General features: G+C 31.6%; 10 protein-coding genes and 2 long non-coding RNA genes across 13 annotated transcripts; 7 read left to right on the top strand and 5 right to left on the bottom strand.

Moving 5' to 3' along the window:
• The first annotated feature begins 31,473 nt into the window (after positions 1–31,473).
• LOC115712513 (VQ motif-containing protein 20) lies at positions 31,474–32,310 on the top strand. The gene has a single exon (XM_030640800.2). It carries the CDS (start codon positions 31,570–31,572, stop codon positions 32,182–32,184), a length of 615 nt encoding a protein of 204 aa, XP_030496660.2. The 5' UTR covers positions 31,474–31,569; the 3' UTR covers positions 32,185–32,310.
• Positions 32,311–56,524: 24,214 nt separating this feature from the next.
• Positions 56,525–58,096, bottom strand: LOC115714229 (uncharacterized). Its single transcript, XM_030642839.2, has one exon. It carries the CDS (start codon positions 57,723–57,725, stop codon positions 56,808–56,810), a length of 918 nt encoding a protein of 305 aa, XP_030498699.2. The 5' UTR covers positions 57,726–58,096; the 3' UTR covers positions 56,525–56,807.
• A 4,155-nt stretch (positions 58,097–62,251) lies between these two features.
• On the top strand, positions 62,252–67,539 carry LOC133036615 (uncharacterized). The gene is made up of 5 exons (XM_061113156.1): positions 62,252–65,489; positions 65,612–65,674; positions 65,845–66,069; positions 66,175–66,306; positions 66,538–67,539. The coding sequence occupies exons 1-5, from the start codon at positions 65,304–65,306 to the stop codon at positions 67,537–67,539; spliced, it is 1,608 nt and encodes a 535-aa protein (XP_060969139.1). The 5' UTR covers positions 62,252–65,303.
• Positions 67,540–67,544: 5 nt separating this feature from the next.
• LOC115716065 (uncharacterized) lies at positions 67,545–72,245 on the top strand. The gene is made up of 6 exons (XM_061113155.1): positions 67,545–67,935; positions 69,199–69,267; positions 69,347–69,744; positions 69,856–69,979; positions 70,085–70,602; positions 70,746–72,245. Exons 1-6 carry the CDS (start codon positions 67,681–67,683, stop codon positions 70,999–71,001), a joined length of 1,620 nt encoding a protein of 539 aa, XP_060969138.1. The 5' UTR covers positions 67,545–67,680; the 3' UTR covers positions 71,002–72,245.
• On the bottom strand, positions 71,740–74,356 carry LOC133036521 (uncharacterized). Its single transcript, XM_061113058.1, has 3 exons — positions 73,018–74,356; positions 72,328–72,836; positions 71,740–72,216 (listed from the first exon to the last, which is right to left on the bottom strand). The coding sequence occupies exons 1-3, from the start codon at positions 74,354–74,356 to the stop codon at positions 71,740–71,742; spliced, it is 2,325 nt and encodes a 774-aa protein (XP_060969041.1).
• A 20,295-nt stretch (positions 74,357–94,651) lies between these two features.
• LOC115714722 (endonuclease 2) lies at positions 94,652–99,321 on the top strand. Its single transcript, XM_030643480.2, has 9 exons — positions 94,652–94,854; positions 94,948–95,122; positions 96,401–96,508; positions 96,600–96,655; positions 97,801–97,884; positions 97,992–98,084; positions 98,193–98,260; positions 98,929–99,002; positions 99,117–99,321. Exons 1-9 carry the CDS (start codon positions 94,744–94,746, stop codon positions 99,209–99,211), a joined length of 864 nt encoding a protein of 287 aa, XP_030499340.2. The 5' UTR covers positions 94,652–94,743; the 3' UTR covers positions 99,212–99,321.
• Positions 99,322–99,818: 497 nt separating this feature from the next.
• On the bottom strand, positions 99,819–101,156 carry LOC115714307 (universal stress protein A-like protein). Of its 2 annotated transcripts, none has more exons than XM_030642957.2 (4): positions 100,927–101,156; positions 100,739–100,830; positions 100,522–100,640; positions 99,819–100,429 (listed from the first exon to the last, which is right to left on the bottom strand). In XM_030642957.2, exons 1-4 carry the CDS (start codon positions 101,135–101,137, stop codon positions 100,351–100,353), a joined length of 501 nt encoding a protein of 166 aa, XP_030498817.2. In that variant the 5' UTR covers positions 101,138–101,156; the 3' UTR covers positions 99,819–100,350. The 2 variants fall into 2 exon arrangements, with proteins under 2 accessions (XP_030498817.2, XP_030498818.2); XM_030642958.2 differs by having other exon boundaries at positions 100,522–100,618.
• A 1,788-nt stretch (positions 101,157–102,944) lies between these two features.
• On the top strand, positions 102,945–104,908 carry LOC133036616 (uncharacterized). Its single transcript, XR_009687188.1, has 3 exons — positions 102,945–103,298; positions 104,138–104,179; positions 104,661–104,908. It is a non-coding gene; the product is annotated as an uncharacterized LOC133036616 (long non-coding RNA).
• A 5,599-nt stretch (positions 104,909–110,507) lies between these two features.
• Positions 110,508–113,605, bottom strand: LOC115714970 (universal stress protein A-like protein). Its single transcript, XM_030643737.2, has 4 exons — positions 113,252–113,605; positions 113,057–113,148; positions 111,489–111,607; positions 110,508–110,817 (listed from the first exon to the last, which is right to left on the bottom strand). Exons 1-4 carry the CDS (start codon positions 113,424–113,426, stop codon positions 110,739–110,741), a joined length of 465 nt encoding a protein of 154 aa, XP_030499597.2. The 5' UTR covers positions 113,427–113,605; the 3' UTR covers positions 110,508–110,738.
• Positions 113,606–115,959: 2,354 nt separating this feature from the next.
• On the bottom strand, positions 115,960–118,289 carry LOC115714862 (acyl-acyl carrier protein thioesterase TE3, chloroplastic). The gene is made up of 5 exons (XM_030643626.2): positions 117,825–118,289; positions 117,632–117,732; positions 116,824–116,933; positions 116,538–116,633; positions 115,960–116,428 (listed from the first exon to the last, which is right to left on the bottom strand). Exons 1-5 carry the CDS (start codon positions 118,031–118,033, stop codon positions 116,312–116,314), a joined length of 633 nt encoding a protein of 210 aa, XP_030499486.2. The 5' UTR covers positions 118,034–118,289; the 3' UTR covers positions 115,960–116,311.
• A 1,436-nt stretch (positions 118,290–119,725) lies between these two features.
• On the top strand, positions 119,726–122,236 carry LOC133036614 (uncharacterized). The gene is made up of 2 exons (XR_009687187.1): positions 119,726–120,591; positions 121,705–122,236. It is a non-coding gene; the product is annotated as an uncharacterized LOC133036614 (long non-coding RNA).
• Positions 122,237–134,305: 12,069 nt separating this feature from the next.
• On the top strand, positions 134,306–135,912 carry LOC115712385 (transcription factor MYB62). The gene is made up of 3 exons (XM_030640656.2): positions 134,306–134,572; positions 134,648–134,777; positions 134,871–135,912. The coding sequence occupies exons 1-3, from the start codon at positions 134,428–134,430 to the stop codon at positions 135,559–135,561; spliced, it is 966 nt and encodes a 321-aa protein (XP_030496516.2). The 5' UTR covers positions 134,306–134,427; the 3' UTR covers positions 135,562–135,912.
• The last annotated feature ends 8,267 nt before the right edge of the window (positions 135,913–144,179 follow it).

Below are 144,179 nucleotides of genomic sequence, written 5' to 3'. Positions count from 1 at the left end.
AATATATTTATTTACATCTCAAAATTTTGAACACATTTAATACCTATAAAGTCATAAAAGTTATAGCTAAGAAGTTTGAAAAAAAAAAACACTACACACATCCAAATTACAATGCACTTTTTATACTTAGTGTTGTAAATATAGGTTGAGTTTTTTTAAGGTGGAATGAAAATGATATGAGTCTGAGAGGTATGAGTACGATCTGATACAAAAAAAATATGTGTTTAGGCACGATACGACACGATATAAAAAAACATAAGCATATGCACCATACAACATGAAAAATATAGGCTTTGACACGATGGGACATGACAAGATAAGTCTAAAAGCATAATACATAAGCACGAATAGAGTAGCTCAAAAACATGACACACATTAAAAACTCAACAATTTTATAATAATAATAATAGTGATAAACAATTATTTATTAATTAAAATAATAGTAATATTCAAATTATAATAATTATAATTATTTTTGTATGATTATGTATAACTATTATTAAAAAAAAATATAAAAGTAATTAAAACTATAAAATATACATATATTATAGTATTTAGCTTATCAATTATAATAAAAATACAAAAATATGAAGCAAAAATTTAAGTCCATGTATGAAGAATAGGTTAGTCGATCTATTTAAGAAAAATAAAATTTGAGCACGACACAAAAGTATTGGGCTTGTGGGTCGTACCAGGTCTACCTTATAAAATTGTTACATGGCACAACACGACTTATATTTTTTATGACATGACACATATTTTTTTATGGCACGACACAATATAACTTGTATTTTAAAAAACCCAAAAAATGTTAGTCAAACTAGCACAAGAGGCACATATTTATAGTTAGCTATATATTATATTATTAAAAGTTATGTAATTAATCTTTACTTAAAAATATAATACAGTTTATTATGTGTAATGTGTACAATTTTGTGTTAAATTAATCTACATTCATGATAGTTGAGAGTGAGATAATGGTTTTGAGATAATTTGATGAAAAATGAAATTCAAGACTGCTGCTAAATATTATAATTTATTATTTTTATACGTGGGGATCAGACCAATACCTAATTAAATTATGTCTTTTTCTTATTTTCTTAGAAAAAAAGTTTTTTCTTTTTTTTTTTTTGTTACTGTCATAAAGTGAACGTACGACATGGAAATAGTTTTCTCAATCTATTTTCGGATTATGAATTTCAAAATCTCTTTTGACTAAGCTTTGGAACATGGAGCCTTTAATTTAGGGTTTTCGTAGAAACCTATCCTACATGCACAGAAAAATCATAAATATATATATTTATTGGAAATTTCTATATATTAGTTCCCTTTAAAGAATGATTTTGGTAAATTTTTTAGTGTTTTGATATATATTTAAAAAGAAAAAGTTAATTTTTTTTTTATGACCGAACACCCAATGTAGTTATGTAAGACTATTTGTAAATTTTAGAAATATTTACCGTGCTAAAAATAAAATTTAAATAGTTACTCATCATCATACATATATAAAAAAAAAAAATTGTCGTGCGTACAATAAAATATATAAATCTTATTTTTGCTATTGTAAGTTAATTGGAATTTTTTGAAAATTTAAAAGTAATCCTAAATAATTATAACAGACCCAATTTTAAAAAATTAGACTAAAAAACTCTTACCGATATCGAAATAAATAGGAGTGTACCAAAACACTCTTTGAGGGTGTACTATAAACTTAAATTAAGTCTTTTAAAATTTTACAAATAATTCTAAATAACTATATGTCATAAAAAGAAAATTAAATTAAAAAATTCTCACGAATATGAAAAAAGATTAAAGATCTATCAAAATACTCATTTGAGATGTGCTATATAGGCTTAATCAAATTTGCATTTTGTATTTGAGAAGCAGTGTACGTCTACTCAAAGATGTAGGCAACATAGTAACAAGGCTACACATGCATGAAAGATATTTATGTAAATTAATTTATAAATAAATAGGAAAACACTCAAACAATATACACATCATTTTGCCTTATAATTTGAAGAATCAAATTAATTAAAAACACTAAAACTTTTTAATATATTAAAAGCTTTATAAGTAATAAGCTAAGCAAATGAAAAATATATATATAGTTTAATATGTAATTAAGGAATGATAAGACAATGGTTCCTTAACTCCACGCATCTCTCACCATGTTCCATTCAAACTTCTATATGTAGTTATTCATTTATATATATATGTTGAGAATTATGATCAAATTTATTGACTTTGATAATTATTTTTTATGATCATTACGTAACTATAAGATATTTATAATAAATTAATAATCAAAACCGTTTAATTAATTTACTTAATATATAACATTGTCTAGTTAATATAGCTTTATCTTACTCAATCAATATCTTCATTTTTCAATTAATTATTAATTATATAAAACTTAATAATTTCATATATAATGTCAATTTTTTTTTTCTAATCACTAAAATATAAATTTAATATCATGTATATTTCAAAATCGTACATATTTATTTCACTTGTGATTTTTATTTTTAAAAAGTCACTTGTGAATTTTTATTTTGTTAATACAATATATACATATTATCATGTGACATAAATATTGAAAATAAATATATATATATATATATATATAGAAATGTTGAAAATTTTGTAATATGAATTGATAGTGTAAATTAAGTATAGAGAACACAAAATATGCTAAACATAGATTTAAAATGTTAGAAATTCCACTAAAAATATTAAATGATTTTTGTGATGACATGTATAGCCTCAACTCTAAGTCTCACATACATATATGATATACATATATTTATATATAAATATATCATTTTATGTGTGTGGTCATATTCAAGGAACCTATATATGCTCAACCATAGGAAGCTTCTATTTGAGTAGTAATTAAATACAAAACACATGGAGAGATTAGGTTAATTGTAATTACAATATAGGACAATAGAAAGCTAAAATTTATTTTTAAGCTTAATATTATAATTAAATAACATGCTATTATTATAATTTTGTGTCTTAAGACCAGAAGGCATGGTCTTTTTTCTCCCGACAAATAATAAATTATTTATTTGATGAGTTCCTATATATATATATATACAATATACATAATCTATCTTATATATTAAATATTGGTATCTAATTAATACTATCACAAACTTTGTTATAAAAATGTGGTTGAGAAAGTAGGATCGATTACGAGCTACCTAGTCTGATCTTATGTATAGACGAGTTAGGCTCCTATTTAAGGCCGACTTAATTTAGAAGTTTAATTTTATTTTATTTTTTACAAAAAATACATAATTTTTTTATTAATTTTAAAAAATATTATACATATATATTAATCACGTCGGTGAATCTCAGTTTTTGAATATGAAGTAAAATAAGAAAATAATATATAAAAGGTGTCAAAATCAATTACAATTAAGTATAGCTCATACATTTTATAAATAATAATATTATTTAAATTTTCTCACATTATCAATATTAAAACTCGACAATACTAAATACTAATACTAATAATAATAATAATATGACATACTTGGTGATGCCTTTCTCCTATATATTAGGCTATATATAATATTTATATATAAATATATGAGAAAACTATATAGGTAGCTTAATTAATGAGTAATGTTGTTTATAATTAATTTGCAAATTGGCTGACAATGGCATGGGAACATCTGCCAGCAATAGGTGCAATGTTATTGGGAGACATTTTCTCATGGTCAAAACATTTTAATTAATTATATATATATTTATATAAATTATTAACAACTAAGAGTAAGACTAGGATGAATGAACTAACGAACCCAAAAACTTTGTATAATAATATTAATGGTCTCACAACAACATTAATTCTTTAAATTTCCTTAGCACAACAAGTGATTCAATTATTATTATTATTAGCTTGTTGACAGGGCCGGCCCTGAAAATTTATGGGCCCAAGACGAATTAAATTTTGGAGCCCTCAAAAATATATCAAAAAAAGAGTGTCATGGGATTTGAACCCATGACCTTGGACATTATTTCCTCCACCTCAACCAACTAAGCTATAAATATTTGTTGTTTATATTACACTTAAATTTTATTTAAATAAAAGCCTAATAATTTTTTTTTATTTTTTTATTTTGGGCCCCCGGAAAGTGTGGGCCCTAGGCACGGGCCTAGCCCGTCTATGCCTAGGGCCGGCCCTGCTTGTTGAACAATCAAATAATAAAGTTTAATTACACCACTTGCACTAAACACAAAAATTTATATATATATAATCGTGTGCATGTGCATCCATATGAAGAAGAAGAAATTAAGCACAATTAAGTATTAATTGGCCATTTGGGAACATTGAATAATTATATAATATATTGTACTTCAAAATGGTACTTTGGGACTCACAAAAAACAATAAATGGATTAATTAATTGGCCCCCGTGAGTGAACAAAAAAGAAAAAATTTAATTGAGAAGCAAAATGAAGTATTGCAGCTTTGCTTGGTCAACAAAGAATTTAATGTAAGTTATATATATATTTATAGGTATGGAATGTAATGATTTGCTAAAAAGGTCACATCCTTTGACGCCGTTTTTGTGTTTGAGAAAATTAAATTGTATTAATAATAATAATAATTATACTATATATGTTCTTGATGGGTGACAAGATGAGCATTGGGATGAGTTTATATAGTTTTGATGGTTTGGGATTTTCAACTAGGCATGCGGGTTTAAACAATTAATGTTAATGTTATGGGTTTAATTTAAACAATAATATATTTATTTGAGAAATGCTTAGTAGTATTAAGTACTCTTGTTGTGTCATATACCATGCATTATTACTTGATATTAGGTGTCCAACAGTTTCTAGAGATGATATTAGGGCCGGTCTTGAGATTTAATAAGTGATATAGTAAAAAATTATTTTTGGGCCCTTAATTAAAAATTAAATTAGTATTTTTTAAAATTAGTAAAAAAAAAATATGTATTTTAAAAGGAGATAATTTTCTTAGGCCCCTCAGCTAGGTAAGCCCTAGGTATATAGGCCTAGCCCGCCTATGTTCAAATTCGGGCCTAGATGGTGCTCTATAATTGGTTAGCGATATTCTTTAAAAGCTATTTTCTTAAGTGATATAAAACTCGAAACTTATTTACACTAATAATAGTATGACACTGAGAAGGGTACTAGGTACTAATTGTGACAGTCAGTAGTCCCGTGATCCGTAAGGGGAAACACCGGGTAAGCTGTGCAATCCCACATCGCTTGGGGAAGCTCAAGTGGGATGATTCTGAGACTGTGTAGGTATGGGACTACACAGTTGAAGAATGCTTAAATAGATTGATTGGTACTACCTATATCAACAAGGTGCATCTTGTTTTTCGGTAGCCCATCTCGAAAGAACTCCACAGTTAAGCGTGCTTGGCCTGGAGCAATTTCAAGGATGGGTGACCTCCTGGGAAGTTTTCCCAGGATGCGTGTGAGTGAGGAAAAAGCACGCTGAAAACACTCGTGTTGGTTTGTAGGGTCAGTCATCAGTCCATGAAGCAGCCAGAGTGGCGTACTCGTGTATAAGAGCCATTCCTTCCGTGGGTGTAAGGGCCCAATGGAGGCTTGAAGCGGGGACATTACAAAATGGTATCAGAGCCTTGACCCAGCCGGAAGTGTGGTCGACGAGGACGTCGGACCCCGTAAGGGGGGTGATTGTGACAGTCAGTAGTCCCGTGATCCGTAAGGGGAAATACCGGGTAAGCTGTGCAATGCCACACCGTTTGGGGAAGGTCAAATGGGATAATTCTGAGACTGTGTAGGTATGGGACTACATAGTTGAAAAGAGCTTAAATGGATTGATTGGTACTACCTATATCGACAAGGTGCATCTTGTTTTTCGGTAGCCCATCACGAAAGAACTCCACAGTTAAGCGTGCTTGGTCTGGAGCAATTTCAGGATGGGTGACCTCCTGGAAAGTTTTCCCAGGAAGCGTGCGAGTGAGGACAAAGCACGCTGGAAACACTCGTGTTGGTCTGTAGGGCCAGTCATCAATCCAGGAAGCAGCCAGAGTGGCGTACTCGTATATAAGAGCCATTAGTCCGTGGGTGTAAGGACCCAATGGAGGCTTCAAGCGGGGACGTTACACTAATAGTATTTTTTAACAATTCTTTATAATTAAGTATCAAGTCTTATACATTTTAAAATAATATCTTTAAAAAAATATTACTAACCAATTGTAAAGTAATAGTACTAGACACTTTGCCAAGCACACATATTTGAGTATTAATATTATTTATAATACAAGTACTATCTTAATTATACCCAAAAAAAAATTGTGGAATTTCTTTCAACAAAGAAAGATTATGTTTGTAATTGGGCAGGTTTCTGTTTTTTTTTTTTTTGGTTGAGAAAACTATTAAAATTACCTTATGTTAAAATAATTTTTTTTGAGTTAAAAATTGAAATTTACAAGTTATCCCATTATCTATTTGACCGATCATTTAAAAGTTTAGAAACAGTTTATACAAGCTTAACAAACCAATACCTATAAATATATATATATATATATATATATATATACTAGGTGATTGTTACGTGCCAAGCCACGTAGTGTTAGTTTTATTTAATAATTTAGTTTTTTATTTTAATTAATAATTAAAATAGTATAATTATTTGAACGATTTGTTTTATAAAAATAAAATTTGTGTCAGTATATTTAGTAAGTAAAACATAGTTGTGTTATAATAATGTATGTTATTAATAGTAAAATGTACATTAATCTTCTAATTGAAAAAAGTTCTATTATCTCATTTCATATCTAATAATAGCTACACAACTATATATTTATAGACTTTCACATTCTTTGCAAATTACTAATAAGCACCAATAATATTTTCATATTCTAATATTTTTCAACCTTCTCCTCTTGGTGGTAAAATTAAAAATAAAACTAAAAATAAGCACAAACATATAAGGTAAATACTAATTACAGCCCATTTTATCTTTTTTTTTTTAATTATTTTTTTAAGCCCAAGCCCAAAAATCTCTAAGCCAATATTCTCCCAAGATAGGTTTATTAGAGAGATATGTGGCTAAGATGATTTTTTTAATTTAAAAAGAGATTATTAATATTTAAAAGATTGTTTATTTAAAAGATTGTTTAATTTTTTGGGTTTAATTATTGGGTTTATTTTTTAACGGGAGATCAAACCTAATCGTTAAATTTAACAGAATATTCTTTTATTTTTAAGTATATTCTGTTAAACCAAGAATGTTAAACCAAGAAATTCCGTTAGATAGGCACTTTTAATATATAAAGATATATATATATATATATATATATATATATATATAGGGAGTGAGATAGTGAATGACTACAACTATGTTTATTCTTCTTATGAAAAAAGTGATGGCAAATTATTGGTACAAATTGGTTTTTATGTAAGGTCAAATTGTTTAACTAAATTCACTTTGAAATTGAATGCGAAAGCTTCAGAAAAAATATTTATGTCTGTAATAAAATATTTGTATTTTATTTTTTTTATTATAAATTATTGGTTAAATATTATTTTAAACCTTGTGTTTTGTAAAAGTTATCAATTAGACTCTCTGTTTTATTAAATGACAAAATAGACTATGTATTTTTCAAAATAGTACAAAATAGGACTATGAACTAATTTTTTGTCAAAATAAAATTTAATAAAAATTCGATCTAAATGTGTCATGACAAAATTATTTGCATTTTTTGTATCTTTTTCGTATTAGGAATTGTCTTCAAGTTAGTTATATTAAAAAAAAATTGTCGAAATTTAAGTTCAGGATTCTATTTTTACCATTTTAAAAAATATAGGGTCTATTTTATCATTTAACAAAATAGAGAGTCCAATCTGTAACTTTTATAAAATACAGAGTCCAAAATAATATTCATCCTAAATTATTTAGAATTTTTTAAAAATTTATAAATAATTTTATATAATTATTATATAAAAAAACAATTAAAAAACTGCCAAAACAAATAAAAAATTTACCCAAATAACCTTATAATACTTGTATCTTTTATATTTTATGTGAAAACTTTTTATTTATTTATTTATTTTTTTTTGAAAACATGAAAACTTTTTATTTGTTTTATAGAAAATTCTAAATTATAGCAAAAATGATACTAGTAGAGGGGTAGATGGTTTGTAGTGTGGGTCCCATTTGGGGCACGTGGCATTGTGGCAAACTCATCTTGAAAACATAATAGTGAGAAGAGAATAGGGCTTTGAATTGTAAAGATATATATGATGGTTTTAAGTGAAATGCTAAAGAGCACCATTGGTGCCTAGCACCTTCTTACGTGTCAATATTGCTATTGGTGTAATTAAGTATCGGGTCCTATATAGTTTAATATAATAATTTTTATAGAATATCGCTAGCCAATTGCAAGTCGACACATTTAGAAGGTGTTAGGCACTACTGGTGCCCAATAGCAATGCTCATGGTTTTAATGAAGCTGTCCCAAGCAAGAATGTATTCATTAATAATTAATAATTAATTAAAGAAGAATAAGAAAGAAGTAGTAGTAATAGTTATATAATATAATATATTGATAATAATTAATGAGTACCCAGAAAGGGAATTAGAAAAAGGGAGTAATGGGAGATCCAAGGAAGACTGAACAAGTGAGAAAGACAAAAACATTGAGAAGTGAGTAAAACTCAGTCTTCTGTTCTCATCAAACCAAATAATGGCTTTATTAAATGATCATCAATACTATATTACTAAATGCCTTCAATGTTCCCAACAAAAATTGTCTTATATTATTATTGGGAGTAATTTACAGGAATTTTTTTTATATTTTAATTTTTATACACTTAATTTTTTATTTATTTTGGTAACAAAATTTTCGTTTATATTTTAATTTTTTATCTTTTATTTTGTGGCAAATTATCCTTAAATTTACTTTTTTTTTTTTTTTTTTGTAAATTTAAAGTTTTAGTTAGATATTATCATTAAATACTAACTGGATTACTACTGTATTGACTTCGATGTTTTATTGTTAAATATACACAGGTATATACAGTAGTCATCCAGTTAATATTTAATGACAATATTTAATAAGTGGAATGTACACACTTGAAATATAAGCCCTAATAAATTTTAAGACCTTAATGACTGATATCTAATAACAATGTTTGTGGCATAATATAAGTAGCTCTTGTAATGCATCGACATCTACAAAGTAATGTATAGTTTATGTATTTTTTGAAAAGAAAATTGCTGAAAGGTACTATTAATGTTAAATACTTTTTTTGGTGTCATACCGTTATTAATGTAATTAAGTATCAGACCTTATAGTTTAAATTAAAGAATAATTTTGTGACAGTCAGTAGTCCCGTGATCCGTAAGGGGAAATACCGGGTAAGCTGTGCAATCCCACATCGCCTAGGGAAGGTCAAGTGGGATGATTCTGAGACTGTGTAGGTATGGGACTACACAGTTAAAGAGAGCTTAAATGGATTGATTGGTACTACCTATATCAACAAGGTGCATCTTGTTTTTCGGTAGCCCATCTTGAAAGAACTCCACAGTTAAGCGTGCTTGACTTGGGGTAATTTAAGGATGGGTGACCTCCTGGGAAGTTTTCCCAGGAAGCGTGCGAGTAAGGACAAAGCACGCTGGAAACACTCGTGTTGATCTGTAGGGTCAGTCATTAATCCATGAAGCAGCCAGAGTGGTGTACTCGTGTATAAGAGTCATTATTCCGTGGGTGTAAGAACCCAATGAAGACTTGAAGCGGGTACGTTACAAATTTTTACTAATCAATTTAGTTTTCTCTTGAAAAATACACAAAATAATAATATATAATTGATGTATATATATAAATAAATAATGGAAGACATGATGGGTTATTGAGAAGAAGAGAAGAGAATGAAGATGAGTCAGTAGGCGTGCGGTTATGCGCGTGATCCTATAACTCAACCCCTAACCTCTTTGTTTTTTTATAATGTAAATTAACAACAAAGATTCAATGATGATGAGTAGTGTTTTTCTATATTATATATTTTTTGTTTTACTCATTGGATTAATTGATTATTATTATAAGTAGTGCTTGAGTTGAGAAGTCCAATAATGTTTTTAAAATTTCAAGTAAGGTGGGTATAAATACAAATTAGAATAGAACAAGTGTGTTTTCATGGCTCAAGTTTCATCAACTAGCTACTATACTACTACTGCATGCTCTCATTTTGTTCTGACCAATTTCTAACCACAATGACACCATGTGGCTCTTTCCCATGCCATTTTTAATATTCAACAAAATTATTTATTATTATTATTATTGTTATTTAAAAAAATTGTTAAAGAAAATTTTAAAGGTACAACACTAACATTTCCCAAAGGTTACCTGTCCTTGTGTTACTCTCGCCCAAATGTGTTTAACTAATGGAAGCCGGTACATTAGTATTGATATTATTACACTCAAAATGTATTGTGCGATATAATCATTTACATCGAACCTCTCTTTTCACTCAAGTTAAATAAAAAAATTATCAATTACAAAAATAATCACCCAATAATGAATCAGAATAAATATCAATCCAATATATCATTAAACACCTACAACATTTAATTATAATTTGTACATTATGGTGCTGTCCCATAATTATTATTATGTATTAAAATGTACATTTTAATTTATTTGATATATATATAATTTACATGGATAAGTCTAATCAATGAACCTCTTAAAAGAGTGTTTTGATAAATTAGTTATCTGTTTCAGTATTTATGAAAAAAATTTAATTTAATTTTTTCATGATCACATAAGTTGTATCTATTTAGGACCATATGTAAATTTTTCAAAAAAAATCTAAATAATTAACAATGTCAAAAATAAAATTTATATATTTTGTTGCACACACAATTATATTTCTTATACGCGTGGTAAGTAACTATTCAAATATTTTTTTCGTAACTGTAAACTATTCAGAATTTTCTAAAAATTCACAAGTAGTCTTAAATAACTAGAACGTATGCAATCATGCAAAAAAAACTGAAAAGTTCTCCTCAGTGTCAAAACAGATAAGAAGTCTACCAGAATAACCCTTTAAAGGGATCTACTACAAAAATTTCCTACAATTTATGTGCCTGGTTTTGTATTCTTTCTTAATAAAATATTCCTCCTTTTAAAAAAATCAATAGAAAGAGAAAATGAGAAAAGTAGCTCAAGCCTCAAGTATGGGGGCCAATACATATTTTTATTTTTAATTATTTTGTACATGTAATTTAAAAATATTTAAAGAAAATAGGGGGTCGGTACATCATTCTTCAATTCCTCTTAGCTCCGTCATTAAAAGAGAAGGTCGATGTTCAAATTTTATTTAGAAAATTTTTCAATATTTGTTTTGTTAGGCTAAATTTAAGTTGTTCTAAATAATTATTTAGTAGTAATTTGTATGTTATGTGAACTTAACAAAAAAAAAATGTTAAATGTAATTTAATTCTTATTTAGTTATGTTTTAAAAGTCTCACATTAGTAAACATTGTGTTTAGGTATTATTATAGTACTTAGTACCACCATAAGTTGATGATATCCTATAAATAATTAGCGAATTATTTTGTAAATATTATTAAAATAAAATAAGTAAAAATCTGATCTTAAATTATACTAACATTTCAAACTTTGACATCTCTCTAATTAGTTATTAATTAGTATCAATTTTGAACAAAATACTTGTGTTTGCAAAAAAAAAAAGGGAAATTTACATGGTATACTAATTTTTGCTATTTTTTTACAAAAATACTGTCAAGTGGTATTTTTTACTTTTTTACTGTGTTTTTTTTTATAAGTTCATATTACAGTATACTATGTTAAATTTCCACTAGTGTTTTATAGTTATTCTACTGTTATTTTGAGTTGTTCTGTTCTGTGTTCTACTGGTGTTTTACAAAAACACAGTATTTTTAAAAACATTTCTGTGTAACAGTATTTTTGTAAAAGTTAATTTAAATTCCAGTATTTTTGTAAGTTCCAAAAAAAAAGGGACAAAATACTTGCAAATCATCAAACAATCAACCATATATCAATCTGTTTACAAATAATTCTTAAGGTTCTAACAAGCCTCGGAAATAATCAGTCAATTACCAATTTGATAATTTAATTAGCCATTGAAAAATTCCAACTTATTATTATGAATTGAAATAGTGTAAATTGATAAATAAATAAATAATTAACAAAAAATCATTGCCACCTGCCCCTTCATTGTTTTAAGGGATAATTTCAAAAAAAAAATATATATATATATATAAAACAATAAAAAAAATTACAAAAAAATAGTCTATATGAAATTTTTAATATTTTACAGTTTATTAGATTTTATTTATATAAAACACAATCTTTTTATATATTTTAATGTTGTACTCTTGTTATTTTGTTGTTAATTATTTATTATTTGTTTAATATTTTTTGATGTTGTTTCTTGTTAATTTTATGTGATTTTTTATGTTTTTTATAAAATACCGTAAATATATATATATATATAAAATAACTTTGAAGGTAAAAATATAAAAATTATACAAAAATTGATATTTTATGTAATTAACCCTTGTTTTAATTTTATAATTTTTAAGAGTTACTAAAATTATTACATAATACATATGGTTACCATTTTATTTGAAATGTTTTCTTTAATCCCATAAATATTTGACAAATCTTGTAAAATACCATTTATTTTCTTTTTAAAATTTCGTGAACATTTTAAACTTAGAGCATCTTCAATGGTAAAATTTTAAAGAATGCTTGGTGAGGTGGACATATTATCTGACAAAATATTAAGATAACATACCATTAGAGAGAAAATGATGTTATTCTAAAAATTGAAGCTAAAAAGTTATTGTACGTAGTTAAAAATTAGAATATATATTAAATAATAATGTGTGAGATCATTATATGAATGGTGTGCCTAAAAAGAACTTCCTATACTAGATTCACAAACTAGATAATGGTGTGCCTAAAAAGAACTTCCTATACTAGATTCATAAACTGGATAATGGTGTGCCTAAAAAGAACTTCGTATACTAGATTCACAAACTGGATAATGGTGTGCCTAAAAAGAACTTCCTATACTCTGATGATGAATGGGAGGCTTCAAGGGAACTTTAAAGGGAAGAAGGGCCTAAGGCAATGGGACCCAATGTCTCCTTTGCTCTTTGTTCTAATAATGGAGTATTTAACTAGAAGGCTTAATTTGGAGGCAAAGAAGAAAACCTTTAGGCACCACCCTATGCGCAAAAGTCTAAACCTAATAAGTTTATGTTTTGCTGATGACTTGATTCTTTTTCGCAAGGGATCTAAACAGGTTGCTCATCACATTAAAGTGGCTCTTGATGATTTTAGCAAAAGAATAGGGCTGGTTGCTAATCTAGTTAAATCCCAAGTGTTCTTTGGGGGAGGGTACCTTCCCCCTTAAGTACTTGGGGGTCCCTATGAGACCAACCAAGTGGAAAAAAGAAGACTGTGAGATAATCAGTCAGAAGATAAAGCAAAGAATGATGACTTGGGCAACCCAGCACCTTTTGTTTGCAGGATGAATTCAACTTATTCATTCAGTTTTGTTAGGCCTTCGTAACTACTGGATGAATATCTTCATTCTTCCTCAAATCATTGTTAAAGAAGTGGAGAAGCTTTGTAGGGGATTTCTATGGGGAGTTAAGGGTAATAGGAGCAAATTACACATTGCTTCTTGGGAAAAAAGTTGCTATCCTAAATCTCATGGAGCGCTTGGATTTAGGGATAGTGCAAATTGGAATAGAGCTATTCTAACAAAGTATCTTTGGGCTGGGATGAACAAGCATGATTTGCTTTGGGATAAGTGGGTCAATGTCATGTATTTGAAGAACAAGAATATATGGGACTACACCCTTATAATGGATGTAAGCTAGTACTGGAGGAAGTTGTGCCATTTAAGGGCAAGGTTTTCTGCTGCTACTCTTATGGCTGCGGGTAAAAATGGGAAATTCAGTGTTGCTGTAGTGTACAAAAGCACTCTGCAGGTTGGGAAAGTGTGCTATACTGAAGCTGTATGGTGTAGAAGTAGCCTCCCAAAGCATAGGTTTGTATTATGGCAGGTGGTTAATAGTCAATTGCTAATTAGAGACAAGTTTTTCAGGTTTCAAATCACTCTAGAAAATGTCAATTGTCCTATTTGCAATGCTGAGATTGAGAGCCATAAACACCTATACTTTGACTATATTTTCTCTAAGCAGGTGGTTACTGCTATCTTTGATTGGATTGGTGTCAAGGCTTGGCCTTTGTTGTATGATGGACGGCTTAGTTGGTGTTCGAACAGGAGCAAAGGGCAGAGCATGAGCATCTACTGTGCCTGTCTTGTAGTGTGTGTTTACAGCATTTGGAGGAACCGAAACAACTGTATTCATGAAAATTTTTCTTTTACAGTTTTGTATATAGTCAATGAGATTAAAGTTGTTATAAGGAATAGGTTGTATAGTTTACAAAGGAAGAAATTAAGTAGGGATGTTAGGAAGATGACAAGCTTTTTATTACAATGATTGTTTGTAGGCTGGTGTGAGGGGGCTGATTGTTGTGGCTACTGGTTTTTGTATTTGCTGGTTGATTAATGAACATTTTTCTTTGATAAAAAAAATGTGTGAGATCATAATTTTACCATTTTTAAAGAGTAATATACATTGGAGTATTTTTAGAAGTAAGAGTGTTAAAAATAATGTAGAAAAAAGATAAAATAAAATATTATATTTTTAGATGATGTGTAAATTATTAACATTCTTAAAAGATGCTACCATTGGAGATGCTCTTAGTCATTGTTGTCCTAATTTTTGTCAAATAAGGACAAATAATAGTCCACCCACTAGTTGACACAACTTTCAATAAAGCTAATGTAATATGTCAGGAAGGTTTTCCAATAAAATTGAAGAGACAAGACGACGAGACAATCTCACGTGCCTACAATTAATGTTTTATTTATATCTATTAATGTATTTCCTTCAATCAAGTTAAGCATTTTAAACGAATAAAAGAATAATTCCCATGACTGCCTATAAATAGAACCATGGGATCACATGCAAAAGGGGGTCGACTATTTCTTTTTAATTGGTATTAAGCGAAAATGTTATCAAATTCTAGAAAGAGAACTTCATTTTCCTCATCCCAATACAAGTGACTCATGAACTAAGGTTCATTAACGTCCCAACAACGTAAAAATCATAGTCTCCATATTCTTTTTTCTTATCATGCTCTAAATCTTTATTTATTTAAGGCTAATTATGATTTTTGCCCCTGAACTTTAACATGTACTAAATCATGCCCCCTGAACTTTTAAGGTCGTTAAAAATGCTTCCTGAACTATTGAGATTGTTGGATTTAAGGACTTTTGTCTAATTTCCTTCAATTTTACTATTTCAGTGATTGTTTATGTACTAAACCATGCTCCCCAAAACTTTGATATCTACCAAATCATGCCCCTAGAATTTTGACATATACTAAATTATGTCCCCTGAACTTTCATCCATGTTAGACTTTTTTACTAAAATTGAAAAAAAGTCCTTAAATCCAACAATCTCAATAGTTCAGGGAGTATTTTTAACGACCTTAAAAATTCAAGGGGCATGATTTGGTACATGTCAAAGTTCAGGGGGCAAAAATCATAATTAGCCTTTATTTAATTAGTTGCTAAAATTCTCGATAACAGACATGTTTTCATATTTTTCATTTTGGTTTTGAATGAACTTTTATGCCTTTGGACCTACTCTTCTTTCTTAAAAAGTTTCTCTTTAAGTGCAACATGTTAAAAACGTTAATCATGATAAATAAGTTTCACCGAAATTGTTTAAATATGATAATTGAGAAAAGTAAGAGTTGTTTAGACAAAGTGCTTAAGGTTTTATAAGTCATTAGTGAGCTGATTTGTAGTTTGTAATCAATGTGAGATGTAGTGTAGTCTTGCTAGTATAAAATAAAGTACCATGACTCAACAACATAACATCAAGATAGATTTGCTCCTCTCTCAAAGAGCCTTTACTTCCACATCAAGGTGGTTTTGCTCCTCGCTCAAGGAGGCCTTGCTCCTCCTTCAAGGAGCCTTTACTCCCATATCAATGTGGCTTTGCTTCTCGCTCAAGGAGACCTTGCTCTTCTCTCAAGGAGTCTTTACTCCCACATCAAGGTAGCTTTGCTCCTCACTCAAGGAGGCCTTGCTCCTCCCTCAAAGAGCATTTACTCCCACAATCAATGTGGCTTTGCTCCTCGCTCAAGGAGGTCTTGCTCCTTCCTCAAGGAGCCTTTACTCCCACATCAATGTAACTTTGCTTCTCGCTCAAGGAGGTCTTGCTCCTCCCTCAAGGAGCCTTTAATGCCACCAATGGCTTAGGCACCGCGCTTTGCGAATAGCCAACACTTTTGGGCTTGGCGCAATTTTCTCCAAGTCCTAATGCCAATAGCTTAGGCACTTTGAGAATAGTCAACGCCTCCCGACTTGGCGCAATTCTCTCAATGTCCTGATGCTACTGACTTAGGCACAAAATCCTAATGCTAATGAATTAGGCACATTGAGAATAGCCAACGCCTATGGGCTTGGCGTAATTCTTTTCAAGTCCTAATGCTAATAGCTTAGGCACCTTGAGAATAGTCAACGCCTCTAGGCTTGGAGCAATTCTCACAAAGTCCTAATGCCAATGGCTTAGACACAAAGTTCTAATGTCAATAGCTTAGGCACAAAGTTTTAATGCCAATGGCTTAGGCATCTTGAGAATAATCAGTGCCTTCGGGCTTCTCGCAATTCTCTCCAAGTCCTAATGCCAATGGCTTAGACACCTTGAGAATAGCCAACGCCTCCGGGCTTGGCAGAATTATCTCAAAGTCCTAATGCAAATGGCTTAGGCACCATAAGAATAGCCAATTTTTTTGGGCTTGGCGCAATACTCTCCAAGTCCTAATGCCAATGGCTTTGACACCTTGAGAATAGCCAATGCCTCTGGGCTTGGCGCAATTCTCTCTAAGTCCTAATGCTAATGACTTAGGCACCTTGAGAATAGCCAACGCCTTTGGGCTTGGCGCAATTCTCTCAAAGTCGTAATGCTAATGGCTTAGGCACAAAGTCCTAATGCCAATGGTTTAGGCACCTTAAGAATAGTCAACGCCTTTGAACTCGGCACAATTCTCTTAAAGTCCTAATGCTAGTGGCTTAGGACAAATTCCTAATACCAATGGCTTAGGCACCTTAAAAATAGTCAATACCTCCGGACTTGCATAATTATCTCAAAGTCCTAATGCAAATGGATTAGACGCAAATTCTTAATACCAATAGCTTAGGCATAATGTCCTAATGCCAATAACTTAGGCGCGAAGTCCTAATGCCAAAGGCTTAGGCGCAAAGTCCTAATGCCAATGGCTTAGGCGCAAAGTCCTAATACGAATGGTTTAGGCACAAAGTCATAATGCCAACGGCTTAGGCATAAAGTCCTAATGCCAATAGCTTAGGGACAAAGTCCTAATGCCAATAGGTTAGGCATAAAATCTTAACGCCAATAGCTTAGGCACCTTGAGAATAGCTAACACCTCCGAACTTGGCGCAAATTCTCTCTATGTCCTAATGTCAATGGCTTAGACACCTTTAGAATAGTCAATGCCTCCGGGGTTAGTGCAATTCTCTCCAAGTCCTAATCCTGTCATGGCTTAGGCACCTAGAGAATAAGTCCAAGACCTACAGGCTTGGTTTAATTCTCCCCATGTCCTAACGCCACCAAGGCTTGGGAACTTTTTAGAGTAAAACCAACGCCTCTGGGCTTGGTCTGATTCATTTCAAGTGCCAACGCGGCTAGCACACTTAATTAAGGAAGTCGTTCCATTCAAGACTTTGTTTTCTGATTGAGATTCTTCCACCTCAGGAATAAGAGCAATGTCTTCAGGCTTTGTACAAATATCTCTCATACCCTAACGCTCGATGGACTTGAACACTAGTGAATGAGACCAATGTCCTCTAGGTTCTATCCAACTGCTTTTTTCGAGAGTCACCACAATAATCACACATCCTCAAAGCAAAGAAGATAAGTCGTAAATCTTCATTGACCAAAGGCCGAATAAAGACTTTTAGGCTAAATGTTGTCCAAATTTTTGTCAAACAAGGACAAATGATAGTCCACTCACTAACTGACACAATTGCCAATAAAGTTAATGTGATATGTTAGGAAGCTTTCCCAAAAAAGTTGAAGAGGCAAGACAAAACAAGCTCATATGCCTACAATTATTGCTTTATTTATGTCTCAATGTATTTTCTTCCATCAAGTGAAGCATTTTAGATGAATAAAAGAAATAATTCTCATGATTGCCTATAAATAGGACCATGAGATCCTGTCAAATTCTAGAGAGAGAATTTCATCTTTTCTATCTCAATACAAATGATTTATGGATTAAGATTTATTAATACCCAACCACGTAAAATATATTGTCTTCTACTCTTTTTTCTTAATTTAATTTCTCTTCAAGTACAAGAAAACTTTAACTATGATGAATAAATTACATCAAAATTGTTTAAATATGATTATTGAAAAAAGTATGTGTTGTTTAGACAAAGGACTTAAGGTTTTATAAGTCATTAGTGAGCTGATTTTGTAGTTTGTAATCAATGTGGGATGTAGTGAGACACCTATTATCAATTTATATTATTAGTGATAAACTTGCTATTATAAAATAAAGTATGATGATTCAGCAATATTGTAGTCTTTTAAAAGAAATCTTAATCCTTCTTAGTTAAATTTAAGTGAAAAAAAAAGTGGCAATGTGAACCAATTTCTATTGGAGTTGTTACACCACATACTGAAATTTTCAACTTTTTTATTTTTTTACTGTGGGGCACAATATTTTTCAAAAAAACTGTGTACTTTATTAAGCTTTCACTATTGTTCCATAGTTGTTTTTTAGTTGTTCCACTGTTGTTTTAATTGTTCTATTTTATTTTTTTACAATTATTTTATAAAAAGACAATATTTTTGTAAGAAATTCCGTATGACGGTGAAATTGTAAACTTTTGCTTAAAATCCAGTATTTTTTATAAAAACCTCATTTCTTTCTTATAGCCAATCTATTTAGATAAGCCAAGCCGAAAACCCCATACGTATTTTTTGAAATATAAAAAGCCCAATGAAAATCGTACGTGCTTTCTATCATATATATAACAAGCCCAATAAAACTATACGTGTTTTTTGAAATGTATATAAAAAAAGCCCAATGAAAACCATGCTTATCAAACATCCGATAAATTGAAAAAGATATGGTAAATTTAAAATTAATTTTTATAAAAAAAATGAGAAAAATCATGCCACTAATACATATTTTTTCTTAATAATATTAAAATTTCTGCCTTTTTACATTACCAGTATCAAATTTAAATTCATGATAAAAATTTTGGTAATTAAATGAAATTTATGTTCTGTGTAATTGGTATACTTTAGGATGTTGAAAATACATGCTTTGGGGCTTGATGCTAGCCTAATGCAGGTTTTTTTTTTTTTTTTTAATAGCATGGCCCACGTTAATTATAGTTTGGGCAAAAATTATGATTTTTTTTTTTTAAAAAAATAAACATTTTATATATTTATTCGGTCCATACTGTGATGAATTAACATTCAAAATAAAATAAGAATTGAAGAATTAGAACAGCTGAATCAAATATTGAAATAAAGACAAGATATAAGGAGATTTATTATCCTTTTTATGGTAACTAATCCTCAGAAGAAATTGACTTTTGGCCAAGCTTTATTCAATCTTCAATAATAGATGAATAAAGAGAAGAATACAAAGTTAATCTCGTCATAAAGGTATCTTGCACCTTACAAATCAACTCACTTGAGAGAAATATGATATGCCAACTCTCCTCACTCATTACAAACATAATTATCAAATCGTCACATAAAGAAGTAGTCCACAAAACCTTATATAGAAAACTCGATAAGAGGGGTACTTGGGTTAGTTAACTGAAAAAACTAACTCAGGAGCTGACTAGACAAACTTGCTCCATCTAATAGGTCCCTAGATGAGACTAGCATAGCAGTACACCAAGTTACTAAAATCACCCACAAATCCACCTACTTTAGTCACTTGGTAAAACATATCCTTGTATTCCTTTAAAGCTTTTACCGTTCCATTTGTTGTGCCTCTGAAAAATAAAGGCCTTTTAGTGTTCTTCAATGTTCAGCAAGTTTAGGCAATGCCTAATGAACGTCCTGACCTACAGGGACGCCACATGTGTGCTTTTGCAAATTAATTTATAATTAAACTATCAATTTAAGAAAAGTGTGGCTTAATTAAAAACTTTTAAATTAAGCTATAACATAACTTTTATACAAAATAGTACTGAATATGGGAATCCCCTCTTTATAAACTTTTACAATTGGTTTCAAAATCAATATTTCAAAATAGGGTTACATTTCCAAACATAATCAAAAGGATAGATTCTGTTCACTAGAAGCTGAGACACCGCGGTTGATATGTACATCGTTGGGAGAGCTCTGACTCATGGTTGATCCACTTTTTTTTTCCCTTTATCTGCACCGCGAAGCACCCTTGAGTCACAAAGACTCAGCAAGAAAGCAAATAATCACAAACATTGTATAACACAAAATATCATAAGAATGCATAACATACAATTTCATCATTCACAACAAACATTTATATAGTATATAATCAAACATTGCGTGACAACTATTTGTATAATAAGACAAGCTGTTCTTCATGCCTCATAAAGCATCCTTACCACTCGTTGCCAGTAAAGCAAACGATAAGTAAGAAAACCTATTTACAGTTTTAAATGAGTAATTACTCATTCACAATAGATGGTAATGACCATATATTTACCTCGATCATAATCGAGTCACAAACGATAATAATTGTTTCTCAATTAACATGCTTAGCAATGCAATTGGCTTTCTTACCTCAATCCAATATCAGGTGTGCGGGCCGACCTGAGTAAAACTAAGCTCAACGATCCCAGGTCTTATGTCACAACAACGAAACTTGATCAACTACTTAATTTAACTTTGAATTAAACCCTAATTCCATAACCGAACAACCTTAATCCCCTACTGGATCAAAAATAGCTTAGACATCTCTAAAATACCCTAAACAAGGACCTGGAAAACACACCAAGCCAAAAACCAGACTCGAAGAAAATCAAGATTTTCCCCTGTTGGCCAACCGGTCGACTGGTTCTGGCAAGTTGGGAAAAATCTAGTTTTTTTCACCAAAATTCCATCAAACATGTCCAAACTTCTCAGAACAATTCAACAGGATAAAAACAATGTCTATAATCCATCAACACTCAACAATTCATCAAAATAGTCAAAATACCATAATTGAGTGAAATTTTAAGTTTTCAAACTCATTTCCCCCAATTCAAATCCTAGCAGCTAAGGAGATAATCAAACACACACAAACAAACGTTAAATAAAACTTAAAAACATATTCTAAACTCAGTTTCATACCAGAGCCCCGAAATCCCAAAAACTCAACCTAAACCTTGAAAATTCAAAGAGAAGGGATGTAAGTCTTACTTCCAAGCTTGAACAAATTTTAGACGTCACTACATCAATTAAATTCTGCTTGAAATATAGCTAAAATCCTTGGTTTATGCTGAGTTTTTAGGGTTGTCGAGTGAAGGGAAAGAGAGAGGATTTTTGACGTGATTTCCATAGTTTAGGTTTTATTTTTTTTAGCTTAATTAAATAAATAAACATTAAATTAATATTATAACCCAAAATAAAAATCCTAACTTAAGCCTAGAAAATTCATGCAAGACAAATTTTAAACCCCACCAAAAAGACTATTTTACCCCTCTTTAAAACACTAAGGCCTAAAATTAAACCTAGGGTATTTTGATCATTTCTAATTTTCTCCAAATGAACTAACAACTCAATTTTCTAAACTAGTTCGGTATAATTCCAAGATATCTCAACTTTTATTGCCGTGACATTTCTGACCACTCCGTCGAGTTTCCACTCCCATTGAACCCAAAATTATTTTATTTTGAAAATGGTATTTATAATATCCCTATAATCTGATAAGATCTCTGTTATTAATAAATTACGATTAATTATTCATTTAATCATATATTTAATAAAAAATACCTAAATTAACATAATCATAATTTTTCGGATATTACAACTATCCCCTCCGTATAGAAATTTCATCCTCAAAATTTAACTGAATATCTCGGGATACTACTCCCGCATCTGCGACTCTAACTCTTCAATCTTGCTGTTCCTCCGCATCACTTTGACTAGCGGAACAATTTTGTTAGCTTTTTCCTTTCTATCAAGGATCTAAATTGGTTTTTAGTCACAATAAAAATTAATTTAAATACAAATTTTTATTAATTTAGTTCTAGTTATAACAACTATTTTGACAAAAAAAAAAAATACATTTACTGATAATAAATTATGATTTTTATGACTATTAATATTTTTGGCTAGGTAGAGACTTTTTAGTAATAACTAATTAATAACATAAGAATGATAATTTATATTTATTCACAATTTTTTTTTTTTAGTAATAACTAATTAATAATATATGAATAATGATTTAGGTTTATTCACTATTTTTTCACTATTAAAAGTAAAAAAATTTGTAGTGTTAAACAAAGTCGTGTTTTTATTTGTTAATGACTTAATTATTTCTCAACTTGACTGAAAAACTGAGTTTTTGCACATGTCAATAATATATATATGACAATATAAAACTGTATACGCTTGCAAAAGCAGAATGTAATTCTATTACTGCAGAAACCAGTTTTGCAACGACAAAACAGAACTGGCAGAATATATAAAAATATTTGTAGAAATTTAAATAACTTGACACAAGAGATTTGTACGTGGTATCAGTGTTCTCCCGAACACTCCTAGTCCACGGGGCCACGCCCAGAGAATGAAATCAATTAATAAAGTATCAAAATTACAAAGACAATTGACTTAAACAAGTTTAGACTCTCTCTAAAGTATTGTCGCAATCCTTTGTAATCCACTTTATGAATCTGACTTTTGAAATACCTTCAAGCCCGAACTCCCTTCGTCTTTGAAGTGTGAGTGCTTACTTCCTCCCGAAGTAAGGCTTCAACAAGTCTTTTCCCGAAGACCAAAGTGCTTACTTCCTCCCGAAATAAGGCTTTATCAAGTCTTCTCCCGAAGACCAATCTCTTGTTCAATCAAGTCGTTGTTTACAAACTCTAGGACAGAGTAAGAACAGAAATAAACTACTAGAACCTAAATGAACAACTAGGCTCTCACAAAACAAAGAATACTCTCTTCTCTCATGTGACAGTCAGTAGTCCCGTGATCCGTAAGGGGAAACACCGGGTAAGCTGTGGAATCTCACACCGCCTGGGGAAGGTCAAGTGGGATGATTCTGAGACTGTGTAGGTATGGGACTACACAGTTGAAGAGGGCTTAAATGGATTGATTGGTACTACCTATATCAACAAGGTGCATCTTGTTTTTCGGTAGCCCATCACGAAAGAACTCCACAGTTAAGCGTGCTTGGCTTGGGAGCAATTTCAATGATGGGTGACCTCCTGGGAAGTTTTCCCAGGATGCGTGCGAGTGAGGACAAAGCACGCTGAAAACACTCGTGTTGGTCTGTAGGGTCAGTCATCAATCTGGGAAGCAGCCAGAGTGACGTACTCGTGTATAAGAGCCATTTATTCCGTGGGTGTAAGGACCCAATGGAGGCTTGAAGCGGGGACGTTACATCTCAAATAAGATAAGTGCAAAAAATGAATTATGGAAGAGCTAATTCGAATGGCTGCTCTCTAGGCTCTATTTATAGAACATAGAAACCTTAGAGACAGTCACAAGATTGAATCTACAGCTGTACAAAAACTTTCCTAAGTGAACACGATCTGCAGCATCAAATTCGGATGCTGACGCAGCAAATCAGACCAGAAACGGAAAACTTGCTATAATCAGGTCCGATCCTCTATTAATTCTTGATTCCTGCCAAAAACAGATTAGATATTCTGATTGTACAATCGAAATCAATAAGGAAAAGACAATAATCAAAGTTCCCTTAAAAAACAAACTTTCCATAAGAGAATTGCTTCTCTTACAAGAAGTTTTCAAACAAAAGAAAGTCCAGCTGAAAAGTGCATATTTACTAACATAGAAAAGAGCAACTAAAAACCGAATATATAAAGTAAGAAATCGGGTATGAATGCAAAACAATCTTACCATAAAGGAAAAAATATTTTGTCAACTAACTTGACGAAAAAAGACTTTACATTAACATTAGACAAATTAATTAGTATATAGTCATCAGAAGATATATAATGGACTTTGTGTAATATAAGGTATAAAACTACTCTAATTCTATAATAATATTATTAAAAAAACAATTAGGTAATATTTAAATGAGAAGTCTAAATATATATATAAATTAATGAGTCAATTTCTTAAAGCTGCATGCCAACTATAGAGGCTAGTATATGTTAGTCTTTCTTCTTCTTCTTTATTATTTTAATTTATTTTAACACATTAATTAATAATTTAGACAATTAGGCCGAGTAGGTGATGACAAAAAAAAGTGAATAATTCTTAATTAAGTTATTTAGGTTTTCCAATAATTGATCAATTCTGATTTTGTCATTATTAATGGTCCTAGTAAATGGTTTTGAAGAGATTATTAATTTCATTGAAATATTGTAATTAACGTGCTTAAACCAGATCGATTAAATTAATTATATTTTAATGAAAACAAAGACAATAAGCATTTGTAGACTGTTTAATTAATTAACGTGTGTAATGATATTATTATTAATTAATTAATTAAAAACTGTAATTTAGCTTTTGTCTTAGCCTTTTTCGTGGATTAATTATGATTATTTTATCTGATGAGAAGAAGAAGCTAAGAAGTCCAGAAATTACAAATTTTTGAGTAGGAACAGCTTGACCTTTGACCATAGCAAAGAATTAATTATATATATGTTTAATATTAATAATATTATCAATAAAATATATAAAGTCAAATAACAAGATTCAAGGCCAGAACATATATATTCTGATAAAATATATTAAAGCAATTTTTTACAGCATAAATTTTGGTCAAATTAATAGTCTCTCTATATATATATATGTTGATAATAATATGTGGTGTGTGATATTGAAATTTGAATTAATCCATAGGAATATACTGATTCTTACATTTTATTATGTTAATGATACAAATGAAGTAGAGCTCTCTCATACCAAACAAATAACCCAATTGAAACGGGTCAAATGCCTAGCAAAATTACACTCTATACCCTTTATATATTGTTCTCATTTATTTTTACGTTCTTTTTTAAAGTCTATTATTTTTAACTCTTTTTTTAAACATTGTACCAATTTTGCCCCTGTCACTTCAAGATACTCTCCATGTGACTCTCTTATGTTAGGGTATTTTGGGTACAATACATATAAAAAGAGGTATGTTTCAAATAAATATAAAATTAGAGGTAAATTTGATTAATTGATTAATAAAAAGGGTATTTTTCAACTTACCCCAAATAATAATAAGATCATGGGATACTAATCTTACATATACAATTAGTGTTGTTATTGTAAATAACTCCTTTAGGTTTTTTGACACTTCACGAAACTGATCTAAGTGGTACGAATACGATTAGGCACGGAAAAATATAAATTTAAGCATGATTGATATGATAAAAAAATATATATACGATATTATAACAAGATTAAAAGACACAACACGGATTCTACAACGCAATAAAAAGAATATAATAATTTGATAATAATAATAATTTTAAATATGCATTGAATAATTATAAATAAATTAAAATAACAATAAAACTCAAAGAATTACATATTAATTTTGTAGAGTGTAACTTAAGTTTTAGTGATTTTTCTATTGTTGCATAATATTGTTGAAAATTATACCAAACTAATTGAAATTATAAAAAAATACATATAGTTTAGTAATTATATAGCTCATTAATAGTGATATTTTCTAAATAGATCTTAATATAAATTCGAGTCCACGTAAGAAAATAAGTTGACCTGTTTTAGAAAAATGGACCAAGCCCTAATAAAGTACGCCACAAAAAATACCAGGCCTATGAGCTATTGGCACGACACAATCTCGATAATATTACGATGGGATCACTGGATGTGCTCAGTTAAAGAGATAGTGTGTTCTAAAAGAGGAATTGGCCTCAAAGAATACCAATGCATTGGAGGGAAATACGTGAATAGTAAACAAATGAAAGCATTTGAAAAAGAAATAAACAACATAAATTAATATTTTTTTTATTATAGGACATATTATTAATATCAAATTTTATAAATTTTAATTTAATAAATAATATAACTATAAAGAATCGTTAATCAAATTATGTTGGTCAATACAAAATATCAATTCTCATATAACAATTAATCTATTGAAGTTTAATCTTTGTTTCTTTCCTTTAAGTATACATAAGAACAAACAATCGTTGAGGATATGAAGTTTAATTAAACCACGTGCTAATTAAATAGTAAAGGCTATAGCTTTATATTGCTTTATTGCACGTGACTTGACTTAATCATTGCAAAAGAGATTATAATTTATAGCTTTAATCTGGTCCACCACACGTGTGGGTGAATGGTTCTAAAAATTGTTTTACTTAAACTTAATTTTGTTTCTTAATTTTTCTATAAAAGAATGTTCATGGATCATTTACTAGCTATTTCGATATTTAAGAATATTTTGTAGTTCATTATTTTTTTTTTTTATAATTGTTTATGTCATAGCTGTTTAGAATCATCTATAATTTTTTTTTAAAAAAAAATCAAATAGTTTACCGTGTAAAAAATAAGATTCAAATAATTACTTACTAAGTATATATATATATATAAAATAATAATCATGCGTGGCACAAAATATTTAGACTTTATTTTCGTCACTGTAAATTATTTGAATTTTTTTTTTAAATCTATAAGTTGTCTTTACTAAGTATAACACGCCACGATCATAAAAAAAAAAAAATAAGAATGCCGAATATAAAAATAAATAGAACATCTATCAAAACATAATTTTAAAGGGTGTACTGTAAACTTAATTACTTACCCTTAATAGTACTAGTAAATTAATTATGTCTCTATAGCAGCCACTTATATAGACACAATATAGCAATTATTAATTAAACTCATGTGATATTTTCACTAATAATAATTTTGAATTTTAATTCATCCATTATTTTCTAATAGCTATATTTGCTTGTTAATTTATAACATGTCTAGTCTACTAACTCTAATGCTTGTTATTTCTAATTCCCAATAACTTATTCAAATACTTAATTTTTATTTATTTATTACTTTATTATTTGTGATAATCTATAACAATACATCAATATTTATCTACCAATATATAACTACCTTTAGGTGTAAAATTTAATCTAATTAATGATTAAATTAGTTTAGTATTGTATACAAGAATATATGTTTAAAATTTAAAATTACTAGCTAGGAGCACAATTCTTTTTAAAATATCATAAAATTAACTTAATTACCCAAAAAAAATATCATGAATACATTATATAACGTATACGGTAATTACCTTTTTTGTTTCAGCATAATAAAGTTTTCTTTAGTTAATTTTTTTTTTTTCATAATTGTGTACGCTATAATTATTTAGAATTGCTTTTAAATTGTTTAAGTTGTACACGCAACGATTTTTTCTTATACTCGTGGTAAGTAAATGTTTAAACTTAATTTTCAACAGTAAATTATTCATAATTTTCTAAAAATTTACAAATTATCCTAAATAAATATAATATACATAATTATAAAATATATTTGGCTAAAAAGTTTTTTTAAATACCAAAACAGACTCTTAAGAATGTATTGAAATAAATTTTTTAATTATATATTTAATTACAAATAATACACATATATACCCATGAATGGATGGGTAAAATTAAAAAAAAATTGAGTTTTTATGCTTAATTTTTCTATTTAATTTGAAAAATCTCTCACTTTTATATCATATGGGCTGAGATTGTATCATTGATTGAAAAAAAAAAATTAAAAAGAAATTTTTAGCCAAAAAATAAAAAATAAAAATTGAGTTTGATGACTTTAATATTTTATTAGGAAAGAGATTATTTTTATTATACCCGTTGTAAGTAAATGTTTAAAACCTAATTTCAGCAATGCAATTTATATAGAATTTTTTAAAAATTTACATGTAATCTTATATAAATATAATTATATGAAAAAAAAAAATAGATTAAAAATTTTTATGGATACCAAAATAAATAAGAGGTATATCAAAACTTCTCTTTTTAGGATGTACTACTCTAAATTTCCTTTAAGTATTAATATTTAAAATAATTTGTTTAGTAATTACGTACACTAATTAAGATACCCCATTCTCATTTGAGGCTATATTAAACGTTTTTTTTACGTTAAGTATAATTGGAACATTTTAATTACCCCCAATAACATAAATCACAGAGGTGATTTATGTGGTGATCCTTCAGTCTATTGTGAAGATATTTTCTTGAATTTACATATTCATAGATGTGTTGACCTTTTACCAAAAGAAAAAATTGAGTTAATGATGTATAGTACGTGATCATTTATGATGAATATGTAAGTGCAACAAAAAGTTTCATAATAAAATGGAGATGGTTGCTTGAGTTGGTTGTGAATTGGGCTCGAGACTACCTTGGCAACTTTCAAAGAAAGAAAAGGTCGTCGACATTTCTTTCTTCTTCAAATCCTTCGTTGAGTCAACTCCATGGAGAGTTGACTATTAATAAGTAGTTGGATTCCTCCCTTAGAGGGCTGCCTCAAAGTTAATACTATTGATTCGGTGAGCATTTGCAGCGGTCTTGGCATGGTATTTCGAGACACATTGGGGATTGTCAAGGCGCGCATCTGCAAGTTGGCGGATGGAGGGTTGTTTGGATCCTGAGATGGTGGAGGTTTAGCTCTTCGCAATGCCTTGATTCAGTGTATTTCTTTCGATTATGATGTATTGTTGTCAAAATTAAGAGCGAAGTGTCTTTCATTTCATCTTTAGGATATTGTTTCAAATGATATTTTTAATCTTTGTAATAGGTTCGAAGATGTTAATTAGTTTTATCCATTCTTTTAGCTAGATCTTGGTTGTTCATCATGTCTCAATTAAATTTGCTCTATGAGCTATTTTAGTAGTCTGGTAATCTAAATTGTATTTAAATTTTTTTGATAAAAGATGTTATTCTCTAATGAATTCTCACCTTTATTTTTTTAAAAAAATATATGTTGCTCTTAGTGTTAATGATTGAGAGACATTTCCTCTAGAAAAACATAACATAAATACTATATACTTACCAAATTAACTTAATTATAATTACGTACACTCAAATTCTACGAATTACAGTATAACTTCCTAGCTAATATCATTAGAAAAAACAAAATAATACTAATCTCATTAATCACTCAGATGAATAATATAAAAATTAGTCATTTATTTATAGTTTATAATACAAGATCCACAATAATATCTAAATAATATGAAATTTTCTTTATTGAGAAATAAGAAAACAGATAATATTGAATGGAGTTAAAATTGGTGTCTAGTACATTTCTTAATGTGATATTTATTGGTTTGATTAAATACCTGTTTATATATAGCTTAAAAAAAATAACTTCTAAGTAATAATTAACTAATCGTGAGTGTTTTATTTGTCCTAACATTGCGAGTATTTATATATTGTTGTGTTATTTTGTACGGTGATATTATTATGTTATGTTAATGTAACATCCTCGCTTCAAGTCTCCATTGGGCCCTTACACCCATGGACTAATGGCTCTTATACACGAGTACGCCACTCTGGCTGCTTCCTGGATTGATGGCTGACCCTACAGACCAACACAAGTGTTTCCAGCATGCTTTGTCCTCACTCACACGCATCCTGGGAAAACTTCCCAGGAGGTCACCCATCCTTGAAATTGCTCCAGACCAACCACGCTTAACTGTGGAGTTCTTTCGAGATGGGCTACCGAAAAACAAGATGCACCTCGTTGATATAGGTAGTACCAATCAATCCATTTAAGCTCTCTTTAACTGTGTAGTCCCATACCTACACAGTCTCAGAATCATCCCACTTGACCTTCCCCAGGCGGTGTGGGATTGCACAGCTTACCCGGTGTTTCCCCTTACGGATCACGGGACTACTGACTGTCACAGTTAATGTTCATTAGTTTATTATGTAAAATTTTATTATTTGGAGTTGACAAAAATTTAACGAGTTTGAATAAGATCTCTCTTCAAGTATTCGAGTTGGAGATAAGTTTCTATCTTTTTCTTATTTTATCTTTTACATTATTATTATTATTATTATTATTATTATTATTATTATTATTATTATTATTATTATTATTATTATTTTTATTGGTATAATATGTTCTAATTATTCTTATTTTTTCTTTGGTTTTGTAGGGAGGTTCACAGATTAGCAGAAGCTAAACTTTTGTAGCTTTAGTGGTTGCACTGGATTGGTCTCTTGCATTGGGCTACCTAATAAATCTTTTGAGTAGTTGATTATTTTCAATTACTGTATTTTCGAGGAAATCCTTCTTCTTTGTTTTAAAGTAGGATCTTTCTTAGATTTTTTTGTTAGTTTGCTATTCAGTTTTCCTGAGGCATCTCTGATTCATGTTTATTGTACACATGAATTAGCAGTTCGTGCACTCATGGTGGATGATAAACTAGTTTGGATAGATAATTTTTTATCTTTTCTCTATGTATAAACTTTTGAATATTTTCAATGAAAGTTCATTCACTTAAAAAAAAAATACTGGACACTATTAATATCTAATAAATCTATAAAATAATACATTCTTAAGATATAATATAGATTATGTAAAAAAAAATGTTTTGACTTTTGCATAACATTAGAACCGACTTTATTACCTTATAAATATCAACATTAATATTATAGTATAGTCTTTATCATTTTTGTCAAGCCTACGTGACTTTGCTCTCCTTAGTTAATTCACAAGTGGTTCTGTTCACCACGTAAAAAAATAAAAAATAAAGAAGCTGAAAAATAGCATCACATTTTTCTTACAATTTAAATAATTACTAATTAATAACAATACATGTAGAGATTAACGAAGGATATATATCATATATCCCTTGAGAGCAGCGAAAGAATAACAATGTTATTAATTAAGGATATTATATTAATTAATAAATAATTAATTAACAAATAATGGCAATTACCTCTAACTAACCCATCTTTATTAAAGCCGACAAAAGAGCCAAACAAGACAACTATTCTCCTAAACGAAACTCTCTCTAACAAATTATTAAACCTCTATTTTTATTATTTATAATTTCATCCCCAAATCTTTTTCTAATTTACCATTTCCCCCCTAAAATTTTATTATTATTATTACACGTCAATGGTCAGAATTGTTGGCTCTAAACTCATATATACCTCTTCTCTTTATATATATATATAAACACATATATCAAACCCTCTTCTCTTATTATTAACAAACTATCTCATTAATGAAATTTAAGTTTGATTTGAAGTCCGTAAAAGAATTTTAGATAAAATCATGAGCCCAGCAAATTCAATCAACGGTCAAGATCGAGATCATATAATCAACGGTCCACGTCCATCGCCATTGAAGATCAACAGAGAATCTCATTCGATTCAGAAACGTCAACCTGTGATAATCTACACTCATTCTCCAAAGATTATCCATACTCAACCTTGCGATTTCATGGCTCTTGTTCAGAAACTCACCGGAAAATCCAGATCCGATGACGACGACAATGACGACCAAAATGACGACGATGACGATGATCAATCTTTTGGATCTAAACGACATTATGATTCTGCTAATTCTTCTTCTTCAAACGACGTTAAATTAGAGGATTCTTCTTCTACTTCGGTTATTACGACGGAGGAGAATTATATTGGAAAATCAGTAGGCGAAGCTTCGGTGGCGGCGATTTCGAGTAGTGGTAATATTAATTCTGGTCCTTATTTTGGTGATGTTCCTTTGTTTACTCCGACCGGCGGCGGCGATTTCTTCTGCTCACCTCGGCAGCCTGGTTATCGATTTTCCGATACGACGTCGTCTTTGTCGTTTCCGTCTCCGAATTTGGGAGCTTCGCTTAATTCGCCGTCGTTTCTTGAGTTCATAAAAGGATTACCTGAATATTAATGATTATGATTATTATTATTATTATTATTATTATTATCGGTAATTAAGCTTAATATAATTTTATAATTAATGTTTGGTTAATTGTAATTTTAGGTTCTCTTAATTCATTAATTTTATTTTTTATTTTATCAATTACTATTATTATTATTTTCTCATTTACTGAACGTGTGAAAATTTGAAATATTTGTGTTTTAAGTTTTATTTCTTTTGTTTTGACTTTCTTGTCGTTTTTTTAAAATTGGAGTCAAATTCAATGATATGAAAATTTCTATAAAAGAAGATAAGAACACACATTGGTCTCGTATAATACCGTGGACTTTTTTGTTCTTTTTTTAGAAAAATATATGAACATGAAAATTCAAGCAACATTAATTGTCTAAGCTAAAAAATTATATATTTTGAAATTCTCTTACCCAAAAAACACGCAGTTTTAATGCGTGGTTTGAAGATAAAATTTTATTGGTAAAATATACTTTGCCGTTAGACGATGAACTATTTTTTTTTTGACAAAGTGATTAAAATCACTCATGAATTTACGACGCCCACGTCCGCCACCGGCGCCGCTGGAACCTCCTCGAACCAGGATAGCTCATCGTCTAACCGCAGAGCATGCTTTGCCAACCATAGGCCGCTAAAATCTAAGAGCGAGCCCCATGGGACAAAACTGCCCCCGGAAATTTAGACAATAAAGCTATAACATCTTCTAACAACGCTCCCAACTCAATATAATACTGAAGTTCCACCTGAAAAAAATCAAAAAACAGAATAAAGCTTTAATTAGAAAACTACTTAAACTGAATAGATTCAACCAACCACCAATACTAAGCAACTAGATCTCCCTATAAAATACTAGAACTAGCCAAAGGGAGTACCCTTTGGCTAGTAACAACTAAATTATAGCAATATACTTCATGACCTTCATAGGATCCATATTCCTTACCTTTACCCTTTTAAAAACAAACATAAATAAAATTTTCCTTTTAATACCCATTATTCCTTAAATATTCAAAATATTATATACTAATTATTTCATTTTGTCTCTTAAAAGTATTACTTATTTTTAGACTAAAACATGTCAAAATTCTTAATAAATCAAATTGTTTATTATTTTATTTATAGCGTAAAACATGGTATCTATAATCTTTATTCAGCCTAAATTAAATCAAAATTGTATTAATATCCTTAAAATTTAAGATTGCACTCTTCACCTTCAAAATACATTTTTTCTAATACCACTTAATCATACATTTAATTAATAAAATTAAATTAATATTAATTAATCCAATTCGTTATTATGACATAATGCTTCCTTATTTATTATTTAAAAAGATTACCTTCTAATTATTATACCATTCAAATTATTATAAAAACCATTCATATTAGTATCTTCCTATACACCTAATAAGGCAATAATCTCAATACTTCATTAGCATTTACTTCTAATTTATTTCAATATCTTTCCAAAAATAAAATAAAATAAAACAAAAAATTCTCAATTCACAATAAATGTTCCTACCTCCAATTAATTACAAAATCTCACATTTATAATTTATATACAAAAATTAATATTATGTTATCCATAATAAACTAATGAGGCAATAATCTCATAATTACATATCATAATTGTTAGTTATTAAATTTTATAATATTTTTTATAATTAATGATATCTTGTAATTTTAACCAAATTATCTTAAATAATTAGGGGCCAGCCATAAATCAGGCGCGAAAACCTTGAAAGGCACCAAAGCCATAAAGAATGGCGCAGCTCATCCATCAAATTTGTACTTCCATTTCTTCCATAAAAAACCTAATACCACTCATCCCTAAATTATTTAAAAATACAAATAATGTAATAATTTTGTTACATTCCCATAATATTGATAACAAACAAAATTCCTTTATTAGTGTTCTCACCTCCCTTTATTACAAATATATCTGAAGCAATATATTCTCATTGACCATTAGTGTTCCCACCTCCCTTTATTACAAGATCCTCAAGATTCTAATTCTTCAATTTATTTAATTAATTATAATATTAGAATCTGAATATTAAAATTCCAAAAACGAAAATTCCTTAAAAAAATAAACCAAAATATAGCTAATAGGAATTAGCATTTAAAATAAACCCTCTTAAACTTTATTTCAGTTTAAAATATTCTTTAAATCATACCTTAACTAAAATAATCTTTTTATTCCGACTAATAAATCTGTATAGTGCATAACTTTAACTTTAAAATATTCTTCTGTCAAAATTTTCTTATACATTCAATACCAAATAACATGAAAATTTAAACAAATTACCCTAAATAATTAGGGACCCAACCATATAATAGGTGCTAAAGCCTTGTAAGGCGCCAAAGCCATAAATAATGGCGCAAAATAGAACAAAATCAATATAAAACAAATCTATAACAAAATACAGTGTATCACATTATATCAGTTCACCCAAAAAAGAACAAAATCAATAACAAACAACAAGATGAAATCAACTATCGACCATTTCAGCCTTCAACCCAACACGACACTGACCGAGATCTCCCAAGCTCAAAACTAAATTTAAAAATTTAACTCAAAAACTTCATCCCAAAACTATACTTTAAGAGCCTTCAAATGAATAACGTTAATTGGTTCCAAAAGCTCCCAATGAGAATTCAGTAAAAACTTTAAAACACCAAAATACAAATAAATCTGAGACTACAGCTGATTAATTTGGACTAAAAAGAGAACAAACATAGTATTAGGGTATAGCTATGCTATCTAGCTCACCGAACACCCAACTTCACAATAAAAGACAATATCAGAACTAAACTCTAGTGACCCATTACCATCACATTTGGGTGACATTAACAATTTACTCCTAACATCTAAATCTATGGTCTCCCCAAATTACAATTTACAACTCTCTTAACACAGCATACTCACATAAGTACTCTGAAGAAATAATTTTATGGAAAATACCCAAGAAAAATAAAAAAGAACGTCCAAATTGAAAGCCCAAAAGAACTAAAAAAGACAGCATAAAGGGAAAGTTATTTACCTGATTAATATCCCCTTTACGCGCCCCAACATGAAGCAAAGTCCAACCTCTATCATCCCTGTCGACCTCAGATCGAAACGAGCGCCAGTCCTAGACAAACTTCGTCGCAAAGCACTAATCTGATCCTGATCTTCAACCATACTGTTAATTTTCGTCTAAATACCAAGCTGCACCGAAAAAGAAGTTCAAGATTCTATCTTGAATCTTGAATAGGAGGACAATGAAATCCCAAAAGGGTTGATCAAATCTTCACAGAAAAGAAGAAGAAAGTAAAAAAGTGTAAATAGAAAAGATCAATATCTGGGAAAGCACAACCTTGCACAAGATTCTAAAAATAATATTTAATAATATAACACAATTAAAAAATTTATTTCAAAATATCTAAATAAATTAAATATTAGATTTTAATATAATAATAATATTTGGTTTTAATTTGAACAGGTTGAGAACATTCTTGCTTGAAGGGTTTTTTTGCCACACACACAATGCTGCATGGCATACACTTCACAATATAATTTGCGGGACCGCGGCCAAATTGGACGCTTATCTGACCATCGTTCGTGACCGGTTAAGCTGCGATGTCCACGTGTTTCATGGCGAGGACGACGAGCTCATACCGGTCGAGTGTAGTCACAATGTAAAGGCGAAAATTCCAAGAGCTCATATCAAAGTAATCAACAAAAAAGATCACATTACTATTGTTGTTGGTCGCCAGAAAGCTTTTGCTTCTGAATTAGACGATGAACTATTTTAATTATGGTTAAAGACTAATTTAGTGTAGACGGTAACATTTTGTACCGAAATATAAGACTATTATAACTAATCACCGAGAGACTATTAAAACAATTAAAAGAAATGGAAAGAGATCTACATCAAACTATTCAATAAGCATTATTGAACGATGAAATTGAGATATTATTAGACACGGAAGATAACAATAATTTTATAAAATATATTTAGGAGGATTCCATTTAGTATCTTAAAGTGTTCAACAAAAATATCAATATAATAATTGGTTATTAGCAAAGAAAAATACATATGTATATGATGTATATATTTTTAATTATGGTTGGGCGACGTACCACTACTATACATGCACGTACTTTTTTTATTATGGTGGAGCTGATTTGTTCATTATTAATTAAGGTGCCGTTTGGTAACACTTTTGTTTTTAAAATTTTTAATCACAAAATGAAAGTAAAATTTTTGTTTTTAAAAAATTTATTTTTAAAAAACAAAAACGCGTTCTTAACTTCTTTTGTTTTTCAATTTTAAAAACAGAAAACAAAAGTGTGTTCTGTAAAGTTCACTTTTATTTTTATTTTTTAATTTTATTTAAGTCGGATCTAGGTTCGGGGTCGGATTCGGATTCAAGTCAAAAGTCGGGTTCAGCGCCAGGGCCGTGGGGAGGGGATTTGGGTACGGGTCTGGTCGTAATCCAAAAGATTGATTAAGAAAAAAAAAACTGTTTAAAAAAAATATTGAAAGTAATTTTTTTTTTGTTTTTAAAATTTTGATTTCTAATTATAAAATTGAAAAGTAAAAACAGTTGTATAGAACATGTTTTTGAAAAATATTTTCACTTTACTATTTTTAAAAACAGAAAATTGAAAAAAGTGTTACTAAACGCCACCTAAGTTAATTAGCAGTTGTTGACTGAAGACCTCTAGTGGTGATCATATATATAAAGGTACACTTAAATATTAGTGATTATTAAGTTGATTTGGGCATGTGATTTGACCAAGAAGATCAAGGTCATCCAATCCAACGTTAGTCAACTTTTAATTAGGAAAAGGAAAGAGGAGAGAAATGAGATCTATATTAGGGTGAAGTAGTAGTACTACTGGATTTATAGCTGTAATGGTTGAATTCTATTTTTTTATTATAATTATATTTGCGTGGACATTTATTTAAAATTTATTACATTAATTTATTTATTTATGCCAAATAATAAAAGTCAATTAATTAAGGTTCTATTTGGTACAACTTTTAAAAAATTAAAAGCTAGCTACTCTTTAAAAAAATTGTGATAAAAATATATTTGATAATCAATTGAAAAAACAACTTAACTATTAAAGAACTAGTAAACATCTCGCTTTTCGTGACAAATGTATAAAATATTTTAGTTAATAATAATTACTTAGTAAAATTATATTAAAATTTTAACTTTACTATTAAAAAATTTGTAACATAAATACTTAAAATATTAAATTTGTTGCTAATAAATATCGAAATTCGAAAATTGTAGTAGCATAAATCCTCAAATTTGTAAACTTAACAGTTTTATAATTTTATTGGTACATAATTTAATGGTCTTGAACAAAGACCAAGCCAAAAAGTAAGAAGAAGAAGACAAATTTGAGTTTGGGTTTGATTCATTTATGGTTTAATTTTTATTCTGCTGTGTGTGTTAAGTTTCAGGTTCAATTTTATTATGTGTTTTTAATGTTTAAATTTTAGTATTTTACTGAGGTTCTACTATTTAAGTTTGTGTTTATAAGATCTGATTTTTAATTTATTTATTTTTATAGATTTTGAGAACTTGAAATTTGATGTTGTTTCTATATTGATTATTGAGATTGAGAGTTTGATTTTTAATACAAATTAAAGTTTACCAATTTTTACAATATGATTTTTATTCTTCTTTTCATATACAAATGTATGTAATATATTTGTATATCACTTTATTTCTTAGAGACAATTCAATATAATGACTTGATGATTATTATACATATTATGATTATTGCCCGGTTTTCTCTCAATATACGTGGCCATCCCGTTATAAGACACGTGGCAAATCAGGCTCTCCTACCTGAAAATGATTAAAGAAGAACAATTACTTAGGTCAATCCCCTCTAGAGAAGTCAGTAACTATTTCGGGAGCTAGGTCCCAATCATGGGAAGTCTTGCTCGCCTTCCTTTCTGACAACCGGATGGCATTTAACCCCTCCGGATTTGCAGTACCGGAGATGAATTATCAGTTAGCATTTAATGCAATATAGAGGAAGCGTCTAGGAACGTACTTGAGAGGACGTGTCAGACGCCATAAACCTGTCTTTCAGCAACTATGCGATAATCAAGGATATATATAAATGACGACTCCATCATGAATAATCACATCAATCAAGAAAGGATAAGGGCTAATCCCACCTAAACCCTAGGCAACCTACTACGTCGGGTATGCATGCCCTATTTTGTAAGTTTGGGAATTTGTGCATGCCCAAGGCTGACAGTTAGGACAATTGTGACCTTTCTTCTTTTTGACAACTGCCATAAATACCCCTCAACAAAATTAATGAGGGGATCAGAAAAAAGAACACAGAACATTCTCTGTAAGAAACACCCACCTATTAATAACAGAGACTTGTGAACTAAGGCTCATTAATGCCCCACGTAAAAATATTTACATCAACTCTTCTTAAGCTATCATTATTACATTAAAGATCTAGTTGCCGAAAATTTCGGTCAACAATGATGTTAAAACATTAATAAAAAATTTTGTTTTGTATTGTTAAAGCTTTATTAGTTTGATTTTTAAATTTTCATAATAATATTCGATAATGATGATAGTGTAAATTGCTCAAACTGCACTGCACCACACTGTATTTTTCGTGATGTAGGTTTTGCAGTTTTAAAATTTAACAGTGCGATTACGGTTTGAAAAATTACAAAAACCGCATATACAATTTGGTTTGAAAAAAAAAAAGCTACTTACAAATTAGACAAGTTTAAAGGCCCAGGTTTTTTTTTTTTTTTTTGTTAATGAAGTTGACTTAAAAATCAATCTTAAAGACAAAATAGGCCTACCACGTTGTACCTAAGTCCATCTCTTTCTTTTATATGGACAACGTTGTAATGAGGCCCAAATAAGGAGAGGAACAAAAAATATTGGGATTATTTTACAAATACATACAAACAATAAAAAAATTACAAAAATACAATTTTACAGAATTTTAAATATTTTAAATATTTTTACGATGTTTTTGATTTTATTTACAGAAAACACGGTCTTTTTATGTTGTACTTTTATTAATTTATTGTTGATTTTTTGTTATCTATATGTTATTTTTTGTTGTTGTTTTGATGTTATTTAGATGTTATTTTTTGGTTACTTTTATGTTATTTTCTTGTTATTTTTATGGAAAACTATAAAAATGTAAAAAAAAATTCTGTAAATGTAAAAAGTTATTTTTTTTTCCAAAAAATTGTGTCTTATGTAATTATCCCAAAAATATAATAATAATAGAGCCTTTCGTAGTGTCCAAAATTTTGGATGGGAGAAGTACTACTAGGCTAATAGAGTCAATTTTGGCATTTTCATTTGAAAGAATTGAGGTTGTTTTTATCCAATATATAGCCCTACTTTATTTTGTATAATTATAATATAAATAAGTTGGTGTTTAAAATATATAAATTATTAGCTATATCATAAGGTTAATAATATTTTAGATGTTGTATTTTATAAAATTTATTGAGTGATTTTTTTATTAAATAATAAATTGGATCTTATATTTTTAAAGGCTAATTAGGATATTTTCCCCCCGAACTTTGACATGTACTAAATCATGTCCTCTGAACTTTTTTTGTCGTTAAAAATTCCCCCTGAACTATTAAGATTGTTAGATTTAAGGACTTTTGTCTAATTTCATTCAATTTTGCTGTTTCAGTGATTGTTTATGTACTAAACCATGCTCCTCAGATTTTGATATCTACCTGTTGCTCCAAAATTCGCCCAAAATACGTGGACCAGTCAAGAGGGGACACGTGGATCAGATAACTTGGAAAGATTTGCTAAGTCTTTTTATGCCACCAGGAAGCGCTATTAACATGGGTCCCGGAGGAGACACCCGGAGTACAAGTTACTCCTGGAAGCTAGTATAGCGTGAAGGCCCTCCGGGATGTGTCAGGTCTCTCCCGAGAAATCAAGTCGCATTTAATGCTGCATGGGAGGAAGCGTGTTGGGACTGTAACACGCAATAAAGTCTGACGGCACAACCCCCAAACAGCAGCGCTACAGTAATGATCATTTAAGTCTAGCGACGGCTACTCTGCGAAGAGTCACGTCAATCATAAGACAAAAAGGACATTCTCCATAAAAGCCCTACAGCACCTAGGGATTTGACCATGCATCACCCATGGTATATTCATCGGAAATGCCCAACTTTATGGATACTTACAGACACATGTGTAAGAACAATTCTAGGGATTACCCCACCAAAACACTATAAATACCCCCTCAAAGCTCATTTAAGGGGGTCGGAGAATCTTGGTTGCAAAAGAGCAAGAAGAGAAAAAACTCACCAAGAACATTCTCTGTATTTAAGAGAAAAATATTCTCTCAAGTGTAGAATCTGTATTAAATACATCCATTAATAGCAGTGGCTCGTGGACTAAGGCTCATTAACGCCCCAACCACGTAAAAAGTCTTCATCTCACTTTCTTACAGCTCATCATTACAATTATATTTTAATAGTTGCCGAAAACCTCGGTCAACATTTTGGTGCTTTCATTGAGAGCTGAGGAAAGCTGCTTCACAACAAGCATTTAACTTCACGATAATGGTGGAGACAAGAGCTACACGTCATCCTCGCCCTCTAGAAGACGCTCAAGATCCCAATGAGGAAGATGTAGCCTCAAGGGCAGCAGAGGAGTTCGAGGAAGAAGAAGAAGGAATAGTTCCCGATGAAAATCACGAGGAACACCTCGACGAGTACGCTTATGATGATGGAAGCTACCAAGAGCTGGTGCTCCTCAGACAAAAAGCTATCGATCATGAAGCTGAGATCGAAGCTCAGAAAGTGCGAAATCAAAAGATGCATGAAGTGATGCTAGCCATGCAGAAAGCCATGGAGGCAGCTGGTATTCACGTGCATCCCAAGGCGATGGCCGCTGGACTCGACGGGGAGCCAGCGACGTCTTCGCCTAATTCCCAGCAAAGGCCTAGGGAACCTAGCCCTATAAGGCACCCTGCTGAGGAAAACCAAGCAAAAAACCCTACTTCTGCCCCTGGTCGAAAGAAAAAGGCGCAGGATCCGCGAAAGGTCCGCTCGGATTTCCCTAAAGGGAAAGGTCCGCAGAGGGGCAAGCCCCAAAGAGGGAGTCTTGGCCCTCAGGATCGAGGGGACCGGAAAAGCGTTTCCGTGCACCAGGAACCAGGGGGTAGAGGAAGAGGAGGACAGAGATGTCCACCCATTGATCTGAGAAATCAAATCAATGGGAATCAAGGTGACCTCCGGGATCACCTTGACCAAAAAAGATACAGACCCGTAGTCTCCTCGGGTACTGTGAACGAAGGGATTATGGCAGAGCTTGCCATACTTCGAAAAGATATTGCCCGAGTCTCCCGGAGGCAGAAGGGAGATGACTCCGACTCGGACAGTGAGGATCGGGAGCCTTGTGCCAAACATATCCTGGAGGCGGAGCTCCCTAAAAACTTCAAGATGCCCGAGATGGCGGCATATACTGGGAACTCCGACCCCAGTGATCACTTGTCACGATTCAACCGAGTCATGACAGTCATGCGGGTCAGCAATGACGCCAAATGCTTATGCTTCCCCCTCACTCTGAGCGGATCGGCAGAGGAATGGTTCAAGAAATTGGAACCAGGATCGGTGGGATGTTGGAACAAACTCCAAACCAACTTCCGGAGATAATTTGTCGCCGCCAGGAAGGTTAACTTGGAGGTTAGTGCCTTGACCAACATCAAGCAACTGCCCACCGAGACCTTGAAGAATTACATCAAGAGGTTCCGAGAGGAAGCCTCAAAGACCAAGAAGGTCGACGACGGACAACAGCTTGCGCTTCTCCAAGCAGGAATCCGCACCGGAACTCCCTTCTGGAACGAATTACAGCAAGAAGGCGCTGCTAGCCTTCAGGACTTCCAGAAGCGAGTCCAAAAATATATTAACCTCGAAGAAGCCCAGATCGTGGCTTACGGAGGCTATTATCCCACCGGACGGCGGGATACATGCCGGGAGTATCGCCCTCGGGTGCATCGTCCCGACCGCGACCCCTCCGATAAGTGGCATACGGTTCGCCACTCCGGATACGCCAGGGCCAAGCTTTGCCCCCGGCATCTTCCCATTACGGCAACCCGTCCGGGTGAATGGACGGGCTCCTTCACAGCCGCCCCGACCGCTAGCTTAATGTGCCCTACCCGGGGGTCGAGAAGCAAAAGGTCTTCCAAGGGCGGCACCCGAACGGGAGAGAAGCGCCAAAAGAAGGGGTACACACCCCAATACACCCGGTACACGTAGCTCACGGACTCTCAGGAACGTGTATATTTTGCCACAAGGCAGAATACGCACTACGGAGACCCCGGCCATTGTACGAGACGGCTCCGGAGAGATCCGAGTAAAAGGTGCGAGTACCACAACGACATTGGCCACAGCACCAATGAGTGTAAAAATCTCAAAGATGAGATTGAGAATCTGATCCGTTTGGGCCACCTCTATGAGTGGATCAAAATAGGTTGCCCCACCTTAACCGGGGCGAGGTGGCGGGGGTATGCCTTCGGGAACACCGGGGGTACAACGGGAGTATTGCCTCCAATGCTCCGCAGTGTGACACCCGGCATATACCCGGACTACCGCCCCGGCCTAATGGACGGGTAGCCATGATCTCCGGAGGTCCCCATATCGGAGGAAACACTCGAAAGGAGCGAAAGAGATATGCCGAGGCCGCAAGACACAGTGAGGTGTGGGAGGTCACTCAACTCCCAGCTCAACGGCCTCGGCTAATGGACCAACCCATAACATTCACGGAAGAAGACGCCAAGACGGTGCGCTTTCCTCATCACGACCCGCCGGGTCATAGAGACCCCCATCGCAAATAAAGTGGTGGCTAGGGTCCCGATTGACAATGGAAGTTCCGTGAACTTGCTCTTCAAAGAAGCCTTCACCGCGATAGGGTTGACCGACCGGACCTCTCTCCTAGCGGATCGCAGCTCACAGGGTTTAACGGGACAACGCTAATCCCGATGGGAAAAGTCGGGCTCCCGGTGACCCCGTGCCCGGATACCCCCAAAGCACGTTCAAGTATTGCACCTTCGTGGTGGTAGACCGTCCAACAGCCCTACAACGCAATCTTAGGCCGACCGGCCCTCGTCGACTTTGGTGCAATAACTTCAATCCGACACCTATGCCTAAAATTCCCTACCCGGGGAAGCCGGAGTCGGAACGGTGAGGGGAAATCAAGGAGAGGCCGTGCAATGTTACAATGTTGCCACCCACTTACCAATACTCATGGTCCGGGCCCCCGAAATAGAGAAGGCCGAAGAAGACGAGCCGGATCCTCGCATAGGATCCGAAAGGGTCGTAGAACCAATGGAGGACGTCGAAGAGATACCGTGTGCGACGACGACTCCACCAAAGTACTCCGGATAGGGAGAAGCACTGGATCCGGAGGAAAAAGATAAAATAATAAAAACAACGAAGGCGCCATCGACATTTTCGCATGGCGCCAAGAAGACATGACCGCATCGGCCCTCATGTCATCACCCATGTACTCAATGTCAACCCGGACATGCCCCCGTACACAAAAGAGACGCCCGCTCGACTCGGTGAAAGCCGAGGCCTTAGAGAAAGAGGTGGATAAACTTTTGTCCAATAGCATGATTCGCGACGTATACTATCCGGAATGGCTGGCCAATCCGGTCCTGGTGCCCAAGCCAAACGGGACTTGGCGGGTTTGTATAGATTTCACGGATCTAAACAAAGCACCTCGCCCAAAGGACGTTTCCGCCGCCCGGGATCGACTGCATGGTGGACGCCACGTCCGGATTTAAGCCGCCGTCTTTCATGGATGCCTATGCCGGGTACAACCAAATAAAAATGCATACGACAGGACCGGGAGTGCACTAGCTTCGGGGACCGATAAGGGGGTATACCGTTACCTAGTCATGCCTTTCGGACCGAAAAACGCCGGAGCAACCTATCAAAGAATGGTTAACCTGGATGTTTAAAAGCCTCCTGGGACGAAACATGGAAGTATATGTAGACGACATGCTCGTCAAATCCAAAGCATGCAACAGCCATGCAAGCGACTTAGAGGAATGTTTCGAAGTCGTCCGGAGATACGGCATGAAACTCAACCCGAAAAAATGCACCTTCGGGTTCAAGTCGGGAAAATTCCCGGGCTTCATAGTCGACAAAGGGGGATCGAGGCGAACCCAGAGAAAATCCAAGCTCTCCTGGACATGCCATCCCCCAAGAAACATAAGGACGTGCAAAGTTTGACCGGAAAGGTAGCCGCACTGAGCCGCTTTATCTCACGGTCCACGGACAAGTGCATACCCTTCTTCAACATACTGAAGAAATGCCAAAAGTTCGAATGGACAGATGAATGCGAGGAGGCATTCAAAAGGTTAAAAGACCACATGGCCAAACCTCCTATCCTATCAAAACCCGTCCTTGGAGAAGACTTGTTCCTTTACTTGGCCGTCTCCGAGCATGCGGTCGATCTTGCACTAGTCCGGAGGAAGAAAAAATTCAGCACCCCGTGTACTATGTTAGTAAACGCATGATAGGGGCCGAGACAAGGTACCCGGTTATTGAAAAGTTAGTATTCTGCCTCCTGATGGCATCACGGAAGTTGAGACCATACTTCCAAGCCCATCCGATCAGAATTTTGACCAATCATCCACTCCGGCAAGTCCTCCAGAAGCCTGAAGCATCCGGAAGACTCCTCAAGTGGGCAATGGAGCTGAGTCAGTTTGACTTACATTACGTGCCCCGGATTTCCATAAAAGGCCAAGCCTTGGCGGACTTCATCACCGAATGTAATGAAGCCGAGGCAACAGCCAATACACCGGAGCTACCCATCCCCACTTGGAGAGTATTTGTGGATGGAGCTTCTAATGAAAACGGTTCAGGAGCCGGAGTGGCTATGATATCACCTACTGGGTTGCGGCTCCAAGCAGCACTCCGATTCAACTTCACGGCTTCGAATAATGAAGCCGAATACGAGGCCCTGATAGCAGGGCTAAAATTGGCTAAAGCTGTAGGAGCCAAGAGGGTGGAAGTCTACAGCGATTCTCAGCCGGAGAATACCAAACTCGCGGCGAAAGAATGGCCGCGTACGTAACAATAGTCCGAGAACTGCTCCACGAGTTCACGGACTATAAAATAGAAAGAATCCCCCGAGAAAAGAACGCTCACGCGGACTGTCTGGCTAAGTTAGCCTCGTACAGCGAAATCGAAGAGCTGGGGGTAGTACCAGTGGAACGCTTGGCAGAGCCAAGCATCAAAATAAAAGAGACCACACAAACGGTTGGGCAAGAACCCAGCTGGATGGTCCCCATCATAAAATACATAACCACAGGTGAGTTGCCCCAAGAGAGGGCACTGTCTCGAAAGATTCAGTATACCGGAGAAGACTCAGCATGCCTTATTTAAGGTGTGTATCGGACCCTGAAGCTAGACAAATCATGCTGGAGGTCCATGAAGGGTTCTGTGGAGATCATACGGGAGGACCCAGCCTCTCAAAGAAAATATTGAGGCAGGGATACTTCTGGCCAACAATGAAAAAAGATTGTATAGACTATGTCCAAAAGTGTGACTCGTGCCAAAGGTACGCGAACATACCGAGAGCTCCTCCAAATGAGATCACTTTGATGACCAGCCCCTGGCCCTTCGCGGTCTGGGGCATAGATCTCATCGGGTCTCTACCTACGGGAAAAGGAGGAGTAAAGTATGCAATAGTAGCAGTGGACTACTTCACCAAGTGGACAGAGGCTGAGCCTATGAAGACAATAACTGCTAAGAAGGCGTTGGACTTTGTTATTAAAAACATAGTGTGTCGATACGGCTTGCCTCACAAGATAGTCTCAGACAATGGAAAGCAATTTGATTGCGAGGAATTTACTGACTTTTGCAACCAACACGGAGTAGTGAAAAGCTTCTCCACGGTAGCCCGGCCTCAAACAAATGGCCAGGCGGAAGCAGTCAATAAAATCCTAAAGGTCACCTTGAAAAAGAAGCTGCTGGCCTGTAAAAATAACTGGCCGGAAGAATTGCCAAGGGTATTGTGGGCCTACCGGACGACCCCCAGGACCACAACCGGTCACTCGCCGTTCTCAATGGCGTACGGTTGTGAAGCAATGGTCCCGGTGGAAACATTATTCCCATCCCACAGGAGGACGACTTATGATCCGGCCACCAATCAGGCCTTGCTCCAAGAAGCTCTGGATCAAGTCGAAGAACTCCGGGATGAGTCCCAAATACGGATGGCCGCTTATCAAAAGAAGGTGACAAAGTATTTTAACTCCAAGGTTAAAAATAGAAAATTCGCTATTGGGGATATGGTCCTAAGAAGGGTTTTCCCAGCCACCCAAGAACCCGGAGTGGGGGTACTTGGACCAAATTGGGAAGGACCATATGAAATCGAGGACGAAATCGGTTCTGGCACTTACAAACTGAAAAGAATGGACGGAACTACTGTCCCAAGAGCCTGGAATGCCGATCACCTCAGAAAATATTACCAGTAGCGAATTAAACTTAGATTTTGTTCAAAGGGTTTGTACCGTCCAAATGTATGCCTCCTCTATATTAAATAAAACTGAGTGTCTTAAAAACAAAGTTTCTATGCCACTCAGGGGGGTACTAGGGTATACCGCACGGACAAACAAAAACAATCTAAGTAAAATATCCTGACCCAAAGGGCAGGTCAAGCTAAGTAAAATATCCTGACCCAAAGGGCAGGTCAAGCTAAGTAAAATATCCTGACCCAAAGGGCAGGTCAAAAAATATGCGCAAAAATAAAGAGCGTAAGTATAAAAACCCTGAGCCAAAGGACAGGTTGAAATATATAAGTGTGAAAAAGAAAAAAAGATCACATATATATAAAAATAAAAAAAAATATCCTAGCCCGAAGGGTAGGTCATACACATGTAAATGGCCCGGGGACAGCCTTAAATTGTCTCCCTTCAAATAAAAGCCGCCGCCCGTATGTAAATTGTTCTAAGGCGAGAAATATGTACAAACAAAAAAAAAAAAAAAGAGGTTATAAGAAGAACGGGTAAAATGCGGGTCAATAATATGGCGGCTCGGTCGGCCGCGGTGGAAGACGAGGTCTAATCCGTGCCTCAAGCTCAGCATCAAGCCTCTTCTTCTTTTCCCGAAATTTGGCAATCATGTCCTCGGGTTTGGGATAAAAAGTGAGCTTGATACTCTGATCGTTGGTGGCCCAAGCCATGTAGACACCATCGTCAAAGCGCTTCGGGCACCGGGCGCAGGAGACAGGAGAAAGGAGCTCGGCCCTCTTGGCCTTCCTGGTAGACTGATCTTTATAGTCCCGAAGCTCCTTCAACTCCGCAGCTAGAGCGGCCTTGGATTCGATATCCGACTGGTGAGTCTCCTCTAGAGACCTCACCTTGGCGGCCATTTCATCCAAAGCCTCCCTGGCCTCCCGAAGATCTCGCCTGGCCTTCTCGGCAGCCTCGGTTTGAGCCCTTAGTTCCTCCTGATGATGGGCCTCCATCCTGCCTCTCCGCTGGGCCTCGGCCCGGATCATGGCCTCACTTTGAGCCTTCCTCCGGTGGCCTCCTCTTCCTTGGCCTTGGCCTTCTCTTCCTTGGCCTTGGCCGCCGCTTCGGCGCTCGGCCGCCTCCTGGTAGATCTGCCTCTCCGCTGTGAGGTCTTGGAGGACCTTCCTGACGTCGTTCATGTCCCCAAAGTCGGACAGAGCGAAGCCATGGTTTATGATATTCCTGGAGAGGCGACCAGCCTCAGCAGCAAGCTGAACCATAACGGGGTATAAGAAAAAATTTCTCAAAGGAAGAAAACAAAATACAAACAACAAAAAGGAAACGCAAAAAATTGCAAAGTACTTACCACTGTAAGGGAATGGCTGAGGTCCTGGACCTGGAAGATGGAGTTCAGGGAAGCGCAAGTGGCAAACCGCTTGGGCGCACAGCGTGTGGCCGAGAAGCGAACTCACCTGGTCATTTCCGCGGCAAAGGGAGCCAAAGTGGGCCCTAGGAGGGGACGGAACCAGTCCGTTAAAGGGTCCAGGTTGAGGTTCCACGGATCGTGATAGTCCGGATGGTTGATGCTCGCCTCAACCTCAGCCCGCAGAATCCTCCTAAGGGCCTCCACCTCGGCATACCCCCGGGAGTACTCGTCCATAGCGTAGTTGTGTTTGGCTACGCGAAGCTCCTGCCTCACCTCATCCCCCGGAATCGGGGTAAGATCAATGTGAGGAGGAGCAGGATTTTCCTCCATCGGGGAAACCCCGCCGTCTAGGCCATGAGCGGGGAGTGTCGGCCCTCCGAGGCCTCTTCGGCTCGTCCCGGGCAATCATCTTGCCCTTACGCTTGCGAATCAGAGCCACTTCAGGCTCCTCCTCGTCCTCCTCTGCTACCACTGGAAGGGCTTGAGGCTCTCCAGTACCCTCGGCGGCTTCCTCCGAGAAGTCCCACCCTTTCCCTTGGCCTTCCCCCGGAAGCACCTCCTCGTCATCCACTAAGTCAATGGTTTCGGGAGGAGCGCCGGAAGGAACCTTCAAGGAAGGAGCCGGGGGAGAGGGGGTGAAAGCCGGAGGAGCCACGGGAGTATGAACCCCGGCAAGCTGTTCCAGGATGGCATCCATGGAGGTACCTGTTCCAATAAAATAAGCAAGTGTTAGAAGTTCGTGAGAAACTGCTTATAAAAGGTGCAGCAAATAAACTACTCCTACCCGAACTTCCTAGTTCGGCCCTAGCAAAGTCCCGAACTTTAATGCTGGCAGCATCATCTCCAAGATAACTGTCCGAGGGCCGAAACCAGCTGGACGCTATGTAAGCCGACGGACCTAAGGGAATAGGTTCCGGAGGGCGGGGCCCATCCGGGACCGACCTAGGTAATCTCCTAAGTTCGTAAAATAAAATTCCTTCAAATGATCCCCCCACCGGGTCGACGGCATCTTAAACCTACGGAGACGCTCGTCGAACCCTATGGGCCTATGACTGGTATATTCATCAACGGAAGGGACATAGCGAATTATCAAGGGAGACTTACCACCGGCACCGGAAGTGCTAGCACCGGGAGCACCCGAGTTTGGTTCGGGGGCTGAAGGCTGAGGCCGGAAGTACGGTTCTCAGAAGAACCTTCAAGACGAAGGGGCCCCCCGGCGGAAGAACCCCCAATCTCTTCTTGAAGAATCTTGTCAAAAAATTTTGCCTCGGACTTCACGCCAATGGCTTGGCTCCTTCGCACCACCGACTCCCCACGCGAAGCCCTCTCCCGCAGGCACTGGGCCTTAGAATACGCCTTCTCCTGGGCCTTCCGGTAGAGATAATCTTGATACTTCTTCTCTGCCGTGGCAATGAGCTCATCCCGGAAGGCCTTCTCCGCAACCGGCGCCCTCACATTAGGGCAGATGACCTTGGAGAGGTTGGAGTCATCCACGGATTGATGAGAAAGGATAAGTTTAGCCTTTCTACAATTCTCCGTGGTGACCAGGCCCCCGACATCAAGATCGGCGTGGTCGTAGGAGGCGAAGGCTAGGGCCCTTCGAAGGAAAGCCTGAGTGGGGAGCGTCCGCTGGTAAGGTGGGATCCGCACCCACTCCGTGAGAAGCTCCGGGTGGTCCACGGCCCTGAACCCGGACGAGAAGAAAAACCGGTGGCGGTACTCCTTAACATGAGTCTGCCTATTATATGGAACCATCCCCTCGTTAGCAGGGTGGATCCGGAACCCATAAAAACCATCCTTAAGTTTGTCCCCTTTCTTGGGGACGGATACAAGTTCATAAAAATACAAAATTTCCGCCAGGCTGGGAGACCCCCAGCCGCGGGCGGTGTAAAAAATAAATAAGCCTGAGAGCAGGCGGTAAGCTTGAGGAATAAGTTGGTATGGCGCAAGGCCGACAAATACAAGAAAATTCACAAAGTAATCTTGGAGCGGGAGCATGGCACCGGCCATCAAATGGGTCTGACTCCAAGCCCCGAAGCCGTCATAGTTGTGATTAGGCGTCTCCGAGTCACGAGGAGGCCGGTGGAAGGTCCCTGAGGTAGAAGGTTTGATCCCAGCCACATTAATGATGTTCTCCAGCTGGTGAGGGCAAGTCAGGGTCGATCGAAGCTCAGCCGCTTCCCAACCAGTGGCACGGGACTTGTACCCTTCCTGGGCAACAGGTCCCAGAGAAACCTCCTCCAGGGTGGCTATGTTTTTCCCTTTCTTCTTCGAAGATTTCGAGCCAGAAGCAGACATTTTATGTTCTGAGAAAGACAAAAAGAAAAAACCCAGCAGGTAGGCCCCATACCAAACCCTAAATCAGAAAAGGGAGTGGGGGTCCCCTAACCGCCGGAAAGAGGCCCTCCGGACACGTGTCACTCCGGGAAACTCAGGAGAGAATCCCTGAACAAGTGTCGGGTGCAGTAAAATCGCAGAAAAGTGGTTTTGCAAAAAGGAAAAGAAAAGAGAAAAGCCTTCCTATGCCCTAAGCAATTGCTAATCGAAGAACACATGGCCTTCTTCAAACAAAGTTGTACGCCTACAACAGAGGCATGACAATGGCGACTCTACAACTAACACAGTAAACATAAAGCGGAACTCGAAGAACTTAAACACTCACACACCCAGAAGTCTCTAAGTGCGAACCCAGAAAACAAACAAAGTAAATGTAAGCATGTTATTATCTAAAGATGCAAGAAACTTACAGTTGATTGTTGAACTGGGGGTACTGAGTATGGTTGAGTGAGAGTTGAGAAGCACTGGCAAAACCGAACACTGGAAAATTAAAAGAAGTGTTTAAGTGTTAAAGCAGTTTGTGCTACTTTGAGGAATTTTCTCTTTGAGAAATTCGAGCAGAAATGGCAAGGAATGGAAAGTAACCAAATGAAGGAAAGGTGGTGGCTTTTATAGGCAAAAGTGCATGAGGAACAGGCGTCTTCACCTACCAATCGTACGGTGGGGGAAACGCACGATTCGAATTCCCAAAAGATCAACGGACCAGATCAATCTACCATTAAGGCGGTGGAAACGTTTGAGTATCCGTCTGACACCATCAATGCGCCGCATCAATCATGGGGCGTGAAACGAATCGACCTCTGCAAAAGTGTATCGCCGCATTTAATGCCATTATTAGACACACCTTCACGCGCCCCCAAGTCGTATCAGAAGACCGAGGAGGCGGCTGGAAACATTCCTGCGAACAAGCATATTGCTGCATTAAATGACATCATTTAATGTGCCCCCACGCGCTCGAGGCTCGAGCTAGGGGAACGAGGGGTCAACTGGAGACACTTGAACAAGCCTTGGTTTATTTTTACTAAGTAAACAAGGCTTGGGGGGTAAATGTTGCTCCAAAATTCGCCCAAAATACGTGGACCAGTCAAGAGGGGACACGTGGATCAGATAACTTGGAAAGATTTGCTAAGTCTTTTTATGCCACCAGGAAGCGCTATTAACATGGGTCCCGGAGGAGACACCCGGAGTACAAGTTACTCCTGGAAGCTAGTATAGCGTGAAGGCCCTCCGGGATGTGTCAGGTCTCTCCCGAGAAATCAAGTCGCATTTAATGCTGCATGGGAGGAAGCGTGTTGGGACTGTAACACGCAATAAAGTCTGACGGCACAACCCCCAAACAGCAGCGCTACAGTAATGATCATTTAAGTCTAGCGACGGCTACTCTGCGAAGAGTCACGTCAATCATAAGACAAAAAGGACATTCTCCATAAAAGCCCTACAACACCTAGGGATTTGACCATGCATCACCCATGGTATATTCATCGGAAATGCCCAACTTTATGGATACTTACAGACACATGTGTAAGAACAATTCTAGGGATTACCCCACCAAAACACTATAAATACCCCCTCAAAGCTCATTTAAGGGGGTCGGAGAATCTTGGTTGCAAAAGAGCAAGAAGAGAAAAAACTCACCAAGAACATTCTCTGTATTTAAGAGAAAAACATTCTCTCAAGTGTAGAATCTGTATTAAATACATCCATTAATAGCAGTGGCTCGTGGACTAAGGCTCATTAACGCCCCAACCACGTAAAAAGTCTTCATCTCACTTTCTTACAGCTCATCATTACAATTATATTTTAATAGTTGCCGAAAACCTCGGTCAACACTACCAAATCATGCCCCTCAAACTTTGATATGTACTAAATCATGCCCTCTGAACTTCCATTCATGTTATAATTTTTTTACTAAAATTAGACAAAAATTCTTAAATCATCTAATAATCTCAATAGTTCAAGGAGAATTTTTAACGGCAAAAAAAGTTCAGAGGGCACAATTTGATACATGTCAAAGTTCGGAGGGAAAAAAAATATTAATTAGCCTTTGTTAAAATGATACAAAATATTAACATGAACTAAATTCTCAATAATATTTTATCATATAACTAACTTGTAAAATTTTTTAGTACGAACAAATGTAAAAAAATATAATTAATCTTGTCATAATACTTATAGATCGAGTTATTATTAATTTTATTTTGACAAAAGATCAATTTAGGGTATTAATTTGTAAGATTTTAAAAGATACATAGTCTAATTTGTCATTTAATAAAATAATGAGTCAGATCGTTAACTTTTACAGAACAAAATATCTAAAACAGTTATCTCACCTCTTTCTCCTATAGAACTGTTTTTTTAACAATTCTACAGATCTTTAATTTAGTTGCAATAGTTTATATTTCACATTTTAATTTATTAAAAATCAACATCTCCATTACTAAGTTATTTAAGTACTAATTAAATTCCACAAGAAGCTAAAAGCAACATCTCCATTACTATATTCTTATAATTTGTACTATCTTTTTTAATAGTGGATTTTGAGGGAAGATCATATAATTTTGTAATTGTTAACAAGCCAAACCAAAATTGAAAGAAAGAAATCGATAATCACTTACTTATATATAATACGGATTAATTTATGATAATTATGATAAAAGAATAATTTCTAATTAGGCACACCAACTACTAATAATTATTCACTTGTTCAAGAAATATTTAGAGAAACATTTTATAGGTAATGGACTATAAGGTGGCACTTGACTTTCTTAACACATAATTAGTTCAGTGATAATATATACTTTTCTTTTTTAAAGTGTTATTATTATTATTATTTAAAAACCAAAAAAAAAAATCATAATTTGATTTATGAGATTCTTCCTCACTGTCTTTAATTTTTCATATTATTATAATCTTAATACAATATATAAAAGCGTTAATAAATATGATAAAGACAAGAGTATTTTTATTAAGTATTTGGGCACCAATAGTACTTAGTATTTTCTAAACGTATCGTGTTGTGATTGGTTAATGATGCCTTAAAGTTATTATATTAAACTATATGAGACTTAAAATTTAATTAGACTAATAGCAATATTGAAACGCATAAAAAAATATTAGGCACTACTATTTTAAGATAAAGACATCCTTTAGTATAAATCAATTTATTAATTTTAAGTTTTAGCTAATTACACCAATAGCAATTAACAAGTATGGGCTCGTTTGGAACGCCGTATTAAGTCGTATTGTATTGTATTGTATTATATTGAATTGGATTATATATCATATTTTTATATAATACGATATTAAACTTTAATTTATACTAAAATATTATATATTTAGGTGTCCATAAAAGTTAATACCACATATAGTTTTATGTAAAAATATTACATAAAATACAATTCAATATAATACAATACGACCTAATACGGCGAACGAGCCCAAAGTGTATAAGTATAACAATATACATATATTGTCGCCTTTTGAGAGATGATGAGTTAATTAATAAGAGGTTGTTAAATATCATTAAATAGTTTAGAAAAATATATGTGTAAGTGATTAATTAATTTCTGAACATTACAATTTAATAGTTACAAGGGTAGATAGATACACGTGAATTTCATGGGTGTGAATTTGATGAGCCAATGATTTAATTATTTTTGTGGCAGTGATACATCTGACAATTATGAAATTATTATTATTTTTTTTATAGAAAAATGAAATTATAATTAAGTCACTGTCCACACATATATAGTTTGGGAAATTTATGTAGTACACACTTTAAGTATATGTTTTTTTAGGCTCTTTGTCTATTTTAACATTTGAACAAAAAATTAGTGTAATTTTTTTTTCAAGATTTTGTATATTTATATTATAGCTATTTAGGATCGGTTGTAAATTTTTAGAAAATTTTGAATAGTTTAGAGTAGTGATAATAAAGTTCAAACAATTATTTACCATACGCATTAAAAAACACAGATGTGTGTTCAATAAAATATTTAAACCTTATTTAATTGTAAATTACTCAAAATTTCTTAAAAAATTTATAAGTAATCCTAAAAAAAACTATAGTGTACATAATTATGAAAAAAAAAATTAAACTAAAAAATTCTCTTAAATGTTGAAGTAGATAAAACCAATGGCAGAGGGAAAGGGGCATGTGGGGTTATTTGCCTCCTCTCAGTTTTTTGTTCATATAAATTTTGTGTATAAATTTTTAAGTATGTTATATTTTGACTCCATAAAAATAAGTTTTTTTTTTTTTAATTTATGTCCTTACAAATTTTTATACTTGTCCCCATAAAATTTATACTTTTTATTTTTATCCTACATATTTTTATTCATATTTGCTGACTCCGAAAAATGCTCAACTGACAGTATGGTCGTATAGATCTAATGCTTGCCACATGTTACACAAACAACAAAAAAATATAAACACAGAGATTTGTTATAGAGGTTCGACTCCCTTGTGATAGCGGGTAATGACCTACTCCTTTTTTTGTTGTATTAATACCTAGAGATAATACTATTCAGATTGCTATAGGTGGGGTCTGATATAACTCTCTATAAGGATACAAAACATGAATCAATAAATAGATCTCTAATGAGGGGGTGAGATTGCCTCATAGGCGTGTGAGAGATAAAGCGAAAAGCCCTATGGGGCGTGAGAGAGAGAGAGAGAGAGAGAGAGAGAGAGAGAGAGAGAGAGAGAGAGAGAGAGAGAGAGAGAGAGAGAGAGAGAGAGAGAGATTATGGCTTTCATACTTAGAGTTATGTGGAGGCTGAGTGACAGAAATGCAACTTAGGTTTCTAGGCTAGGATTAAGGCCTTTATATAGGAAGCCTTAAACGCTAAATTGCAATAAAGCCCTTAGATATTTACATAGGTTATTAGATAATTACAAAAGATTAAAGTGCCCTTAAATCTAGATATTATTCATCCATTCTATTGGGTTTTTAGGGCCCAATTTGCAGCCCATGCGTGTTGTCCACGTTTTAGGCTATGCATGAAGTCCTGCCAGGTTAATCCTAGCTGCCCAAGGCTTGCAGGGGAGGTCTGGCCGGCCATGGTCCTGCCAGGACCTGGCAGGTCATGTGCCTGCCAACCAAGGCAGACCGTGAGTTGAAATGGACCAAAGGAAAAAAAAAAATTGGCCCCTTCTATAAAGATAAATGATATTTTTAAAAATTATTAAAAATATATGTATATTTTTTAAAATATTTTTTTTATTTGGGCCCCTAAAATGAGTGGGCCCTAGGCGCGGGCCTAGCCCGCCTATGCCTAGGACCGGCCCTACTGCCAGGATCTGACAGGTCACTATAGCTCTACCAAGAGGAGGTCAGCCTTTTGCAAGTTGATGACAGCTTTGTACATCGTTTTCTTATAAAGGTCAGGTTCCCTTAGTCGAACGGAGGCTTCTTGGTCTGGAAGTCACTTCTTGACCGGCCAGCTTGTGCACAGATCCTGGCCGGCCTATATAGACTCACCCTGACCGGCCTATAGGCTTCTCTTGGTCGTCTAATGATGTTGGTACAACTCCTTGAGGGCTCGCTTCACTCCATTCGGTTGTTGCTTGACGGTTTTGCTATATCATGCATGGAGGCCTTGTTTTGCTATTGGCAAGGTTGTACTCTGTCTGTGACTTACGTGGACATGCCACATCAGGTGAACAAAATTTGAGTTAACAATATCCTTATAAAATTTATATTTTCATTTTATTCTCACAAAATTTATATATTTTTTAATAAAATTATATCCTTTAATAATGTGAAAAAAAAAATTACCCCCACTAAATTATTAGACTCGAAACAACCATTTAGAAAGTATATTGTACACAGACGCTTTGTACCACTTGGAGATGGTTAATCTGAACAAGAAGATTCCACTAATTAAAAAAAAAAAATGAAAATATTATCACGTGAAACACACACACCTTTTTTTGGATTATTGGTAAGAATAGTTGAATTGAACCATGACTTTTCTCATTATTTAATCAGCTTAATACCATTTTATAAATATAAAATATGAAAAGTCTCTGTTTACTGAATAGTTTTCCAAACATAATTACGTATTAAAATATTTAATTAATAATGCATTTAATTTATTACAGTACTGATCATTGTTCCCATGAATTTGTTGTACACGAATATAATAATATTTTGTAATTATTTTTTTAGCTAATAATAATAATCAATTAATTAGATCAAAACTAATATACGTGGTGACCATAAATCATCGATGATAAATTAATATTTACAGATTCTTTATGTTGGTGAATAATCCAATAATAATGATAATAATAATTATGATTATTATTAATATTATTCTAACCAACTACCAATTTTCTCTCTTTTTTTTTTGTCTACAACAGATATGACCTAACCGCGTCGACACACCGAGTCGCCGCCGAGTCAAGTCTTGCCACGTCAGCTGACTCGTCCGAAACTAAGCCAGAAAGAGCGTCCCACCAGATTTCGTCCACGTCAGCTTTCGAAAACTTCTTCAACGGCGAGCTAACTTTTCTCAAATCGCCGATTGTTAATCCGCCGCTGACGTCATCTCTGACGTAGACCTTCTCAGCTCCATTGGTTGCGACTCCAACAATCTTCCCCAGCTGTGGGCCCCACTCGGCCAGAATAGCCGGGATTCGACCACCCACGCGCGCATCCCAAACTCCCATACACGCGCGCCCACCAGACTCGTTCTCCTCGGCCGATGAATACAGAGACACCACTTTCGGGTTTGGGCTTTCGTCTAGGCCCAATCCAAGGCCCAAACTATCCCAAAGCTTAACAACGCTCTTGCCAGATGAGAAATCAGACCACGAGAATTGGTCCACGAAGCTCCGCCGCCTACGAAGACCAAAATTACTACTCTGCCCTTGAACAGCTTCGTCAGAATCGTACGAAGAACACGAAACGTCGTCGTCTTCGTTATCATCTTCATCGTTTTCGTCGTCTTCGGTATCGCTGGTGAAATCATAATCATCATCATCTTCATCAAAATTGGGTACAAGGGATTGTTGTTGTTGTTGTGAATTAGATTTATTACAAAAATGACATTGTAATCTAATAACCAAAATCTTGATTCTACTAATTATGGTTCCAAAAGAAGCTATCACAGCTAGAAATAAAGCACCCCATTTCCAGATATTATGAGCTTGAAAAGCTTTTTCTCTAGCTGTAATTGAAACAATCTGAGAAAGAAAAGATGGGTTTTGTAAACAAGTAACTCCGGCACCGTCGAAATTACTAAATCTGTTAATAACAGGAACCTCCATAATTTCAAGAAGAAAGAGAAATAGTATATTAAAGGAAGAAGAAGAAAGAACAAGGAAGAGGAGATTTTGTCTTGTGAGGGGTTTTGGTGTTTATATAAAGAAAAAAATAATGATTGAAGTGGTAATAACGTAAATAAAATAAGTTTGGAAATGTGAGATGACGACGTGGCAGATAACGGTTGGAGGTTAGAGATGGAATTTTCCGTCCACGTCAAGAGAGTTTTTGAGAACTTTTGGGAATATGAAAGGAGAGATTGGAATGGGTTGGTCAGAGCTGAGTCATTTTGGGTGGGAATAGCAAAAGTGGTAAGAGGGGTAATGGTGTGTAGACTAGACAAGAAGGATATATATTGTGACCAGCTGTGCTTACAATTTAGATAGATCATTTGTATATATATAGAATTATTATTTATAGGTAAATAGTATTTTAGATATGAGCATTGGTGCTTAGCACCTTCTCAATTTGTCATTGCGATTGGCTAGCGATACTCTTTAGTGTGTTTGGAAGTAACTGTGTAATTACTAAGTTGGTAATTACACAGTTTAGTAATAACACTATATTTTAAAATGCAAGGTGTGTTTGGATATGAAACGGTAATTACATTTGAATTCCTAATATCTTCTTTGGCAAAATAGTTAGTAATTATATGAGAAAATAATATTTTTTAATATCTAATGTTTAATATGAAAAGTTTTTAGTAATTATACAGTGTAATTAAATTCAATTCTCATAGGGGCCATGAGAATTAGAGAGTGTAATTGGAACCCCTCAATTACTTCCAATTACACAGTTACAGTGTAATTACATGGTTAGACAAACATGCCAAATTGTGTAATTACCTCCAATTACATTGTAGGTTTTCAAACGCAAAAGTTATTATATGAGATTATATAGGACCTGATACTTAGTTTGACCAATAGCGATATTCACACCTAGGAGGGTGTTAGACACCACTAGTGCCCTTTAGCATTTCTGTTTAGATATATATCTTGTAAAACTTATTGATTAACATTCAACTTTGATAATTGATAAATTAGATTTTGTATTTTTTTAAAAAAAAGAATTATAAAGGTATTATTGGTATATAGTATTTTTTTTAGTATTATATTATTATTAGTATAAATAATATGAAAAAAAATAAAAAATATTAAATTGTATTTATAATTTTGTGAAATATAAATAATCTTTTATATATAAAAAGAATAGAAAGACAATTTAATCTTTTCGAAACCTATCCCATAAAACATTATTACATATTATATTCTTATTAAGAAAAATATAGTCAATAGGAAATGCAAATTATAATTATAATTTCATATTCTTTTATCACCGAATTATTCTCATTTTAATTAATTTAGTGAAGCTATCATAATTGGTGTGTAGTACAGAGCCCCAGGTGGGTAGGGTGGGGTGATGTGCTGGCATGATCAAGTGTATGTCTATAAAATTTGTGGTGATCATTCATCAGACGGTTAAGCCATACAGATTTTGACACGTGGAAACATCTCATTCATTTGTTTACCACAACAATCTCTTTGTTGTGGCTTTTCGGCTTTCTGGAGTTGAGTTGGGTAGGTAGGGTCCACCACACACAAATTAATACCCTTTTCTTTCTTTTTTTTATTTGTTATTTTGTTATGCAAAAATTGGCTGTGTTTGGGTCCACACTTATTTTGGCTTAACTTTCATCATTGACCATAACTCCAAATTCATAGACTCTCTAACTCCTCACATTTCTCATGCACTTTTGTTTTTGGTTGTTATTATTGGTGTATTTTTTTTTTATGTGAATTGTAAAAAAATATTATTAGTCTTATTATATATATATATTTTGATATTTTAGTGTAATTAAGTATTTAGGTTCTAAATAATTGAAGAAAATAATTTTTAGAAAATATCGTTAACTAATCGTGAAAAGTCATGTATAGAATGTTCTAAATACTACTGATACTTAATAACAATACTCATTCTTTATAAAGGTATTTTGGTATATTTTTTACTTGTTTCATATCTAAAAGAGTTTGTCAGTCTAAGTTTTTCTTACGATTGCGTATGTTGTACGACCACTTGTAAATTTTTCAAAAAATCTAAAATAGTTTATAGTGTTAAATATAAAGTTTAAAGAGTTGTATCATATACCTTCAATAAAATATAAAAAAAATTAATCGAAAATATACAAGTGATTCTAAATAACTTCAACATACATACAAAAATAAACTAAAATAGTAACATATCAGGAAGTGCTAGACATTATTGATATTTAGTTAAATATAATTTTGGACTTTGTATTTTATAAAAGTTACTGATTAGACCTTCTGTTTTATTAAATAATAAATTTAGACCCTATATTTTTTAAAATAAATATTTAAATTAATTTTTTGTCAAAATAAAAATTAACTATAATAACCCAATCTAAAAAATTGTAATGATAAAACTAAATATTTATTCGTGCTATAAATTGTTTTTAAATTAGTTATATTAAAAAAACTTATCAAGAAATAGAGGATTCAATCACTAATATCTATAAAACACAAAAATTAAAATTAACGATATTTTTTTAGCAATTTTCTTTTCAATTTTAGTTTTTTTTTTTAATTATTTTTTTTTTTTAATTTTATGTATTCTTTTGTTTGATTAGTTGTTTGTCTTCACCTCTTCACCGGCCACCACCACCACATCTCTCACCAGTCACTTGAATTTGTGGTCCACCACCACTAGACTACCCTACACTACTACAAAATTTTAAATTATTAATTGAGAAAAATTTAAATTAATAAATAAATAACGTTGTTGAATATATTATAATAATAATAATTATTATTATTATAATAATTGAGTGAATATAACATTTCATTTCTTTTTTAAGGCGTCAAAATCAGATTTGGCGTAAAAGTGAGTCCCTACCCTTTTCAGAATCAATCTCTATTCTCTATTAACACGATAAGTACTAAAAAAAAAGAGAGGAAGTTTGGCCAAAACACTTATTATAGCAAAATTATATGTTTTATTCTTGTTTGTAATCAAATTTAAGTAACCCCTTCCTAGTTCCTATCTTTTAAGAAAAATATATACTAAAATGTATCAATGGTGTCTAACACTTTTTATGTGTCAATATCACTATTAGTCTAACGAAATATCAGGTCTCATATATAATTTAATGAAATAACCTTTAAAGAGTATCGCTAGCTAATCGCAATGCGATATATCTAAAGGTGCTAGACACTATTGGTACCTAATAAGAATGCTCAACTTTTAATTATGAGTATTGCTATTAGGTATCAGTAGTTCCCACCCAACACCTTTTATATGTATCGCTCTACGATTGGTTAATGATATTTTCTAAAAGTGATTTTGCTAAGTTGTATAGAACTCGATACTTAATTATATTAATAAAAATATCACACCAAGAAAAATGTTAAGCACCAATAAAAACTGTGAACAATTTTCTTTAATTATTAATTTATATTTATGGTACAAATCAAAGATAAGTTGTGTTGTGTGTTAATTTGTGCTATTCCTTAAAAAAGGACTTAATTAAAGCGTAACTTAGCCGTTATTATCAGCTAAGAAAACGTCTAATTATGATTGATAAGATCAATTTTTTTGAATATTTATTTATTTTTTTAACACAATTTTTTGAATACATATTACAGCTTATATTGAGCATCGTTTTTATTTCTACGGCATTTTTTATTTTTCATACTTTAAAATCACTTCATGAATTATTTTTTTATGGATTAAGTTACTCCAGTGATTACTATGGTCTCGTTTGGTACACTGTATAATGGTCGTATTGTATTAAATAATAAATAACACTGTGTTTGGATAAAGCAATGTTTTATATTAATTATTACGACCAAAGTTTTTTTTTTTTTTTTGAATGAATTACGACCAAAGTTTTTAATACAATGTATGTTATATTATTTAATACATAACAAATGGTCTATATTAGCTTGTATTATAATTTTATAAAGGATTCGGGGTCAACACCAATCTCCAATCCGGACGTGAGACCTAGACCCCGCCCCGACCCGGACCCCGGACCCTGACCCTGGACCTGGACCCCAGACGCGGACCTTGACCCGGACCCAGACCCCGACCTGGACCCAGACTCACCCCGGACCCGATCCCAAACCCCGGACCCGGACTCGGACCCCAGACCTAGACCTGGACCCGGACCTGAACCTGAACACATACCTGGACCCGGACTCGGACTCGAGACCCAAACCCGGACCCGAAATCCGACCTGGACCCAAACCCAGACCCAACCGGGTCCCGAATTAAATAATACTAATACAATACAATAATACAAGTCAATACAAAACATAGTATTGTATTAAATAATACTAATACAATACAATCCAACACAATACAATATAATACAACACAATACAATACAATATAATACGACGTACCAAACGAGTCCTATATGAGTTGTTATATGAATTTACATAGAAATATCAAAAAAAAAAAAAAATTAAAATATAGTGTTTGTTGCACGTGTATAACTAAATCCTATTTTCACCTTATTCAAAAAATTTCGAAAACAAATAAAATACCTAATATAATTATAATGCATATAATTACATAAAAAAAATTAATTCATAATTTCTCAATATATCAAAAATAAGAAATGCTTACGGTAAAAGTATGGTGATTGATGAGTAATATAAAAGTTGTTATATTAAATTATATAAAACTTAACACTCAATTATATTAACAAATGATACAAGACCTAATATACTCAATTATACTAACAACAATTGAAAGATGTTAGATACCACTAATCCAAATCATCTCATAATAAATTTTTTTTATATATATATATATATTCCTTTGCGTAATAAATAGTAGAATTTACGTGGAGTATGGGTTTTTTTAAACCTTTTATGATAAATATGGCATAATTAACTATGGACACTTTATATGGCTTTTTTCAACTTTGGCAACAGTTTATGGGATTTTAAAGCCCATACGGCTGGAACTATTTTGCCAAAAGCCCATATTGTGTGTTTTGTAATTTCTTTAGGTTATTTTAGTCATTTTAAGTGTTTAAATTTTTTGGTACAGTTTTTTTTTAAGAAAACCGTTTATTGTAGAGGGGTTTTTGCATGTAATGATGGTGATTTGATGGTTGCTTCCCCATTTTAACTTCCTTTTTCAGTTTTCAAGTAAGATCTATAAACCCATTATATCACTTTATCCCTCTCATTTTTCACTCTCTCACCTGTTCGGCTTCATTTTTCCCTCTCTCCTCCGTTCGGCTTCACTTCATCTTCTTTGTTCTGGTTCTGGTTCTTATTTTTTTTTTTTTTGCTTTTTGGCTACCGATTTTGGGAGGAAATCAGGCACATTGCCATACTTTCCATCCACCTCTTCCTAACACAATACAACATTTTCATTTCTCAGGAAAGAAAGCTCACCCGACACCAAGAACAACAACCAAGCCTAGCATAGCCTAGCCGCCTCTGCTCTTCATCTCCTTTCTTCCATCAACCAATTCTTGCTAAATCAGGTATCTCTCTCTCTCTCTCATTTTCTGGTTGGGGACGACCCAAAACTAAGTATAGCCTATGTTTGGTATGTATTTTAAATTTTTTTGAGTGGGGTTTTGAGTTTACCGTGGGTTACCCTTACCTTTACATAGCAACAAAATTAACATCTCATCTCCGAAAATGATGTGTTTTATTTAGCTTGGAAAATCATCATCTCTCCAAAACTTAGCTTGGTAAAGCCCTAGCCGTTCTCCACTTCAGTTGTTCCCTTCCTCTTCACTTCACTGAACCAGGTATCTCTCTTTCTCTCTCTCATTTTCTGGTTGTGTGAGTTAATTGGGGATGAAGATTTTGGGAAGGGATTGGAGGTTTGCTGGCAGGTAGTGTTGGCTTTGAGGAGTTGTTTGTGGAATCAGAGATTGGAGTTTCAGCCATCTTAATTTCTGTGTTTTTCTATGTTTTTTTTTTCTATTCTCCATTAACATATTCACAAGAGTATGTATGTATATACTATATATATAATATCTGAATTTATTTATGTATAAATATTTATGTAATGTGTTAAAATTAAAATCCATGCAGTAAGATCAATATTGACTTTATTTTGAATTTGTATGAACTATAGCTCATCAGTTGCAAATGGTATATCTTTTTAGTTCAAATTTTCTTTGATATAAACTCTTTTTTCTTCTTTTGAGTTTATTTCTAATTTTAGTGTTGAAATTGTTTTTACAGTGTTATTATCTCAATTGGGTTGTCCAAGCTTATCAGGTACAATAGTCTTCCACTTCTAATTTTATTTGTTTGACTTTGGATTCAATGATAAGTTTATGTGTATGTACTGTTATTGTTTGCCTTCAGTTCCTTTTCTAATTTTTTTGTGTCATGTTTTTACTTTATTGTTTGCTTTTAGTTCCTGAATAGTTTCTGCTTATGTGAGTCCAGTCTATCTTTTGATCACTGTCAGTCTTTATATGTCATAGATAGTTTGTTTTCATATGGTTGCTTTGCCAGACTCTAACTGCAGCTTTATTTTTCTCTCATAAGACCTTGAGGATCATAATTATTAATTTTGTATTTCAACAATACTAATTAACATCACATACAGGGTATGTCAAGAAATATATCCTATTTACTTCTTCTCCCTTAGCTACCTTTTCTTTTCTCTTTAGAGCCAAATACACGTTTAAAGGAATCAAACTAAGAAACTGGTTTTCTTATTTTTTTTGTTTTGTTTTTATTTATTTTAAAATTATAATGTGTTTGTTTCACTATATATTTCAGAAACCGGTTTCCAACATGACTGTATATTTGTTTATTTTTAACAGGTAATATCATTTTTGAAAACTGTTTGTTACAATTTATAATGTATTTAGAAACCGGTTTTTGTTTTTTTTTGTTTTAAAATTATATGTGTTTGTTTCCCTATATATTTCAGAAACTGGTTTCCAACATTACTTTATATTTTGTTTATGTTACAATCAAACTAAGGTGATCCTTTGTCTTAATTATTATGAGAAGAAAAAATCAAAACTAGTTTTCAGCTTCTATACAGTTAATTACAAGTTTCATGTAAGAGACTGGTAAATTTGTTAGTAGCAACTCAGTATCTGTTTTCATGTAGTTTGATTAGTTTTGGAATTGTGGTCATAATTGCTTTCTTTAGACATGGTTATGTAAAATTCAACTTTAAAATGAAAGGTCCTTTTTCATAAGGAAAGTGCTTTTTAACTGTAAAAGTTGAATCTGCTTTAATGTCGAATTGTCAATGGACTGTGCAGTTTGTATGAGTAGATATTCAAGCCTAGCAAGTTGACATCACATGCAGATTTCCATTTGTTCATGTTTAATCCAAAAATATAAATATTATATATACACACTTTATGCTTTGATTATGAATTCGTGTGGGTATTTGATTCTACTATCATTAATATTATATTAAATTCTATTTGATCATTCCTATTTTGGAAACATGTCAAAAACCAGTTTTTACAGATTGATTTGTGTTATTTGTGCGCTCTGTGATTTTTGGTGTCTGGGTGGTTTTAAGGTTAAGGTTGAGGTGTGTTATTGTTAGTTTGTATGAAACTGGTTTTCATGTTAATTATCATGACTGTTTTTGTTGTTTTGTGGCTTATGTTTATTTTGTGTTTTTTTTTTTATCAGATGGAGAGAGAATCAGATGATAAAGTACCATCTAATGTTCAAAAGGTTGAGCCTTCTAAGAAGGCTAAAGGTCGACTGAAAAAAGATTCACAGAAAGGCAAAGTATGTTTTATGTTTTGTATTGAAACCGGTTTTTATTAGTTGTATATGTTTTCTTTTTTGGTTATTCTAAACTGGTTTTAATTTTTTTTTTATTGAAATTGTTGTTGTGTTTTTTTTTTAAGGTTGATCATGTTATGGAACCTTCGAAAGCTCCACCATTAAGAAGATCTCCAAGGAAATCTAATGTATGTATTAAATTTCACTGAACCCGGTTTCGAATTTATTTTATGTTTCATTGCGGTTTGGTATTTATTTTAATATGTTATATAATACTGGTTTTTTTTTTGTTTGTTTGTGTTTCTTTTTTATCTGTTCTGTTTTGTTTTGTTTATGTTTATTTTGTTTATTTTTTCAGGTTGATATTGAATTGCCTAAAGCCGATGTTGTTTCTCAGAAACACGGTTGTAAAAAGGTGAGTAAGAAGGATACGAATGTCCTTCCATCTGCGAGTGATGATGATTTTGAAACCGAAAAAATTGTCGCAAAACCTGTTTCAACTAAGAAAAGAAAAGCTGTTTCTGATGACGCTAGTGCGTCAAAGAAAAGAAAATCAAAGAATGTTGGGGAACATTCTAACTTGGTATGTCTTTATTTTTTCTTATATTTTTTTTGTTGTTTTGTTTAATTTAATAGTTTTGATTTTTTTCATTTTGGTTTAACTGTATTTTGTTTTATGTTTATTTAGGATAAAGTTTGTGAGCCTAGGGTTGCTGATGATCCGAAGGTTGTTAATGTTGCCAAGAAAGGCAAGAAGAAACCAGTTTCAAAATCGCTCGGCAAGAAGAAGAGCGAGGCTCCTTCCGTTGATATTCCTTTGGTAATTTTTCTTTTTTGTAAGAAACCGGTTTTTCATTTTGTAATTGTGCATGTTTCAGGTTTTCTATTTACTTTTTTTTTTTTTTGAATCTGTTTTTTTATAATATATATGTGTTTATTTTCAGTTTCTAGTTTTTATCTTTGTGGTGGGTAACCAATTTTTGATTTTTTCTTTTTTTTTTTCTTTGCGTATTTTTAATTTTGATTGTTTATATTATTTTTTCTATCACAGGAATATTATTTTAAAATTGATGTGAAGAAGAGGTTTGCTGGGAAACCTCAACTCTACAATCCGTATAATGTCATTGATGATATCAACGAGAACCTGTCAGATGAACAGAAGGAGTTGTTTCGCAAGTCTCCATTTGGGCATTTTCTTGATGTGAGCAACTTCAACTATCAGATACAGCTGATTCATCTCGTTCTGTTGCGGCAGATTCACACCGAAAGAGATGATGTTGAGCTTTGGTTCAAACTAGGAGACAAGGCTGTTCGTTTTGGAGTTGAAGAGTTTTCCACAATAACTGGTTTGGATTGTACTAAATCCTATGACGTTGATCTCTTCAAATCAAAGAAGTTGCTTGCATACAAGGAGGCTATTTTTTGCATGCACGGGCTTACTGAGAAGCTTACGGTGAAGGAAGTTGCTAGTGTCTTCTTCAGTGGTGCTTTGAAAGACGACGAAGATTATGTGAAGATAGCCCTTGTATACTTCTTCGCTGGTTATTTGTATGGTTATCCCCAAGGGAAAAAGATTGACAACTTCATCTTTGCTATGGTTAATGGGGATGATTACATTGAAGTTTTTAATCGGTTTGGATGGGGTAAATTATTGTGGGAGAAGACTTTTCATCACTTGAAGATTGCATTAAAAGATGGGAACAACACCTTTGAACAGCTAGCTAAGAAGAAGATGATTGAGAAGGGTTACAAGCTTAAAGGCTTTCCTATTGCGTTTCTTATTTGGCTGTACGAGATTATCCCGTCTTTGTCTCCTCGATTTCGCAATAGAGTCAGCAACAAGATTCCTCGCGTTCTGAATTGGGAGAATAGCCCTACAACAGAGTTTAGTGAGTTGATTCAGGCTGTGTTCAATAATCCGAAGGTATTTTTTTTTTTTTCAAATTTTATTTTTTGGTTATTGTTTGTTTTATTTTTCTTTGATTTTTTTAATTTGTTTTGTGTTTTTATGTTTCCAGATTGTTGTAAAGGATTTTGTTGCTTCAAGTGGTGAAAAATCTGAAAGGCTTTTTTCTAAATTCAAGTTTGATCCTAAATATGTTCCAAAGAGGATTGGTGGCTCTGTGTCTTCTAATGAAGTAAATGATGATGTGAAGGTATTAAAAACCGGTTTCTGTTTGCATATTTTTTGTGTATGTTTATCATTAGTTATGTTCATGCTTTTTATGTATATAATATTCAGGTATCTCATGGAAAGTTGGACCAGATTTGTGCTGAAATTACTTCTATCAAAGAGTGCCAACAACAAATCAAGGATGGTATTTCCAGCTTGAGGATTGAGTTTTTGAGTGAATTTGCTAAATTAGCAGAAATTATCAAAGGATTGAAGAAGAAGGAGAATGATGGAACCTCTAAGGACTCTGAATTTTTTTCATCACCTATAAGAGAGGTATCTAGTTTCTTTTGTTTAGTGTTTTTTGATTATAGATTTGTTGTTTATGGTTTTACTATAGTTGTTTATCATTTTGTTGAAACTAGTTTCTGTATTGAATGTCTTTTTATATTATTTTACACATTTTTTTGAAACAGGTTTCTGTTTTAAAAACAAAAGTGGTTACATAATATATTTTTATTTTTTTTAAAAAAATTACTTTTATTTTTATGATTAAAAAATTTTAAAATAAAAATATTATGAAACATCAAATTTTTTATTATACAAATACAATTGTACTCCAATTTAAACTTTCATACAATTTCGTTTTAATTTTCTTTTTACTATTTTTTTTCATATTTTAATTATATATATTTATGTTATATTTTTTTTTGTAAATCAAGTGATAATTTGTATTCCACAGAACAATAAATTACATTCTAAATAGCTCCATACAATAAGGACTGCCAAACTCTTTTCTAACCCTCTTTACAACAATTCAAACTATTCTACATCCACCTTTGATATCTTCCCTTGTCTAATATATACAATTCTATTCTTAACATTAAATTGAATTGCTTCTACAGATCTATCAATAGTTTGTATTTTTTGATTCTATAGGCACTCATTTCGATTGATCCAAACCCGATAGACTAGGCTTGTAATAGCAGCTGAATACACTTTTTTTCAAAAGTTTGACATCTTTGCTCTTGAGATCCAACGTAGCAACTTCAACAAGGATTGTTCACCTGTTCTCCATTCCAGCCAACTTTTAATCAGACCAAGACATCTCCTGCTAAAATCACATTCAAAGAATAGATGCTCCATTGTTTCTGATGCACCATTACTCGAAAAATTATTTATATTATTTACTATAGTTGTTTATCATTTTGTTGAAACTAGTTTCTGTATTGAATGTCTTTTTATATTATTTTACACAGTTTTTTGAAACAGGTTTCTGTTTTGAAAAACGTTTTTTTTTTTGTTGGCACTGGTTTATTGGTGGGGTTTAGGTGTATGTTTCAGTGTTTTATTCTAAATAACCAGTTTCTTGATTTATGTTGTTCTTGGTTTTTTTTTTTATATTTTTTCATCATCTTGTTTAATGTAGTTTTCTGTGTTGGATGTGTTATGTCATGATTTTTGACTTTTAGTGAAAACAGGTTTCTGCAGGAACCGGTTTATGGTCTTTGTTTCTATCCATGTTTCTGTGTTATTTTCTGTAGGAAACCAGTTTCTATATTTATGTTAAAATCTTGTTTCAATTAATTTATGGTTCAGGCATACTATCAGGATATAACGGATGATGGTGGTGCGTTACAGTTGTCCGTTCATTCTGTTCAAGCTGAGGTACAAGCTTTTTCACATTATGTTTTGCATTGTTTGGATGTTAATGTTCGTTCTAAATATTTTTTATTCAATTTTGTAGGAGGAAAAGGAGACTTTGAATTTTGAAAATATGTTTATCGATCCTGATTTTCTTAAGGGTGTGGTTGATAGCACTGTTAAGAGTGCTTTGAAGACAGATGATGTTTCGTTTGATGATGATAGTGATAAGTTGAGTTTGGTTTTGTACGATGAATCGTATTTGTCTCCGGAGGTTCAAAAGAGGCAGCCCAAACCAAGCTCTGTTGTTCTGTCGCCATATGTTGTGGACTTTGGGTCTTCGTCATCTTCGAAGGAAGACTTAATGAGGATTGTGGAAGATGATAAATTTATTGTGCATGGAATCAATCCTTTTAAAGATGAAATTGGTTTTAATACTAGTGCTGAGCAGTGCATTAAGTTTTCCAAATTTATTGATGAGAACATTGTCATGAATAGGGGGTTAGTATTTTTTTTTATTTATATTTATATTATTTATATTTGTTTTTGTGTATTTTTTTGTATATGTGATTGACGTTTTTTTTTTGTGTTTGTTGTTTTTTGTGTTGTCAGTGTGAAGAAGTACTCCGATGCGGACAACATCTTATATCCACCGATGGATTTTTCTTTCATTGAAATTTCCGAGAAGATGTGGTTCTACGAGCTTCATGCTTGTGGTGTTTTTCTGCGTGACAGTGTAAGAAACTGGTTTCTTTTTATTATTTTCTATGTCTATGATATTTGAGTCTATGTTTATGGTCAAAAACCGGTTTCTGATGATGTGTTTATTGCATTTCTGTAGCATTTGGATGTGGTGTTCTATTACCTCAGGAAAAAGATTAAGCAAGACAATATTTTGGAACAGAGGATTACCACTACTGATTGTTTATTTGATCAAGTCATGTGGAATTCGTACAATCAATTTTTGAAATCGGGTTCTAATCCTTCTAGGATTGACTTTGATAATGTCATTCCTAGATACATGGTTGGTGAGTATTTGTTTTGTAATACTCCTTGGGTGCTTACTGACCATGTTCTTATGTATGTCAATATTCAAAAGCACAAACATTGGATATTGGTCCATTTTGACATCAAGGAGAGGATGTTGAACATATATAACTCCATGTCTGGTGCTGTCAACAAGAAACGCGCTTTGGATCATGTCAAAGCTTATTCTTCTATGCTGCCGTTTTATTTGGAGTATCTTGATGTGTATTCTTCTAGGCCGGATCTTAATTTGGATCAAGGTCCATATTCCGTTGGGAAAAGAGAGCCTTTGAATTTCAAGTTCATAGATGGTCTTCCAAGTCAAGTCAATAGGTAATTCTGCCTCTTTTCATCATATATTTTTTTAATTGAAACTAGTTTTTATGTTTGGTTCTGTTTATATTTTCTGTCAGGTTTTGTTTTGTTTGGACAGAAACTGGTTTTTTTACTGGATTTTTTTTTTTGTTTTATTGCAGTGACTGTGGAGTGTTTGTCATTAAATTTGCTGAATTTTTCATTCGTGGGAAAATTCATGACATTCCAGCTAACATGTCTGATTTGGTAGCCGTATATAGAGATGATATTGCTGTGAGCTTGTTTATTCATGCTAAGAGGAAACAAATTGGTGGTTATATAACGGATGATGAAGTGATGAAAAAGGGCAAGAAATCAAAGGATAAGGCAAATGTCAAAGGGAAGGATATTCCAAAGGGAAAGCGCAAAGCGAAATGATTTCAAACAATGTTCTATAGTTTTTAGTTTTCAGACAAACTGGTTTCATTTGGTTTTTTTTATTATTTTTTTTTTGTATTTGATATTTTAAGACAATGCTATATAGTTTTTTAGTGTTGTTTTTTTTTTTTTGAAAGACTTGTTACTTAGTTAAAGTGGTTGTATTTTTTTGTTGTAAAGACTGGATGTTTCAATGAATCAGCAACCCTTTGTATTATAAGTTTTTAGTTCATGGCTAATTTTTTTTTATTTCTTTTTTTATTCTAACTGGTTTCTTTTTTACTATTAATTTCAATTTTTTTTATTTGAATGTACTGTTAACTGATTTTTGTTTTTTTTTTGTTTTGTTTTTCTTTTTATGTAGGTGATACCAATGGCAGTATGTGTTTTTATTTATTTGGTAAGTGGCACTTGGTTTTTTTAGTATACTTTCTCAATAACTGGTTTCTTGTTTTTATAAAATTTATATTTTTGAATGTACCTTTTTGAAATAATCTAAGATATTTAGAAAAAATCTTTAAAACAATGATTATGTAAACAGATAAAATTTCAAAAGTGTAAAAATGTTGTGTGTATCCTTGTGAAAAAATTATATTCTGTTCAACTTCATTCAAAGTTGAGAAACCAGTTTCTATAAAACTGTCAATCACTAAAATTATATAATGTTCTACTTTATTCAATGCTGAGAAACCAGTTTTTATAAAACTGTCAATGAATATCTATTTCTATTGTAGCTGTTCATTCATTCTTCTCTGACTCGTTGCTTTTGTTATTCTGTTTTGGTGGTTTGTAAAGCTGTGGGTTATTGCACGTTCTTCGGTTGTGGCCAACTTTTCCGCACCTTGTACATTTCAAGACAACTTTTGGTTCTCCTTTTGATCTTATTCTTTTCTTTCTAGGTCTCCCGGCTGGTTTTCTTGATTTTGGTGGCCACACTATTCTCTCCATGCTCTCAGGTATAGTCCATTCTCTTTCATTTGGTAGAGGATGTACAGTTCTTTCATAGGTTGCCTTCATTGTTGCTGTTTTGTAATAATCGGCAACATAGTCATAAGCTCTTAATCCTCTTTTTGCAAATACAGCTATTGCATGTGAGCATGGTATCTCATCTAGTTGGAACCTTCTGCAGCTGCATGTTCTTTCCAATATGTTGATTGTGAAATCACCTTTTTCTTGCACCTTTACTTGGTACTGGATTGTTGTGATTGCGATGACCTGTTTTTTTTTGTTTTGAAATATAAGATATGTGTTAGAAACCGGTTTTTGATCATGATCAAGAAACAGGTTTTTTAATAACTGTTTTTCTCTATGATTTAGTTATTGTACCTGGTATTTTATTGCTTTAAGCAGGTTGTCTCTCAGTAGTTTTTCAGCATCTGATGCTACTTCAGTAAATATTCCATGTGCTTCATTGCCATTTTTCCACACCCATTTTTGTACAAGGCTTCTGAAGCACTCAATCATTGTTGTTATAGGTAATGATCTTGCAGCTAGGATCGCCGAATTTATTGATTCTGCTATGTTTGAAGTCATCATTGTGTATCTTCTTGTAGGGCAGTGGCTCCTGGTCCAAACCTCATGTCCAATTCTCTCAAGGTATGGTCTTATTCGTTTGTCTATTCTATCTATCTCTGCCATGTATCTCTCGAATGAGGTGAGCTTGTACGTCTTTGCTGCCTTTACAAAGTTTATGGTCAGATCATCTCCATGTACTCCAAAGTTGGTTTTGATGTTGTTTAGCAGGTGGAAGATGCATGCTCCGTGGAAGTGGTTTGGGTAGACACTGCTCACCGCCTTCTCTATACTCTTATGCCTGTCTGATATTATTGTCAAACCTGTTCACAGAAACCAGTTTTTACAAGATAAGTAGGTATGTTTTGGAAGCCTAATCAATTTTTTTTTGTGTGGAAACCAGTTTCTAGATTTTGTTGTCTTTTTGTCTGAGATCAGTAGCTATGAAGTTAAATTTTTAGATGGAATTTACATTAAAGGGAACAAGTTTTTTCGATAGCGTACCTTCTCTATCTCCGAATGTTTCCCTTAGTTTTGTGAAGAACCATTCCCAAGAGCAGTCATTTTCTGAGTCTCCTATCCCAAATGCTAGAATGAATATGTTGTTGTTTGCATCCATTGTAGAGGCTGTGAATAGGGTTCCTCCAAATGATGTTTTTAAAAATGTTCCGTCAGTTACAATGACTGGCCTGCAATGTTTCCAACCTTCTATGGAGTTTGCAAAAGCTAGATACAAATATTTGAAACGATCCTTCTTATCGGTTTCCAATTGTGCAATTGTTCCAGGATTTTCTACTTTTAGCATGTGCAGGTATTTTGGTAGTTGTTGATAAGATTCATCTTGCCTTCCTCTTGCCAACTCCAAAGCTTTCTCTCTTGCTCTCCATGCTTTTTGGTAGCTCATTGACACTCCAAAATCATCAATCATGTCTATCATGATGTCATTTGGTCTGTGATTTCTTTTGATTGACAGAAATTTCTTTTTTATCATTTCTGCAATCATGTTGCAGTTTGCCTGCTTGTGGTCACCCATTACAATATCCAGTGAGCAGTTGTGATCTTGGACATATTTTCTTACTTTGAATGTTGAGGTACTCTTGAACTTTGAAGCTCTCAGAAACCAGTTACAGTTGTCATCCACACAAGTCACCACATACTCTCTTGGTTCAGATCTTTTGGTTTTAATCTGGAAATTGTTGATCATAGCAAAAAAACCCACTGCAGTCTTCAATACTTTTCTGTCCTTGTAGATCTGTCCTTTTTCAATGTTGAAAACCTTATGATCTGTTATTATTTGTCTTTCTTCTTCTTGTCTTTTCCTTTTGTGTTCTTGTGTTTTCTCAATGATGCAATCAGCAACACTATCAGCTACTTGAAATATGTTTGGTAAGGCAAGTACCTCGTTTATTTCTGAGGTTTCATCATCGTATTCCATATAGTCGTATGTTGGCTGATTGGTTATTTGTAAAACCAGTTTCTGAACATCTGTATCTTGTCTTACAGATTCACTTTCTGGTTTTTGTTGAGCAATGATCTGGAGTCTTGTGTCGTCTACTGTTGTGATGCAGAGTGGAGACTCACTAACTGCATTTTGTGTCTTTCTCAGTTGTAAGTAGAACATCAGTGAGTTGTCACTAATTATTTTCATTGGTTGTGAGTCTGGGCATAACTGGTAATGCATTTCTATTGTTGTGTTGCATTTGATTTCAGCCTTTACTAATTCCAACAAACTTTTTAGATCACAGTTTGTTGGTATTAGTAGTCCAGTCATTATGTAGTCTTCATACTTTTTATCCTCTTTCCATTGCCCTCCATATTTGATCACACACATTATTGAGTCCATACCTGTACACAGTATTTTAAATATTGTTAGTTAAAAATTACAATGTATTAAGAAACTGGTTTTCTTATTTTTTTGTTTTGTTTTTATTCGTTTCAAAATTATATGTGTTTGTTTCCCTATATATTTCAGAAACCGGTTTCTAACATTACTTTATATTTTGTTTATGTTTAACTGATAATATTATTTTAAGAACTTTTAGTTAAAATATATATTGTTTTTAGAAACCGGTTTTTTTTTTGTTTTAAAATTATAATGTGTTTGTTTCAGTATATATTTCAGAAACCCGTTTCCAACATGACTGTATATTTGTTTATTTTTAACAGGTAATATCATTTTTGAAAACTGTTTGTTACAATTTATAATGTATTTAGAAACTGGTTTTTGTTTTTTTTGTTTTAAAATTATATGTGTTTGTTTCCCTATATATTTCGAAAACCTATTGCCAACATTACTTTTTATTTTGTTTATGTTTAACAGATAATATCATTTTAAGAACTTTTAGTTAAAATATATATTGTTTTTAGAAACCGGTTTTATATTCATAATTTTCAGTAATCTTTTCATTTTTGATCGTGGACGTCTAAAACTGAATTTTTCATAATGTTTAATTTTCCTTTTCTTTTTTTTTTTTTGTTTGTGAAACTTCATAGTCTATATCTAGATTAAGTATGGACATTTCATTATGAAGCAATGCAAGATCATATAGTTTTGGTATGAAATTTACTTCAATCTAGTTTTTTTTTTCTTTTAAGTTTAAATTGGAATTGTACATAATCGGTGTAATTTTCTTTTGCAGTATATATATCCCTATAATATTCATAGCAGAATTTATATAAGTGTACCTGTATTTTATTTTGATCGTTGTTGACAGGGACGATCGGTGTTGGCTTGATTTTGTTGATTGAATTTTATGTGTGCAGGTTGATCGATGCTCTGCTCTGAGTTTAAGAATGCATTTTCTGGTTTAAGGTGAGAGCTTCATTGCTTATCAGGTGCGATGTTGCAGGTTGCTTCTGTGTGTTTGGCCATGACCATGGCTGTTTTTCAGATCATTTTTTTTTGAATCAGAGAATAAATTTGGACAGGGAGAAGTGATGAATTGAATCGGAGAAGATGATGAATTGAATCGGAGAAGATGATGAAGTGAAGAGAGAATCACAGTAGAGAGAGAAGAGAGAATCTGAGTATCGCGAGAGAAAGAATCGCAGAGAGAGAAAGAGAAAGAATCTGAGTAAATTTTATTCATTTAAAATTAGTTTCTGTTTTTAACTTATTATATGGTTTTTTTAAAAAAAAAAACCATATTTGTAGTTTGCTTTCTTAGTTAATGCCATATTTTGTGGCATTTAGTTTTGTTGCCATATTTATCATAAGATGACTCATTTTTCCCATATTTTTGAAAATATCCTTAATAAATAACGAGAAAGGTTAGCTATTATAAAAACATTTGGAATCTGTTTATGTTGGATTAAATATTAATTTTTATTTAATAATGAGAGGATTATATTTATTGGAAATAAATTTGAAATGAGTCAATGACACATATTGATACTGACTAAGCTATATATATATATAATTTCTCTTTTCGTTTCTTTGTTTTTGGAGAGGATTCTGGAGATGGCACCAACACCAAGTGGACTTCTTTAATTAACCCACTAATTATTAATGGAAGACATAATTAATTAATCATTAATCAATAGATTTACTATATTAATATATATGTTGGTCATTTTTGTATTAGTAGCACATGATTCCTCTGTTAAAAACTGACACTTCATTCTAAAATAATGGATATTTTGAAAATTTTAATGAACAAAAATATATATATATATATATATATATATATATAAAAGCTATGTGTCACTTTTTGATTATACTTTTTTTTTAAACATATTTAATTATACTTTTTAATTATAGTTACATAAGATAGAAAATTACAAATTTTATAGGTTTTTTTTACAAAAAAATGAATTTTTTTTAAAAAAGTTATTAATTTATAAACTTTTCTAGAATAAAAATAAACTGTAGTTAATTAGGGCTAGTGGGACGGTGGCCGGAGAATAACAAAGTCACTGTATAACCGTCCAAGTCCTCCTGATGATGAACACTAATAATATATAATTATATATATTATAACACAAACACATATTAATTTATATATATTTATATAAAATAAATAAATAAATTAAGGAAAAATATATGGTCGGAGAGGTTGGTTGAAAACTTCAACCTATATATACATTATTGGTTGGTTGATACATAATATTATTAATTATGTCTGAAAATAAAGTTAAGAGTCACTCTCACCTTATAATTCATAATTATTTTAATTGTGCTTAAAATATTATATAACACTACTATGTATAGTGGACTTAGTGGCGACATATATATAAAATATATAATGAAGCACTTGGTCGGTAAAACGGGTCACACTCGAATACATGATAACACAATTTGAAATCCGTATAAGAGCTAGTTAGCGGATTTGGAATGTTTTAAATAGGTTTGAGTTGTTTCAGGTTAACTCGTCTAATTCATTTAATAAACGGGTCGTATTTAGTTGACACGGGTGACATAAAACTGATATGTTAATGACCTATTAAAAATTATTTTAGTACTTTAATTAACAAATCATAAATGGATCATAAACGTGTTAATATATTAGTTGATATGTTTAAACAAAATATGCTTATAAATGAGTTACACGGGTCGTATCGAGATTAACCCGTTTATAAATGGGTTTGGGTTTCATTTTCTGATACGATTATTAAACAGATCGTGTTCGGATCAAGCTTATACCTGTTATATATATAGGTCTCGACACGACATGAATACGACTCGCAAATACAAATTGCCACCCGCCCTAACTCTTTGTTTGTTCGTACGTGTGGAAGACAAAATTTTACTTTATTTAAATATGATTAGATAACAATAATATATATAATTAATAATAATACAAAGGAACTATATACTACAATATCTCTTTTTATGTGTAGCTAGTTAAGATCTAACTAATTGTTATTTTAAACCTTCTATTTTCATATAATTCTTTAGATAAAGCATCTCTACTTTCTAGTTCCTAATATATAAATATATATATGCAAGAACTCCCATTGATTATAATATTATATATACATATATATTATTTTAAACCTTGGCTAGATAGTTTCTTTGTTTTGTTTGAACTTTTTATTTTCATTTTTGGGATTAATTAATCATTTTAATTTTCAAAATTCAACAGCGAACAGTCAATAAATGAAAATTTTCAAGGAATAATAATGACGTAAACAAAAATTCAGAAGTTTATTAATTAATTAATATAATTATAAATTACGTACACGTGAAAAATTATGGGTACGTACGTACGTAATAAGAATTAAGTGAAATTTAATTGTGTGTTATATATGTTATGGTTGATACAAATAATAGTTTAGTCTTCTAGAAAAAGTTCAAAGAAATGACAATAAACAGAAACCATTTTTGGGTTGCCTCTTCCACATTTCAATAGTCAATAATAATTATATTTATAAATAAAATATTGACTAAAATAATATAGCTTCGTTATTTGGTACATAACATAGTTATCACTCATTTGTTTTAATTGTAGGTCCTTTTCCTTCTAAATGCAATATAAAAATTAATATACAAACTTAAAGTTTAATACATAATCCATCTCATTAGCTCAGTTAACATTACCAAAAAAATTTAAAAATTAAATGGTAATTATTCTTATTTATTTGTTAATAAAAGTTTTTTATATATATACTTAATTAAGACAATGTAAGTATAAGAATACAATATATATATATATATATAAATAAACATTAATTAATAAGATAGACCAAATGTTCTTGGTATAATATAAGAGGTTCAAGTTAAAACACATCACCAATTCATGGAAAAGTCACACGCAATATATAATATCCCTTCCAAATAAAGAAAGAAAGAAAAAAAAAAATTAAATTTATTATTTTTCTAATCAGATATTAATGAAAGGAAGTACTTCATATACTAATTAAATTTTTTTTTTTTCAAATTTACACTTAAAGTTGTTCCAGTAATTGTTCTAGTAGTTTTTATATAAGTTGCTATATATATTTAAGTTACCTTTTAGATTTCTCTATTAATTACTATATGAGTTTTTATATATATCAATTTCTATAAAAAAAAAAAACACTACTTTAACATATAAAAATGAAAAAAAAAAAACCATATTAATTTTTTGAATAAAAACCATAAGATTTATTAACTAATAAATTTGTTCACGCACTTCAGAAGAACAATCTTCCAGCACACGACCTGTAGAGAAACAAGAGTCTATTGCCAAGCAATGAGCTAACTTATTTGCAGATCGTTTTATAGAACACAAATCACCAAAAGATAAAACCAAAAGCAAATTTCGAACATCTTGAACAATAAGACCAAACAGTGGAGGCATAAAAATACCGCTCTGGATCGCTTGGACACACACCAAGCTATCTGTTTCCAACATGACTCTACTCCACGAATGAGTTGCAATCCAACTCAAAACTTCTTTAATGCCTATTATCTCAGTAATTTCGGGTTGAACACAACTAATCTTCCCCCTCTTGAATGCTTCTATACTATAGCACCATGATGATTCCGAGCTACACAACTCATGTCAAAGCGCCCCACATAAACAAAAAAACTAACAAGGACCAACAAATCGAACCAAAAAATTAAAGGGAAAGACTAAAGAACCATCTCAAAAGACAAGATTAATGAAACACTTAATTAGTTCCAACACATAAACACGATCACATCATATAAAATCAAATGAAGAAGTACTCCTTAATTATAATTCTAAAAGAATGCACAACGTCAAACCAATGTCAAACAGAAACAACACTAAAAATACTACCAAGAAACTCCAAAGAAACTATACAACCATGTCAAAAGACAAAACCAATAAGCAAAAACAAACAGATTCAGACTATGTTTTTTAAAAAAACCATATTAATTAATGTAGCACGAAATAGTATTATAATTAACAAAAACTATATTTATTTATTTTAGGGCTAGAAAAAATTCTTTTTATTTTGACTAAATATATACTAACAAGAATTTTTATACACACATGGTATATTCACCGTAATAAATAATTATTTTTAAATGTAATTTTTAGTCACAACAAAATATTACTAATGACTAAAACATATATAGTATTTAGATACAAATTGTGTTACTAATTTAATTTTAGTCATAACAAGTATTGTGACTAAAAACACATTTAGTCAAAATAAATTATGATTTTTGTGACCACTATATTTAGCTACATACGTTTTAATTAGTCACAACATAAAAATAATAATTTATAATTAATCACAATTTTTTTATTTATAGTCACAAATTTTGTTATGAATAATAAAAGATTTTTTTTTTTTTGTAGTGACTATTTCATTAATAATTAATTAATTTTATGTACATATTTAAGAGAAATTTGTAAGAAGAAGCAGTACGTACACATTACTTAATAGAATGGTCAAGAACGTGTATAGTTGTTTACACTTAACACTTTGGGTTTGGGTTACGTGCATTGGAATATAAAATCAAATTAGAATATATATAAGAATATCCAACATATTTGTCAAACAAAATAAATATTATGACTCCTATATATATAAGTTCTTTCACATATTGTATTAAATTACTCATAAAATCAGATTTCCAGTTTTTTTGATTAATACAGTAGAACCTCTATCCAAGAATATACTTGGGACTAAGAAAATTATATTCTAATTGAGAGGTTATAACTAAATAGAGGTACACTAAGAAAAAAAATTAAAACACCAAAAAATATCAATGTAACAATAATAACATTAAACAATCCTTAATACTATATAATAATATAATTATTTTTGAGTAAATATATTATCTATACATGTACTACAATTTAGAATAAAATTATTAATTCTACGTAAATAATTTTATAAAATATATGTATATATTTTATTAAGATGTAATTATTCTTATATAGAGGTATATTTTGTTAATACAGGACTTAAAAAATGTATAACTAATTACAATTTAGAGGTTATTCTTATTTATAATTGGCCCAAATTGGGACTTGATTTTTTTATAACAAATTAGAAGTTATTCTTGAATAGGGTATTCTTAGATAGAGGTTCTACTGTATATAAACTCCCCAACTACCTTTTTTTTTTTTTTTTTTTTGAAATCCAAACAAACAATTACACAGGATTAGGCATGTCACGCTCGATAGCGAGACTTACACAAGGGGGATTAACCCCAATCCACATAGCGCTAGCTTCGTTCAACAAAGCATAATTGGCTAAACCATGAGCGACACTATTCGCTTCTCTATATACAAAGAAAACACCGACAACAGCATCATTTAACATTAAATCTCTAATACAATCTAGTAAACCATCAATATCTCTACACCCATCCTCCTTTCTTTGGATTAATTGGATGGCATGAAGACAATCCGATTCCACACTAAATTGCGGGTATTTTCGTTGTAACCCCAGCCGAAGCCCTTCCTTAATGGCTGCCAATTCAACATGCAACGGCGAGGCCATTTGCTGCAGCGAAGTAGCAGTCGCTACCTGAACAGCTCCCCCATAGTCACGGCACACACAGCCCACACTCGTCCCCCCTCCCCCACTCGGCCGAAACCCCCCATCAACATTTATCTTCACCGATCCCTGAACAGGAGGACACCACCTCGCACCAGCACGCTGCCTTTTGTGTCGCTCCTGCTGGTGCTGTCCTTGAAACTCAACCAAGAACTTGGCACACCAGTCCACTACCTCGGCAGGCCTAGGTATCTTACCACCATGTTTCGTATTGTTCCTTATATACCATAGTTGCCAACACACAATAAGGAACAATTCATAATCAGATTTAGTCCATACCTTAGCAAGCCTCATTAGAAAAGTCATCACATCTTCATGTCCAACACGCTGCAGCTTGTTCTTGAACCCGCTAAGTTGCCACACCCCTTTGTTAGCTTTGCAACCCCAAATAGCATGATAGACCGATTCCCTCACCCCCAAATGGCACCGTTGACAACCAAAATCTATATTCATTCCTCTCGAAGCAAGCGTAGCATTTGTGGGAAGCCATGAATGAGCCAATTTCCACACAAAATGCTTCACTTTTGGAGGAATTTTCATCTTCCAAATTAACTTCCACCAATCTTTTACATGACTATCATCCGCTTGCCCAACCACTTTCTTCAATTCAAGCGCCATTCGATACCCGCTTCTAACCGAATACTCCCCATTGTTGCTATAGTGCCACATAACCTTATCTTCCATATGAACGCTAGCCTCCGGAAGTTGTAAAATAAGATTCGCATCATCCGGGTTAAAATTAGCACGAATGAAATCCTCATCCCATGCACCATTTAACAACTTCAAATCGATCACCCGTAGTTGCGAAGGCAGATTAGGCCGGTCATATACCTTGAAACTCCGAGGCCGAGGCAACCATGGATCTTCAGCAATACGAACCAAACTCCCATTCCCAATCCTCCACCTATATCCATTAAGAATAATCTCCTTTCCCCACACCAAACTTCGCCATACAAAAGAAGCATGCGCCCCACTCTTAGCCTCTAAAACATCCTTACCAGGAAAATAACTCGCTTTCAACACCCGACTACACAAAGATGTAGGCTGCCGTATACATCGCCAAATTTGCTTCGCAAGTAAGGCTTGATTAAACATCTCCAAGTCTCTAAACCCCAACCCTCCTTCCTCCTTCGGTTTGCACAAATATTTCCACTTACACCAATGTGTCTTCTTATCTTTTTCAGTTGATCCCCACCAAAATCTAGCCGCCATTCTATGGATGCTATTAATGGTGCTCTTGGTTAGTCGAAAACAACTCATAGTGTATGTCGGAATTGCTTGAATTACCGCCTTAATCAACACCTCTTTCCCCGCCATGGAAAACATAGAAGCCTTCCAACCCCTTAGCTTATTCCACACTCTGTTTTTAATTACATCAAACAGTTGTTTTTTATTACGCCCCACCATAGAAGGCAGCCCTAGGTATTTCCCATGGTTAGCCACAACCTTCATTCCCATGTATGTACCCATGGCCACCTTCTCATCTGCACCCACTCGTCGTCCAAAACAAAGCTCAGATTTATGAAAGTTCACCTCCTGCCCTGAAGCTTTTGAATATTTCCCTAACAACACCTTGAATCGATGACAATCATTCATAGTCGCATCAAAAAACACCATGCTATCATCCGCAAAAAACAAATGTGAAACCGAAAGACCTTGCCTACCAAATCGTATACCATTTAATCTCCCTGCTGCCTCCTCATGATGAATCAAGCTTGAGAAAGCCTCAGCACAAATGAGAAATAAAAATGGCGACAGTGGGTCACCCTGGCGAAGACCCCGCTGAGGAACAATATTCCCTTTCACCTCTCCATTAATTAGAAAGGAAAAACTGACCGAAGTAACGCACCGCATGATCTTTTCCACCCACCTCTCATGATAACCAAGCCGAGACATCATGGCTCTCAAGAACCCCCACTCAACTTTATCATATGCCTTTGCCATGTCAAGCTTTGAAGCCAACTTATTCCCATTTTGAAATCTATTCTTCCTCATACAATGCAATCCTTCATAACCAACAATCGCATTATCATGGATCTGACGCCCTTTGACAAAGGCACTTTGTGAGTCCGAGATAGTACTACCCAACGATGGTCTCATTCTATTTACAAGGCACTTCGACACAATTTTGTAGATGACATTGCACAAACTAATGGGTCGAAATTCCTCAACCTTCTTCGGTTTCTCAACTTTCGGAATAAGCGCAATTATAGTGTCATTTAAACATCGCACATCAGCATCCTCATTCAGAATATTTAAGCAAACCATGACCACTTCCTTTCTAAGTTTATTCCAAAACTTTTGATAGAACAATGCAGGAAGACCATCCACCCCTGGTGCTTTGGCCGGATTCATTTCATGTACCGCACAAGCTACATCCTCTTCAGAAAAGGCCAATAACAAAGCCGCATTTGTTGTGGTTGTTATTCTTGGTTGTACCACCTCTAATACCTCCCCCATGTCTTGCTCATCAACCCGGGAACTCTGGAATAAACCCCGAAAGTAATCCCCCACTATATGTTGAACCACTTCTTTATCCGTTTGCCAAACTCCCATACTATCATACAAACCTTTAATCTCATTCTTTTTCTTCCTAGCAGATGCTTTATGGTGAAAATACTTCATATTCCGATCTCCCCATTTCAACCACATAGCCCTACTACGTTGTCGCCAGTACTGCTCATCTTTTTCCAAAAGGACATTTAACTGTTTCTCAACTGCTTTTAGCTCACTCCATTGTCCCGGCTGTTGCCCAATAGATAACATATTCATAGTCTTCTTGAGCTTATCAATTCTTTCATTCATTTCCTTCTTCTTCTTCTTGTTCCAGACTTGTAAAACTTTCCCCACTTTGACAGTCTTCCTTCGAAACCTTTCAGCCGATTCCTCCACAAGCTCCTCATTCCAGAAATTTACAATAATGTCACGACATTCCTCCTCCTCACACCATGCCTCCTCAAAGTGAAACCGGCTAATTCTTTTCCCATGACCACTTCTTTCTCCCTCCTCACGGACCGGGATATCAACCACCAAAGGTCGGTGATCCGATTCCCACCAGTCCAGTAATTGGATATTAGCCCCATCAAACTGTTGCAACCATTCTACATTACACAAACCCCTATCCAACCTCTCCATAATTTGATCATTTTCATGTTCATTACACCAAGTAAAATCATGTTTAATTGACCCAAAATCAATCAGTTGACAATCATCAAGTACCTCTTTAAACGCTTCCATCGCCTCTGAACTTCGCAATCGACCACCACTCTTTTCCGCTAAACTTACTATCTCATTGAAATCTCCCACACATAACCAAGCACCCTGAGTTTCATTACATATATCTCGTAACAACTTCCACGAAAACACTCTATGTGAGGCCTCAGGATGTCCATAAAAACAAGTTAGTGTCCATGGCAAAAAACCTTCCCCTGCCACACGAGCAACAATGTGCCCAGGAGAACTCGAGATAATTCGCACATTCAACTCTGCATTCCACATTAGAATTAATCCCCCACTAAGTCCAATTCTATCAACAGTACACATATTCGAACCATATTTCAAAACCTCACTCAAATTCTCAGCCTGGCCTCTAGTCAATTTGCTTTCAGCCAGAAAGATAATACCCGGTTTAAACTCCCGGATATGGGACTGTAGCGCGCGCAATGTCCAAGGGTTCCCAATGCCTTGGACATTCCAGCTTAAGAGTTTCATTGTGCTCGGCGGCCTTGCATCGCAAGGCTCGCCGCTTCCTCATCAGAACATAGAGATGATAAATCCATAGCCTTAGAAATACTCACCTCTCCCTCCATGTAATCCCTGGAACCCGTGACCCCAGCCGATCCCACCCCAGTATTAAAAATAAATTCACCTTGCTCTCCCACTCTACTTCCCATAGCTTCATGCTTTCCCAAAGACTCCATCCTTCCCAAAGATCCCGTCGGCCCTCTTGCTGCAGCCTGTCTCGACTTGTGCCTAGCCTTGTCCTTGATCGAAACTTTCCTCCTCTGGCCGATTGTCTTAGCCGCTCCCCCAAGCTCAACACCACTACCCACCTCATAGATTCCTTCATTTCCAATTCCCAGCTCATTCCCCTCAATTTGCTTTCCTTTATCTCTAGCTCTCCGATCTCTTTCTCTTTCCTCTTCACTCCTTTGTGCAGCATTTTTCCTTTTCTTTCTATCTTGTTCAGTGAGATCCAGGTCATTCAACCCTAAGTGGGCTGAAGCAATATCATATTTATCACATAAAATGGATTTGCTAATATCCAACTTATCCATTTTCAGATTGTTGGAGCCCACTGTATCAAGCCCATCAATTCTCGGCCCAATACCTTTTCCCAAGCCCATATCCCCAAGAGTTTCTTCCACAACCGTTCCCCTGGTTTCACGGATCCCATTCCCACGTTCAACAACATGTTTCCCATTATGAACTACTCCCATAACCGCTCCTCCCTCTGCGCCACCGTCAGCCTCTACTGATCGTTCTCCGACCACCACCGTATCTCTACTCCGAAGCTCCCCCGTATCATCGTCACTGCCACTACTCCCCCTCCTCGCCTCACCTTCCTCCTGGATACCCTCTGTCTCCACTTGTTGTAACTTTGCTTGTTGAAATGCAAGAAAACAATTTGGCATGGCATCTTCTTCTTTCAACCAATTACCATATTTCAGAACATTTTGCCCATCTTCCCCCCTTACCGTCACACATGAGCTATTACAAGCCTGCTGCTCGTGACCCCAAATACCACATTTAAAGCAAAATAATGGTAGTCTCTCAAACTTGAATTGGACCCAATGCTGCTTCCCTCCACTTGGTACATAGCGACCCACAAAAATGCTTTGGTGTAAAGGAAACCCGATTCTTACACGAACATAACCATTGAGAAACATTCGTTGCTCATTAATCCATTTCAGATCAACTAGCTCCCCTGCCATTTCCGCCAGTCGAATAACATTCTTTTTTGTAAAAGCTTTCAGTGGAATTCCTTTTATTCTTACCCAACAAACCATTTTATCCAATTTAGCATCTTTCCATTGTCCCGTATCTGGCCAATCTTCCAACAACAAAACTCCACCATTGAAAATCCATGGCTGTTTGTCAACAATCATCCGAGCGTCCTCCCGAGATTTCATTGTAATCCCAACATATGAACTCTCCCCTTCCTCTGCAAATACCTTAACGTCCCAGTCAGAGACGCCTTTCCAGAGCCTACTGAAAATTGAAGTAAAACGTCTTTCTTTAATTTCATGTTTCGAGATAATTCTACCCACCACCGAACGTCCTCCGAAGGAAGCAGCCGCCTCCTCATTCTCCTCCCATTCCTCTTCCGGTTCAACTCCCAACCTACTTGTCATGGATACAATATCCTCCACATCCCCTGTTTGATCACCAATTACCATAAGTGTCAGCCAAATCCACCAGTAAATCATCGTACTTAGTCCCAGTGACTATTGCTCAGAGCAGGATCCTACAGACCATTTTTCCCACTTAATCACAATCTGTATACTATTTTCCCCAACTACCTTCTTATCATAATATTAGTTGCACAGTGCACATAATAATAATAATAATAATAATAATAATAATAATAATAATAATAATAATAATAATAATAATAATAATAATAATAAATTCATGTGGGGTGCAATTATTAAAAAATTCACACAACATAATTAAAAATTGATTTTTTTTTTTTTTAAATATTTTTATGATTATTTTTTATTTACAATTTTATAGTTTTGTGATGTTTCTTCCTGTTACTTAATTTGCATACCAAGTGCTATGGAGGGCTGAGATTCTGAGATGGTATTCAATGAAATAAGGCCTCAATGGCTAGGTACATTTTGGCTATAGCTTCTAAGCAAGATGTTTTGTGGGTGAAATAGATTAATAACATCTACTACTCGAAGGGCGCCAAGATTTTTGGTTTTATGAGTCTAAGTTTGATATTAGTTGATATTAGAAAAAAAGAAAAAAAACTCATAAAACTAATAAGGGGCATTTTCATCAAAGAGAAGGTGTTGGATTATGGTGAAGCTGTGTCATGTGTGGTGTGAGTAGGCTATTCATGAACATCTTGTTACTAGAGATATCTTAGCTCAAAGGAATGTTGCCATTTTGAATCTCAATTGCCCTGTCCTGTGTTGTGTGTGAGTAGGCCTCGAAGAGCCATTCTCAACAATTTTTTTCCGGGTAAAGGCTAATTAAAGGCTTACTTGCTAATATCCTTTATGCAGTCATGGCTTAAATTAATAGAAATTTATGTATTCTTGAATTGAGATGTATGAATTTAAATCATGCTGATATGATTATTAAAAGTAGTGTTGAAGCTTGTTCATGGGCATAAACTTTGACAAGCAAATTATGGATTTTGTTAAGGGATAATTACTGAAATTTTTAACTTTTTTATTTTTATATTGTGGGGCGGAATTTTTTTTTTTTTTTAAAAAATACGGTGTAAGTTTAAAATTGTATATTGTGTTAAGTTTTCACTGTTATTTTACGGTTGTTTTTTAGTTGTTCCACTGTTGTTTTTAGTTAATCTGTTTTGTATTTCTTTTATAAAAACACAGTATTTTTGAAAGAATTTTTGTGCTACAGTATTTTTGTAAAAATTAACCCAAATTGTAATATTTTTGTAACCTGTTGTAATGTCTAGTTGTTGAGGCTCTTGCCTTTGGTGGGCTATGATGAAGATATTTCTATGGAGAATGTACCTTCCTTTAAGAAGTTTGTCTTGAGATTGAGAGGAGTGCATGGGGGTTTTAGATTGAGTTGTTTTTAATGTGGTATGGATTTTGAAACCATTAGTCTCATATAAGGTGGGTCTTGAGACTCAGTGAGCATTAACAAAAAAAATTATTAGGTCCTTTATTCAAAATATGTGATATTTTTGAAAATTATTAGAAAAAACGTATATTTTTAAAAAAGAAAAATATTTTTTTTGACCCCTGAGCTCATCTACAATGTCATGTCTTGTCAGCTTAATTTATGAAAATTTTAACAGAAATCTTAGTTTTTAGTAATTGATAAAGTTAAGGGAGCATTTTAACAATACTGATATTATAAAGGTTATTATCATATAAGTAGTAAAATTAAAGGGGCAAAATAATTTTATTCTTTAATAAAAATCTTAATTTTTATTAAAAATAAAGTTAAAAAGACATTTTTGACTAGGGGTGTTCATCCGATCCAATCCGTACTTTTTTGGTCAAACAACATCCAATCCGAACTAAGTGCGGATTTCATATTTTGGATCCAATCCGATCCGCATAAGAGTTTACATCCAATCCAATCGGTTATTTTGGATCGGTTATTTTTTTCATAATAAATTATTTAATATTTTATAGAAAAAAAATTAAAAAAAACTACTGTTTCTTAATCTCCAATAATAATCTATTTGCATCTCTATTTATATACAAATTAAACCAATATACATATATATCAATATGGGTGACTATTCAATGGTTACATTTTTATTGTAACCATATGGTTACATTTTTTTTTTAACCTGTAATAGGAGGTTACTAATAGGTAGACTTTCCTTTTTTAGATTTAATTAATTATAATTAACTATTTTCTACATTCCTTTTTTAGAATTATTTAATTATAATTAACTATTTTCTTAAAATAATTAATTAAATATTTAACAAGACCTCTTTTAGCAATTATTATTTATATTTAAATCCTTACTTGAATTATTTTAATAATTAAGCCATTTAATTATAATATTTACAATAAAATTTATTTTTTTTACAAAAATTAAACTTTTTTTGACACAAATTAAAATTCTCTTCTTATAATAAATTTTTAAATAATTAATTATTTTTAAATGATATTTAATTATTTTGTTACAATTATATGATCTAAGTATGAGGCCTCAAGCTAATCAATCGATAACAAGTGCAACCATTTTTTTTCTAAAAAATCCTTCAACTTATTTCATTTTTTACTTTTTAAATATTTAAATTAAAAAATTAAATAATTAAGTGTAATAATTTAAAATTAAAATTACAAGTATAATAAAATTTAAATTATGAAATTATATGTGTATAATTTTAAATTATAAAAAGTTTTGCTATAAAATTTTAAATAATTTAAGTATAAAAAAATAAATTGCTAAAAGATCCTTATATAGTAATAAATTGCAAAAAATTAATTAATAATTATAATTAATTTAATTTTAAAATATAATTAATCTTAATTAAAGTTTTATAAGGAAATAAATGATTAGGTCACTTTCAGGTTACAAGTTATTTATTATTTATTTTTATTTAATTTCCAAATTAATCACAACCATTTAATAATAATCCAATGGCTTAAAAAAATGTAACCATGATGGTTACAATAAAAATGTAACCATTGAAACCTCTTCCATATCAATATATATATACTTATCTTTAGATTTACACTAAAGTATATATGTATATATTACTAAAATAAATAAGCTAGTATATATATATATTTAAACTTTATGTGTATGTATCTATGTGAATAAGAATTATTTTTCTTGTATTTTTTATTACAAAATAAATAAAATGCACCAACTCAATACATTACTAAAAAAGATTAAAAAATTAGAAGTTTGTGTGTTTTTTTAATTAATATATATTATATATTATACTTTTTAAATATATATATAATTAAGTGCGGATTGGATTGGATTGGTTACTTTTTGAGGTCAAACAACATCCAATCCGCACAAGTGCGGATTTTAGATTTTTCAATCCAATCCAATCCGCACAAGTGCGGATCCAATCCGCACAAGTGCGGATATCCGCATTTTGCGGATTGGATTGGATTGAATCGTGCGGATTGGATTGGATCGGATACTTTGTGAACACCCCTATTTTCGACAATACTATAATTTTATAGGGGCACACAATTAAAGTTAAAAGGTATTTTTGACGATGCTAATATTAGAAGAGCACACAAATATATAAGTGACAAAGTTTTGACAAAATAATTTTTTGTTCAACTAAAAGTAATGAGGGTCAAAAATATACAAATAAAAGTTCTAGATAAACAATAATTATTATGACAGAAAACTATTAAAATTATTAAACTATATATTCCTTAATAAGTGGTTTAAAATCTAAAAAATATTCAACGTATTAATAGCACTAAAAAAATTGAAAATCAAATCAAATAAAATTAATGTGAAAAGAAATATATGATATTAACCTCAGAAAATTGCCAAAATAGATAGAAATTAAATATTAGAATGTTTTAATATGTAATAGACAGTTAGCTTGTCAGTTTTAGGTGGTTAAGTTAGTTGAGTTCTTTATATCAACTAACGGTTCTGTTAGGATTTAGTTTTTCTGTTTCAGCTCTATTTCAGTTCTATTCTCCTGTATATATACCTCTGTATTTTCATTGAATAAGATTGAGTTGTTTTTAAGTTTTACTTTCCTCTGTTCTCTCTGGTTTTTTGCTTTGTGTTTTACTACATGGTATCAGTCGCCTTTGACCTACGTCTTTAATGGAGTCTACGTCAATTGATCCTTCTCCCACAGCTCCGATGTCTTCTCCAGTCCTTACTCAGGCCACCGGTGCCCCTTCAAGTCAACAGCATTCCTCCTAGAATCCTTTTTCTCACTCTCTTTCTTCAACATTAACAGTCAAACTTGATAGATTTAACTTTTTGTCATGGAAATCTCAGGTTCTCCCAACTGTTATAGGGCATGATCTTGATGAAGGTATAGAAGCCATAAGTATCTTTCCATGAGGATGCAAGCAGGAGAAAAGTTGGGACTATTTGGAGACGGCCTAAATTGAACAAGCTCAAAATTAACCTTATATTTTGGGGCAATTATTAGATATATATATATATTTATATATATAATAAGAGGTTGATAATATTGGTTGTTATTCAGCCTATTCTCTCTTTTGTTAAGCCCTTTTCATAACTTAATAGTTAGCATGTTTGGAGGCATTAAAATTAAGAATGGTGCTATAGAGAGGGTTATATAATTCAAAATATCATTCATGTTGTTGAGAATAATTAGGGATATATATCCTTTCTTAGATCTTGGGGATACAATATATCAAACGATTTGTAGGATTTTACTGAATTGCCCTACACCAACAAGATACTTTAATATCAGTATCATGGTCAAAATCGACCTTTCCTAGTCTATTATTAAGTATCGACCAAAACGGCACCGTTTATTCAACACGACACCAAAACCTGTGTCGTTTGAATCTCAGAGTTTAAGTACTCTGAAGAAGGGTCTAGAAACCCTAACACTCAGTCACTCAGCCTCACAAACCCACAAAACCCAGAAAAACCCAGAAAAACCCAGAAAACCTAGATTCGAACACACACACACAGATTTTAGGTTTAAACACATGAAAAACAAGTAATAGGAAAGAAGTCACCAGATTTGTTTCAGAGTTCACCCCAAAAATTAGGGCTACGTCTCTGTCAAGCTCGTCTCAGAGATTAGCTTGATATCCACTATGATCAAAGGCAAAATACAGTCTTTTGGAGCTTCCTGTCACAAATTTTGACCAGATAAACTCGATTCTTTGTTGTTACAAGTTCTGTTTGATTTTCCTTGTGATTTTCTTCTCGATCTTACTCTGTTTGTTTGTTGTTGTGCATGTACTCATCCCTTCTGTCTCCTCACCATGAGATCTGCATTCTCGAGGTTGGATCTTGGAGCTGAAGTCTTCAAAACAAGGGTTTTCTCTTTCTCTCTCTCTGTATTTTTCTGATCTGGTTTTCTGTGTGTTAGATCTAGGTTTCTTCTCTTTGATTCATGTATTTATATTATGTAAAGTCGGTTGATCAAGATCTTAGGAGTTAGTTACACTTTCAGTTGTAACTAACTACTAAGATTTGATCCACTAGAGGCGAAGCCACCCTAGGACTGTTTTTATTTACTTGTTTTTATTTTTGCTTTGCTGATGTGGATATTTGGTGTAAAGGGACTGGTTATAAGTGGATTTTAATCAACAATTTCCACCTGAAATCCTCTTATAACCAGTTCTGATGTCTGTCTGTTTATCTCTGAGAGTCTTAGCTTGATAGGTCCTACTCTTAGTCTCCTTTGTCGATTCTTAACAAGTTCATACAATGTGTGAATTTGTTAAGAGTCACAATTTTAGTTCCCATGTCTACTGGGTTGTCTTCAGTAGGCACCTTTTCAATATCTATTTCACCTTGTGTAACTTTATCCCTGATAAAGTGATACTTGATTTCTATGTGTTTTGTTCTGTCATGGAACATAGGGTTCTTACATAGAAATATGCAGCTCTGGCTGTCTGAGTACACAGTGGGTACTCCTTTAAGTAGATTTAGCTCTTTCATTAGCCCTTTTAGCCATATAGCTTCCTTTATTGCTTCAGTTGTGGCCACATACTCAGCTTCTGTAGTTGATAGTGCCACAACAGGTTGAAGCTGAACTTTCCAACTTACACAGTTACCTCCAATTAGAAAGAAATAGGCAGATGTAGATCTCCTATTATCCCTGTCCCCTGCATAGTCTGAGTCACTGTAGCCTTCAATTATAGTGTTAGCTTTCTGTCTATTGTAGGTCAATCCAACCTTAGTTGTCCCAAGTAGATACCTGAACACCCATTTCATGGCTAGCCAGTGAACTTTTCCTGGATTAGCCATGTATTTGCTAAGTACACTCATAGCAAATCCCAAGTCAGGTCTAGTACTTACCATTAAGTACATTACAGACCCTACAGCATTAGAATAGGGTACATCCTTCATAGATTCAGTTTCCTTCTCTGTCTTAGGGCATTGTTCCTTAGAAAGTGTGTACTGACTAGTAATAGGTTGCTTAACAACCTTAGCATCCCTCATTGAGAATTTATCTATGATTTTCTCAATGTAGTCTTCCTGTCTAAGTACTAGTTTTCCTTTGTCTCTGTCCCTTAGTATAAAAATCCCAAGGATCTTGGTAGCATTTCCAAGATCCTTCATTTCAAATTCTGTCTTAAGTAGAGCTTTAACCATATCAACCCTAGACCTTTCTTGACTTATAATAAGCATGTCATCTACATAAAGTAATAAGTAGATGACATCTTTTATAGAGTCTCCCTTGTAGTATAGACATGTGTCATGGTAGCTTCTGTTGAATCCATGCTTTATCATAAAAGCATCAAACTTTCTGTTCCATTGTCTGGGAGCTTGTTTGAGTCCATACAAGGACTTAACCAACCTGCAGACCATATTTTCCTTTCCCTTGATCTCAAAACCTTTAGGCTGTTCCATATAGATCTCTTCTTCTAGGTCTCCATGTAGAAAAGCTGTAGTGACATCCATTTGATCAATTTCCATGTCAAATTGATTAGCTATAGATAGCATTATCCTTATGGTCTTGTACTTGGCTACTGGTGAGAATATCTCATTGTAGTCAACTCCTTCTTTCTGTGTAAAACCTTTGGCTACTAACCTAGCCTTAAATCTTATAGGTTCACCTTCAATTACCCCTTATTTATGCTTGTAAACCCACTTGCAGGCTATTATTCTTTTCCCTTTAGGCCTTAGAACCATATCCAGGTCTTGTTTTTCTTTAGAGAAACCATTTCTGAATCCATAGCTTTAAACCATTTCTTAGCATTAGGCCCCGTCATAGCTTCTTCATAGGTTTGAGGTTCTGTACTGAGAGATTTCATAGCAGTCATGAAGGCATAGGCTATGTCTTCATTCCAGATATTGAAACTGTACTTAGGATTAGGTTTAGGTGTCCTCTTTTCTCTGTCTCTGGTCAATTTGTCAAATTAATTTTGATTACACATTTTTAATATTTACGGGATTAAATAAGTTGACTCATACTTTGTCATAAATAAGTCTACGAGATGATTTCAATAGCTTATTTTACGATGAAGAAAAAATAATTGTTTGCTAAATTGATAAGGGCTATTAATTTGATAAAGTAATTAGAGTTGAAAAAACGAAAGTAGTAATATTGTAGGGCCCCAAGTTTACCGGAGCTCTTATGTTGTCCGTTGTGGACATAGCTGCTCGAATTTATTTTTGGACATTTTTCCAAATAATCTCATACTAATCGTGTAGGTAAATACTATAAATTCAAGATAATTCTTGTACATTCTTCTAATATGGGATTTAAATAAATAAAAATCCCAATTAATGATTTCATATCTCATTAAAAAAAAAAAATCCAGAATAACTCAATAATTTATTTTCATAATTAACTATATTAAGACAAGTAATTTTATTTTATTATTAATTTATTTATGAATCCTTAAGAAATCCCAAATTAAGATTATTTAGACCCATCCAAAAAAATTATCACCACTCCAACGTTAACGGATGAAAATCAACAATCATAGAAAAATGTAATCCTACAGAAATATAAAACCTATAAAAATAAGGTGACAAAAAGATAAAACTGTATCTATCTATATATCAATCTCCTTATAAAGTTAAACAGCATTAATTTCATTATTAAATATTGATTAATTATGGCGTTATCAACAATTTCAATTTTTTTTTTTTTCCTTCTCAATATTTTCTTCTTCATTTGACCAAAATAACCCTCAACTTTTAGTCTTAAAGTTACACTCTCTAGTCTCTCCCAAGGTCATTTTAGTCAAAATAACAACAACTACTGAATTGGTCTGAATGCAAATATGGACACAATCAAAGTCAAAAAAAATCCATGATTGGATATTACATTCATGCTATTCACACCACCCTCAAAATTAAAAAAATCTCATTAAATACCAAATATCAAGTGAATATAAATATACATACAAAAACAGAGAAGAACCCAAGTCTTAGATATGGAGAATTGGTGGGTTAAATTGTGTTTAGTGTCTTTGCTTATTATGTTTCCAGCCCTTATTCATGGTTGGGGAAATGATGGTCATTATACAGTTTGCCGGATTGCTCAGGTAACTAGTAACTAGTAACTAGTAACTCTTTCTCATTTTTTTTTTCATTTCAATGTAATAATTAATTTGAAAGAAGAAGAAAATAATGAACAGGGTCGGTTGAGCAAAGAAGCTGAAAATGGTGTGAAGGAATTGGTATCAGGAAGTGGAGAGAGTGAATTGGGTTGGTTATGTACATGGGCAGATCATGTTAAGTTTAGGTATCATTGGTCTTCTGCTCTTCATTTTATTGACACTCCTGACTCTCTTTGTTCATACGATTACAACAGTAAGTATATAAATATTACTACTTTACATAACTTATTTTCAGAAAATTTCGAATAATTATTACAATATAAAAAAAAAATATATGGTTGGATAACTTATATATGTTAGATCTGCATATTTGGATAGATTTCGGGTGTGTTTGAGTTTGAATGTCGAGTATTGGGTGGGTATCGGGTGTGGGAATAGGCTTACCGAACCCGCCTGTATATGCATTGGCACTATGTTTAGTAAGAGGTAGGGCCGATTTTGAATTGAAATGGGCTATAGGTAAAAAAAAATTGAGGAAATTACACTCTATACCCTTTTTATATTGTCCTCTTCTATTTTTACCTTCTTTTTAAAAATCTATCATTTTTACCTCTTTTTTAAATATTGTACCAATTTTGCCCATGTCACTTCAAGATACTCTCCATGTGATTCTCTTATGTAAGGGTATTTTGGGTACAATACATATAAAAAGAGGTATGTTTCAAATAAATATAAAATTAGAGGTAAATTTGATTAATTGATGAATAAAAGAGGTATTTTTCAACTTATCCCAAAAAAATTTTGGATCCTAATAATAAAGATAAATGGTATTTTCAAAAAATATTAAAAAATATATACATTTTTTAAAAAGTATTTTTTTTGTATTTGGGCCCTAGCCCTAGCTAAGACCGTAAGAGGGAGAAGTGAGTAGATGGAGAAGAGAGAGATTGAATGAGACAAATAATCTACTTATTTGGCAAGAAACAAAAGATAGTTGGATGGAAAGTAAATTCTTCCAAATCCGCAATTTCACACTCTCACTCTTCAATTATTTGCAATTACAAATAATTTCATAAATAAATACTCTCCATCCTTCTATATTTTATACTTTCTATTCTCCATTTTTCCTAACAAACATAGCCAGTACGAGTACAGTCACCCGAACATGAATGCTACTTAAATTCAAAGATTTTGAACCCATCTATTAGTGTTACCAGATACACCCGAACCATCGCTTTAGTTGTTTTTCAAGAACAGGCTCAGAGGGTATGTTGGGTTCTAGGCCCATATGTGCAACAAGGACTGATCTCGGCTTAAGACAAGTTAGACTTGCGCTTAAGTTCCACTTAAGCTAGAGCCCAAAAGATAATTTTTCTTTTAAAAATTACATATTTTTTTATTAATTTTTAAATATATATATATATATTAAATAGAGTTAATTCACCAAAAATAAAAATTAATAGTGAATAGATTGATTGTTATTATGTTAAGAAATATAAATGAGTTGATGAGATATGTGGTTGTTAATTAGGGGATTGTAAGGATGAAGATGGTAGCAAAGGAAGGTGTGTTGCAGGGGCCATTAACAACTACACTACTCAGCTTCTCACCTACAATCACCACCACTCTCAATCTCAATGTACATTAATTCTATTATTATTATTATTATTATTATTATTATTATTATTATTATTATTACTAACCAAATATTATCATCACCATCCCATTAGATAACCTCACAGAAGCTCTTCTATTCCTTGCTCATTTTATCGGTGATATTCATCAGGTATGACCAAATAACAATAATAATAATAATAATATGTGATCTATAATTAATTGTCATGATTGAGAATAATTGAATAATTTATATGATATGATATTAACTGTTATAAAATTAAACAGTATATTGAGAATAAAACTATATTAATTCCCTTAGTCAGGGAAGAATGGTAAGTAGAAATATTACAATTTTACATCTACCTTAGTTATATATACAGTAGAACCTCTATTCAAGAATACACTTGGGATTAAGGAAATTATATTCTAATTGAGAGGTTATAAATAAATAGAGTTACACTAAAAACAAAAATTAAAATATCAAAAAATATCAATGTAACAATAATAACAATAAATAATTATTAATACTATATTATAATAGAATTGTTTTAAAGTAAATATAATACATATATTACAATTTAGAATAAAATTATTAATTTTATGTAAATAGATTTACAAAATATATGTATATATTTTATAAAGATGTAATTATTATACGAGACTTAGAAAATATATAACTAATTACAATTTAGAGGTTATTCTTATTTATAACTGGCCCAAATTGGGACTTAATTTTTTTATAACAAATTAGAGGTTATTCTTGAATAGAGTATTCTTAAATAGAGGTTCTACTGTATATATATAGTTAATGAACTATTTAACATGATTCACAATTGTTATTAGGTACCTTAAAATCTTTAAGAACCAGAGTCGGGCTGGGCTAAGTTGGGCTAGGCCCATGCTTAAAGTTAACCTAACACAAAGACTTAAAAATATACATATTTTTAACAATTTTTAAAAGTACCATATGTTACACTATGAAATAGTACAAAGGCTTTTTAGTAATTTGTAAAGGGTGTGAAGAAGTATAAATGTGTAATTGTTTAGTTATTATTAGATATGGATTGAGAAAATAAAACTTTTGTTCAATTTAGAGTTTGACACTGACTCAAAGAGCACATTTCGAGATTTGTCCTATTTCGAAGAGGATTATTAACTAACAATTGGTGCTTTCATTGAGAGTCGAATAATTTTTCTTTTTTCAAGCCTGAAAGAAGGCACTTAGGAATAATTAGCTTAAGCACTTTGAAAGTATGGTTTAACATTTCCAATAATATATGTATGTATATATATATATATATGTGTCTTATGCAGCCTTTACATGTGGGTTTTACCTCAGACAGAGGAGCCAATACCATTGATGTTCATTGGTACACAAGGAAACAAAATCTTCACCATGTAATTAATAATAATAATAATATTACTAATTTAACTTCTTATAATTAATTAATACATTGTATTAATTATTATTTTAATTAATTAATTCATTGTATAATATTTTTTAGATTTGGGATGCCAGCATAATTGAGACAGCAGAAGAGAAATACTATGACTCCAATGTAGAAAGCCTAGTTAAAGCCATTGAACATAATATTACGGTATATTTGTAAATAATTAACTAATAATTCTTATATATTTTTTATGATGATCTTAATTATTTTCTACATTCATATAATTAATTACACCTAATTTTATTTTTATGCAAGACTGAATGGGCTGATGAGATTAAGAGCTGGGAAACTTGCAATTTGAATAACACAGCATGCCCAGACATGTAAGTTAATTTTTATATAGGGAAGTTCTGTTTCTAATATTAATAATAATAAAAAAATTTAAAATAATTTTTAAAAATTATTTTTAATAAAATTTCATATAATTTTTTTTATTATATTATATAAATATAATTTATTTTCGTTTAATAGGTCGGTATCTTTTTGTCCTTTAAAGGAATATTTCGGTATACTTCCTATTTGTTTCATTATTGAAGAGAATTTTTAATTTAGTTTTTCACGATCACATACTTTGTAGTTGTTTAGGAGCACTTGTAATTTTTTGAAAAATTCTAAGTAGTTTACAATGTTGAAAATAATATTTACATATTTTATTGCACGCTTGACTATTTTTCTTATACTCTTGGTAACTTTAAATTTTATTTCCAGCACTGTAAATTATTCAAAAAATTTTTAAAAATTTATAAATGGTCTTAAATAGCTACAACTTATTCTATCGTGAAAAAAATTGAAATAAAACTCTTCTAGATACCAAATTGATATGGGATATAGCTAGATAGTTTAAGAAGGTGTATTACAGGAAAAAACTATTAAAATGAGATTTTTAGTGTAAATAAAATTCTTCTTGAATATATTTATATTATTTATATGACCACTTTGACCCCAATTAATTAAAAAAGTGGTTTTTATTTTGGTTTTAAATTATTTGCAGATATGCATCTGAAGGGATCAAGTATGCTTGTGATTGGGCATATAAAGATGCAAAGGAGGGTTCTGTGTTAGAAGGTAATTTAATTAATTAATTCATTTCTAATCATTATTATTTAACCTTTATCATAATGATTAATTAATTAATTAATTAATAATATGATATTAATGTTGGATCTTTCTTTTTTCCAGATGATTATTTCCTGTCTCGATTGCCAATAGTCAACTTAAGGCTAGCAGAAGCTGGAGTACGATTGGCTGCAACTCTCAACCGTATTTTCGGTTAACATCAGATTAATTATTATTATTATTAAGTGTTACATTGCTATGATTTTATATAATATAATTGACATTAGAGTGTTCGTACGGAATTTTATTAATTAAGATGGGATTTGGATAATCTTTTTAATTACTGAATTATTTCACTATTTTTTTAAGTTCATTTCCACATGTCTATATTAACAAAATGTTTTCTTTTCCCCTTAGCTTAATATTTTTTGTTGTTTTCTTTTCTTTCTTTCCCAACATGAATATTAATAAATACATAAAACAAATTAAATAAATAAAATATATTAGAAATATAATATTTAGATTTCTTATAATAAAATTAGAGCAATTGATATATGGTGTTTTATAAAAATTTCAAGTAAAATAAAAAAATATAAAGATTTTGTAAAATATTATAAAGAATAGGCTAATTAAGATTTTTATCCTCCGAATTTTAACATGTACTAAATTATATCCCCTAAACTTTTAAGATCATTAAAAATGTCTTTTGAACTATTGAGATTGTTGGATTCAAATTTTTTTGTCTAATTTTAGTAAAAAAGAGTCTAACATGGATGAAAGTTCAAGGAACATGATTTAGTACATGTAAAAGTTCAAGAGGAATGATTTGGTAGACATCAAAGTCTAATTAAACAACATGGTTTAGTACATAAACAATCACTAAAATATAAAATAGTTAAATTGAATGAATTAGACAAAAATCTTTAAATTTAACAATCTCAATAGTCGAGGAAGAATTTTTAACGGCCAAAAAATTTCAAGACCATAATTTGGTACATGTTAAAGTTTAGGGGGGAAAAAAAAATCATAACTTGCCTAAAGAATATTGTAAAAAAAAACCTAATGGGATGAAAGAGCAGGACGGGTTACCGGTATCACTCCTCTTTTTTTTTTTGGGCGTAAGAGAGATCCAATTTCGCCAACATCCTACCTAAGATGGAGGGTGTCTTGAACTCTAACCGAATATTAGGTTAAATCCCTTTAAAATGAATAACTTCAAAGGTGATTGATCGATTAGTACTAAATATTGTCCTTCATTTAAGCTTTTTCAAATAAGCAAATCAACTAGGATTAAACATAAAACATACAATCCTTATTTTCTCAAACATAAGATATAGGACTATTATTATGTCATATATTATGTCTTCTTCACCACAAGAACAGGACATTTAGCATTGCTTAAGCAATAGTCACTTAAAGAACTTCCCAGCAAAGCCCTGTAAAATAAATTAAATAATTCTAATTTTTAATCACAACCCATGTAATAATTATATAGTAATAATAATATTTCTATGTGAGTTTGACTAACCTCTCAATGATTCCTTTAGACTTTTGACCAAGAACAAGTAAATCAATATTGTGTTCTTCAACAGCTTTACAAATAGCCATTTTAGGATCACCACCCTCTGTAAATGTTTTCACTTTCACCTGTCAAACTCAAATATGTGTTATTAAAACTCAAATCTTTTCCTTTAATTACTCTTTTTAAGTATATATAAATACATAAATATTATTATTATTATTACCCCATGTTTGGCACAGATTCTCTTTGATTTTTCTAAAAGTCCCAATGAAATCTTCATGTTTTGTTGTTGATTCTGGCTAATCAAATCCATAGCTGTTGAAAAAATAAATATAAAATTAAATTATAAGAAAAATGAAGCAATTAATTAGAAGATTATTAATTAAAATAATATATTATATAATAATTAACTGGGTGAAAGATGGAAGTGAAAATGAGCCAAGCCTAATGATGGTAAAACTGCTGTTGTGAGGGACTGAGTTGCAAATATAAAAAGATGATTGTCTTTGAATGACTCTTTGAGATTTTCAAGAACCCAAATCAATGCATCATAACTCAATTCAGACTCATCTATGCCCACCATGATCAACTTCTTCCTCAACTCTTTTCTTTGCTTCCCCATTTCATTAATTGATGACTAAATATGTATATCACATACATATATATATATATACAAGTCTAAGTCCTAATAAAGCCAAAAAAAATTCTTGGTAAATAGGTGTTGTTGACTTGAAACTTTACCTACTCATAAATTGCTGCAAAGAGTACTTAATACTATAGCGACGTGTTATTGGTGTAATTAAGTTTTGAATCATATTTTAATTCAATAATTATTATTGAATATTATTAATTATTGAATAATAGTGGTAATAACAATACATTTATTGGTGTCAAACACTACAAGAAATTTTATATGCTATTGATATAATTAATATTAAGTTCTACAAATTTTGATTTACTAAATAATATAAAAGATTGCTAATCACTCATAATAGGCCATATCAATACTAATATGGTGTTGGAGATGTTACAATAGTTAATATTATAGTATTGTTATTAAGTATTAGTAGTGTTTAACACTTTTTAGACGTATCACCTTATAATTAGTTTGCGATATTTTTTAAAAGTTATACATTAAATTATATGGGAGTCAATATTTAATTACACCAATAATAATGTTAATACATAGGAGAATACTAAGATTTTTTTAGCCTTACTCTTGATAATAATGCTCTTTTTTATAGTAACTTTGTATGTGTATGAACTGTCATGTATTGTATATATTTATAGGAAGTGATGGGTGGGTGGTGTGGTGTGGTAAAATTGATATGTCAACATGATTTAATTTTCTAGGAGAAGTGACTGTTAGGTCATTTAGTACTCATTAATTAGTTAACATTTATATATTATATAATTGTGATGAACAAGTTGCTATACTTAAAAGAAAACGAAAAATTTGGCAGACAAAAATATTATCTTTTCTTTTTTTTTTTGGAGGGGCTGAATAAACAAAAATATTCTTAATTTAGTTATAATCAATAACCCAAATTTTTTTAAAAAAAAAAAAAAAAATAGGTACCTATAATTTCACCTAAAAATATTGGTTAATATGTTATTTTGTAATCTTTCAACTTATGTTATGAGCGTTTTTCTTATGCTGTTCTTGCTGTTGGGAACGTGTCATGATCTTGAGTTGAGATCAAAGGATATCGTGTAGTAAGGAAGTTTGGAGAATGAATTTTTGCTCTCTTCATGACTTCAACCTTGCCATTTTGAGCAAACAAGCTTGGTGGTTTCTGTCTATGCCTGACTCGTTGGTTCTAAGAGTGCATAAGGCTCGGTATTTTAAAATGAGAATTTTCTTTCAGCATAGTTTGGTGACAATTTGAGTTATATTTAGAGAAGTCTCATTGAAGTTCAAGAGTTGGTTCGTAAGGGGCCTAGGAAAGGGATTGGTAATGGGGAGAAGACCATTTTATTTCATGATCCGTGGCTTCCGAATGGTTCAATTTCGAGTCTAACTAGCTTGGATCCTAGATTGGCTAATAGTCTTTTTATGGTGGGTGAAAAAGCTTGTATGTCGAGCTTCTTAAGGATTTGTTTGTTGAGAATGAGTGTAATACTCAATTTATATATAATGGCAATCTATATATTAACTATGTCATTTAAGTATAAATATTATTATTGTGATTATAAATATGAGAACCTTGTTTTAGTAGAAGTTGTATTGATATTTGAAATTTAAGCTATTAGTAAGCTATATTTGAAAAGAAAAAAAAAAAAGTTTGTTTGTTGATATTTTTGTGATTTTAATTGAATAGTTGACTTTGATATATAGTCTTTTCGGTTGGAGTTAAAATAATAGATAAATAAAGGATTTAAAATGATATATATGTATTTATATTTTACTTTTGATGAGGAATAGTGACTTAGTTGGTTTAGTCGAGATATATGAGGGAGGTTATGAGATTTTTTTTTAAATTCGAATTGGGTGATGCCAATTAGATGCAACTAATGATAGATATATATATATATATATATAAGATCATAGTTGTAGTAGTCATATATTATACAGAAATTGTTATCTTTATGTGATATTGGAGTGAGAGAGAAAGTGATCAGAGTAGGAAGGTGATTGTGGTCTGGTCTCTTTGTAAATCGTAGTGCATCTTACGTAAAAGTTTCTACTGAGGTTTGACTAGGGTGTGGCTACAAAGGCTGCTATCATATATTGGATCTGAAAATAAAAATTAGTGCAAACTCTTCCACCCTTCACTATTAAGGTAAGGAATTCTCAATCTCTGCTTTAAAGAAAGCCTATCATTTTATTTAAACTGTCATATCTTCCTGCTCCTATGTCCGTTTTTAGTAATTTAGGTACCGTTTTAAAGATAATTTAATGGGCTACATTTTTCATGAAGAAACGTTTTCCTAATTCTGATTATTTCGATGTCAAAAATTCATGTTTTACACTAACTGTCGAATTACAGTTTTTTTTTTAAATTTCTTTTCGATATTGCCTTAGTAAAAGTGTGATATCTCTCTCTATATCTATTATTTTCCAGCGATTCTTGTACTGTTAGAAAGATAATTCAATAATCCATATTTTCTTTGAAGAAATCTTTCCCTAATTCGGAGTTCTTACCAGTCAAAAGTTAGTATCTTTACTCGGTTATGATATTTCGTTTTAAGTTTTATTTCAGAAAAAGTGTCTTCAGTAAAAATTCAATATCTCTCTCACTTTTGATCCATTTTAAAAGATCTTTATCTCGTTTTAAAGCTTAGAAAAATAGCTACATTTTTTATGAAGAAAGTATTGTCTAGATCGGGGTGTAACTATTTTTAAAACATTTATTTTTAGGCTGTATTCAGAAATCGGCGTGATCCAGAATTTTAAAGAAACTGTTTTGAGAAAACATGCATAACTCCTAGGTTATAGCTCCGATTTTGATGATCTTTATACCGTTAGAAAGGTATTTCAATTAACTAAAAACTTTGTGAACATTAGGACTTCTAATTCAAACGTTTTATGAGTCAAATTTTAGGCTAAACTTGCTGTACAGTAAGAGTAATAAATATATTGAGTTTATCGGTGGACTAAGGGTTTCACTAATTGTTATAGGGCCTAGAAGGTATCGTAGGAGTTAATTACAGCGGAGTTGAGGTAAGGAAAAATAATTATACTTTATACTTGCTTTTTATATGGTTTGAGTATCTAGTATGACTACTTGAATAAATTGTATTGAAACTGTGGAATGTGATAGTTTCGGTGAAATAGTGTTTTATCGATGAATTGTATATGGCTGTTTAATCATGTTCCAGGTACTTGGAAGTGGTTGGAAACCACACATGTATGGTGATGTGGTAAGTGAGGCAGTGTACGTAAGGGTGCCTTTGGTTATTGTTAAGTGCGTTACAGTTAAGAACGTAAGACACTCCAGATTTGTATGGAAGCTGGAGTGTGATTGTGAGTGTGAGTGTGTGGTATTTCAGTATTTGTGTGGCTGCCTCTATTTATACTTGTGATTAGTTTGTTGTATGTTTGATGTATATGTTTGTGCTATAATGTGTGAATGCTGGTACATAGTATTTTGTTTTTCCTTACTGGGCTTTGCAGCTCACCCCTTATTTACCCCTATGTGCAGATAAGTAAGCCTGTAAGCTTTCGGTGACAAGTTGAGTCTGGGCAGCATGGGGTGTATCTCGTGTGATCATGTAACTGCGTGTGGTCTTGGCCATCTTCCGCTGAAAGTTTTTTTTTTAAATTTATTAAACTTATCGAGGATGTTGTCGTTTAAATTTTCTATTACTTTTCCCTAAGTGGTAATACTTTATTTTCAACTGGGTACCCATGTTTTGAAAATTGTTTTTTTTTTAATAAAGGCAACATTAGTATCTTAACGCCAGTTTATTTATGGCATCTTATTTTACATAAGTGAGGGCGTTACAATGAGGCGGCAAGTATTCTTGGTATTCTGCTGTCTCATTCGATTTTGAAGATTACTGGTATTTGGTGTTTAACTCTTCGGGTAAGTATTCAATTAAGAGTGCTTTTAAACTATTATAGGCAAATCGTGATGTAGCATGGATGTGGATATTGTGATGTTTTGGAAGAACTTTTGGCAGTTAAGCCTTCCTTGAAAGGCTAAAAAATTTGTGTGGAGGGCTGTGAATGGGTGCATCCCTACTAGAGTGATGTTGAAGACTAAACATGAGAATGTTTTTTTTGTTGTGTTCAGTTTTTTATGGGACAAGTGAATCAATCAGTTAAAGACTACATCGTTGTTCAGATGGGATTTCGATTCACCTTGAAAACTGCCAACGCCAAGCCCACTCTCAAATATCAAACCAACCTCCAACTTCCTAACTCAAACGAGTAATTGGAAACCCACCCTGAGAAACCTCCAACATCGTTTTCTTCTCTTTTACACTAAAAAATACGCTAAAATTTAAACCTTCCTTAAAAAAAATACTTTTGAAAATAAAGACATAATCACCCACTTTTCAAGCATTAAAACACCTCCAAGTGTCACGATGTCATTCACTACCAAACATCCCCACTGATGGGATCTCTCTTAACGACCCTATACTAGGGTGATTTTACAATGCACCCCCTTAAAAGGGATGTACTGATGCACCCTCTACTTGTTTCGGCATCTAAAAAAATATTTTAGTCTATTTTTTTTTCATATTCATGTACGTTATAGCTATTTAAGATATCTTACAAAATTTTGAGAAATTCGAAATAATTTACAATATAGATTACAATGTTCAAACAGTCTATTTTACACGCGTATAAAATATAATAGTCACGCGTGCAACACACAACTTGAACGTAATTTTCGGCGTGTTAAACTTTTCCAAATTTCTTAAAATTTTGCAAGATGTTTTAAATAAGTATAATTTACATGACCATACAAAATTATTTTAGATACTAAAACCAATAGAAATTATCGATATATCTTTTTAACTGGTCCATTATAAAATTTTCTAAATTTATATATATCCTTCAAACAAAATTATGTATATTAATTTTCTATTAATACTGTTTTTTAAAGTTACGTTTTTGGTATTCCGAATTCGTTTTTTTATTTTGGCTAATTTTAATTTTATCTTAAAATACAATACGATAAAATAAGGCGTGTGAAATGCAACCATGGTATGGCTCCATAATTCAAGTTTTCGGACTATTATACAAAACTACATTTACACATCTCAACTGCTAGCATATATATGATAGCAACCCTATAATTATACTTAATATAATAATTATCAATAATAATAATAATAATAATAATAATAATAATAATAATGTTAATGTAGTTGCGTGCACTCTCACCCAATAGAATACAATTGCTTTTTATTGCTTATCTCACAATATTCTTTTCTAACACGAAACAAACCCTTTTAAACACCAAGCCCTTGTCATCTTATAACATACATATTTTGTTCCCTAACTAAAAATGGAGATTTATAAAATGCAATATTGGTACTTAGTTTGGAATAATAAATTGATATAATTGAATGACATAATTTATAGTGGGGATTGGGAGTCTGTGGGTGATGATTTCTGTGAAGCAGTTTCGGATTTTTTTAGAAATGGTCATATGCATAAAGGAATAAATACTACAAATGTAGTCTTGATTCCTAAGGTCACAAACCCGAAGAGCCCTAGTCAATTTCGACCTATTTCTCTTTGCAACGTTATCTATAAAGTCATATCCAAATTAGTTGCGAATAGAATCAAACCTATTCTGCCTTCTATAATCTGCCCTACTCAAGCTGCTTTTGTTCCTGGTAGAAATATCCAAGATAATAATGTAATTGTCCAGGAGATCATCCATTCCTTCAAAAGAAAGAAAGGTAGGGAAGGATACTTTGCAATTAAAATTGATCTGGTTAAAGCTTATGACAGGCTGAGTTGGAGATTCATTGACCACGCTATGGAGTGCGTTGGCTTCCCTCTGAAGCTGCGTTCTTGGATTTCGCAATGTATTACCACCTCCACTCTTAACATTTGCTTGAATGGGGGCCGAGTTGGCCAGATTTTGCCATCGTGTGGCCTCCGTCAGGGCGACCCCCTATCCCCTTACCTGTTTATCTGTGCTGCAGAGGTTCTCTCGAGACTTCTGGAAGAAGCTCTTGGGCAGGGTAACATACATGGTATTAAACTAAGTAGGGGAGGTCCAATTATTACCCATCTGTTCTTTGCAGATGACCTTATCCTGGTGGGTGGGGCTAATTTAAATGAAGCAAATTGTGTCTGGAATTGTTTGGAGAGGTTTTGCTCTTGGTCTGGCCAGAAAGTGAATAAACTCAAAACGTCAATTTTCTTCAGTAAAAATACTCCTGATGGTTTGAGGAGAGGGATAAAAGAAGGGTTGGGGATTAATTCACCGGAAGGTGCTATAAACTACTTGGGGTTGCCTCTTTTCAGGTCTCGACAGAAGGATGCTGACTTTAACTTTATTCTGGACAATCTCACTTCTAAATTGCAGGGTTGGAAGGCTAAGACTCTGTCGAAGGCCGGTCGTGCTACCCTAATTAAGTCTGTGGGTTTATCGATGCCTTTATATGCCATGCAAACAACAAGACTATCTGGTCGAATGGTGTCGAGGATTGATGGGTTAGTCCGAGATTTCTGGTGGGGTTTTGAAAGAGGAAATCATGGTCTCCATCTAAAGGCTTGGGATAAACTTTGCCTTCCTAAGTCTTTGGGTGGTTTAGGTTTTCGGAAAACGAAGGAGATGAATCTGGCGTTCCTTGCCAAGTGGGGTTGGAATCTATTAAATAGATCTCAATCCTTATGCTGCAAAATTTTAGAAGCCAAGTACCTTAAGGGGAAGGACTTTCTCAGATGTAGCTACAAAGACTCGGATTCTTGGTTCTGGAAAAATGTTGTGAAAGCAAAATCTATTTTAGTAAAAGGGGCTTGTAAATCTGTGACTAATGGAAGGTCGACTAATATTTGGAGGGATCCTTGGATTCCTCATCTTAAAGGTTTTATCCCAAAACCAAGAAGCGGGATCTTAACCAATGATAACTGTGTGGATGACCTTTTGATCGCTAATGGAGATTGGGACATCCAAAAACTAGCTGGACTTTTTGATAAGGAAACGGTTCGTAATCATCAAAGGCGGTAAACCTTCGGGCCTGGGGAATGATAGATGGATTTGGACTTTGGAGAAAAAAGGACAATTTACTTGCAAATCGGCTTATCTGTCCCAAGCTTTGGAGAGAGCTCAGCATTGTGCGGTTGCTCCGGCGCTATGGAACAAGCTATGGAATAGCAAACTTTTGGAGAGGCATAAGATCCTTTGGTGGTGCATTCTCTCTAATGCGCTTCCTATGAGAGCTGTGCTTGGAAGAAGATTCCACATTGAGGATACCAATTGCCCTTTGTATGCGGCAGGGAGGAATCAATGGAACATCTTTTCTTGTCATTTGATGTGGCAATGCCTTTTTGGCGTTCCTCTCCATGGGGCATATATCCTATTTGTAATGCCGGGATTCGAGTTTCGGGATCGGGGTCAAATTCATCCTAATCTTAATAATAGGGGGATTCGAGTGGAGGAAGTGTTTTTGTATGCCTCGTTGTTGTTGAAACTATCTGGAGAATTCGTAATGAGCTTATTCATGACAACATTCGCCCGAATATTTTGAAATGTATTTGACTCGATTAGTTCTTCTTATGCGAACTTCAGCGAGGTTGTCTTGCCTTCCCCAACCCCTTCTTTGAGGGATTTGGAGGCCTCCTCCTCTGGGGTGGATAAAATTAAATTGTGATGTCAGGGTAGGCTTGGAAAGTATGTGCATAGCAGGTAGCGTAAACCATCATGGGACTGTGGTTCAGATTCACACGACTCAGTTAGATTTTGTGGATGTTTTATGTGGAGAAGCAGCGGCTTGTTGTTCAGCTGTCTCTTTGGCTCTGGAGCAAGGCTTCAAATATGTTTTGGTGGAGAGTGACTCGAGAATAGTCATCAATGCTCTCAATGGGACGGAGTCCCATTGGGCGATTGAGAACTATGTCTCCTTTTGCTCTAGATCCTCTCCCTATTTTAATTGTTGTAATTTTGTTTTTGCTAGTAGAACTTGTAATTTTACTGCCCATAATGTGGCGAATTGGGCTTTTACTCACAAGTTGTACGGTGCTATTCCGATTGACTCGGTTCCGGTGGAACTATTCTGTAATGACCGAGAGGTCTAGTTTGTTTATTTAATGACACGAAAACGCTTATTTTCAAAAAAAAAAAAAAAAAAAAAAAAAAAAAAGAAACAAATCAATGGTTTTGGTTATAGCATGGTCTCTATAATCTCTATAATTGCCTAAGAAAAAAAAATAATAAGTTTTGCAATATCTAGTAATTAATTTTATGCAGTATCTAGTAATTAATTTTATTTTATTTTATTTTTACATTGATTATTATTAATATTTCTAACACATATCATACTAAAATAAACATATATAATGTAGAGTCATTTTACAGTACATTCTTTAAAATAGATGTACTGATATACTTTCTATTTATTTTAATATTTAAAAAAAATAGTTTAATTTTATTTATATTCGTATATGTTATATAAGGATGACAATTATATTCGCAAGCATCTACTCCTGATGAGGCAAGTACGGAGGTTAATTTTCGGGGGCAGGGGTGGGAGCGTTATAGTTATTTAACAATTCTACCCGCAAGCATCCGTCCCTAATGAGGCAAGTACGGGATCAATTTTCGGGGGCAAGAGTGGAAGCGTTATAGTTATTTAAAATACATTACAAAATTTTGACAAATTTAAAATAATTTATAATGTAGAAAGTATTGTTCAAATAGTCTATTTTACATTCATATAAAATAAAATAGTTATATGTGCAACACAATATTTGAATCTTATTTTCCACGTAATAAATTTTTTCGAATTTTTTTAAAATTTTGCAGAATATCTTAAATAATTATAACGTATATGACTATGAGAACAAATTTAATTAAAAACTTATTTTAGATATCAAAATAGATAGAAATATATCGATGCATCCCTTTTAAGAATATCCATCATACAATATAATGTACATTTAACTTAAGATTATTAAATTTACATATATCTAAACATATACTCTTGTTTGTTCTCTTTAGTTTTTACATTGCATCTTAACTCACAATCATTATAGTAGTTAATTTATTAGGTACTATTAAAATGTAATGAGAGTGGATAAGCTAAGTAGTATTTCTAATTTGTTAAGGGATTAACTTATAAATATTGAAAACTAATCACCTATTACCCAAGAAACAAAAGATCCCCATCAAGATAAGATAAAACACTAGTCTTATATATTCTTGAAATATCATTATCCCAAAGACTATCTCTAACAAAATGAATTAATTAAGCTATAATTCTATTATTTCTTCTCATTGAATCATATATAGTCTCATAGAATAAGATTTCATGCCATTTTTTCAAACAAATAAATAAATAAATGAATTGGTGAAATGAGATTTTTCCATAAAATTTGCTTTATTATATAGTAAAGTAATTGGTAACTAAAAATAGAGTTTGTAAAAACAAAATGGACTCATAACAGAGAATTGAGTAAAACAAACACAACACAACACAACCAAAATATATTTACAGGGTAGTAATTTATTGATCTAATTATTTGATTTATCAGAATACTCAATGTCTTACATATTAAAAATCATGTTCATCAAAATATGCAACCTGATTAATTAATCTTTTTTCTTCACAACCAAAACAGGGCACTTAGCATGGTTCACACAGTAACTGCTCACACTTCCTAGTAAAGCTCTGATCCAAACAAAAACACAATTATTAGTTAAGATCACTTTAATCAAAATGCAAAGACATTTGAAATAGAAAAAGTAATATTACTACAAAATTTCAGACATAATAACAGTCTTAAGGTATATAAAGCTTAAGATAAAATTAAATTTTGGAGTCTTTATATAAATAGTTTAATAATTATTAAAAACAATAATTCTAATACTTTAATGCAATAGTAAAACTTTTTATAAGATTTTTATAGTTCACACATTTAGTATTTCTGAAAAGCAAAATTAAAAGATAAAAGCTGGGAATTGATTCTTGACCTTTACTTTAAAACGACACTCTTTACTACTATGTCAGATATTATTTTGATATATTGCTCTATTATTTAATATTTTATCTATACTAATTTTTTTTTTACAATTCCAAGACTTGAGTATTCGGGGACTCAAAGCGCATGCCTTGTTTGCCTCACCTCAGGTCCGCCTACTGATAAGCTAAGTAGTAAGTACTGACCAAGTTCAAGTCCAAATTAACAAGCATATTTTATCAGCTAATCTACTCTTATACCACCCCATATTTTCTAGCAATAAAACCAAATGGCATCTTAATTAAAACATTGCCTTTGCCTAATGACCAATATTATGAACAAAAAACATAGTTTTAGATTACCAAATGTAATTGGGACAAACCTTTGTATGGTTCCACGACCATGGCTTCCAATAACCAATAATTGGATATTGAACTTGTCCACAGCTTCACATATTTTTTCTTTTGGATCACCAACTTCTGTTAATGTCTCTGCCTCAATCTGTAATAGATCAAACCAAACCAAAATTATCTTAGTTGGATTCTTTGATCTTTATTCTTACCATTTAATAAACCAGTATCTCACTCATGTCATTTGCTTAAAATACTTAATAAGAAAATGCATAATCCATTATCTTTTTTTAGTATTCCAAATTAAAGAACATTCTATTTTGAAGTTAACCAAATCAAAAGAAAAAAAAAACTTCAAAATAAAAAGGCTAGTAAGGACTGCAAATACATTCAAAATATCAACATTATATATTGTTTAAATTCTCACTTGTCCATATATTTCCTTGTCATTCATGTTGATCATGTTTGCTAATCCATAATAAAAAGTAAGGAAATTACAAAGACAAAAAGAAAGGGATTATTTCACAAATACATAAAAAAAACAAAAAAAATTACAAAAATATAATTTTACAGAATTTTAAATATTTTTACGATTTTTTGATTTTATTTACAGAAAATACGATCTTTTTATGTTATATTTTTTTTAATTTGTTGTTAATTTTTTGTTATCTGTATGTTATTTTTTTTATGTTGTTTTGATGTTATTTTATGTAGTTTTTTTGTTGTTTTCGTGTTATTTGTGTGAAAAACCGTAAAAATGTAAAAAAAATCTTTAAACATAAAAATGTAATTTTTTTAACAAAAAAAATAGTGCATTATGTAATTATCCTGAAAAGAAAAAAGAAAAATTTGGGCTGAACATTTAGGCCGAGTTTGACCTGGACATGACAAACCCGACATGGTTAACCCGATTATTAAAGATAAACCATATAGAACGGGTGGGTCGGATTGAGTCCGGTCATTATAAATAAGGGTAAGTTGAAAAATACCCCCTTTATTAATCAATTAATCAAATTTACCTCTAATTTTATATTTATTTGAAACATACCTCTTTTTATATGTATTGTACCCAAAATACCCTGACATAAGAGAGTTACATGGAGAGTATCTTGAAGTGACAGGGGCAAAATTGGTACAATGTTTATAAAAAGAGGTAAAAATGATAGACTTTAAAAAAGAGGGTAAAAATAAAAAGGAAAATATAAAAAGGATATAGAGTGTAATTTCCTCTATATGGCATTGGCGAGTTGACCAAGTTTCGGGTGACATATTTACATGAGACCAGGTTCGGGTTCACGAGTTTTGGGTATTTGGTTCACACAGGTTCAGGTGAATTTTTTAACAAGTGAGCGGGTTTGGGCAGGTTCACCGAGTTTCGGGTGACTTGTTTACATGTAATCGGGTTTGCGTTCACGAGTTTCGGGTTTCGGGTTCGGTGATTTTTTTTTTACATGTGACGGGTTTGGGTTAACATAAATAAATGACTGATCCTTCCTTTTCTTTTTCTTCCACACCATTAAAAATTCAGAATTATCAGAATCAAACAATGAAAATCAAGAACTTATATTGTCATAATTTAGTAAAAGAGAAGCAAATTCACCTGATGTTTAGAGCAAATTTCTGTAGCTTTCTCCAAAAGAGCTACAGCAACTTTCTTGTTCCTCTCTTGGATCGAAACTACTAACTCAGGAGCTACAAACATTCAATCAATATTCAAGATCTCATCAATCATATTATTAACATAAAATTAAATCTGTATCAGTATCATCATAAACACAGAGAGAAAGAGAGGTACGAGCAGAGCCGTAAGATGAAGCGAAGATGTAACCGAGATCGACGGTGGATTGAACGGTGAAGATTACGAGTTTGGAATCGAGAATGGTGTGGTGGAGATTATCGAGTGCCCATTGAAGTGCGTAGTGGCTGCAATCGCTCTCGTCAATTGCTACCATCACTTTCTTCTTCTCCATTTCTGCAATTTAATCAATCTTTTCTCTCTCTCTCTCTAAAAATTAAAATAAAATAACACAATTGTGTTTATATGCTATGCTTTATATAAATACTACATAATTTTTGTTACGAGGAATAACCCTTATATTATTTTTTTAATTTTTTTTTTTCAAATTTACGGTTTGAAATGTAAAACTGCAAAAAAAATTGTTTTAAAGTGTAAAAATAAAAAAGTCTTTTTTTTATTTAATTATTAATAATAAATATTAAAAAAAGTTAAATATTTATATTATAGTTTATAGGATGATTTTGCGTTTCAAAGACATGATAGATTTTTCATTTGTTTTGGCATTTAGAATAATAATTTAGTATAATTTATTTTTATTTTTGTGTACATTATAGTCATTTTTTTTTATAATTTTAAATTTTTTTAAATAATTTACAATATAAAAATTAGTGTTTAAATAGTTTATTTCACATAATTATAAAATAAAATAATTATATGTGTAATATATAATTTGAACACTATTTTAATGCATGTTTACTTAAAGGGAATGAGAATGAATAGTTTGGTATTGATTCCCATACAATTGTTTACTAATTGTTTACTAAATTTTGGAAAGGAAAAACTGGGACCCACACAAATTAGGGAGAAAAAAAGGAAAGGTTCACCCCATTTTTATAGGGAATGCCTTTGTCTTTCCTTATTTAATTTATTTTAATTTTAATTTTATTAATTAAAAATGAAAAAGACAAATATAACCCTTAAAAATCTATAAACAGAAAATAATTACATATTCTAATAATAGCAATTTTGTCAAACTAAAGCATTCCGATTACCTTTTCTAGTTATGTAAACAAAATAATATGATTTTGGTTTTCCTTACGGACAGTTTAGTAAACATCATAATAAAATATTGTTTCCGATTATTTTCTATTTTAAATCGATACATTTCTCCCATTATTCTGATTCCAATTCCAGTTTAGTAAACACGCTTATGGCGTGTTTATTTTATTTTATTTTTTTTGAATTTTTCAAAATTTTATAAGAAGTTTTAAATAAAAACGTATCGGTACACTTATTTTAAAAGACATTGTAGAAATTTATTATATTATATTATACTAAGAGTATTGTTATTGAGCATCAGTAGTGTCCAATACTTTTTATACTCTATAATTAAATAACGATATTTTTTAAAAATTATTTTTTAAAATTATATGTAACCTACTAATTAATTACACTAATAGAATATGATATTAAGAATAGTACTACAATTTTATAATTCTTTTCATCAATAGAAAAAAGGTTTTTTTCTCACAAAAAATTTCTACCAGTCTTAACTGCCAATTTTGTGGATAGGTACAAAAGACTCAGAATCACGTGTAGCATGAACCACCGTTGTCTCTCGTTGACTGTATGATAAAACCATTGGCTGCCGCAGTTTCACGACACGTGGCAAACTTGCACGGCGTTTTCTAGTTCTTCAAAAGAGTTCACTTACACTTGAAATTTTATCCTTTCTCTCTTTTCTTTTTTGAAAATTCTTCAAACTTATTTTGATGCCTCAAAATAATGCTCATAAAAAATAGCGTAATTGATCAAGATGGACAAATGGTATCCATACAATTTTACAGTTTAACTTAGTGGAAACTTCACTCCCATTCAAATCCAAAACTAATATGAATAGTTTGAATGTAGTAGTTTTTTACAATCATCAATACTCACCTAAATGCAGAAAGCATAGAAAAACTAATATGATTTGTTTGAAGACAAACTAAGGCAATCGGTCTCAAGCACAAACGAACTCCACCATTGCATTTTGATCAAGCTAAGAGCTTCTCGGATCTCGATGGCCTCAGGCACTACTGGATCAATAGCACCTTCCTGAAAGCAGGCATGAGCCACCACAAGACGCCCATAACGGTCCGTTACAACCCAGCCAAACCTTTCTTGCCCTTGAGCTTCAAACAATGCTGTATCAACATTCATCTTGAGTTCTAGCAATTGAGGTCTAACCCGAAAATCAACACCATTTGCCATGATATAAGACGACAAATGTAAGTTACTGCTGCAACATTCGAATTTTTTCTGTTGGTTAAGGTATCTTTAAATATATCATCTACCTGTGTACTGTTATTACTCAAAACTAGCACAGACCAACAAACCATGGCAATCTCACACAGCTAGCTTTAACTAACCCGAGCACTAACTCGCACCAGCCAATCCATGAAAACAACCAGATCCGCCACCAAACATCCTGCTGTTATGGAGCAGAAGACTGTGCAAAATAGTTTCGTCCCAAAGGTTTAAACATCGGACACTCATGCTGAACAGGCGCATGCATGAGATGCAACTGGCACTAAAGATTGCCATACCGAATCTTTGGCCTTATGGAGAATTGATTTATGTCACATGGATGCACATAACGAGTCATGTAGTGAGATAGAAAAATGTAAAAGAAAGCGTTTAGCATTTCTATTAGCAGTAATTAATACTAAAGATATTGTAAGTATCAACATTAGGCAAAACAAATTGGAAAAAAAAAATGTCACTCGAGAAAAACTGCATAAAACACTACTATGACCTTTGCTGAAATATGTATTTTCTTCTTTAGAAACAACCAAGAATTTGATGACCTCTTGAGCAGAGCAGTTGAGTTGTTACAATTAAATTTATTGATTTTTCCAATCAAGTTTGGTTCTGTAATCATTCAAACTAAAGTTTATATTACTATAATAATTTAAACTATATGGAAAATCACAGAAATTTAATATTATTTCCTTCATATTTTCAATATTACTTCTTTCTTTCGTTAAGGGTTAATAAGAAAGAGATCAGTTCCACCTCAGGCGAACTGTATCAAAGCATAGATTTTCAACTAGAGTTCATCTTGCAGCAACCGATTCATGACTCCTCGTGGCGGATATATTGAACAAGTTTAGATCTAACCTCTGAGGGTATCCGGATAGGGCGATAGTTTTTATCTAACCAAACTGCTGTGGCCTGTGCCTCCACAATACGCTGTGGATAATACATGTTATAATCAGTCATACAGAATGAAGAAGTTCCTTTCAGTGATGTCATTTCAAAGAAGAGAAAGTTAAAAAAAAAAAAAAAGAGAGAGAGATACCTCTTGATTTGGCAGCTTCAAGATGAGATGCTCGATATAGAAGCGAGCTGCTGAAGAGCCAGATATCCTTACCTTCACAACAAACTTGTCTCCACTCTAGTGAAGCACAGCAAGGTGACATAAGTAAGAGTTATCTTGTAGAAAGTAGAAACCCTCTTTAACAGAAACACTAAGCCAGGACAAATTAACATTAAACTTGTAGATTAAACCCATCATCGAAGAAAATCAAAGGCTCAATAGTTTTAAAGCATTTTGCAAATAAAGCAAAAACATTAAATAGACATACTCTTAGAGGTGCAAGGAACTTCAATGACAATTCCGACAATGCTAATGCATCACCGCTGCGAGCAACTGCATCACAGCTTAGACCAAGACTTTCGAAAAGCTCATGACGACCTATTTAAGGTAAAGAAAGAACAAGACAGATACCACAAATGTCATATATAAAGTATAAACAGCAGAAGCATAGCATAAAGGAGAAGAGAGGAGGAAAACAAAGTAACAAATTTGGCTCAAAGTATTTAACAAAATAGAACTTATTATAAACTTTTCATGCCTAATTATCTAGAGAAATGTTAACTATAAGTAACTGAAACACATCACATAGGGTTTTGCAAATTCAAATAATAATTCATTAGGGAGTGTTTAAACAAATCTTGGTTCTTGGATTATTCTACTTCTCCTACAATAGCTAACACTAACAGGACATTTACCAAAATCTTTATACGGGATTTGAACCCGAGACCTCAAGGTTATGAGCCTTGCGCGCTACCAAGCTGCTCTACCCGCATTGACAATGGGAACTAGGGTTAAACAAGGATTGAATAGCCCATTTTTACAGAAAGGTAAAAAGTTGAGCCAGAAAACTGAAGACAAATTCATACTACACAAAAAAAATTGTAACTTCATAGTTGAATTTGATAATGAAGAACCCCAAACATGGATCACCAAACTAAAAGCTACAAAACTGTGCCTAAAACCAGAGTATCACATTCAACAATTCTGCTCTATCAAACTATAGCATTTGAATTTGTTACACTTGAAAAATGATCAAAAAGGAATGTATAATCTCTAAACCAAGAAAAAATGTGTACCATGTTGGCAATAACTTGCATAAACAGCATTGTTCACAACACCATACTGATCAAGCTCATAATCACGAACTTTAAGCTCAATTTCATAAAACTCGTTCATTCTGCAAAAAAAAATCCCAAAATATTGAAACCCTGAATTTGAAATTCAAAAAATCCCAAATAAAGCTCGGAAAGAAGAAAGCAATGTAGGTACCCTTTGCCACCTTTGACATCGAACGGAACGGAATTGCATGAGGTCAAAGTCGAATTGGGGAACGAGCGGAGACGAGGCGGAGTGAGGAGCCGCCGAGTAAGTGGGAAAGCAAGTGATGAAGATGACGAAAACGAAGGGGAAGATGAAATGGGGCGATAGAGAATCGGAGCCGCGTGAGGATTGTAGGAAGGAGACAAGGTGAGCAACATGTTGGATTGTAATTGTCGCCGGAAGTAGAAGTGGATGATCGGTCGGAATAGGTCCGAGCAAAAGTGTATGTAAAGGCTAAGAAGGTGCCTTTGTTATTAACGGCCCAACTAACTCTGTTTATTCATTTAATGACTTTAAAGTCTCTCCCAAAAATAAATATTTAAACTTTATGGGCGGACTTACGTAGAGGCCAGAGTGTTCCTAAAAAAAATTGGAAAAAAAAATGAATATTATGTATTGTAGTTAGTTAGAGATACTACCCTAACTATACTCTTTAAATATTAGTAGGGTCGGCCTTTTGTAAATGGGCTAAAGAAATTTGTTGTGTGTGTGTGTGGTAAATATTATTTTGGACTCTTGTTTTGCCAAAATTATTAATAGGACTCTCTATTTTGTTAAATGATAAAATGAACTCTATATTTTTTAAAATTCTACAAATAGGACCCTGAACTGATTTTATGTCAGATAAAACTTAATAATAATCTAATTTAATGATGTTATGACAAAACTGGTTATCTGTTCGTGTTAAAAATTGTCTTAAAATTGGCTATATTAAAAAATAAAATTGTTAAAAATTGAGCTCATGGTCATATTTTTAATATTTTGAAAAATATAGGGTCCATTTTATCATTTAACAAAATAGACGTTCAATTGGTTGCAAAACACAATGTCCAAAATAGTATTTACCCTTTATCTAAAGTAAAAGGGATTATTTCACAAAAGCATAAAAACAACAAAAAATTACAAAACTTCGGTTTCACAGAATTTTAAACATTTTTAAGATTTTTTTTTAATTTTATTTACAGAAAATATAGTCTTTTTATGTTGTAATCTTGTTAATTTGTTGTTGATTTTTTGTTATCTGTATGTTATTTTTTTTTGGTTATTTTAATGTTATTTTCATGTTACTTTTATGTAGTTTTCTTGTTGACTTTATGTTATTTTCGTGTTATTTTTTGGAAAACCGTAAAATGTTAAAAAAAACACATTTTTTGAACGTAAAAATATAATTATTTTACAAAAAATAGTGCCTTATGTAATTATTCCAAAGTAAAATGTGAGTATTATTGTGCCTCCTTTTATAAAAAATTTCAAAAATATTACTTTTTTAATGCAAAAAAATATACTATATAAAAAATTTATGTCCTAGGTTTGAGTGAGCTCTAGGTACGGGCCTAGCCCGCCTTAGCCCAGGGTCGGACCTGACACTAATATGGAGTGAGACTTGAAAAAATGAGGTCCATGTTAGAAATTTTATGAATGAAATATGAAGCATATATAAATCGTATATTAAATGCGAAATTAAATGGAACACATATGCACTATGAAAAAGTGATAAATTTTATCTCCTATCATTAATTCTTATAGCTTTAATCTCACACGAGTTTTGAATCAGCGAAAGAAAAAAAAATTGATTAGTGTGAGTAATTGCATGTCATTAGTTACACATATATTATTATCATCACTATTATTATATTATAACCAATAATATAACAGGTAGTGTAATGAGCAAAACAGAATAGAAATTCAGTAAGTTTTGTTGCTAAAATTTTAATTTTTGTGGTTAAGTATTAAAAACATAAAATTCAAGTAATTTTGCTGTCAATATTCCAAACTAAATATCACTATACTAGAGTTCTTAAGAAGGGTTTTTTTTCTTCAAAAATTTCTTTAATTGGGTGTAATAAAGTCTATGATAATTAATAAACAGCACGTAAATATTAAATTCAAATATTGTTTATTAAATATAAGTAAATATAATATTATTTTTTGAAAGGTAATGAAAAATTTATTAGAATGAAGCTTGAAGCATTACAATAGATAAAAGTTCATTTCGAGTATTATTTTTGGTAAACATACGAACTGGATAGAAACAAGAGCTACACGCAATACCATGCGCAGCTTTGTTTACAGATCGTTTAACAAAATGAATCTCAACAGACTTTAAACAGTCTAAAATGAGCTTACAATCCTAGACCAAAAGACCAAAGGGTGATGGCATATAGATTGAGCTATGCAAAGCTTGGATAGCAACCAAACAATTAGTTTCAAGTTATACATCCATCCAGCCCTTTCTCTTAATCCAAATAAGAGTCTCCTTAATGCTGACGATCTCAACGATGGCATCATCAACACAGCCAGGCTTACTCGTAGAAAAAGCTTTAAGAAGCTGACCACGACAGTCACGGGCCACACCTCTAGCCCCCTACCAGCCTTTCGAAAGAAATAAAGCACCATCAACATTTACCTTAATCTTGTTCAAACCTAGTTCAGTATAATGCTCAAGTCCTGTGTCCAAACCCGAAGAAAAAAAACAAAGGACCATATTTTTTAGATTGAGAAACCTTCCACTGATTAAGAACTGATCTTGCTGAAAGCACCACATCAAAAGACGTAGCATACTTTCCCCTTTCAAACTACATCATTGCGGGCATTCCAAATCGCCTAGCCGAGCATCGCTGCTTCCTCAAAAATTGCATCAGAACAAGGCTTCTGATGTGGAAAATGGATAGCTTCCAAACAAACTTCCACATAGCCACATCATTTACATCCACCTGTAAGCAATCTTCTTTGTGCTAGTATTCATATGCATCCTTCACCAAATAAGTGCCATAAATATTAAATGAGCATGCTAAGAATCCATACCAGCAGAACTATGTTGCAAACTGAGAATAATCTCACAATCTCTTGAATAAAAAATATCTGAGCTCCACATCCCAACTTTGACTTTCTACAGTCATAAACCTATCAACTGTGCAGTCATCAAGCCCAACCAGATCAGAAGTAACAAACAGATTTTTCTTGTTAGGGAGCCAATAATGGTCCTTTAGAACCAGGGCCAATATTACATCTCGCACCAGCCTTAATTAAGTGTTGAGATTTAAAAGTACTTTTTCAAATAAAGCTTAGATTATTTCTAAATTCAGTTGTAAGAAAAGTACCTTTAGGATAATACTGAGCCTTGTAAACTCAACTTACAAGAGACAAATCATTAAATCTAATAATAATCGATTCAATCTAATTATAATCCAATTATTTTCATGTACAATTTAATTGTAATTAAATATCTAAATTTTTTTTTGTAATTAAAATGAATTTAATTGACTCCATATAATTAGATTAGTTTAGATCTTATCCTCCTTTAAGTGTGGGACTAAACCCAAGAGTCTTCCTCCTTTAGTATATACCTAATTTTGGGTATTCATTTAAATTTTACCTAAATTTTTACATTTGAAGATATAAAAATTTAGGTAAACTTAAATGACTACTCCATATTTTTTTTTTAGGTGTAAGGAAATGATAGTACACCAAAATTAGCTATATACAATATAATTATCTTTTTTTAAAGAACAAAATAAACATTTAATTATATTTCTTAAAGAGAAATTCATTAAATAGAAGCAACACTACACATGAAAAGACAAGTTTGCTTGTAAAACAACACTCACAACAAAGGGATCAACCCCCCTTTCCAACAAGCACAAGCTTTCAAATTTAAAACTGTTTTGGCTAATAAATGAGCAACTCCATTTGCTTTCCAAACCACAGAAATTATCAAATATCATTTAGAATTATATCATTGTCACAACAACCTTTATTTAGACAAGTTTGATTGTTTGAAATTTTTCCTTTAAAAGGTGTATCTTAATGCAATACCAACCCACTCCAGGCTTGGAATGATCTTTGGCAATGAACTAGGGGATTGTGCTTTGTGTGATGAAGTGAATAGGAATACCACAAGCAATCTTTTGGGTGGATGTGACTTGATCAAAAGACTTTGATTTACAAGCAAGTGGAATCTGAGAATTGAGACTTTGAATTTGGTTTTGGGACAGGAGCTTCTCAAGTGGATCCTTAACCATCCTTTCCTCAAGAAAGAAGATTGCAGTGAAGTTAAAATGGAGGTTTATCTTTGCAGCCTGTCTTTATCACAAAATGTGGAATGCAAAGAAAGTGAGAGTGATAGTCAAAGATGGTTTTGGTAATACTATATTATCGATGGTTTATTGATGGCAGGCTGATATTTTCTTGCTAAGTAATTTAAATGATTATCGATGGTTTATTAATAGTATATTGGTGGTTTATCGATGATTCTGTCTTGTGTGATACTTTTGTTATTTTTTACTATATTTTGTCTAGAGTCTAAATAGTATCAATGTACCATTAAAAAATTATCGAAAATTTTCATCAATTATCGAGAAGATGTCGATATATAATCGAAAAAGCATCAATAATTTGTTAAAAAACCCAGTTTGACGACAAAACCAGATCTCGCTATTTTAAAGGATAATCAACAAAATAACATCAATGCAAACAACAACCACACAGATTTATTGAAAATAAATTACATATTAATCTAAACGTTTAAGAAATTCTTTGAACAGCACTTATCCATTATTGAGATAAATGTGTACGATTCTTTTCGATGATGAGGTCCGGCTAGGGGTGTGCATAAATCGATCCAATCCAATGAGAACCGACCGATCCAATTACAACCGACCGCCAAACATTGGATATCCAATTGTGATCGGATCGGATTGGATGTTATTTTTAAATATCCAATTAGATCGGATCGGATGGTGGATGGGGTGTCTAAAAATCCAATAGATCCAACATCCAATCGAACTAATTAGTATTTTCATTTAGTTTGGATGAGTAATTAGATTTTATATTGTTATACGTCAAATCTATATGTATATATGAAAATTAACATTAAAGTTTTACTTTTTTTTTCTTGGATTGGATGGATCCAGTCCAATCCAATACATACTGGATCTAAAATATTGGATGAATCCCTTTTCTTGCCATTGTTCATTCTTCTTTGAACAGAAATGTTTTAAAACAAAAAAACAAATGGAAAAAATACTAGGTCTAAAATATTAGATAAACTCAAATTAAACAAATAAATATATATGAAATACATCCAATGGATAGAACCGATTTAATCCAACATCCAATGGATGTTGGATCGATTGGATGACAAAATTAATTAGATCGGATGGTAAAATCTAACATCCAATATATGATTGGATCGGATCTGGATAGGCTTAAAAATATTAGATGTGATCCAATGAATACCCCTAGGTCCGGTCGTCCATCGAGATAGGTCGAGACATAAGGAGCGAAAAGATGGAGAGAGAGAGAGAGAGTGATTACTTTTTTTTTATTAGCCAAGGGTGAAATAAAGAAAATATGTAAATAAAAGAATTATTTTGTATAAATAAATTGGAAGTCTAAATTTTGATATGGGATATTTTTTTAAGCATACAAATAAAATTTTTCTTACAAAAATACATAGAAAAGTTTGATTTGTAAATATTGGTTATAAAATTGGAACATATAGTTACAAATTTATACTTTTATTGTATTGTTATGAATATTTTTAGAGAAAAATAAAATTTGTATTTATAATTAAAAGAAATTATATATTTTATGAGTTTTAATACAATAAAAGATTAGTATTCTTTTTGAAAAAAAAAAAATTATTGGAAACTTTTCTTAAGGTTAAAAAAATATGGAAAGAATAGTTTAGGGTAACTAATTACCTCTTTAGGATAACTAGTTACTTTATACTTTTTTCTTTTCAAATTTTTCCCATAAAATAACTTTTTCTTAAAAAAAAAAAAATATCCATAATTTTGCAAACTTTCTTAATAAAAACAATAACAAAAATTTCCTTATAATTATGTTCTTCCCGTAATTTTGTAATTTATTCCATGTTCTGTAATTTTATTCTTTTATTTTTCAAAATCTTAGGTATTTTTAAAAATTCCCCATAATAAATTGGGTATTCTTCAAATTTTCCTTTCTACATTACATCTTATCTCATTTTGGTCCAATTAGAATTATGCAACATTGAGAATATTTTTTTAAATTTTTATTATTATTATTATTTTTACACAAAATACCTAAAAGAAATCTCGAACCAAACTTAACAACATCGGACACTATGTGCTCGTATTTCCAAAAGAAACTTGGCCCCATACTATTTGGCCTCGGAGCCTTATCCGAATGCATTTTGAACAAGCATAATTTAGTTAGTTTTAAAAATCTTTAAACTAATAAATTTAGTTAAATCTCTTTCAAAAAAATATTTTAGTTAAATAATCACATTAATTTAATATAAGAGAGTTATATATTAGGCAAATAATTTCAATTAGCTAGGAGGAGAAGCCAAATAATTAAAACTTTACAATTATTGTGTGAAATTATTTCATGTATTGCAAATTCCATGATTCAAAGTAGCACATAAAAAATTCTACATTTGGCATATTTGATCAATGGCATGTTGACTTAGAAATTCTCTTAAAATGGGATTGAAATTCGACTAATTAACACAATCAATCAATCAATATACATAATAAAGTAGTTGCAGCTGTAATACTTATCAGAAATATTTTCAAAATCATGAATTTTAAGACGTCAAACTTCACCTATATATATATACACACACACTATATCTATATATATATAGAGAGAGATAGAGTCGGCTAAGTAATTAGTGCTTCACAGCTTGAAAAAATATGAGGCTATTATACTCATGTCACCTTCACACTTACATGACTTTAAAATTTTAAATTTTTTTGGTAAATAAATTTTAAATTTTAATTTTGTTGAAACTATTGTGTTTGTGATAGTGATTCTAATATATATACTTAAGACCAATAATAGGCTCTGAATTTTGTTCCACCTTTGGAAAGATAGAATTTTTGGTGTCATTATTAAAATAAGATATAATTTTGACATAAGTACTTAAAGTTCTATATTTGAAATTGTAAATGACATAAATTTTATGATTATTTATAGTAGCATAAGTATTCAATGTTAGTAAAATTATAAGTTTTGTAAGTTTTGTTTACTTTCGTAATGCAGACTCTGCTTTATTAAAAGAAGATTTTGAAATGACTCATATTACATATATCTGTCCAGATTTAATAATTTAGAATTTAGGTCTTAAGATATTAGCGAAGATTGTACTAGCGAAATTAAAGAAATTATCTTTTACTAATATTTAGTACTTATGCCATTAAAAAAATTATTAAGTTTAAATCGCTTAAAAATTAAAAATTTAAATATTTATGACACTATTTACTCTTAAAATAATAAGTAATATTTAAAAAAAAAGTTACTAAAAAATTGTTTGTATTTATAAAAGTTTTTTTTTTTCTTTCGAGCTCATTATCTCGATGAACCCTAGATGCTGGCATGGTCCATCTTAGCCCAGGGGTGATCCTTTGCAAACCTCTATTCGAACTATATTTATGATCCACTTTCGAGCAATGAACTAGTGACGGAGGTAGAAATTACAAAATGGAAAGGCAAATTGTGAACAAATTTATTTTGGAGATATATATTTTTTTTAGGACAAACCTCTTCATCAATTACCTAATGTCTAAGAGAAATGATAAAAGATATTAGTAGTGTTGTCTAATATCATTTAAAGTGTCATATCAAATCCTATATAATTTAATGTAATAAATTTTTTTAAATATTATTAACTAATCACAGGATAACACAGTTGAGCACCACTATAGTAAATAATAACAATGCTCAAGTTGTAAATATGTATACCAAATTAATATTGTACTCTTTCTCTTATATTCTCTTTCATCACTGCATGCAATATGCATTTATTCAATTTTTATATTTTAAAACATTCTAAATCATTAAAAAAACACATTATGCTTACTTACACATGTTATTGGTGTAAGATAATGCAAACTAAACAAAAAATTAATATAGAATATATATATTTACGGCATTTTTTTCGGTGTCATATTATTATTGTTATAATTAATTATTAGATCTCATATAATTTAAGAAAATAACTTTTAAAAAATATCGTTAATCAATTATAATACGTCATCTATAAAAAAATACTAACACCACTAATATTTAAAAACAATACTCAATACAAATTGTTGATGGTTTGTTCTTTGTGTATGAATTTCATTTTCAGTCAATCCAATCATAGTTTTTAGCCTTAGGATAATAGGTAGTTCCCCACCCCACAAACACGCGTGCACTAATACAACAACACAAGTTTATTATTTATTTATTTCTTTATTTTTTTTTTCATTAAAACATTGGGTGTAAAATTTTATTATTACTATAATATCTTCATTAATTTTCTTTTTTTTTTTCAATTTATTATAACATTTTATGTTTCAATCAAAATATACTATACACAACTTGTTAATAAGCACCGATATATACACAATTCCTAACTCGAATACTCGTAAAGAAAAAAAAAATGGAACCTCAACGATAAGAGGAACAAATATGTACAAATATTAACTCTGGTCCTACTCGAACTTCTATTCTTCGTTACAAAGCGAAAAAAAAAAAAAACCCTTTCGTTAGGTTAAATACTCGGTGTTGCGTACAATCATCACCATCATCATCTTTCCTTCTCACAATTATTGTATTCATCATCCGATGAATCTAGAATTGTAGAAAAATAATAATGTTCATATTTTTTTATGGAAAAATAATAATGTTGTTAATTGAATATATATCTATCTTTACCTTTCTTCTCATTACAATCACATGACTTGTCTTTTAGCCTTTCTTTACGTTCAAATATAGGTAACAAAAAATGGCATCTTTCTTCCACCAATAAAGCCATTTTGACCCAATTTAGAAACCCTTTAATTTTCTCTATCTTTTGGTGATGAGACCATACAAGACTCTATCTTCACACTATTGTATATATCTAGCTACTAAGTACCAACATATCCAACCATGGCCCCCCGGCCCATTCTTCACCTACAATAATTGACCCTTTTCTACACATTAATATACATCATATGTAAATGTGTTATATATAAAAGGTTAATTAGTAATTTTTTCCCTCAACTTTAACATGTACTAAATCGTGCCCCCTGAACTTTTTTTGTCGTTAAAAATTTCTCCCGAACTATTGAGATTGTTAAATTTAAGGACTTTTGTCTAATTTTAGTAAAAGAATTCTAACGTGAATGAAAGTTCAAGGGGCATGATTTAGTACATATCAAAGTTTGAGAAGCATGATTTGGTAGATTTCAAAGTCTGGGGAGCATGGTTTAGTACACAAACAATCACTGAAACAGTAAAATTGAATGAAATTAGACAAAAGTCTTTAAATTTAACAATCTCAATAATTCAGGGGGAATTTTTAACGGCTAAAAAAATTCAGAGGGCACGATTTACTATATGTCAAAGTTCAGTGAAAAAATTACTAATTAGCGTATATAAAATATCATTGATATATAACTTAGTATACTTTCCTTTTACATGTATTTGTAAGTTTTTGTGGTTACATTTCATTATAGAATAATTTATAGTATGTATTAATATATATATATGGAAGGGTTTCAATGGTTACATTTTTATTGTAACCATCATGGTTACATTTTTTTAAGCCATTGGATTACTATTAAATGGTTGTGATTAATTTGAAAATTAAATAAAAATAAATAATAAATAACTTGTAACCTGAAAGTAACCTGATCATTTATTTCCTTATAAAACTTTAATTAAGATTAATTATATTTTAAAATTAAATTAATTATAATCATTAATTAATTTTTTTTACAATTTATTACTATATAAGGATCTTTTAGCAATTTATTTTTTTTATACTTAATTTATTTAAAATTTTATAGCAAAACTTTTTATAATTTAAAATTATACACATATAATTTCATAATTTAAATTTTATTATACTTGTAATTTTAATTTTAAATAATTACACTTAATTATTTAATTTTTTTATTTAAATATTTAAAAAATAAAAAATAAAATAAGTTGAAGGATTTTTTAGAAAAAAAAAATGGCTGCACTTGTTATCGATTGATTAGCTTGAGACCTCATACTTAGTTCATACAATTGTAACAAAATAATTAAATATTATTTAAAAATAATTATTATTTGAAAATTTAGTATAAGAAGAGAATTTTAATTTGTGTCAAAAGAAGTTTAATTTTTGTAAAAAAAAAAATAAATTTTATTGTAAATATTATAATTAAATGGCTCAATTATTAAAATAATTCAAGTAAGGATTTAAATATAAATATTAATTGCTAAAAGATGTCTTGTTAAATATTTAATTAATTATTTTAAGAAAATAGTTAATTATAATTAAATAATTCTAAAAAAGGAATGTCTATTTAATTAATTATTTTAATAAAATAGTTAATTATAATTAATTAAATCTAAAAAAGGAAAGTCTACCTATTAGTAACCTGCTATTATAGGTTAAAGAAAAATATAACCATATGGTTACAATAAAAATGTAACCATTGAATAGTCACCCATATATATATCTATTCTATATAAAGTATGCCTATATAACTGAAATTCTTGGTTTATGAGAAATTTATGGGTAATTTTTTATTTTTATTTAATAAAATAATAAAATATTATTTATATATAATAAAATAATAATAAAACAAATCCTATTAATATTTGAATTGATATTTAGCATATTTAGTATCTCTTCTCTCCTTAATTCTCTCATTTTTTTTTTATTAAGTTTAAAATATCCTAAATCTACCCTATTATAATTAAAATAATATTCTTAAGAAATATTTTAAACGGATATAAATCTCCATCTATATATTTATAACCCTAATATTATATATAACCTCTTTAAACCTACAACTCAATATAAATATATAAAAATAAATTTGTCTGATACAAGCTCTCTATCACCATATCTATCTAATATTACTAATATTATTAATCTTTTATCTAATATTTTCACCTTCCTTCTCTACATATTCTAGCATTGTATAATGAATTTGCTATTGATTTATTTTTGTTCTTTTTATTGGATAGCTATTCTCCATGCAACTATAGTACTTTCTTTTTTCTCTATATATTTTCTGTTGTTATTTTCTTAAAAAAAAAATCATGAAATAATAGATTCTTTTCATTTTTTTTTTATTTCTCATTGATATTATGCTATAAATGAAATAGTTGTCTCTATTATTTTTTTTTATTTACCACAGTGATTTTTGCTATAAATGAAATAGTTGAGGTTATGGGTTAATTATGAAATATTTTTTAGTAGAGGAAAAAGAAATTGAAAAGTTTTTGATGATAATTGATAAAAAATGATGACAAAAAGTATTTGGATGATTCACTTGCACTCTATCCATACAATTATTAATAATGTAAACAATATTCTATTAGTTTAATTTAATAAAACAAACTGCTATAGTCATACTTTATTTAGTTACTGAAATCTAAAAAAGCAAAAAAAAAACATCAAAACCTTAAATAAAACTAATAAGGGTAAATACTATTTTGGACCCTGTGTTTTGCAAAAGTTACAGATTGGACCATGTGTTTTGTTAAATGACAAAATGGACCCTGTATTTTCTAAAATAGTAAAAATAGGACCCTGAGCTTAATTTTTGACAACTTTTTTTTTAATGCAACCAACTTGAAGACAATGCTTAATACGAACAGATACAAAAAATGTAAACAGTTTTGTCATAGCACTTTTAGATCGGATTATAATTAAACTTTATTTTGACAAAAAATCAATTCAGGGTCCTATTTGTACTATTTTAGAAAATAAAGGGTCCATTTTGTCATTTAACAAAACACAGGGTCCAATTGGTAACTTTTGTAAAACAGAGGGTCCAAAATGGTATTTACCCAACTAATAACAATAATTTTGAATGATCGAGATATGAAAATAATGCATTATGAGATACAATAATTTTTTTTTATACCATCTTATTTATTTATTTTTATAAAAATAATTTCTTTTAACAAAGCAATTTAAAATACTACATATATAATAAATTTTAAATTTCTTAATAAATAATTCTAAAAAATAATTAATAAAATTGTCATTTAGTTTTTAATAAATAAATTATTTATAATAATATGAAATGAAATAATATATTTATAATTTTACTATTCTAATTTTATATTTTTAAGTAACTATTTATTATAATACTATAAAAAAATTACATCAGCCGCGCGAAGAGCGGCTATATTCCCTAGTATATATATATATATATATTATGTTGTTTATTACTTCATATTATTATATAACATATATAATATTAGGTAAGTTTACAGTATACTCCTTATAGGTTTGTTTAGTAAATTCTTTATTTGTTTCGACACTCACGAGAATTTTGTAGTCTATTTTTTTTTTTATGATCGTGTTAATATTTATATTTTAATTTACTTTTAAGTTTTAAAAAAATTCTGAATAGTTTATTATGCTGAAAACAAGATTTACATATTTTATTGTACGTGTGACTATTTTTTTTATACGTATAGTACGCAACTGTTTAAACTTTATTATCGGTATTATAATTAATTGAAGTTTTTTAAAAATTTACAAGTAATTCTAAAAATTAACTAGCTACCAAAATAATATTTTAAGGGATGTATAGAAATTTCCTATATTATTAAAGTTTTATACATTAGTTGCTGATGATATATATACTCAATCTCGATCCACTTAATCTGGTTATAAAAGTTTGATTTATAATTAAATGTAATTTTTATTTACAATAAAAATTTATTTGTGACTAAAATATAGTATTTAGATAAAAATTATCACTAATTTAATTTTAATCACAATAATTGTTGTGACTAAAAATACATTTAGTCACAATAAATTATAATTTTTTGTAATACTTTCAGCTATAAATTTTCTAATCACAATATAAGAATAATGATAAGTAAAAAAATTTACAGTAACAATTTTATTTTGGTAGCCGTGCCCCTCCTATTTATTTAATTTTTTTAAAAAAAACTTATTAGAGATGATATATTTAGGTTTTCTTTAACGTATCTAGCTACAATATAAACTATACTATATATAGTCAAATTTAGCTGCAAAATATTTCAAATACATGAATTTTAATGCATAAAAAGGTTTACACATTATTATTTTCAAATGTCATATATATTTTTTGAGATTTTATTCTGATTGGATTCATATATTCTTATATATAAGCCTGAGAAAATTTAAAAATCAGTTTACTGTCGTTTTAATGTTGGACTGTTAATTAGTGTTTGTCGTTTCATTTCAGCTACCAAAATGTCGTTTTGGTCAAAGTTAAATATGGTTAATTTTATTAACACCTTTTACTAAGTTTATCAAATATAATTCCACATTTGTAGTTACATTATTAATATTATATATATTTATATATTTATATATTTATATCTATATTCACTGTGTAAGATCTTTTGTTTAGTCAAGCACGTTTCTATGTTTACTCAAACAAAGAAATTTAGATAATCAATGGATAGAATCATTATTAATTAATATCTTGGAAGAAATTAAAATACTATTAATAATAATAAATAAAAGATTATATATTTATATTCTGAAGACCCAGGTCTTATCTTTCTTCTTAATTTATTCTCTACTATTTTAAATTTATAATAATATATATAATATAGCATATTCAAATTCAAAGAGAAGCTTCTTTTCGAATGAATTTGTTGGTCAAAAAAGTTTTAATTTTTATAATTACAATAATATCGTATTTAAGACAATAAATTATAAATTTAGAATTTTGGTAGTATGTTCAATTGGAAGAATTTTCTGAGATTTATTATTTTAAACAAATTTATTAATTAATAAATTTTATGATTTTTATTCAAAAAAAAAATTAATATTTATTGAGTTTATTAATTACAAATGCCATGTTTCATCATCACTTGTTTATATATATATGTGACAGTCAGTAGTCCTGTGATCCGTAAGGGAAAATATCGGGTAAGCTGTGCAATCCTACACCACTTGGGGAAGGTCAAGTGGGATGATTCTGAGACTGTGTAGGTATGGGACTACACAGATGAAGAGAGCTTAATGGATTGATTGGTACTACCTAAATCAACAAGGTGTATCTTGTTTTCCGGTAGCCCATCTCGAAAGAACTCCACAGTTAAGCGTGCTTGGCCTGGAGCAATTTCAAGGATGGGTGACCTCCTGGGAAGTTTTTCCAAGATGCGTGTGAGTGAGGACAAAGCACGCTGAAAACACTCGTGTTGGTCTGTAGGGTCAGTCATCAATCCAGGAAGCAGCCAGAGTGGCGTAATCGTGTATAAGAGCCATCAGTCCGTGGGTATAAGGGCCCAATGGAAACTTGAAACGGGGACGTTACAATATATATAAGAGAACATTTACAACTGAGATCTTAACAAATTAATGAAAGCAATTTAGCTAATTTGTTACATATCTAATTCAAATAAATATATTTAAGAGGTAGTAAGACTAATGAGAAGGCATATTTTTGATAATAATTGAATAAGACTATGATTGCAATAATTAATTTATAAAAATATATATGAGAAAATATTTTTTGTAATTAACTTCTATTTTTGAGGCTTTTTATATAATTATATATTTTTTTAATATCTTTATATATTAAAAGTGTTTATCTAACGGCAATTCTTGGTTTAACGATTCTTGCTTTAACGATTTTTTTTTTATTTAGCCTTACACGATTAATTTACACGGCTAAATTCAAATTTTAAAAAATAAATCCAATAATTAAACCCAAAAAATTAAATAATATTTACGATTAACTTACATATCTCTCTAACAAACTACAATTTTGAAATTTTTTTACACTGCTTCATTCAAATTTCAAAAAATAAACCCAATAATTAAACCCAAAAAAATTAAACAATCTTTACGATTAACCCATTCATCACCCATACAGTAAACACAACAAAAGCCTCTCTCTCAATTTCACCTAAAACAGAATGCAATCATCAGTTAACAAATGCAACATATATTATAACCTTATTATTATTATTAATTTTGTAATATTTGTTTTTCCAGGTCAAAGATGTTCTTGCTGCTATTATTTTAAGAACTGGAACAAATGCAACATATATTATAACCTTATTATTATTGTTTCCAATATATTTTTACTGGACATAAAAGTTTAATAATTTAAATTTATTATTTAAATCTCTCTAAATTAAATATTATTTATTTTTGATTCATTTATTTCCTTCCAAACTCATAATATAATACTTAATATAAAACATAGTATACGTGCATTGCACGTAACAATATACTAGTATATATATAAGGTCGGTTCAAGAGTGAGATAGAGGTCACACCCAAAACCTCTTATTCACATTCAAAAAAAAAATATTTTAACAAAAAAGTACTGCATTTATTTTTCTTTAAAATATTATATTTTTATTTTTATTATTACTTATTAAAAAATATAATTATTTTCTAAATCAAATACTTGTTTTCATCTTTTTAAGATACTACATACATTTGATATTTTATTAAAAAAAATATGTTTAATTATATTCTTAAAATATTATATTTAAAATTTTTACTACCATATATATATTTAAAAAAAAAAAAACATAAATTTGTTATATAAAAAAATCGAATTAGGTAGTATTAAACTTGTTAATATCACAAAAATAAAATTTCAACTTTGAATCATTCTCCCTTTAAAATTCCACTAAATATCTCTTTTTCAAAAAAATATAAAACATGCATCAAAATTTCAAATCCCTATACTATACATGCAATTTTTCTTTAAGCTTAGTCTAAAAGAAGAGTATAATAACTAATAATAATAATAATAATATTTTGTGAATTATACCTGAAAACAGATAATCATGATCTTATAATGAAATTTATTCTCGAATATTAATATTTATGTTGAAAAAAATAAAAAGTACTACTTTTTGACTGGTCCAATTCCAAGTCTCTTCTCTTCTCTGTTACTGTGAATATAATATGACCAAAACAAACCAGTACTCAACTAAAGAAAAATATTAAATAGTATTATTGTTGTCTACTATTTTTTTCGGTGTCATATTGTCATTGGTGTAATTAAGTATCGAATCACACATAACAATGCTCAAATAGAGAAATGTTAAAAGGCACCAGTAGTGTTTAGCACCCTTCTATATATCACTATCGCTATTGGTTCAATTAAGTATCAGGTCTCATACAGTTTAATATAATAACTTTTAGAGAATATCGCTAGCCAATCGCGAAAAAACATGTCAAGAGGTATTAGACACTAGTGGTACTCGATAGCAATGCTCATAAAAATAACTTTTAAAAAATATTACTAACCAATCATGAAACGTCACCTATAAAAAATATTAAATACTACTAATACCCACTAACAATACTACTCAACAAAAATATACTAAATAATTTGCTACACAACAAATTCCCAGCTAAAAAAAAGTGTATATATAAAATCTAATAATAATAATAATAATAAAGGTGCCTTTATTACGAATTTTAGGTCTATAAATATTTAAGCATCTGGTTTTCTCTGTTTCACTTTCACATGCACTTGTTTTTTCAATAAAGTGAATATCATCATAATAAACACAAAAATCTATAGAATAGAGAAATTAATAATTAGCTATGCATACCATTACAACAAAGTTCAACAATGAAGAAGAAATTGAGTTAAGAAGAGGGCCTTGGACTCTTGAAGAAGACACTCTTCTCATTCATTATATTTCTCTTCATGGCGAAGGCCATTGGAACTTGCTCGCTAAACGAGCAGGTAAGAAGAATGTCACGTCACTCTGTGTAATATTTTAGTACATATTTTTATTATTATTAATTACTATTGTTTCAGGGTTGAAGAGAACTGGAAAAAGTTGTAGATTGAGATGGTTGAATTACTTAAAACCCGACATTAAACGTGGTAACCTAACTCCACAAGAACAACTCTTGATCCTTGAACTTCATTCCAAGTGGGGCAATAGGTAAATTAATTAAATTAGATTATACCTATGTTTTATTATGTGTAATTTTGATGTCGTTTTGAGCAATAACATTGTCGTTTTTGTTTGTATTAGATGGTCAAGAATTGCTCAACATCTTCCTGGAAGAACAGATAATGAAATAAAGAATTATTGGAGAACAAGGGTTCAAAAGCAAGCAAGACAACTTAATATTGAGTCAAATAGTAAGAAATTTATTGAAGCTGTTCGTGGTTTTTGGGTACCTAGATTACTTCAAAAGATGGAGCAAAACACTACTAATTATTTAATTAATACTAATTGTGATCATTCTTTAATGACCACAATCCAAAATGGTCAAAATTCCAATTCAGGTTCACTTCTACTTCCTTATAATTATACTACTCACGAGTCGTCGTCATCATCGTCGTTATCATCATCAACAACAACATCAGCAGAGAATAAGGCCATCGAAACGACGACACCGTTTGATTTGGGCTCAAATGCCCAAATCGTCAACACAACAAGAAGTGATGATCAAGAAGAGCAACAACAACTACTCAAAACGACAACTTCTTCTTTAATAAACGACAATGGTAATAATTTATTGTTATTGGATGATCAAAATTGTTGTGTTGATCATGATATTATGATGAGTAGCTATGGGATTGAGAGTCTAAATTTGGACCCCCTTTTGGAAATTGAAGCATTTGACATTTTGGAACCCGAGTGCCAGATGGCGGCCGGTGATTGGGTGATGAATGACAACATGGGAGATGCTCTATTATGGAATATGGGAGAAATGTGATGGAGATTTATTAGTTGATTTAATTTAAAGGTATATATAGGTAGCTAGATGGGTATCTAGGATGGTGGTGTGGGTGTGGTATTGTTTATATAATTGTGGGAAATATTCAATACTCAAAAAGTATATTTACATATATATATTTACTATATATGATTATTATATTAAGTGTAATTAAGCACATGCATGTCATTTTATTTTCTATGTATATATGATATATCTAGTGAGTACCCTGTTGTGTAATTGGAATTTATTGTAGGAAATATATTGTTTTTCTATATGACTCCAATTCATAATATAATGATAACTTGTGTAGTACATATTCATATAAAGGGATACTATTTTGTTCCGTGATGTACTTTTATGGAATATATTTCGTGATGTACGACAGCCGTTAGATGGAAGAGTTTTTTGATCTGAGGGCTGGGATTGATCTAGGGGTAATTAGGGTTAAAAAATAATAACGTACTCGGAGACCCATCTATGTACCACATAATACATTCCATGAAAGTACATCACAGGACAAAATCGTGTCCCTATATATATATATATATTACTTTGACAGTTTTTCGAAACTAATATAAGTCTTTTCAATATATATGTTTCTTGAGAAAATTTTTCTAGAGATCTTTATATCTTAAAATTATTCCTGATTATGCATATTTAATTTTGAAGTTCTTAAATGATGAACTATCGAATCTTTTAGATATATACAAATAGTACATATTAATTTATTTAAATTATATTTAACACTATTTAATTTCATAACTATACAATCTTAAAATGTATAGCTAACCTAATTTTTTATCTTACGTATCACAGAATTTTAATTGTTATAATTTTTGTTAAGAATCCATGTCATTTTCTAACTTATTGATTTCATAATTAAAACCGAAGAAAAATATTTTTAACAAAGTTGATTCAATTCAAAAAAAAAACCATTTTAACTAATTATTTATGATAAGAAAGAGTGAAACTACAGTTTCAAGACAAATTTTAATTAAGACTTTTTAAGTTGAAGTTAGAAATTTAGCCACAATCAAATTTGTTAATTAAATTTCTAAATTAATAAATTCGTTCTTAAAAGTGAAAAAATCGAAACTTAAAATACTTTATTATATTTTAAATTTGTAATTAATTAAAAGCATATTAGTTGGAAAATTTTTAATTAGTTGTGATTAATTAAATATGTATTTAGTCAAAAAAAAAATAATAGATAACTAACAATTTATATTTAGGTACTATTTTTAAATCATAAGTAAATTTTTATTAATACTGTTAAAAAGTTGTCACTAAAAAAAGTATTTTATTTGTAGTGTAATCTTTATTAATACATGAAAGTTTTTTCAGAAAATAAGTTAGAAAGATAATGTTATTAATTATCTTTATTAATTATGGATTTTTTCCCACTGAATTCACTATGCAGGTTATCATGAATTAAATTCGATGATGTTGAAATTAATGTTATTTAAGAAATCAAGTGGTGAATTTTGTTCAAGTAATTAAGTGGTGGATAGAATTATTGGACTGTACATGTACATAGGTTGAATTGAATGAATGAAATCAAAATGGGCAGTCAATTCAATTCCCCCATGAAATGATATGATGGAATTGAAAAGACAACTCAATATGGAGTTTAAAGAAGAAATAAAGGTTGATGAGGCAAGGCCACAAGGCCACTGGCCACTTCAATGTCCTATATTTTTTTTATGCTATGCTTTACTACAAAATATGAAATGTGTGTATATAAATATATAGATAATTCATATATCTAGCATATATATTAAGAGCATCTTCAACTGGAGTTACTTATAAAGTTATTTTTGCCACTGTGATTATTACTTTTAATATAATTTTATCAATATCAATATCTATATTTAACAACACATATGTAGTATTACTTTATCTTTTTCTTCTTCTTTTCAAAAAAATTACTTTATGGTATTATTTTATAGTATTTAATAAAATTTAATTATTTAAATAGTGACATGTGGGACCATAGTAGATAATTTTTGAAGTTGTTAACTATTAGAGTAATTTTTATATGAAAAGTTATCAAATCTTATGTGTATGAGAGAGAAAATAAAAAAATATATATTTTAGGATGATGAGTGCACTTTTGACAACTATAAGTGTAACTTCTATTAGAGATTGTAACCTCCCCGCTTCAAGTCTCCATTGGGTCTTCACGTACAGACACATGACTCTTATACACGGGTACGCTAGTACTCTGGTAGTCCTGGACTGACGACTGGCCCTATAGACCAACACAAGTATTTTAGTGTGCTTTGTCTTTACTCGCACGCTTCTTGAGAAAACTTTCTAGGAGATCACCCATCTTGAAATTACCTCAGGTCAAGCACGCTTACCAGTGGAGTTCTTTTGTGATGGACTGATATAAGTAATATCAATCAATTTATTTAAGCCCTTTTCAACTATGTAATCTCATGCCTACACAACCTCAGAATCATCACACTTGACCTTCCCCAGGTGGTACGGGATTGCACAGCTTAATTACACGGTATTTCCCCTTACGGATCACAAGACTACTGACTGTCACAATCACATCCCTTAAGGGGTCCGACGTCCTCGTCGATCACACCTATGGATGGGTCAAGGCTCTGATACCATTTGTAATGTCTCTACTTCAAGCCTCCATTGGGCCTTCCCCATGAACTAATGACTCTTATACACGGGTACGTCACTCTGGCTGCTTCCACGATTAATGACTGACATTGCATACCAACACGAGTGTTTTCAGCGTGCTTTGTTACTCGCACGCTTCCTAAGAAAACTTCCCAAGAGGTCACCCATCCTGAAATTATTCCATGTCAAGCACGCTTAACTGTGGAGTTCTTTTGTGATGGGCTACCAAAAGACAAGATGCATCTTGTTAATATAGGTTGTACTAATCAATCAATTTAAGTCATCTTCAACTGTGTAGTTCCATACCTGCACAGTTTCAGAATCATCACACTTGACCTTGCCCAGGCGGTGTGAGATTGCATAGCTTACCCGATATTTTCCCTTACGGATCACGAAACTTTTGACTGTCACAACTCTAATGGGTAAGTTTATACTACATCCCCTAAAAGAATATCTAATTAAACTTTTTTTTCTTTCTATGTTCAGGAGAATTTTTTAGTTAATTTTTTTATGATTATGTGCGATAATTATTTAGGATCATCAATATATTTTTGAAAAAATCTTAATAGTATAATACAATGTTGAAAATAAAATTTAAATATTTAATGATACTTGTAACTGTTTTTTTTTATTATACGTGTAGTAAGTAATTATTTGAATATTATTTTCAGTACTGTATATTATTATTTTTTATAATGTATACCATCGTAATAATTAGATTAAAATATATATTAATTAAATTTTAAAATAGATAAATAATATAACAAAATACATTTAAGTCATTGCATATAAAAATTTATTCATTAATATTTTTAAATTGGTGATAAGTAATAATTATATGTAACATGGTAAGTGCTTATAATTGTACTATGTACTATGTGACTTACTTAGAGGAATATAAATTGATCATGTAGTGGATTTCATTATGATGAAAAAGATAATCTCCACTTTTGATGAACTTCCCAAAACTGAAAAAATAAAATAACTATAATAAAAAGAAGAAAAAGAAAATTTTCAAAATTGGAAAAAAAAAATTCTTCATTATTCAACAACTTAAGTAAGCAAATGATACATAGTTTGAAAAGGTGGTAGTTGCCACTCACCATTATGATAAAATGTATCATTGGATGAAATAGCCTATATATATAGCCTATATACCTATATATATAAATATACATAGGAATTGGTCTATATATAAATATGGGTAAGGCTCAATTATTAAAAAAAAACGTTTTTGTTATAATTATGAAGAAATAATTATTGATGACGTACTAATTATAAGAAGAATATGATCTCATAAAAAAATGTCTACTTTTAATTGATAATTATTAATTTATAAAGTGTGATCAATAGAAATTCCCTTTGATTATTCTCTCTTTCTCCCTAGAAAGAAGATTAGTTTTAAGATATTCCTTCAAAAATCACACTCATGATAATTTTAATTTTCTAAATATTTACTATTTAGTCTTTTTGCCTAGAAAAGAAGAAAAAAAACAGGTTAAGATTATTCTCCAGACTTTGAAATATACTAATGGTAGCTCTGTATATTTTAGATCATTAAAAAATTATTTAAATTATTAAAATTAATGAATTTAAATTTTTTTATTAATTTCTGTTCAATTTTACTAACGTAGCAATTAATTATGTTGTTATTAGAATTTTGATAAATATTAAATCGTACCCACTGAAGTTTGATAAATACTAAATCGTGCTCTCTGAACTTTCATTTACGTTAAGCATACTTTCATTTACGTTAGGCATCTGTTAGTAGTAAAATCGGACAAATGTTCTTAAATTTAACAATCTAAACAATTTTTAAAAATATTTAATTGCCTAAAAAATTTAAAAATATAATTTAATACATGTCGAAATTCTAAGGTAAGAATCCAAATAATAGCCAATTGATACTGTAGAATAATAACTAGGAGAACTAGCTAGCTAGCCCTAGGGCATCCACTAAACTATATATAAATTGTACTCATCCCACTTATTTATTTAGCCATAAATAAAAAATAAATCGTATAAAATTATTTGGTTCTTTAGCATAGAATAAATAAAACAACCTTAAGTAATGAAATTTTTATATATTGGATTTTTTTTTATAGCTAAATGTAGCATTTTTGTACAAGAGGCTACTCTATGTGTAGTGTGTGTCTAGTAGTGAAGAAAATGATTGAAAATTCTTTCTCACAAACGAATACTATATTTACTACTTTATTCCATATATATAATATTAAATATATCTCTATAATTGTATGTGCTTCATATTTTAACGTTGTTTCCAAATTAGTCAATACAATAACTAATTAATATTAATAATTTTATACTTACAAGCTACTTACATATAAAGCTAATTGATTACCAATTAATACAATATTCATTATGTATATCCACTTGTTCATTCATAGGATTTGTGGCCAAGTTGTCTCATTAGTAGACAAAAGCAAAAAATTATATAAAAGTGAAGGAGATTCTATTAATTTTTTTAGGGAAAAATAGAAATTTCTATTGACATGAAAATCAATAATAATTCATGATATATCACTTAAAAGAGAAAATTAATAAGATAGATAAACCATACAGGAAAATAAGTTATTAGCATTAAAACATTAAAGAAGTGCAAATAATGCTAAATATCTAATCTAAATGAATATGTGACAAATTACACATATTAATGATTTTCGGTTTAGATCTTCTAATAAAAAATAAGTAATAACAATGGACAAGGATAGTCATGGTTTGTTGGCCTTATAAAAATTTGAGAATCCCTTAGATTGAACATAGACAAAAATAGTATGTTACTAACACAAATATATTTTGAGTCAATTGAATTCTCTCAATGTCTCATAAAGAAATAAGACTAAAATGCACTGTCATGAATACTACCTTAACAATAGTAAAATGATGTAGCAACACCTTTATATTGAAAATTAAAATAAACATAATAAACAAAATATAGCAAATAAAAAAAAACACACACACACACTAAGAGGATTAACACCAGTAAATATTTAATTCGGAGCCAATGAGCAAGTCAAATCTTCAAGACACGCCTCTGAAGAAAGAAGATGGAAATGAAAAGAACACTCAGCAAAATGATATAGCAAATCAAATCTTCAAAACATACCTTTGAAGAAAGAAGATGGAAAAGAAAAGAATACTCAGGTAGAATGATAGTAACAACCCCTGTGAAATTGAAAATAGTGTGGGAATCAATATAATCACCTGACTAGAACCATTACGGCCGAAAAACAGCCCGTGAGCCGTGTTCAAGCAAAAAAATCAAGTGGCGGCTAAAAACTTTGAAAAAAATGACTTTTTTCAGTTTTAACCAAAAAAAAGTAACAATATTACAAAAATAATTTCAGCTAGCCAAATAAATAAATATACAGCTTAAATAAAAAAATTACACAAATACCACTTACACACACCTTCAACTCAGGATCCATGCTTCCTGGGCAACTATCGTGCAACCATCGTGCAACTACGTAGCAATCCAACGCAACCGAAACGAAAATTCAATGAGAAAGAAAACCACCATTAATTTCGGTAACTTCACCTGAGAAGACGACCAGAATCAATCAAAATAGGGGCTGCTTCGAGTTCATAAAAAATGTGTAGAAAAACTACTACGAAACTAAAATTCAACTGGAAATCCAATTTAATTTGCATAAAACTAATGTCCTGACTTCAATTTTAGATCCATGAAAGGCAGATCTCAAAAAGTTGAGTTGAAGATCCCAAACAATCCAACTCAAGTATAATCCAGAAAAAATTACATCAATACTATAGTAAAATGTTTATCCTGGTGTATTTTTATTGTTTTCTAAATTTCTAATGTTGAATTTATTCATATTAAATCATTAAGAGACATGTAGATAGAGTTACGTACGTGCAAACACTATTTTGATTTTTAATGTTTCACAACAGTAGCATTACAGTTTCCTAAATATTTTGCTAACAATCATTTTGTCTGATTGAAACATTTGTCTGATGCAACCTTCAGCTAACCACCCAGCAACCACCTAGAAACTTTCATCTGATAGAAATCTTCGTCTAATGCAATCTTCGGCCAACCACCTAGCAACTACCTTGCAACCATCTTCTGATTCATCTGATGCAACCACCGTGCAACCACGCATCAACCATCGTCTGATGATAGTGTAAGTGGTAATTTAGTAATTAAAATCACATAAAAGGTATAAATGTTGTCTTTACCTTATGAAAGTATTTTTGTAAATAAAATGTCAATTTATATTTTCTATGTAATAATTCAAAAAAAAAATCTTAAAGAGATTTCAGAGAAACTCTAAAGAACATAATGATTTTAGTAATTTTACGTGATTCACTGGCCACTGGTATCAAAAAAATTTCTTGTTTTCTTATTAATTTTATACCTCAATATCAATATTTAAAAAAAAATGAACGATATGTTATAAATGCGCAACACCTACATGGTGATAAAAATCTTTTTTAGATTACAAATTATTAAAAATTTGAAAAATTAAGAAAATGTTAGTAAATTAAGAAAAATTTAATCAACATAAAAAAAGGCACCCCATATGTTTGTTTATATATAGCAAAATAATAGAAAGGTAACAAAACACATAATTACAAAAATAATCATTATATAATTAATTACTCGTACTAAAATGTTTTAGAAATACTCTTATCTTTATATATTAAAAATGCCTATCTAACGGCATTTCTTGGTTTAACATTCTTGGTTTAACAGAATATACTTAAAAATAAAAGAATATTCTGTTAAATTTAACGATTAGGTTTGATCTCCCGTTAAAAAATAAACCCAATAATTAAACCCAAAAAATTAAATAATCTTTTAAATAAACAATCTTTTAAATATTAATAATCTCTTTTTAAATTAAAAAAAATCATCTTAGCCACATATCTCTCTAACAAACCTATCTTGGGAGAATATTAATAATTTTTTTATTTATTTTTTAAAAAAGAAAAATATAGATAAAATACCTAGAAAAGATAATATAAAAGAAGATTAATTGTGTTGGCTTAGAGATTTTTGGGCTTGGGCTTAAAAAAATAATAATAAAAAAAAAGATGAAATGAAATTTGTAATTAGTATTTACCTTATATGTTTGTGCTTATTTTTAGTTTTATTTTTAATTTTACCACCAAGAGGAGAAGGTTGAAAAATATTAGAATATGAAAATATTATTGGTGCTTATTAGTAATTTGCAAAGAATGTGAAAGTCTATAAATATATAGTTGTGTAGCTATTATTAGATATGAAATGAGATAATAGAACTTTTTTCAATTAGAAGATTAATGTACATTTTGCTATTAATAACATACATTATTATAACACAACTATGTTTTACTTACTAAATATACTGACACATATTTTATTTTTATAAAACAAATCGTTCAAATAATTATACTATTTTAATTATTAATTAAAATAAAAAACTAAAATATTAAATAAAACTAACACTACGTGGCTTGGCACGTAACAATCACCTAGTATATATTAAAATTACTGCATGTTTAAATATTGGTGTAAGAATTTTATAAAATAAATTCAAAATAAAATGTTATACAATTATAAATTATTCTCTATTAAATGGTTTTACATTCTTATTCTTAAGAATCCAATAAATATATATATCTCATTGCTTTATGATTATAAATATATAGCAAAATGATTTGGGAAAAAAGTAAAAAGGCAGTGAGATAAAGGTGATGATGATAATGCATCCATCCATGTGTATGTGACTAAAATGGTGTGAAGATTTTCATGTGAAACTGAAACCAAGAAAAGCATAATATAAATTTTAACATCATGAGATGATTGAATGAAAGAATGCATGAGAAAGAGAGAGAGAGAGAGATAGTTGTTATATATATAAATATATATAAAGGTATAGTATAGAATTATAAAGGGCTTTCAAAAATCAGATCTTTCAATCAAAATCAAGCTTTCACTTTCACAAGAAAAC

This window comes from Cannabis sativa, chromosome 4, assembly GCF_029168945.1.
Source record: "Cannabis sativa cultivar Pink pepper isolate KNU-18-1 chromosome 4, ASM2916894v1, whole genome shotgun sequence".
In the NCBI taxonomy this organism is placed as follows: domain Eukaryota; kingdom Viridiplantae; phylum Streptophyta; class Magnoliopsida; order Rosales; family Cannabaceae; genus Cannabis; species Cannabis sativa.
Note: the sequence above shows the minus strand (reverse complement) of the source record. Positions and strands in the feature narration are given on the sequence as shown.

What these genes read in the sequence shown, in the direction of transcription:
- LOC115716065 (XM_061113155.1), top strand. Translation starts at nt 67,681, where the DNA reads ATGTTTATCATTAGTTATGTTCATGCTTTTTATGTATATAATATTCAG. An exon ending in TTTCATCACCTATAAGAGAG is followed by an intron (nt 67,936 to 69,198) that starts GTATCTAGTTTC and finishes TTTATGGTTCAG; the next exon opens with GCATACTATCAGGATATAAC. An exon ending in CTTCCAAGTCAAGTCAATAG is followed by an intron (nt 70,603 to 70,745) that starts GTAATTCTGCCT and finishes GTTTTATTGCAG; the next exon opens with TGACTGTGGAGTGTTTGTCA.
- LOC115712513 (XM_030640800.2), top strand. Translation starts at nt 31,570, where the DNA reads ATGAGCCCAGCAAATTCAATCAACGGTCAAGATCGAGATCATATAATC.
- LOC115714970 (XM_030643737.2), bottom strand. Translation starts at nt 113,426, where the DNA reads ATGGAGAAGAAGAAAGTGATGGTAGCAATTGACGAGAGCGATTGCAGC. An exon ending in TTCATCTTACGGCTCTGCTC is followed by an intron (nt 113,149 to 113,251) that starts GTACCTCTCTTT and finishes GAATGTTTGTAG; the next exon opens with CTCCTGAGTTAGTAGTTTCG. An exon ending in GGTCGTGGAACCATACAAAG is followed by an intron (nt 110,818 to 111,488) that starts GTTTGTCCCAAT and finishes TGTTTGGATCAG; the next exon opens with AGCTTTACTAGGAAGTGTGA.
- LOC133036521 (XM_061113058.1), bottom strand. Translation starts at nt 74,356, where the DNA reads ATGGACTCAATAATGTGTGTGATCAAATATGGAGGGCAATGGAAAGAG. An exon ending in AACATTCGGAGATAGAGAAG is followed by an intron (nt 72,837 to 73,017) that starts GTACGCTATCGA and finishes TTCTGTGAACAG; the next exon opens with GTTTGACAATAATATCAGAC. An exon ending in TTAAAGCAATAAAATACCAG is followed by an intron (nt 72,217 to 72,327) that starts GTACAATAACTA and finishes AAAAAAAAACAG; the next exon opens with GTCATCGCAATCACAACAAT.
- LOC115714722 (XM_030643480.2), top strand. Translation starts at nt 94,744, where the DNA reads ATGGAGAATTGGTGGGTTAAATTGTGTTTAGTGTCTTTGCTTATTATG. An exon ending in TTGTTCATACGATTACAACA is followed by an intron (nt 95,123 to 96,400) that starts GTAAGTATATAA and finishes GTTGTTAATTAG; the next exon opens with GGGATTGTAAGGATGAAGAT. An exon ending in CCACCACTCTCAATCTCAAT is followed by an intron (nt 96,509 to 96,599) that starts GTACATTAATTC and finishes CCATCCCATTAG; the next exon opens with ATAACCTCACAGAAGCTCTT.
- LOC115714229 (XM_030642839.2), bottom strand. Translation starts at nt 57,725, where the DNA reads ATGGAGGTTCCTGTTATTAACAGATTTAGTAATTTCGACGGTGCCGGA.
- LOC115714862 (XM_030643626.2), bottom strand. Translation starts at nt 118,033, where the DNA reads ATGTTGCTCACCTTGTCTCCTTCCTACAATCCTCACGCGGCTCCGATT. An exon ending in AGTTCCTTGCACCTCTAAGA is followed by an intron (nt 116,634 to 116,823) that starts GTATGTCTATTT and finishes GTGCTTCACTAG; the next exon opens with AGTGGAGACAAGTTTGTTGT. An exon ending in TGAAGCTGCCAAATCAAGAG is followed by an intron (nt 116,429 to 116,537) that starts GTATCTCTCTCT and finishes TATTATCCACAG; the next exon opens with CGTATTGTGGAGGCACAGGC.
- LOC133036615 (XM_061113156.1), top strand. Translation starts at nt 65,304, where the DNA reads ATGAAACTGGTTTTCATGTTAATTATCATGACTGTTTTTGTTGTTTTG. An exon ending in GATCTCCAAGGAAATCTAAT is followed by an intron (nt 65,675 to 65,844) that starts GTATGTATTAAA and finishes TTATTTTTTCAG; the next exon opens with GTTGATATTGAATTGCCTAA. An exon ending in TTGGGGAACATTCTAACTTG is followed by an intron (nt 66,070 to 66,174) that starts GTATGTCTTTAT and finishes ATGTTTATTTAG; the next exon opens with GATAAAGTTTGTGAGCCTAG.
- LOC115714307 (XM_030642957.2), bottom strand. Translation starts at nt 101,137, where the DNA reads ATGGGGAAGCAAAGAAAAGAGTTGAGGAAGAAGTTGATCATGGTGGGC. An exon ending in GAATCTGTGCCAAACATGGG is followed by an intron (nt 100,641 to 100,738) that starts GTAATAATAATA and finishes TGAGTTTGACAG; the next exon opens with GTGAAAGTGAAAACATTTAC. An exon ending in TCTAAAGGAATCATTGAGAG is followed by an intron (nt 100,430 to 100,521) that starts GTTAGTCAAACT and finishes TTTATTTTACAG; the next exon opens with GGCTTTGCTGGGAAGTTCTT.
- LOC115712385 (XM_030640656.2), top strand. Translation starts at nt 134,428, where the DNA reads ATGCATACCATTACAACAAAGTTCAACAATGAAGAAGAAATTGAGTTA. An exon ending in CTTGCTCGCTAAACGAGCAG is followed by an intron (nt 134,573 to 134,647) that starts GTAAGAAGAATG and finishes CTATTGTTTCAG; the next exon opens with GGTTGAAGAGAACTGGAAAA. An exon ending in CATTCCAAGTGGGGCAATAG is followed by an intron (nt 134,778 to 134,870) that starts GTAAATTAATTA and finishes TGTTTGTATTAG; the next exon opens with ATGGTCAAGAATTGCTCAAC.